The sequence below is a fragment of the Podarcis filfolensis genome (genome assembly GCF_964270895.1).
Source record: "Podarcis filfolensis genome assembly, chromosome: 3".
NCBI classification, from domain to species: domain Eukaryota; kingdom Metazoa; phylum Chordata; class Lepidosauria; order Squamata; family Lacertidae; genus Podarcis; species Podarcis filfolensis.
The window spans coordinates 94116477-94260655 of NC_139606.1; the positions used below are offsets into that span (position 1 = coordinate 94116477).

At 42.5% G+C, this 144179-nt stretch overlaps 2 long non-coding RNA genes across 2 annotated transcripts; both read left to right on the forward strand.

Annotated features, from left to right (window-relative positions):
- Positions 1–46470: 46470 nt before the first annotated feature.
- LOC310758878 lies at positions 46471–75483 on the forward strand. The gene is made up of 4 exons (XR_014546042.1): positions 46471–46581; positions 47317–47383; positions 48947–49149; positions 75301–75483. It is a non-coding gene; the product is annotated as an uncharacterized lncRNA (long non-coding RNA).
- An 11291-nt stretch (positions 75484–86774) lies between these two features.
- On the forward strand, positions 86775–120295 carry LOC310758930. Its single transcript, XR_014546106.1, has 2 exons — positions 86775–87315; positions 120070–120295. It is a non-coding gene; the product is annotated as an uncharacterized lncRNA (long non-coding RNA).
- The last annotated feature ends 23884 nt before the right edge of the window (positions 120296–144179 follow it).

Below are 144179 nucleotides of genomic sequence, written 5' to 3' on the forward strand. Positions count from 1 at the left end.
ACGTACAGATTTGAAAATAAGGGACCAGCAGCCTTGAAAATAAGGGACCAGCAGCCAAAATAAGGGACCTGCAGCCTCACCTGTTCCAGGCACTCCAGTCTTCCTGTCCTCCTGCAGTCTGGTCAAACTCATGCTGGTACCTTCGAGAACACTGTCCAACCAACTTTGTAATCAGAGGTTCAACTGAATAGAATCTGAATCACATGCACCACAAGGCCTATGCAGCCTCAACTTAAGATGGCTCGCCGGCCTGGCTTTGCACTGCAAAGTTTGCAGCAGCACGTGCAACAAAATGGCATCCAGCATTCAAAAAACCCTTCAGCTTGCATTAACTAGCCACAAACAAGGCATGCAAGCTCCACCCCCCAGTCATTCTTAGACTTCTTATTGGGTGAGCAACACAGCCAAGCAACACAGTTGGCCGCAGGGAGGGAGGGAGAGGAGCTGCTTCCTTTGAATTTTAAGGGACATCATTTAAGGGACATTTAAGGGACATCCATCAATAAGGGACAGCAGCGGGACATGGCGCTGGAATAAGGGACTGTCCCTTCAAATAAGAGACACTTGACAGCTATGAAATCTACCAAAGAATAAAATAAAATCGGGATTAACGGGTTTTCTCAGGACGTTGGAGGATGTGCACGTTGCGTCCTGTTGCCTTAGTGGTGGTGGCACTCGCCCTTTTTCTGAGAGGAAATGCTCTGTCTGGGGCAGGCGACACAACAAATGTGAGGTCAAGGAGGATCAGTTTGAGGGGATGGGGGCAGAGTGGGAAGTGTCCCTATTTTCATCTGAGGAATGTTGGAGCATATTCAGTTAGAGATGGAAAAGACAGCTAATGCCAGTCAGCGGAGCCAGTTCTGAGGCAATGTGATAAGGCAGCTTCCTGGGATACAAAGGGCAGCTTCCAGACAAAAAACATTTTCAAGCATCTTGTTCGGTTTTCAGATCAGATTACCAACGAAGAGTGCAAAATAAATTATAAAGCTGCTGCCAAGCTGGATGATAATGAAGTCATTGCAACTGCTGAAATGTCATTATTTGAAATCACATGTTGCAGACATCTCAAGTGGGTAGGGAACTGCCTTTCTGGGCCTAGTCGTTCCATCTGGGCCCTGTCACTCTAAGAACCACAGCCTGCCCAATCAAGGCCTTGTCTTATGTTTTTACCCAAACACTAAATGAGCTCCATTACGAGGGTGGGTAATGGCTCCTGGGAAGCAGCGTTTGCTCTGGGGTCAGCTGCCCCAGGGATAGAGAGACACAAAGCAGCCTGGTGAATAAAACTCATCCATTCCTCCCTACCTCCCACCCACCCAGCCACCCCCACTCCCCCTCTGTAACCTCTAAAAAGAAGCTGCTTTGGAGTCTCCTCTCATTTGCATGGGGAGATTTAATTTCCATCCCTTAAATATGACGAATTGCTGAGATTTCCTTCAGTTAATGCTTTTAACAGCTCCCAATAAACTTCATTAATCAGTCCAGCTCTAGGCCCAACGTGCAGCCTGGAAGCAGCTAATTTGCCTGATGAGCCTGAGACTTTAGTGAATAAACAGGTGGATAAGCTGAGGGTTTTATGGCCTTAATTACACTCTAATCAGTTCAACGCTTGGCGGGCAAAAAGGAAAGAGGGAAGAAGGAGGCAGCATGATCAGCCATCCCTTCATTATTATTATTTTTTCAACTGGTGCCTCATTTCTTCCACCATCCTCATCTTCCCCCGATTTTCTGATAGAAAAGGCAGGAAAAGGGGAGTGAAGTGAAACAGGGACATGTGTTTCTAAGGTTTTAGGATAACCGACAAGATGTCTTTAAGCCGCCCTTCTACAATCTCTTAGTAACGCAACCTCTGTTGCCTTTTCCTCTGCATTTCTTTCACATTTCCTCTTTCTTTTCTTATTCATTCCTCAGTCTGTGCAAATTTACAAGAGGTCTTTGGGCTTCCTGGTTATATAGATCCATGTCATAGGACAGGGAATTATGTGGCCCTCCAGACACTGTTGGACTACATTTCCTATCAGCTGCAGCAGCATAGCCAGCCATTAGGGATGATGGGATTTGTAGTCAGCAGTATATGCAGGGCTGCAGATTCCACATCACTGCCACAGGACAACAAGGCATTTATTTTAGAATAGGAGAGGATCTGCATAACAGATTTCACAGCTGTGTTTGATGCCTTGAAGTTTGGAAATGGTTTTCCCTACTCATTGCCCCAGTTTTGTGTGGCTCTACCATTCAGCAGACTGAGGTGTCCACCTCAGGCAGCCAATTATGGGCAGTCATAAAAGGGCAGCAAATTGTTGTTGTTGTTGTTGTTGTTGTTGTTGTTGTTGTTGTTGTTGTAGTTGTTGTTGTTATATTTTGAATTCCATGGTGCGGCACTTGTGGGAGTTTATGTCTCAGGTGGCAAATAACTTGGCCAGTCTTGGATATTGTACACCCTAAATTGGGTAGAGAGCTACAACCTCAGGCATCAAAACGTTTTGGCCCAGCACTGATGCAGCTAAATTTAGACACTGCTTTCTCAATCCAGCAATGTTCCCAACTCTAATATTATCTGGAAGCTTTGTACTCAAGGGTGATGTACAACCCCAAAATCCATGGGCTAGTTTCAGTTAAACAATGGTCAGGAAAAGGAATATAGGAATTACTGTAGAGCAGTGGTTAAGAGTGTTAAACAAGGACCAGGGAGACCTGGGTTCAAATCCCCCCTCAGACATAAAGTAGCTAGAGGAAAAGGGGACAGAGGGTGAAGAAAGAGCTATGAGTGGAGGAGGCCCCTCTTCCCATCCTTTGGACCCCTTGGGAAACTCAACAAACCTGTTGCACCTGGAACTGGCTGTGGCGAATGCAGCTGAATGAGACCCAGCTGTGGGCAACCTGAGGAAGTACCATCCACCTTGGGTCTGCCCATAAAAAGCAACTCTAGAGTGAGAGACTAAGGGTGGATCTACACACAAGGGAAAAAAACCACTATAAATAAGTCAGAAATTAAATCATTTATAACAAAAGAAAAGAAAACCCTATGTAAAAATCGCATAGAAAATTTGTTTGCTCTCTGTCGCCATCTGGTGTTGCATGTCTACAACGCATTCAAAGTGTTGTTTGACTAATGTAGCTGAGTTCTAAAGCTGATACCCACTCTTTCCAGGAAACTTTAGTGGGTGAGCTGAGAGTTTGTTTGTAACCTGGAGGCTGAGAAGGAGGGAGTGTCGGAAGGAAAATGAATTGAGATAGACTGATAGATACATAGATTAGTAACTTTGTATTAATGTAGCATGTTGTATTAATGTAACATTGTATTAAAGTAACACAAAGGTGTATTTTTGTAATATTTTGTTTAAGTTGCCTGTTGTTGCTTCAGTTTTTTGTACACTGCTTAGAGATATTTTAAATATATTTAAGTGGTATAGAAATTAAATAATGAATCACTGGGTGATCTTGGGCAAATCACTATCTCTCAGCCTAACTTACCTCACAAGGTTGTTGTGAGGTGGAAATAGGGGCGTGGGAAAATAATTTTGTAAGCTGCCTTGAACTCCTTGGACCAAATGCAAGATATAACTTTAGTAAATAAACATAGGCTCAAAGACACTCTCTTACACACTGAGTTTTAACATGTTCCAGAGCGCAATCCTGCCTAGTGCATATTTACCCCATATTAAGTCCTGGACACCAAGTCTGCACATTGGGATGCCATATTCCTGAGGGTGCTTATATTCATAGCACCAAATGTATTTTTTAAAAAATAAATATTGTATTAAGACTTTTCATAATATATTACAATAAAAAATAAAATAAACAAAAACAAAGAATTGAGAGAGAGAGAGCAACAAATGTACACCAAATGTATTTCTGACTTCCCCTTGTACTATTGCACACATGTAATTACTAGCCATCACAGGGAGACTGATGAAGGCCCTCAAATAAATAATAACAGAACAGCTAAAATGTTGTTAATGCAGGCTGGTAACAGGACACCCCCCCCAAATGAGTATGCATTCACTGTAGCTGCCATTGACACGGGAAATGCAACTCCCCTTTTAAGAGCATGTGCTGGGAGAGCTGTTTGATTCAGGTAGGGCTTGCTGAATCGGCAGAATGTCAGGGAAAACCTGGATGCATGGCAACGTGATGGAAAAAGCAGTAGAAACAGCTCAAAAACTATTTTTGGGTCTAGTTTCCCCTAACAGAGCTCAACAGAGCTCCCCCCCCCCAAAAAAAAACACCTCAACAACTTGGCGGACGACAGGAATTTCCCGTTTTGAAATATGGCAACCCTAGTCTGAGGGCCTTGTGCTTGCTGCACACGGTCTGCCACTTCCAGGAACCAGGAGCGACGTTTCCAAAGAAGGGCCATCATCCCTCAAGCTAAAAGGGCTCGGCTGCTGTGCTTCCGCAATAATGCACCGCACCCTTTGCCACCCTCCTCTTTTCCCGGTTGCCTGGCCTCCCTCCTTCCCTCCCCGAGTGCCCTTCACCTTTCCCTTTGCCCCGCTTTGGCGACCTTCTCTGCCCCTGGCTTCCAGGTCCCGCTTCCCTCCCACCACATCGCCTCCCTGTCACGGCTAGGCCGCTTGACAAATCACTTCAAGGGCAGCCTAACTTCGAAGGACAAGACAAAGCTTTAGCATATGGTCCAATCCCCAGATGTTTGTCTTTCGCTCGCGCTCGCGCTCTCCCTCCTCCCCGCTCCTCTCCCTCATAAGAAGGGGCTACTTGGGAAGCTCAGCCTTCCTTCCTTTTTCCTTTCTCCCCTCAGGTTTTTGTCGGGGGGTCGCTAACTAGCAGCTTGAGCGGCTGGTCTCTTTATAGCCCGAGAAGCGAGGGAGGAAAGAGACTGGGGAAGCAAGGAGGAGAAGAAGAAGGGGAGCTTTTGTGGAATGTAATGATATTTTTTACAGCCCTGGCTGAGGGGAAGTCTCAGAGCTGTTAACGCAGGCGCCACGGGGGCACTCCTCGCCGCACACTGCTAGGCCGCGGATGGCGGGAAAGACGAGCGTCGCCTCTGTGATAGGAATTTTGAGACCTCCGCTCTCTTTTGGCATTGGCAATAACACCCATGGTCGGGGCTTTAAGCCACGAGGCAAAGTTCAGTTCACTGCACCGAGAGTGAGCTAGGAAAGGCAGCCGGGTTGTGTGTGTTAAGTAAAGGAGTTATTTTCCTGAGCTTAGAAAGACAAGCCTGCTGGGCGTCCTTCCTTTGCTTTCAGCTGCAGACCGAGGTCCGTTGCAAATAAATAAGCTCCGGGCAGACAAGGGAATGAATGCTTCTGCTGCAGAGAAAGGAGAAGATTGCAGGCTTCATTCTGCAGCTGCTTGGAGAGAATAGAAGGAGCAAGGGCAGAGGCCGCAGCCGGCATCCTCTGGTATATATATATATATATATATATTCACAGCGTCTTCTTTGCGTGCAGGAGAGGCACACGTACCAAGCTAGTTTCATTTTGGCTGATCAGTGTGTTGCCAATTGCTCTTGATAAAGTTATAAAGGGAGGCAAATAGCACCCACACACACGACTGCAACTGACGCTCTTCCCCGACGTCTTTGTTCATTGTGATTTCAGAGAGACAAGGACGAGAAAATTTGTGGAAGGGGGTGCAAAATATTGCAGAACGTCTAGCCCACATTTCCCTAAGTTTTAATCTTCAGTTGCAGCAGTGCGCACTCCTAGTATGCATTCCACTGAGCACCAGCTGATTCGTTGCTCAAGAAACAATGACCTGCTTTTGCAAAGGCATTCAGCCAAAAGCAAGGGGTGGTGGGAATGTGTGAAAGAAGACATTTGGCATGCATCTTTAACAATGGAAAACTAAGGGGTTGGGGTTCTTTCAATTAAGTGTAGCCTATTGAAAAAAAACGGGTAGAGTTTCCTGGAGGGTACAACCGCTTTTGTTCTCACATAAGCTATGAAGCAAATGATTTCCAACACTGTTTGAGATGAAAATACTTAACGGGGGGGGGGGGAATGTTGAGGTAATAAAAGATGTCAAGAGCACTGAAACTTTTTAAAAAAGAAGTTACTAAGAAAATGGGAGCGAACCCTGAAATAACAAGGTCCCTGATTCCCAAATTTCAGATGTGAAATTTACCTGTTTTTTATTATATCCCTTCTATTAGGTGATTGTTTTGTTTTTATTACGATGATCATAGACTGCAGATTTGCATGTAATCTACTTCTTGAATAGTTTCAGAATTTGATTGAATTACAAACAGCAAACTCAATTTATATATGATCGATGCGGGATATTAATTAGATTCCACCAATTTATCCCCATAAAGACGACACGGCATTAAGCACAATTAAATTCCCAGTGTTCTTTTATGGCATAGATTGTAACGTGTTCTGCTTATACGATTTTTAAAAGAAAAGAAAAACCCAGATTACTTTTTAGGTAACCAGTTCCAAAAATTTAGAACATTACATTTATATAAATTCATCGGTATCAAAGAAGAATTAAAGCGCCTTTTGCTTTGCCAGTGCTTCTCTGGTGTCGTTTTCCTAACATAGATGAATAATGACTTACAAGTTCTGCTTATTTTATCTCCATTCCATATGGGCCACTGATGTCTCCATAAGATGAAAACTTCTCATTTTGGTAAGAGAAATCAAATGGATTGGCTGCAGCCTGCATTTTTCATTTTGCTACACCTAGACTAAATTGCTTGCACTTTCATACGATTACAGCATGTCAGTGCTGCAATGCCTCGACCGAATCCTGGTCTTGTTAGCTTGCAGTTCATTTGCAGGTCCTTCCGCAGCACCGGCCCGCTGACTAATCAAATGGAATTTAAATAAAATGCAAGTGAATTCATGGTTCCTTCCCACCCCCTGCTCTAAATTCTGAACATTCTCAAACCGGCCCTGGAGAAATACAAAAGCACAAGTGACAGGCGAGGCAGGCCCTGTGTTCAACACTCAATCATTTCCTGTCACAGGTGCAGCCTCTATGCATTATCCTGCCATGATTGATAGAGTAGGTTTGTGCAGACTGGGGAGCTGGGCATGGTTCAGATGGGGCCCTGTCATTCCAGCACTGTGCTGTACTACCTGTAGGGGGGAGAAAAAAAGAGAAACTTTGCTAGGATTCAGCGACTATGATAAGTTTTAGCTCTCTGTATGCAATCAAAAGGTCGTATTTCCTAAAAGTTAAATATAGCTTCTAGGTCTAGCTAGCTTGTAATAATCCGAGAATCAAAAAGCTAATTAAATCAGGAGTGCAAAAAATGATTACTTACAGGCTAAGGTAGGGTTGTTGTTTTTTAATTAGTTGGACATTTTCGTGTGTGTATGTAAATATATATAGCCTGATTTTTCAAGTGAATCTTGCATACAATAAATCCAACTGGGGAGGCTCAGTGCCACCACTCACAAGCTTTTTGGAGGCTTAAGACACTTTCACTCTATTTAAGAAGGTTTTTCATTGGTTATTCTAGCACATTTGATTATGTTTTTATTTGAGGTGGCCTGTATGCTTCCTGTTGTTGCTTTTTTAAAAAAATAAATTTTGTGGCTTCTTAAATTGTTAATTCAGATTTAAAGTAAGCTGCCTTGGGAACCAATTTGGTTAAAATTTGAGGTGGAAGAAATAATGATAATAAAAATAGTCTGTCACTGTCTCTTGTGGAAAATGGGTAAAACAACAACATCAACAACTCAAATGATCATAGTTCTTTAGCTATAAAAGAAAACTGCATTGAAATTCTATTCCCTCTGACCAGTGAATCTAAGTCGAGAATGGTTATTGCTTTAGGAAACAATGTAATTTATGCAGTAGGTATCTTTGACAGTTTTATTCAGCTAGGGAAGGGATTTTAGTTTTTGCTACCTATGATCATTCAGAATCTTGACTAATTGATGTAAGATCAAAGTTGACAACTATCTCACAAGTGTTCTGCAAAACTACAGCATCTTATTGTTTGTTCATTGTCTCTGAAATGGCCAAAGGCAAGAAAATTTACATAAATGGTCTTCTATTTTTAAAATGCACTGTTTCTTTTAATGGGAGTATTAGTTAGTCCTCAGTGAATGATACTGACCTTACAAACTATATCAGAATAAATAAGTAACTCATATTTCATATCAACTGCTAAATAAAATGTAGCATTGCTTTAAAAAAAATCATTTTGAGTTATATTAAATGAAGGTGAGTTTCTATAAGGAATAATGGGACCAAAATTAATTAGAATTTTTTTTACACATAGCATTACCTGAAGCTCATTATGACACCCCACAATGCATTATTATTATTATTATTATTATTATTATTATTAGTTTTGCAGGCAAAACATTTTATGAAACTAACAAAGCCACACTGAAAACCTCAATTTTGTTGATATTATAGACAAATAATATTAACTGTCTCTTATAGATATGTCAAATAATCCTAGATGACAAAAGATTACATATTTATAATTTTCCAGCAGGGAAGCTAATGTTATATAGATACTTTGGTTACTAAAAAATTATAATTAAGCAAAAGCCATTCAGTGAAAAATGTTTGCCAAAAATCCATTTAAAAATTGTAGATTTGATCAGAATCCGAAGACCTACTTTGGGGGCATCCATTGGACTCTTAGGCGCTTACCTTTGAACTGTACAGCCAAAGGTATTTGCATGTATTGGGCTGCAAATCATCATTGAATATAACAAACTCCCTATGTGGCCTTGAGGGAGGGGATGTTACTTTTAAGTCCAGAGTTCCCTCAGAAGCAAACAACTTGTGCAGTTCTTTTGATCCAGGCCTTTCTTCTCAAATGTTTGCATGGAGCTAAAGTCTTGGACACATTTAATTTGAACAGTTTTCTCAGTGATTTTGGGAAGACAAAGTGTTCTCTTTGAAACCTCTTATTATAAAGCAAGAACCATGTAAAAATGTCTGATTGATTTGGGAAAGCAACCAGCTATTTAAATATTGCCTCATGCACAATCACCAGTATGTATCCTTAATAACGAAGGGTTTCTTTTGCATGCTGGTGTCACCTTAAAATTTTTTAGTAACAGTTCTCTTAATAAACTGTTTTCCTCACAATGTGCAGCTTTTCCTGAGTAAGGTCACATCAAGAAATATTTGGTTAACCCAAGTGATTGTGCCTGTTTGTTTTAAAAGGCGTTGGTAAAGGTTTCTAATTCACCAGAAAGTTTTCCTGTGAAAGCTCTATTGAAATGAATGAGAGTACTACTGTGTAGTTGTATGGCTATAATGTCTTTCTATAGGGTTGTTCAGGAGACCATACTCTGAAACCTAATACAGGATTTGTCCTATAGAGTTATAATTACGCCAGTTCAGTGTATCCTCTTTCGCATTTTTGGTGCAAGGAGAAAGTTACCAAATGCTTACGTATAAAGGATTTTCCTTTAACACCTCATTTATTATTGCAAGATGAAAAATGATCTCTTCCATTTATTATATTATCTCATTAAAGGGCTCACAAAGATCCTGTTTGTGTATACACATAGAAATATAAGCTTTACTGTTATGAATAATCATTTTGTTACACATGAACTGGAGAATAAGATTCTAAGAAGAAGCCAACTAATGGTAGACTAGAATCCACAGCCAGGGATCAGGAAAAAATCTTATTTATTTATTTGCTCATTAGATTTTATACATGCAAATATAAGTACCCCTTAAGAAATAGGAGGCAGAAAACAAATAGGAACCTTGATAAGCCCATAGCTTTGATAAGCCCAGAGGCAGACCCAAAGCTGCCAACACAACTACTAAGTGAGCCTGCCAAGTAGCCAGATGCTACAGCTGGAAAAAAAAACCATGTTCATTGTCTTAACAGCTTCATGCTGTTAAGGGGATATAAAATACAGAATTAAATTCAATAATACCAAGGCATATTTTGCTACATACATGTGCATGTTCAACAACAATGACAAATATTATTGTACCGTCAGAGACCCAAATGTGTGTAAACAGGTTTCCCCCTCCATTTGTATGGAATGCAGGTGCCCAGGCATATGTACACTAGTTTCTGTGTGCAAAGCATCAGAGGATTGGAGTGCATCTTATCTGGAAGAGAATTGTATGCCCAGGGAAGAGATACAGACATGCAGAATGGTGCAACAGTTGAGTGAAGATGTTATACATTGAAAAGTCATGTGAAGACCATATTGTTGGGAGTGCAACAGCAGGGATAAGGACATAAGATCAAGTCCATGGCCTACATAGTCTAGCATCCTGTTCTCACAGTGGATAACCTGATGCGCATGGGGAAACCTGCAAGCAGGATTTGAGAATGAGAACACTCTCCCCTCGAGTGGTTTCCAGGAACTGGTGTTCAGAAGCATTGCTGCCTCCAACTGTGGCAGCTGGGCGTAGCCTCCTTCTCCGTTAATTTTTCTAATCCTACTCTAAAACCTTCTGGGTTGACGGCATTACTGCCTCCTGTGGGAGTGTGCTTCATCGTTCAACTATGTGCTGCTCAAGGAAGTACTTTCTTTTATGTCTTGAATCTTCCAACATGAAGCTTTGTTAAATGCCCACAAGTTTAGGGTTACCAGACGTCCCCGGTTTCCGGGGACAGTCCCCGGTTTTGCAAATCTGTCCCCGGACAAATTCCGTCCCCAGATTTGCAAATCTGTCTCCAGGAAACATGGCAGTGGCAGCCTCAGCAGTCTGGAGCCAGCCTGTTAGCGCAGTTGGCTCTGACTGGCTTCAGGAGCAGCTCACTGCTGTGGCGCCCGCCATTTTTCCTGCGCCACGGCAGCGAGCAGCTCCTGAAGCCAGCCAGAGCCAACTGCACTACCAGGCTGGCCCCTCCTGGGCAACAACTGCCCGCCCGTGACTCCTGAGCCTCCCCTGATCTGTCAAAACAAAGGGGGAAGGAGATCGGGGAAGGCTCGGGAGTCACGGGTGGGCTGCGCGCCGTTGCCCAGTTTTTTAAAAAACTGCGCATTTATGTTTCACAGGGTGTGAAAGAAGGGCTTTATACCTTTATACAATATGCATGTGTGCTTGGGCCCAGGGTCTTTTGCCTCACCATCCCCACTACAGACTCCCTGTTGCTACTCAGCTTAAAAAAAAAAGTGTCCCCGGATTCATTGAAAAAAATCTGGTAACCATACAGTTATGATGTTAAAGAAGAGGGAGGAAAACTTTTCCCTAACCACTTTCCCCATGACATGCATAGTTTTATCAATTTCATTAATTTTAGTAGATCTCCTCTTGAGTAAAACTAAGCTCAAGACAACCAGGGCTTTTTTTTCAGCCGGAACTCAGTTCCAGCCCCTCTCAGGTGGACGCCATTGCTAGAAAAATAACACTGGAGACAACCAAATCTCAAAGGAAAAATATACCGTCCCAGCACATTTTTAAAGGTTCTTCATCAAGGTACCACGAACACTAGAAGCAAATTTTAATCCTGAAATTCTGTGGCCCCTGAGAAGGTATACCAGGGGCCATCAGCTCTTCCTCTCCCAAGGTTTGAGAGAGAGTCAGAGCTCCAACATTGTATATATTAGTTTCCCTTCCAAACTGCCACAGAAACTCCTGCAGCCCCAGCCTTACCAAAGCTAGGGTTCCACACCAGGAGAGCCAAAATGGGGACATGCTAAGGGCTTTTTGGGGATATACCAGGGCAGACGGCTTTGAAGCTTGGATTTTAAGCATCCCGTGCTCTCCCCCCCCCCAAAGAAAAATGCTGTTGCAGCTCAAACCCATTTCTTTCCTATTTTTCCCAAGGGGTGGGAAAGTAGTTCAAAACAAAAATAAACCAGAAGAGGGACAGAGGGGTGTGCAGTTAAAGATACAGCTAAAGAACAACCTTTGATTTCTTCCTGCCCTAGAATTGCAGCCTAAATAGTACATACCACTTGATATCATTATTACCATAACTCCAAATCTTGTAACCCCAAAAAGCCTTATATATACCAGGTTATATCCTGGATTCATTTGGCAGTGAAGCATGGTTGAGGATACCGATTTGTGTATCTAAGGTTCATAGCTTGTTTCATCAATACTGGGCATTTTTTTAAAAAAATCTTTAAACATTGTTTGTATTTCCTCTCATTAATTTTTTTTTTTCAAAACACTTGGGGCCAACAGACCTTCTTTCTTGTGTTCCTTTGAGATTTTAATCTTCTTTTTAAAAAATATCTCTCCAGCAAGCTAAGGAAACTCAGGAAGCACCTACCCAAAATTTGCAGGTGTGCTTTCTCTCACACTGAAACTGAAATTTGTTAAGACTGCTTGTTTAGTATGTATGTCTACCTATAGGTATACAGCTCTGTCTGTTAGATAGACAGCTATTTCCCCCTATCAATTTGTCATGATGGTTTGAGATTACTGAGCTGCACAGAGTGGAATACTTGCATCTAATAAAGAGAAGGCAAAAGGAAAACGTCCTCCAAAGAGAAGTTGCAAGGTAGATAAAGAACTTCCGTTTGCCACTTAGTGGGATGGCTGTGTGTCCCAATAGGCTGAGCAGGCCAGCTGATCCATCCAGAGGGGATGGGTGTCAGACTGGTGCAGGTGTCAGTGGCGGCCAGTGAGTGATTGCACCATCAGCCTCCTACCGTGATCCATCATGCGGGCCCAGCCGGTGAAGAATCACAGCCTCAGCAAGGTGCTGCGCCCAGCAACATATCATTAAACAAGGTTACCACCGGCAGATTTGTTCCCATGATCAATCTGGTCAATAACCGTTCCACCTCACTGTCCCCCCCCCCATTCCGCCCTTTAAACATAAACAAGCATCACGAAAGTGCTGTGAAAACAAGGCTTTAATAGGACTCCTGCAGCATTTTGCAACCTTTTTTTCTTTCCTTTTTGCCCCTTTAAACAACAACATGTAAATTATGAAAAATAACCTTTTTGTAGAAACTATATCCTCAGGCTAGCAGCCTGCCCCAATTCCATATTTTATGGCTTGATATATTTCCCTCTCTATTAATTACAGAATGGCATTTCATTATATTTCTACTGGTGACAACAAGTGTGGAATTCTAGTTCATCTTACAATATTACCCCTATCAGTGTGAATTGATGCTTCTTTCCTAAGAGGGCAGGAGTAAAATATGCCTTCCCATCTTTCGTCTGCAATTCTGGGCACAGCTCCCCACAACCTCCCCCCTACTATTCGCATGATACCATGCTGTTTTATTCATTTATTTAGATGTACAGTATAGGTCAATAACACAAAGAAGTAAGTGGAATAAAACAAGTTAATCTAATTCAGTAAAATTCCCTATTCTTTGCCATCTTAACGATGGTCTAAAGGTCAGTCCAAACGGGTAAGTTTTGCTACATTTCTGAAAGGTGCTGAGGTTTGGAATTTGCAGACTCAGAAATGAGTTACGGTACTTCAGTAACAAGAGCCCTGCTGGATCAGATCAAAGGCCTGGCTATTCTTACTTCTTGTTTCCTGCAGTGGCCAAACAGATGTTACTGGTAAGCTCACAAGCAGGACATGAAAACAACAGCCCTTCCCATACAGTTTGCAATCTAGGGACTTGTATTCACAGTGTGCATTAAGCCGAGTGTTCCTCTGTGAATTTGTCTAATCCTTCTTTAAGGCCATCTAAATGAGTGGCAATCAACACATGTCCTGCTAGTGAGTCCCATAACTGCATATTGTTTGAAGTTGCATTTTCTTCTGTCTTATCCTGACAAAATTCCATAATTGGGGAGCAGCCATCAAGCACACCACTTTTCATGTCCTCGCTAACCAAACTCAGTTGCATAGATGGTGTCATCTCTGTGCAAGGTTCATATGCCTGTATTAACATGAAAGCAAAATTCATGAGAATGTTGGATCCTTTTTCTGTGTGCAAATGAACAAGGAAGCTTGGTGGACATTGCTTTGGCTATACAATATCAACTGAGAAGAAAGGAACAAAGAGGGAATTTGATAAAGTTCATATTTAATAATAATAATAATAATAATAATAATAATATTATACCGCCCTATACCCAGAGGTCTCAGGGAGGTTCACAAAAAAGATCACAATATATAAAATTAAAATTAAAACAATAACCCAATAACACCCCCCCAAAAGGCCACATTTTAAAAGGGTATAGGATGTCAGTCAGGTCAACCAAAGGCCTGGTTAAATAGGAACATTTTTGCCTGACGCCTAAAGGTGTATAGTGTGAGCCAGTGTGGTGTAGTGGTTAAGAGCGGTAGACTCGTAATCTGGGGAACCGGGTTCGCGTCTCTGCTCCTCCACATGCAGCTGCTGGGTGACCTTGGGCCAGTCATACTTCTTTGAAGTCTCTCAGCCCCACTCACCTCACAGAGTGTTTGTTGTGAGGGAGGAAGGGAAAGGAGAATGTTAGCCGCTTTGAGAATCCTGAAGGGGAGTGAAAGGCGGGATATCAAATCCAAACTCTTTATAATGAAGGCGCCAGGCAAACTTCTCTGGGGAGAGCATTCCACAGATTGGGAACCACTGCAGAGAAGGACCGTTCTCGTGTCTCCCTCTGGACCTCTTGAGGAAGAGGCACACAAAGGAGGGCTTCAGAAGATGATCTCAGGGTCTGGGTAGGTTCAAATGGAAAGAGGCGGCCCTTGAGGTATTGCGGTTCTGAGCTGTTTAAGGCTTTATATGTCAAAACCAGCACTTTGAATTGGGCCCAGAAACTAATTGGTAGCCAGTGCAGTCGGACCAGGATCGGTGTAATATGCGCAAACAGTCTTGCTCCAGTGAGCAACCTGGCCGCTGAATTCTGCACTAGCTGAAGTTTCCGAACTGTCTTCAGAGGCAGCCCTACATATAATGCATTGCAGTAATCTAACCTTGAAGTTACCAGAGCATAGACAACAGTAGTTAGGCTATTCCTGTCCAGATAGGGGCATAGCTGGGCCACCAGACAAAGTTGATGGAAGGCACTCTGGGCCACTGAGGCCACCTGAGCCTCGAGTGATAGCAAAGGATCCAGGAGTACCCCCAAACTGCAAACCTGCTCCTTCATAGGAAGTGTAACCCCATCAAGAGCAGGCGACCTCCTAGCCATCTGGTCTAGGGAACCACCCACATTTAAAGTCAAACCTACCAAAATTGCATTTTCTGAAACAATACGAGCACCAAAACACAGTCATCATTTGAAATTTGCACTTCTCTGAATTTTGAGATGCAGTTCTCTAAATAATGTGTACAAAACTGCAAGCACTAAGGTGAAGCGTGCATAAAAATGCATATATTGGTGGAAATAATATACAAAATATACAAAAAAATACAAAAAAATGGGAAAATTGATTTGCAAACATAACACGTTGGGCAAGATTGCATTCAAAAATGTGAATGTTAAGAAAAGAATCACACTACAATTTTCGCAAACCGAGGTGGAAATGTGAAGAGCTGAATTTAAGATTAGAAAAATGAGAAATGGACATTTTTGCCCATCCCTATTGGTAGGCATCACCTAGGAATTTGATAAATGTTCCTCTTTGAGAAAGTGCAGGTGGAGGGTGGGAGCATACTGCAGTTGTATACAGGTATACAGGAACTCCCCTGCCCAATGCTAACGTGGTGCAAATAATTCTTCCCATCTCGGTAAAAATTAGAAAATGAAACAAAATGACAGAAACCCTGATGCAAGAAGGTTGGAATAGGCACCATCATCACATGATGGCAGCCACCTGCTCCATGTTTGTCCCTAAGGAGTATATATTCAGGGGTCTCCCATTATCAGTCTTCTCATGGAAGAACCCTTGTTAAGCCTCAAAGAACCTTGATGTTTCCCACAGCTCAGGTGGCCAGAGTCCAAAGCAATAGAGCCTCTTTTTGCTCCATTGGGTTTATCAAGCACCTGGGTTGTGTCACCGTCTACACCCGTGTGAATCTGCCCAGACTGTATAATGGGTCACATCCACACAACACATTTAAAGCATCCTAAAGAAACCTGAGAACTGTAGCTTATCTCTCACATAGCTACAGTTCCTAGTACCCTTAACAAACTACAGTTCCCAGGATTCTTTGGAGGGAATAAATGTGCTTTAAATGTATGGTGTGGATGTGACCACCAACCTTAAGAGATCCTGGTCTCTGGCCTGGTTTGGTTAGTGGGTACCCAGGGCTGTGCCTTTCCAGTGGTATCCATGCATGTGTGGAATTTACTTCTTCTAGGGCCTTTCAGTAGACTCCAGGTCTTAGTTTTCACCCACCAAGCTTTTTATTGATTTTATAACTAGCTTCCTATACATATGATTTTATCTAATGCTGTTTGTTCATTTGTTTTGCTTTAGACATTTTTTTTTACTGTAGGCTACTTTCTGAGGGGTTGCCATAAAAAAGCAAGACAGAAATAAAGTAATCATAATGTAAACGCTATGGGCTGCATGCAGCATATGAAAAATAAGATACACACCTGCACATCAGTAAAAGCTGGGTATGTTTATACACCTGTTTTCATATTTTTTTAAAAAAAATATGCCAAATATTAAATATTTGTTGTAAACAATGCATTCTTAAGTTACAAATAAAATTTGGGTTACTGTGCCTTTCGCCCAAGACCTTCACAGGTTCTCCTATACAGCTGCTTCCTCATTCTCTTGGAGGAAAAGAACAAATTGCAGGCTGGAAACAGCTGCAGTTAAACATCACAAGTCTGGCTGGGCAGTACCCTTGAACACATGCCCAGCACGAGGCCCAGTGGTGCTTCATTTGCATATTTCATGACTGTGGATCACTTCACAGCTGTATCACAAGGCCATTGACATGTCTTCATGGGGTGCTTTGCTTTGCTTTGCTTTTCAAACAAGTATATGAGGTGAACTCTCCTCCATCCAGGGTAACTGTTAATAACTCCATGTAGCATATTACGCACTTGTATTGTTTCTCCAAAGTACTATCACATCTTTATCCAATAAAAATAGGGATGTTCTATATAATAATAATTATGGTGCTGGAGGAGACTCTTGAGAGTCCCATGGACTGCAAGATCAAACCTATCCATTCTTAAGAAAATCAGCCCTGAGTGCTCACTGGAAGGACAGATCCTGAAGCCGAGGCTCCAATATTTTGGCCGCCTCATGAGAAGAGAAGACTCCCTGGAAAAGACCCTGATGTTGGGAAAGATTGAGGGCACAAGGAGAAGGGGACGACAGAGGACGAGATGGTTGGATAGTGTTCTCGAAGCTACAAACATGAGTGTGACCAAGCTGCGGGAGGCAGTGGAAGACAGGAGTGCCTGGTGTGCTCTGGTCCATGGGGTCACGAAGAGTCGGACACAACTAAACAAAATGATGATGATGATGATACCCCGCCCATCTGGCTGGGTTGCCCCAGCTACTTTAAGCAGCTTCCAACATATATCAAAACATAATAAAACACTTAAAAACTTCCCTATACAGGGCTGCCTTCAGATGCCTTCTAAAAGTTGTACAGTTACTTATCTCCGTGGCTTGGGGGTCACATACTATACCCCATGGGCATGGGGGGGCAGCTGCCCCACTAAATCATTACAAATCAATACAAATCTGAGGTTCTGCCTCCCCTAACAAAAGCCTGCCCCCTCAACAACAGCCTGCTCCCCTGACAAAAATCCTGGCTACGCCTGTGCCATACCCTCCAACGTTTCTCCAATGAAAATAGGGACGTCCTAAGAAAAGCAGGACATTCTGGGATCAGATCAGAAACCATGATGGCTTCTGCAAATCTGGGACTGTCCCTGAAAATAGGGACACTTTGAGGGTCTGCTATCGATGTTCTTGTTGTTGTTGTTGTTGTTGTTGTTGTTGTTGTTGTTGTTGTTGTTACTCCACTTAATGCCAAAATTGGCTTCTAATGATTCAACTAAGAATCCAATGAACTTGAAACTAAGAAGGTCACGTGACTTAAGAGAGTCTTGCAGCACAGGTAAGGGGAGAACTGGTGGAAAGATGAGGGAAAGAAAGGGAGAAAGTAGATGAGGGAGGCATAATAGCATTAGGAGAGAGTGGAAGAAGAAGCAAGGGGTCAAGGAAAATATCAGCACAGTCTGCACAGTGTTAGACGCCCTTAATAGCAGGCTTCCATTCTCTCCAGTATCTATGCATGAAAATTACAGAATATATATCTAATCCCCCACTCCCCGCATGGAGTTTTTCCTTTGTACATCACAATTTCTGGAGTTGGACAGCAGGCTAAGAGCAGCACCGTCTAATTCATTTTGTTCCTGCCCTCTATAAATTCTACTTTGGTGATCATTGCTAGTAGAGGTAGTATCAAGATTTCATCTACCTGATCTGCCAATAGCAGGCCTCCAGCTTCTATTGATATATGCACTACAAAATTGATTGCCTGCCTGTATAGATAAGAACACGTATTGTTCTTCCACTGGGTGTAGTGCATTACTCTTTTCTGGATAATGTGATCTTGGAATCCTTCTCAATAACATAATTTCACCAATCAAACTGGATGACAAAATATAAATTTTATGGAGTTGTAGTCCTCAATTCATAATCGTTTGAGAAAGACAAATACAGATGAGTGAAGTTTTCCTGTAATAATGAAAATGGCATAAAATTCACCAGCAGCTGAGGGTTGTCAGATGTTCCAAATTGCCACTGAGAACTCGTATGATTCAATGGATAACGTGTCTTTTGGACTTGGGTCCTGGGGAGTTAAGCTTTCAACTGTGAACTCATTAGGTGGGTTTGCCTGGTGCTGTGAGTAGCCGATCTCCCAGGAATGCCATAAAGGTTAATGAAATAACCACAGGAATGCTCTTCGGCTACTTCCAGTGTGAACTTAGTGAGCTAGCAGTAGCTGCAATGTAGACTCCTCTGCCGGAAGGATCGCAGTGCTGCAGAGGAGTCGCTTGTTCATCAAAAGGATTAAAAACAGAGGGACCATCCACACATAAAAGGTAGGTTCTTGTGTGTCCTTTGAGAGTGGATGGGACTTATCACAGACTCACAGAATTGTAGAGCTAGAAGAGATCCCGAGGGCCATCTAGTTCAACCCTCTGCAATACAGGAATCTCAAGTAAAACGTCCATGACAGATGGCCATTCAACCTGAGCAAACATGGAGAGAGGATTGGGCTGCACTTTCAAAGAATTAGGTTATTTCTAATATTTAGAGGGACGCGGGTGGCGCTGTGGGTTAAACCACAGAGCCTAGGACTTGCCGATCAGAAGGTCGGCAGTTCAAATCCCTGTGATGGGGTGAGCTCCCGTTGTTCGGTCCCTGCTCCTGCCCACCTAGCAGTTCGAAAGCACATCGAAGTGCAAGTAGATAAATAGGTACCACTCCGGTGGGAAGGTAAACGGCGTTTCCGTGTGCTGCTCTGGTTCGCCAGAAGTGGCTTAGTCATGCTGGCCACATGACCCAGAAGCTGTCTGCGAACAAACGCTGGCTCCCTCGGCCTATAGAGCAAGATGAGCGCCGCAACCCCAGAGTCGTCCGCGACTGGACCTAACGGTCAGGGGTACCTTTACCTTTAATATTACATTTTAACTAAAAGAGCCAGAGTAGCTTAGAACTGTTCCATATGATGACAATGTGCTTTTCGCACCTCCAAAGTAGGAATGTTTATACTTATTCACTCAAGGTCATTCTATAAATGCCTTTGAGTACATTTATTCAAAACGGAATGGCTGTGTTCTCCCTGCTGTAAACTTTCGTAGAATGCAGTCCACAAATTAAAAAGTCGGGCAAAGTAGCCCAGCTACGTCTCAGATAAAAAATTTATTCTCAGTGGAAATTTTTGCATGAAAAAACCAATCAAGGAATTTGTGCAAATTTCACAGACATCTGCAGTGCATGACAAATTTAACCCTTCTTCTGCATAAGGAATTCTGTGAGACAGCTCATCCATAGGTTTGCATCAGTATCTCAGCAATGCATAACAATAGGACAGGAAGAAAAGTGGCCACTCTGCCGTTTATAATCCAAGAGTTCCTTTTTATTTATTAAACAATTAACATTGGCCGGTATTCTGACATTGTTTATTTTGTTTCAAAGCCCTTCTCTGCTTAAAGCAGGGTGTTCCTGCTTGAACCTTGATAGCCTCCTGGTCTGTACCAGAGCTTCTTATTTGGACTGTTTCATCATTTTCGGAAGAAATGAGGTCACAGAGTAAGAGAACTCTAAAATGTAACAATCTACATGTTACATTTCACTTGCTGGCATGGGTCGCCCTAATCTGAACTAGCACCATGGTATACAGGAAAAGGTGTTAGCTCTCCCCTCCCCGTGACCCTGACAAAAATATCGCCCAGCTAAAATAACCTCATCAGTGCCAATGAGAACTTCTATCCCCAGACAAATTAAAGTTGCAAGAGGTGACTTTTGCCACCCTTCCTCCCCACAGGTCCATAGTTGCAATCCAGGTTGGACCTCCTCTCTGCTTCCTCTGTGGCAGCAGCAACTGAAGTTTTTCCCGGCCCTCCAGCCAATCTGATTCAGGTCCCAATTGGATGATCTGGACCTGATTTGGTTTGGATCATTCTGGACCTGATCTGCACCCAGATTGAGAAAGCCAATATTGTACTCCTATTCACTTGTTATAATTAATAACTGCAACACTATGGAGACTATCTAGCTTTAGAGAAACTTTTTTTAGTTCCAAATCAATTCAGGTCCACCCAACCTGCTTTGTAGCAGTTTGCAGCTGCCGTGACCCAATCAAAATTCAGTATGATTTGGTCTGAAGGAGATATTTGTGAACAGAAGTATTTAGGAATCTTGTTAGACATGTCTCATTAGTTGTTTAGGATACATATATGCAGAGTGGGACATAGTAAAGATACAGCTTCCATGATAAATGGTTAAAGCAAAAAACAGGATTCATAAGTAAATCTTAGCCAATAATATGGGTATCATGTAAAACATGTTTTTAAAGAAGAATTGTAGATTTTCTAACGTCTTTTTTAGTCCAACTTCCCAAAAAGTCCAAAATAATAATTAAAAAACCACTTTGGCAAAACAATATGAGCAAAAGCTAAAAAGGAGGTGGAAATGTATGATTTAGTGACTTTGTCAGGAAAAGCAACTATAAGTGATTGGTTTGAACTTCCTGGAGCATAAGTTTGGTTTTAATAAATTTTGGGCTCTTCATTAAACCATGGGCTGCAATACACCTTCAGTATTTTGGAGAGAGATTTTGATTTTTTTAGATTCAACAGTAATACTCGTGAATTCTCAGATTTTTTTTAAGTGCAAAGAGATCAAATTATAGATGGGTTTAACTGTTACAATATTTTCCGTTTCAGGCACTTACCCTGCTGGGTTGTAATAGCTTTGTCTACTGAGAATCAGACAGAGCCATTATGGTTAAATATTACAAACATTACAGAAAGCTAAAATCACTGTGAATGAAATGTGTTATGGAGCTCTCTGCTTTCCCAATGCACAAGTCACCCAGAGGAGGCATTTTTGAAAGGATACACACACACACACACACACACACACACACACACACACGGGCCTTAGCTACAGTTTCAGAAAGTGGAGGTTGCAAAATATGCATGAAAGTATATTTTACTTGAAGGCCAGTGAATAAGGACTGATTTATGGGAAGCCCAGGAGATAACTGAAGCATTATAACAAGAAGCAACTAGGCTGTGGAGGAGGGCCATACATCAATGGTAGAACACCTGCTTTGAGTGCAGAAGGTTCCATTTGCGGTATCTCCAAGTTGGCCTGGGAATTCCCTTGCCTGAAACGCTGGAGAGTTGATGCGAATCAGTGTAGACAATACCCAGCTAGATGAACCAATGGTATTCTCTCACACAGCACATAACAGTGGCCTAGTTATGAGGTTATCAATGTGTGGCCCCCTGTGGCCGGGATAAACCCCTGGATCCAAGGTGGGCTTTTCAACAGGGGCTGCGCCACTGCCTCCTTCAAGGCAGCTTAAGATGGGTGCTACTTTGGGCCATATTTCTGCAGGTCTATCAAATTCAACACAGAAACCAAACTTATTCAGTGCCTTCATAATCATCTATATTTATATTAGAAAGAGCTTGGTGGCCAGCTAACAAAGGTGGAGGCAAATCTAACCTAGCGTGGGTTTTGAAATTGTAGGAATCTAAATGAAATGATTAGTCTTTCTTTTGGGAGTGGGTTCTTTGAGCAAAAATCAGGCCAATGTTCTAAAATGGATAACTTGATAGTATTATACAGTACCTATTGAGTTTGCAAGACATTCTCCCCAATTATGTGTTTTACCTTGCTTATTGGTCTTGTGTTCTCCGGGTCACAACCAGCAGGAGCACCTAATACCAACTGGAATTAAAGAAACCTTGTGGGTCATTAAAAAAAAAATCTTATGTGTACATATTCAGTGTCCAGAGACAAGGCTTGCTATGGCTTAATGATGTAACACTGCTTGCTGTTCTCCAAATGCTTCCGTGTAGCCTGGTGGGTTATTAGAGACCTTGATCTTAGTACATGGTTAGAAAGGCTGCTCTCTCAATAGTGCTCCTCACAGATGTTGCTTTTTTGGCCTGCCATGTTCCATTTTAATTGTTCCCTACATCTGGCCTAAATTTACATGATCATACACATACAAAATACATCTGGCGTATATGGGAAATGGTGTGTGTGTGTGTTTGTGTGTACACACACACACACCTCATTAAACTGGCAGTACAAATTTTCAAGGACAAGTTGGCATTCTTGATTCATGTGTTCCCTTGGGTTGAGCAATTTTTTAAACAACAACAGGGGGAAAAGGAATAAGGAAACAGTTGCAGTTTTCTTTTATGCCTGCAATTCTTGAGACACTTAATTTGGAAATAAATCCAATTAAAATCAATTGTGTTTATACAGTTGGGATAAGGCTGTTTGTCTGGAAGATGTGCATATCAACCCTGTGTTTGGTAGAATTAAAACCAATGCTATTAAGAGTGTGTAGGTGTTTACCTCTGGAACTGTTTCGAGAAAGAGGTTTTCTAAACATGAAATCTTCAGAAACAGTTTTCTTGGTCATTAGAACAGTGTGTGTGTGTGTGTGTGTGTGTGTGTGTGTGTTAAGGGAAATGTAAGTTGAGCAGATCATGTGTATAACAACCAGCCATCGCATACATTCACCAGACCATGGAGAATGTGCACATAATCTATCCAAGAGGGAATTGTGCACGTTTCCCAGGCAATATACATTTCCCAGGCAATATCTCCAGCAGGCCTTGAGGAATGTGCATATCTTGGCTGCATTTTGTACATTCTCTAGACAATATGCACAATCCCCAACAGGCCTAACAGAATTTGGAAAGTGGGAAGAGTGTGCAGTACCTCTGACCCTACCCACTGCCTTTTCTGGCCCAGTCCACAGCTGACAAATTACCAGCCAACTGGCTTTCACCCCAGCTGGCATGAAATTTTCTTAATTCCACTAACATTGGGGGGGGGGCATATCATTGTGTCTTTTTAAAAAAATTGCACATAAACAATAAATCTATAATGTTTTGACCATTTTTAATACCTTGCTTTGAAATGAAAGCTTGTGACACATTAGAGAATTGGTATTCCAGTCAATACAGTCATACCTCAGGTTACAGATGCTTCAGGTTGTGTTTTTTCAGGTTACGGACGCGCCGAAACCCGGAAGTACCTGAACAGGTTACTTCCGGGTTTCAGCATTCGCGCATGCGCAGAAGCGCTAAATTGCGCTTTGCACATGCGCAAAAGCACCAAATCGCAACCCACATGTGTGCAGACGCGGTGCTGCAGGTTGCGAACGCTGTGGGTTGTGAATGTGCCTCCCACACGGATCACGTTCGCAACCCGAGCATCCACTGTATTAGATTTTTTTCTAACATCTCTTCAGAGGCTATGCATATGCCTTGCATCATATATTGGGATTGCAATCCAAACCCTGGCTAGAGAGTATTCAAATGTGGTGGCAGGCCAGCCCTGATTGCCATACCAGCTGGGGCAAATGTGGGGGTGCTGTGTTTCTGACTTGCCAGCATTCAGCCTGCACATTTTTGAACAAGAGAGAGTGTCCAAAAAGCTTGAAGAATGTATACTATGTGCATTTTCCTGGAGAATGTCCAAATCCAGTCAAAAGATGTACATTCCCCAAGACCTGTTGGGGATTGTGCATATTGTTCAGAGAATGTACAAAATTCACACCAATATATTTTGTGTTAAGACAGCAAAACAAAGGCAAAGAAAACACCCTAGTACCCCTTTTTGTAACTAAGCATCCTCAGATGTTTTTCTGGTGAAGAAAGATACTTCCTACCGCATTGCTTTAAGGCTGAACGGTGTATTTGGGTCTTTTGTACTAGACCCACTTTGTAAGTCAGGAGGTAGGCATCTCATTCCACGCCCCCTGCAAGATTTGAGTTACAGAGTAGTTCAGATTTAGTAATGATATTGGCAAGATCAAAAGAACATTGCATCATTGCTCAGCTCTATGCAAGTTAATTAGCTTACATTTTGCAACAATGTTCTTTTTCATTACAAGCTCATTTGCAAGGAATTTCTACTGAACTGCAAAGTTCACTGGTTCCTACATTATGTGGGGCTCCAGGCATGAAACCTGCAGTATCTGCCTCTCCACTATAGCACTTTTCATTCACTTCCATGAATTGCAGAAGTCACCCTGGGTCCATGACTTTTATCAGTGGATCCTTGAAATATCTGTGCACCAGATGTTATTGCTCAACCTTGCTAGGTGTTGGTTTAGGCCATATGTAGGAGCTCTGCTAGCCTAAGCTATTAACTAACTCCAGTAGCAGAGCCAGTGATGATTTGTCAGAAGGTCCTTGTACAGAGAGTTGTTTTGAATGGCTGAGCATCAGGGGTGACCTGTAATAGTCCCACAAAACTCCCTCTACAAGCATCCATCTGTCTCAGGAGACAATGGAGAAGCCGTTGTGGATGAGGTCAAACTGTTAGTATAAGTTGCATTGCCTGTCATGGTCATAAAGACCAATGCAGGACGCAACTCAGGTTGGGCTTATATTTCGTAACAGCTTCCTCCCGCATTGTTTTTGCTGCATTCACAGTACTGAAATGACCCGGACAGTGTGCATGGAGGTCCTGAGCTGCCCAGACAACAAGACTCGTCCTTGCTGATGTGGTCAAAAGGAAAGCAGAGCAATACATTTGGCACCAGCTTGGCTGCAGGACTTGCAAGAAGGAAGTGTACAAGGTGCCATCCATCTGCCTGTCATTGGATTTCCTGCCAGCCACCAGACAGTGGTTCTCAAGTGTTAAAATGTAAGACTCAAGCCTTTCTGACATTTGGTTACAAGTGTCAACACAGCATTGAAAGACGCCAACAAAACAAAAAGTTCAGACCCTCCAAGTCTCCCTATTTTCCAGGGACGTCCCTGATTTAGAGAAGCCATCCCAGTGTCTGATTTGATCCCAGAATGTCCCACTTATCCCTAGGATGTCCCTATTTTCATTGGAGAAATGTTGGAGGGTATGGGGTTATCTGATCCCTGAGCCGTCTGAAGGAAATCCTTTATAAGGAAGGTTTTTAAAAATGTTTAACGTTTTATTGTGTTTTTTAATATATGTTAGAAGCTGCCCAGAGTGGCTAGGGAAACCCAGTAAGATGTGTAGGGTATAAATAGCAAAATTATAATTATGGAAAGGGACATCCCTATTTTCATTGGAGAAATATTGGAGGGTATGAAAGTTGTGAAGAGGTATCATCACACCAGCTAAGAATTAAAAGCAATGATTTTGGGGGGTTTGCTTATAAAGCGGCCTAATTGCACAGGCTTCACAATCCACTTGCAGGTGGTGACCCATAGGTTGGGAAACACTGATTTAAGAAACCCTCCCTAAAGATAAAACTAATTAGAATAAAGACCAAAGCAAGAGAGTAGATAGATCTATCTAATATACTCTAAAAGTCAATGTTCCCCTTTACACTATTCTAATTGCATGATGGTGGGGTGAATGCTTGAGCAAGGCTATAGTTATGGATATATAACCTATTTGCTATTTAATCTCTCTCTGTGTGTACACAGACAGACATTTTTCTTGTAGTAAAAGTGAGCAAAAATAGCACGAGATAGAAACAAACCCTCCAGGAAGATCACTTTACCAATTTTTTTAAAAAATCAAGCTTCCCTTTTACACTATTACTACACAAGAGTCATTGGCTCTTAACTGCAAGTGGCTCACATTTTTTATGTTAATATAATTGTAATATATTATAAGAGCACATTTGCTGTAAGTGTATCAGCAGAAATCTTTAATTAATAACAACATTCATTCATACCTGGTAGAAGCCTGCATTTAGATTAGGCAAAAGGCAGCCATTAAATTGAAGTAGTGAGCTTATTAAGGAACACAGCTTTATTTCTGTTGCCTGAATTTACTGATGCTCTGATGTGCACATTTAAATTCCAGAGTTAGTTCCTAGAGACAATCAATAAAACTTGTTCTCTTTTCCCTCTGTGCTCATTATTTTCCTGTAACATTACATCTTTAACTTTATATTTGTGAGCACGCTCTTTCTCGTCTTTTTAAAAATTCTCTACAAATTGATTTTCAGGGTTAGGTAAGCCACATGTGAAAGGTCTAGCGTAGAAAAAGAGTATAATGGTAGAGGAGTCTTTTCAGTCCATCACCATTTAAGGTGCTTCACTGAAAAGTACATGGACAGAACTGCCAGTGGTTTGTCCCCCTCATCTGATACTCACAGGTGCTTTTATTCAATGGATTTATGCTTCCCCAAAAGTCAACTCTCAAAAACAGACAGCTAACCACAGAAGACGAATAACAATATATAAACATTCTATATTCAAAGGCAATGCCTTTCCCAGGCTAAGCAACAGGTAAGGAAACACGGTGTGAGCTTTCAAGCTTTCCAGAGCTCTTCATTAGGCTAAGGTGGTAAACAAAGCAAGGAGCGGAGGGGGAAAGTTGGCTGGCGGGGAAGCCACGGAGCCCTGCATCTGCCCAAAGTGTCAAGATTTCCCTTCGGAAATACAAAATCCTGCTGTTAAGCCAGGTCTGTATCCAACCTTAGGTGAAACGCACAAGTTTCCTGGTAGGAAATGGTTAAAGAGCCAATTTTAGATTAACATAGATGAAGAGTAATTCCATGTGATATGTTAGGTAAAAAAGAAAGGCAACAGAAACTGACTTAGAAAGTGACTACAGTGGTACCTTGGGTTAAGAACTTAATTCGTTCTGGAGGTCCGTTCTTGACCTGAAACTGTTCTTAACCTGAGGTACCACTTTAGCTAATGGGGCCTCCCGCTGCTGCCGCACCACCGCCTCATGATTTCTGTTCTCATCCTGAGGTAAAGTTCTTAACCCGAGGTACTATTTCTGGGTTAACGGAGTCTGTAACTTGAAGTGTCTGTAACCCAAGGTACCACTGTACTGCTATTTGTTGTTATTATTATTGATCACAATAAATAAAATAATAAATAGAATCACTCAAGGAATGTCACCAACAATGAATATATACACCTCAACTCCCACATCCCTAGTAGCATCATTATGTTCACCTTCCTGTAATCTGTAGTATTAACTAACTGGCCTGGGATAAGTTGCCATCACCTTGTGGGTCTGTTCAGTCTGTAATTTACTAAACGGAATGAAGCTTGCTAGATGCTTCTTTTCGCAATCCCAGACAAGCAGCTAAATAGGTTCATCAAATGCCTGATGGCTGCCGTGGCTGGAGAGCTGTGTTCAGCTTCATGGGTCACAGCCTACTTACAAGAGGTCTCCTTGATGTTAACAGACTCTTACTTAGCAACATCCTCAGAACATTATGCATTAAAATACTTTCCTTCAGTAGCTAACATGGTCACCGCAGGTCTTGTGGGGCTGCAGTAAGTGCACAACATTTTAACATTGCTTCTCTAGTAGCAGTTTAATCTGAAATTGCCACTCACATTTTACAGAGAACCCAGATGACACCATTGTCAAAATGTTACATTGCAGTGTTTTTTGTGTTCTCCATTTCTTTTTCTTCAGGTTTGTGGTATTTTCTAAAATTTAAAATGCAGTGGCAATGACAGCCTGTCCAGTGCGAATAGACAAAGCATCATTGAAACATTTAAGGGCTACTGTACCTTTAATCAAAAGCTTCCTTTTACAGGATCGAATCATTTTATTGTTCCTTGTTGACTGTAGTTTTTTAGTTGCCTCTTATCAGTTTCTGTTTCTGCTTGGGGAGGAATCTTTCCTTACCGATCTCTCGTTATTGTTGCCTTTTCATTTTGATATGGGAAAAGAGCATTCTTTCAAACCATTGTTTTATTTCTGATTCCAGCTGATTGTGGAAATGCTACACCACAGCAACACCAAAGGGCTTTAGTATGAAAGCAACTTACATACCCATCTTGGAGAGGCATCATTTGCTGCCACTGTTTGTAAACACAATATTCTTGCTGAAGTTCTTTGTGCATGCAATAAAACTTAAAAAGAAAAGCTAAAAGTATTGTTAATATAAGGCTTGGAAAGATTAGATGTTACAGTGAATCACTCTCTTATGGCTGAATTGTAGATGATACAGAATCCCAAGTGGTTATTTGTCCGAAAACTAGCTTACTATTAAAACTCCATTGTCATCAGCCTTTTTTTTTTTTTTAAGGAGGTTCCGCCATTAGATGAGCCGACTGTGACAGAAGAGGACCAAAATCCAATCTGCCGGCAGAGGTGGGAAGAGGAGATTTGCTCTATATTTGCCCTCTTGCTGACAGTCACTTGCTAATGTTGTTAACCCCAAATTCTGTGTCTTAAGGAGTTCGGCAGCTTAGCCTGCGTTCGTTTTAAAGGTGATATTTTTCTATTTTTCAAAAAAGGCCTCTAGAATCACATTGCAGGATTAAAGGGTATATTATAATTATCAATATCAATAGCAATAAAAGTTTATTAAAGGTCATTAAAATGAAAGGGGATGGCTATAGATCCCATCAATCTGAACTGACTCCCTCCTCTGGTGTTAATTAGAAATCTCAGATAATGGTTATATGGGGGAGTAGTGGGGAAATTTAATTACGAAAGTTTAATGGGCCACTATCTACTTCCTGCCAGATTAAAAACTGATGATTTACACTATTTTTGATACCACGCTGGACTTTTCTTAAAAATAATAATAATAATAATAATAATCAAAACACATGTTGAAGAATGCAAAATAACACAGGAGTTTAGGCTAAATGCTTTTGCCTGTTTTTACAATGACAAAGAACAAAAGGCAGGGACCTCAGAATGCATGCTTCAAATACAGAATAGAAATAGAGAGGCATAAGGAACTAAATGGCAGCTAGTATAAGATTTGACTCAAAGATCTGCTTGTATGAGCAGAAGCATTTCTGCTCTCATATGGATGTTGGTGTCAATTCCCTTTCCCCCAGCTCTAGCCTAGCATGCTTCCCCAAAATCAGCCGAGAGAATGAAGCAAATGATATGTTCAGGTGATGGGGAGTCCACCTGATTTGGGTGTACGAATGGTCCTGCCATAGCCTGGAATCTGATAGCAAGGATTGCTGTTAATATCTTGGCATCTACATGAATTAAGGAGATTGACCTGGTCCTAGAATTTGCACAGCTAGCATGGCTTTCTCCAGACTTGTGAATAGCAGAGATAGGAGTATTATAGGATGAAGATGACAAGGTACCCGATTCAAAGACCTTTTGAAAAAGGCAAAACAATTTAGGGACTAAAAACATCTGAACCCCAGAACTTTCCAGTCCTCACATTATTAATGACATTATTGATGTCTTGTACCTGCAAAGGTTCTGCAAGAAGTTCCCTTTGCTGCAAATCTAACAGTGGAAGGACCAATTGTGACATGGAATTTTCAATTCACATTCCATAGGCTCCATATCTTTTCTGTACAACTTAAAATAGTACATGTGAAACTCTAAATTTATATGATTTGGCATTGTGCATTTGTCATTGTATTAACCCTTAATGCACGGACTATTCTGACTTCTTTGTTGTTTTCAGCAAAGTTGAAACAGGCAGTCCTGTTTAGGGAAGCTTTTAATAAACATTAAATAGGTTATTGTATTTTAGTGTCTTGTTGGAAGCCACCCAGCCAGATGGGTGGGGTATAAATAAGTTGTTGTTGTTATTATTATTATTATTATTATTATTATTATTATTATTATTATTATTATGTGCCCTAATATTTCCCAGCCTCTCTCCACTCTCTCAGTACCTCTGCCACAAGCATGTCTCATCCAATAGGGAAGAGATGGTCCCTAAGTTTAAAGCAGGGAGAACTCTAGAGGAAAGCCATCATGTAATGTTGGAACTCATGACACTGTTATTTGCATACACAGGCCTCTAATGCAATTAGCTACTGGCCTTCAGGATTGCAACCAGTGTTTTGAAAATAAAGAGATCAGATCACAGATCACTTTGAGCTGTTGTAGCAACTTAACACTGCTCACTGTTTGCAGACTTTCTTAATAAAGAGAGGCAACGGTTTAAGGGATGCTTTTATTAAACCTCTCTTCTCAGTACTGCCATTTTACAATAAGATTTCGGCACATAACTGCCCCACAAAATAAGTAGGCAGGTAAGAAACATCCATTTGGGTGCCCTTTGGATGGAACACAAAGCGTTAAATCCAGCAAGCAAGAGTAATGTCAAGTATTTCCCCCTGCAAAACAAAACAAACCCTTCATGCCACAATAAAACAGTAAAGCTCCAATTGCACTGGGCCAAATATAATTGCACAGAAAACAGGAAGAATAAAACAACACAGTCCTCATTTACTCGGGTTAACATGTACATCCAAAGCAAAAATATGGTCCAATCTATAACTCAATTAAGCCCAAGAATATCCTGCATGTGAACTCATTAAAAATTACTTGTGTTATGCACCAAGCTGAGTATTTTTAACCCAAACCAGTGTTTACTGGGTAATGCAATATCAGAGGGGGGGGGGGGAGGGTCTTAATTAAAAAATAAGAGTTTGGTGAGAATGTGTCACCATATTCCATAGGTCTGGGTTAGATGTACAGGGTAGTGCGGTGCAGATACATCAGCAGAGCCAATTTGGTGCTCCTGCCAGTGTGTCAGCACTATGCCCATCTCCTTGCCCCTTCCCTTCTGCTAGAAACAGCAGCAACTCAGCTGTCAGGAGGTCACTTGAATGCCGCCACCACTCTGTTACTGTCTGCTACTATATTTCCTGCTACTCAACCCTATCTCACTCAGTGACTTGAAGTGAAGTGAGGTAGATTTGTTTTGTGTGTGATGGCTGATTTACATATACCAAATATCATCAAGTTACACCATCACTGGTGGCATTGGCATGTTTACCAGGGATCTCATTTGGATACTCCTGGGTGTGCATCCTATATGGAACATGTGCAGTTGCAATGCTCATGTGATCAAAGCATCAAAGAAGACACCGGGTAAGGGAGACTAATGCACACACACAAGGTTAGGCAAGAAGTCCTTTGAGATCCCTTCTACCTCTATGATGCTGTTACTGGAACTATACACATATACACATACATACATACATACATACATACATAGGGACGCGGGTGGCGCTGTGGGTTAAACCACAGAGCCTAGGACTTGCCGATCAGAAGGTCGGTGGTTTGAATCCCTGCGATGGGGTGAGCTCCCATTGCTCGGTCCCTGCTCCTGCCAACCTAGCAGTTTGAAAGCACGTCAAAGTGCAAGTAGATAAATAGGTACCGCTCTGGCGGGAAGGTAAACGGTGTTTCTGTGTGCTGCTCTGGTTCGCCAGAAGCGGCTTAGTCATGCTGGCCACATGACCCAGAAGCTGTACGCCGGCTCCCTCGGCCAATAAAGCGAGATGAGTGCCGCAACCCCAGAGTCAGCCACAACTGGACCTAATGGTCAGGGGTCCCTTTACCTTTACCTTTACCTTTACCTTTACCTTACATACATACATACATACATACATACATACTGTAGTGCTTTGAGGAAAAGGTAAATCAGCTCTAACCCATTCTGAGTATATATATTCAATTTACACTTTCTCAAAGATGAGAATTTCCGGCATGAAGAGAGTGTGATTTGGTATTACTAAAGGAACAGTGACCTATATTTGTGGGTTTTAAAAATATATATATCTATATGAATTAAGGTCTCATTAACAAAGTTGCTGAACCACTGGATCTCCCAGTAAAAATAAAAAATAAAAAATAAAAAATTGGCTTGAAACATGGGTACGAGGTGACTCTGAAATTTTCTCCCCAAGAAGCGTCTCGCGTTTGACACCTGAAAATTAATGAACATGTTGAAAAGAGTTAGACCCAAATGACTTGTCCAAGGTCATGTTCCAGCGTGTGGCAGAGCAGATAAGAAGATACAGTACCAATGCCTCCTGGTCTCATGGAACAGACAACTACTTTCTCTAAGCAGCATAATGAATGATTAAACCTTCAAGAATGTAACAACCTTAAGTGGGAATATTCCCACTCTGTTCTATGTTTTTGGCATATTAAACTTTCATGAGCTTGTTTCAGAAAAAAAGAAAGAAAAATATTTTCAGTTCCTAGGATTCCTCTTGCCAAAGAATGAGACTAAAATAGTTAATATTTCAAATGATGGATTGTAAAGAAAGAAAGAAAAAAGAATGCCCAAAAGCAATTCAGTAATAATAATAATAATCTAATGTGCTCTGTTTCCTTTTCTGGATAGGTTTTGGTGTCCAAAAGTTGAGAACTCAGCGTTATAAACCAGGACTTGTTGTCAGTTCTAATTTAGGAAGACATAGACAGTTTTCTACAGCGGTTCCATGGCCCGGAGCGCTCTGTCTTGCTGTTGAAGTCCCACTGTGTCAATTGCATGTCCTTGAACATTTCAGGTAGACTCACAGCACTGGGATTTGCCATCCTTGTGGATTTCAGGTGTGTAAACAACAGCTCTCCGCTTTCCTAATTTATTAAAAGATAATGAGGTGGCAAGCAGACATTCAGACATTACGTTCTTTGTATTCTTCAAGGTGGAAAGAAGCAAGTCTCCTGTCCTTTTTTATGGAATGAAACTTACTTCCTTAGGTTCATACCATTGTGTGGCTTGAGCTCAGAGATGGTGAACCTGAGAACCTCAAGATGTTCTTGGACTACAGCTTCCATTGACCTTGATGGAAGTTAGGTTTCCACAACAACTGGTGGGCCACAGGTTCCCATCCCCTAAGCCCTTCCAGCAATACAAGAAGGAATAAATGGATAGTTCTCCAAATGAGATGTAGAAAGTGGAGTCTCCCAAGGATTGGGATTGGGATCTGTGCTTTAAAACATGTTCATAAATGATCTAGAGCAGTGTTTCCCAAACTTTGGTCTCCAGCTGTATTTGGACTACAATTCCCACCATCCCTGAGCACTGGTCCTGCTAATTTGGGATTATGGGAGTTGTAGTCCAAAAACAGCTGGAGACCCAAGTTTGGGAAACACTGGTCTAGAGTTAGGCGGCAAGGTGGGCAAGTTTGCAGATGATACTAAATTGCCAAGGGTCATTGAAACAAAACGAGACTGTGGAGAGCTCCAAAATGACCTCTCTAAACTGAATGAATGGGTGATGAAATGTCAAATGCAATTCAGTGTAAACAAAAGTAACGTGGTGTGTGTTGGGGCAAAAAAGCACAACAACTTAATTTCACACATATGTTCATGGGGTCTGAACGGGTGGTGATGGACCAGTAATGAGACCTTGGGGTTATAGTGGATAGTTCAGTGAAGATATTGACCCATTGTGCAGCAGTGGTGGAAACAGCAAATTCCGTATTATGAATAATTGGGAAAGGAATTATACAACTGCTGAGATCATAACTGTACAAAATCTATAGTGTGTCCGCATTTGGCATGCTGTGTACAGTTCTAATCACCTCACCTCCAAAAGGATATTGCAGAGTTGGAAAAGATTCGGAAAAGAGTAACTCAAATGACCCAAGGGGATGGAGAGCAACTCCACTATGGGGAAAGGTTGCGGCATCTGGGACATTTTAGTTTAGAGGAAAGTTAGAAGTGACATGATCTGCATGGCTTGGAGAAAGCGGATAGAGAAAAGGTTTTCTCCCTCTCTCATAAGACCTGAACTCATGGACATATAATGGTTTAAAGGCATTTCCAGCAGAGGCCAACATGGTGGGGCAGAGCCATAGAGTCCTCTTTCCAACACCAGCATTCTGGCAGCTTACCTGGATTAGGGTTGCAGTGAGGTCAGGACACCCATTCCTTTGCCCTGCCTTATTCTCATCCAGGTAAAGGGCAGTGACACCAGCAGGGGGGAAGGCAACACTATGCCACCACACTAGATGCTACCAGCTGTTTCTTATAAGCTTCCAAAGACTGGATAATAATAATAATAATAATAATAATAATAATAATAATAATAATAATAATAATAATTTATTATTTATACCCCGCCCATCTGGCTGGGCCTCCCCAGCCACTCTGGGCGGCTTCCATAAAAACCAAAAATACACTAAAATATAACACGTTAAAAACTTCCCTGAACAGGGCTGCCTTAAGGTGTCTTCTGAATGTCAGGTAGTTGTTTATCGCTTTGACATCTGCTGGAAGGGCGTTCCACAGGCGGGCGCCACTACCGAGAAGGCCCTCTGCCTGGTTCCCTGCAGCTTTGCTTCTCGCAATGAGGGAACCGCCAGAAGGCCCTCGGCGCTGGACCTCAGCGTCCGGGCAGAATGATGGGGGTGGAGACGCTCCTTCAGGTATACTGGACCGAGGCCGTTTAGGGCTTTAAAGGTCAGCACCAACACTTTGAATTGTGCTCGGAAACGTACTGGGAGCCAATGTAGGTCTTTCAAGATCGGTGTTATATGGTCTCGGCGGCCGCCCCCAGTCACCAGTCTAGCTGCTGCATTCTGGATTAGTTGTAGTTTCCGAGTCACCTTCAAAGGTAGCCCCACGTAGAGTGCATTACAGTAGTCCAAGCGGGAGATAACCAGAGCATGCACCACCCTGGCGAGACAGTCCACAGGCAGATAGGGTCTCAGCCTACGTACCAGATGGAGCTGGTAAACAGCTGCCCTGGACACAGATTTGACCTGTGCCTCCATGGACAGCTGTGAGTCCAAAATGACTCCCAGGCTGCGCACCTGGTCCTTCAGGGGCACAGTTACCCCATTCAGGACCAGGGAATCCTCCACACCCGCCCGCCTCCTGTCCCCCAAAAACAGTACTTCTGTCTTGTCAGGATTCAACCTCAATCTGTTAGCCGCCATCCATCCTCCAACCGCTTCCAGACACTCGCTTCCAGATCACTCATATTTGCTGGGAAAGAGAGTTCCATATGTGTAGAGCCACTGCCCATGAGGCCCCACCCCTTCACCAGTGAAGTGAAGGAGCTTCAGTTCGCTACTATGAACTGATGAGGCCCAAAACCCTTTCTTTATTTTATTTGTTTTAGTTCAGTTTTATAAAAAAAATTATTCTTTAAAGGATCTGTCCGAAATCTGCAAGTGGGCTATATTAATCAAAGCAAAACAAAACATACTTTGAAGACTTGGGAGCTTGTGTGTGTTGTGAGGATAGAGAGATGGGTTATCTTTTTGTTTTTACAGCTCCCTTCCCACCCTTCTGATAGTTTAGGCGTGCTCTAGGTCAGGAGTGGGCAACATGGCGCCCTCCATGTATGGCTGGGCTACAGCTTGGCCATGTTAGCTGAGACTGATGGGAGTTGTAGTCCAACCACATCTGGAGGGCACCACATTGGCAACCCTTGCCCTAGATGATCTCCTATTTCCAAAATGGCACCTGTGAGCATCATGGCACCCTCAGAAAACCCTTCTTGGTTCCTGCCAAGCCATTTGTCCCTCCAAAGTTTTATTTTGTTGTTGTTAACATTACAGCGGTATTTGAAGGAGATTAGATTGTTTCATTGAGAAGGGGTTTCTTGGTGGTGCCTGCTTTTTTTAATCTCTGTTTTATCTCAGTGGGGTGTAGGGGTTTCCCTGTTTAGGGGCTGGGGTTCTGAGTAGCATTACTTTTTCTACTTCTGTGAAACGAGTATATTGTAGTACCAGCAAAAGTTTCTTAGATTCTCAAATATGTCCCATGGCCCAAAAGCAATTGGGGAGTCCTGCCCTAAACAGCCTTGGCCCTACCTGAAGGAGCATCTCCACCCCCATCGTTCTGCCCGGACACTGAGGTCCAGCTCCGTGGGCCTTCTGCCGGTTCCCTCACTGCAAGAAGTGAGGTTACAGGGAACCAGGCAGAGGGCCTTCTCAGTAGTGGCGCCTACCCTGTGGAATGCCCTCCCATCAGATGTCAAGGAAATAAACAATTATCTGGCTTTTAGAAGACATCTGAAGGCAGCCCTGTTTAGGGAAGTTTTTAATGTTTGATGTTTTATTGTGTTTTTAATATTCTGTTTGGAGCCACCCAGAGTGGCTGGGAAAACCCAGCCAGATGGGCGGGGTATAAATAAATTGTTGTTGTTGTTGTTGTTGTTGTTGTTGTTGTTGTTGTTGTTGTTGTTATAGGTCAACTTATCTCTATCTATTCATCTAACAAACCAAGGAGAACTACAAATGAATCTTGAAAAGTTTAGTTTTAAAGAAAGGTTCTTTTGAGAGCTTACTATGAGAAAGTGGAGCTCCTTCCCTGAGAGGAGGAGCAGAAGGCCTGTATAAAACTGGTTTCTAGAGAAGTGGCATTTAAGGGTTCCCAGAGGAAAAGCTGAGGGGGAGAAAAATCTATCAGTTATTGTAGAAAGTGCATCACAGGTGAAGGAGCTTAACACAAAACACATGCAATCAATGATGGGCCACTTGAACTATGCTTGTACAGTGCTCTCTCGAGGAAGGGATATTCCGTAGGTGTTAACTGCCTGCCTTTCCCAGGATGTGGAGGGTACCAGAAAAAATAAAAGAAAGCAATAAAGGAAAAGTGAACGATGATCTTGGTGGGCTTTTCTGGACCGCAACAAGGAGACTGCCATGTTGAACACTGTAATGGCTTCAGTTATGGATTAAAAACAGATCAGATATTTTTAAGCTTCCCAGAGTAAGTGCAGAGATCTACCAAGAAGTGTAGTTGTCTTTTTTGCCCACAAGACTTCCTTCTTTTTGCTGTAGTTCCATCTCTGAGTTTGTATCTTACAGAGCATCCTTTTCTTGCTACTTTTAAAGCATTCAGATGTCCATTGTTAGGATGAAGGACTCCCCACAAAGTAAACATTTCCTCCTCAATTCTCACAAGGTAATAAATGCATTTTTAAACTGCACCTTCTTCCACACATGGTTTTCCAGGGTGGCATACATAAAAATGCAACTCTTTGTATGATATTAAAACAAACGATAAAAATTCCGAATAACATAAAATAACAACTAATAAAACAGAAACCATTCAGCCACCTTAAACTGTTGATTTAAAAAGCTTCGGCCGATAAAAACATCTTTAACCTGGCACTGAAAGAGTACAGTTCTGTGCCAGTCTTACTTATTTTAGGGATTCTAAAGCTGGGGTGCCACCACAGAAAAGGCCCTAAGTTTTGTGGATGCATCTTACAAACAACGTCAGGGTCAACAACCCCTCAGGCTGCAACACCATTAATGCTACAAGATCATGACCAGCTTTGGTATGGTAATTTAACAGCAGACTTCCATATCAGACCCAAACTGATAGCTGTTTGTGAAAGATTGTCATAATTGACTTGCAAAAGTTGTACTCAAGGCAGAAGCGCCTATACGTCTATATAATTGTAAGTATTGTTAAATGAAGAGTTTGTTTCCATAAATATCTGAGGAGTCTGAGTGCACAGAACTCAACCACATTCCCTTGTAATACAAGTATTTGATGGGCAAACATCATCTGGACTTAATTTAGCTCAGCAAATTAATAACTACTGCTTATTTTCTATGCTTTTAAACTCAAAAGACCTTGATTTGCAATGGAAGAAATCTATAGTCAGGGGCCAGCACTGTTAGGGACCTGCCCAAGTCCCATCCCTCAAGGAGCCAAGGGCCAAAGCTCAGTGATAATGCATATTCAGGAGGCCCCAACCTCAACGTTCTGCATCTCCAGGTAGGGCTAGGAATGTGCCTTGCCTGATACACTGGAGAGCTTCTGCCAGTTGGTGTAAACCGGGGACAGCCCACTCACGAGGCAAGGTGAGGTGACTGCCTCAGGTGGCGGGATCCACCAGAGCCGCAGATCCTGATGTTGATCTTTCTTCCCCCCTTGTTCCAGATGGCACCATTTTGGGGTCTTCCTTGGGTGACAAAATGTCTTGGGCTGGGCCTGGTGCAGACAACACGGAGCTTGGTGGATCAGTGGTCTGACTTGGTAGCTTCCTATGCTCCTTCCTAATCCAGTAGGTAACTTACTGACAGTTCCTGGAGCCTCCTACCTTCACCAGGCCTCTCTAAGCACAGAAATAGCATCCAGGAAGACGCCTACTAGGTGCATCTGATCCCAAACCTGGAACCAGCACGGTCTATAGTTGAACCTGTTTAATGGGGAATATTGATCAGAACAAGTCAACACAGAAGAACCACCAGGATTCCTTGCCTACTTGTGGGATGCCTCTATAATAATAATAATAACAACAAGTATTCCAACAACTTAATCTAAAAGACTGTTGCTCATACTGATTACTTTTTATACTATCAGGCTGCACCTGCAATAATCCAAGTAGAATAAGGAGGGGGGGATGCTGTATATTTCCAGTAGCCGACTGTGAAAATGTCTCTTTTTGGTGTTATTTTCAAAGGGCTCCCAAAAGACAATGGTTTTTCCCCCCTGTGATAAATCAGTGACCCAAGGGCGATGTGAGAGGAACGCAAGGGACTTGTTGGAGAGTAGAGCTTACTTAAACTGGTCACAATAAATATGTTGGTTCGGGAGAAATTAAGCGACGTTAAAGTAGAAGCCTGGCATCCTTGTGTTTGAGGGGAAACTTGTTTGTGTCTAATATATCATAAAAATTGCTCAAGAACAGTTTGTCCTTGCGATAGGATTGCCCTGTAGAGCTGCTAACGTCCTTAGGTTGAGACCTTAGGTTATGTGCTGTGTATTTGCCGATCGTGCAAGATGAAGCTGACTTTTCCTCCCCAAAGCACGGCCTTTATCTCTGCAAATACATTCGCACTTCTTCTTTGTGCTGGATTTGCCTTTCCCCCCACAAGACAACTTAAAAAAAAAAAGGAAGAACTGAAAACTAGCATCTTCATTGTAAATACAATGTGCCAGACCATAGTAGTGCATACTAACTAAGCAGGGGTTGCTGGACTCTGGCTCCTATCATCTCCAGCCAGCATGACAAATGGTCGGGGGAGGTGCAGAATACAATCCAGTAATGTCTGGAGGGCACCATGTTGTCTGTCCCCGAACTAATGTATCATTCATCTAAGTATGAGAACTCGGACTATTATTATTTATTTATCATTATTCCTTATTAAAGGGAATATCCCATTCTTTGTCCAAGGAGATCAGGATTGTATACATGTTTTCTCACCACCCAGTTTTATTTTCATAACAAACCTGTGGGGCAGGTTAGGGTGAAAGGTGCCAACTGGCCCATGAGGTTAAATGGGGATTTCAACCTGGGTCTCCTACCTTGAGTCCAAAAGTTGAGAGGCATTTTTCTCTGCTTTAAAACTTGAGGGCACATTGCAAGTCTCCCACCATCACCACCAACCTTCCCACACAATCTTTTATGCATAAAAATCACCACCAGCTGCCTCCTCTGCCAGTAGTTCTCCTACATGTAGGGAATGATTGCTACAGGAGAGATGCATGTAAACAACGATAGGTACAAGAGACGGGCACAGTCGGTCCAAAGTGTGTAACCAATTGTTTGGTATCATCATCCTTCGTTAATATTAACTGGACTAACATCATTGAAAGAGTCATAGAGACTATGATAAGTACATTGTTAAAACCATTTTGTAGGATGAGTACAGGAATAGAAGTTTTCTTTATTTTCCTATGTTTATTTCCCACCTTCCTTCCATCGTGGAACCCAACGCAGTGTACTCCTAGGTAGACCCCCATCCAGGCACTGACCACCTTGCTTAGCTTCAGCAAGGTGATGGCCTCATGTGCCTTCATAGGTTAGCTAGAGTCAACTCCATAGGCTTAAAGTATGAGGGAAATGCCATTTAACCAAACTGTCAGCTAGAACGATAACATGTGGTACTTGTGATGTTCAACCTTCTTCAACGATTGCAGGGTTCCTCAGGTGTTTTGCAGCATGGCAGCCAGCAAGCTGTTGTCACTGGCTCAGGGAATTATTTTAAAAAGTATTTAAATCCCATAGACTTTCCTAAAGAAAGGAAAGCGTTTTCATTTCCAAATATTTGAATTCCAAAGTATTCCGATTCCCAATTCCTGTTGCTAATCTGAGCAAAAATTTACCTGGCAGGCCTAGATTGTGAAGTAGCTGATGGGTTGTTGTAATTTGACAACCAGACTGTTAAAATTAAGACTCCAAATTACCGTTTGTACTTTTGGGTACCACTGACTGAAAGAATGGAAAGTGGGGGGGGGGAGGAAGAGGAGGAGCCGGAGCCATTGTAGTCTAATGGGTTAAGGTTGGACTTTTCGACCACACATCCATCCCTCTTCCATTTCCCTCCCTTCAGCTCCTTCACAAAATGTTAATCTAATCGTGACACTATCACTTTGATGACAATATGACAAGACAGACAAATTTGATTGTATTCTCCACAGAGCAAAGCATATGCTACTTGGAAGACTTTGACAGAGAGAAGGGCATAAAACAAATGGAGTTCATGAATATACAATTTTTATTGTACACAGTAGTGACATCCAAACTTCAGAGAATAGGTGGGTGAGACTTATGCTTTCCTATTGAGATTAATGGGTACATTTTTAAAAAGTGCCAACCGAGAGTACTACAGTTTATGCTAAAATGTCGGCGTGAATAAGAATAATTTTTTTCTCAAGATGAATGATGCATTTAATAGCCGCGAGACATTCGTGCCCAGTAGCACTCCTTCAACAGTGTTGGGTTTTTTTTTTGTTATTGTAAATTATATAATCTTAACTGCAATTATAGACCTGTTTAGGTAAAGGTCAAGTTAGTAGACTGGATGGTTATAAACTAGGAAGGGAATTGGTAATGCATTCCCTTGGTGATAGCGTCTGAATGATTTTAAGCAAGATAATTTTTTTGGGGGGGGAGTGGTAACTCTATTTCTACTTTAATGTAATATAGAAAGTAAAGACAGCACACATTAACAAAGGGTAAATTAGATTTGTCTAAGTAAACATGTCTGTACAATAGGAGTAGTGTTGCTGGGGTAAGGACAACCTGAAGGTTAGGAGCGCCATGTAAATGGTACCAATTCATTTTCATAGAAAGCAAAAGGAGGGGCCAGCCCTCTAAACAATTACCTCTGATGGGATGCAGCCTGTACTTTACTGAAGTGTACATTAAAAAAAGAAAAGGATATGGAAATTAATCTGTCTCGTGGCTCTTGCTGCTCCAGAGAAGTTAGCATGAATCCTTTAGGTTGTAAAATGCCCAAAAGAGCAAGAGGCAATGCTAACTTAGATTCTACCTTTGTAAATATTGTTTCCCTCACAATGTGGAAAGTTCGCAATAGGGTTGACAGGCTTCCTGTAGGATGTGTTGGGGCAGATTCACACATGCACGATTATTTTACTATCAGTTCCTTGACTGCAGCTCTGGAGTGATGACTTGCAGGTACGAACGAGCTGTCAAAGGTTAATGAAATCCATTTTAATGGCAGCAGTTCCCCTTTTTCAGAGGAGTGTCTTCCAGGGTGGAGTAATCAAATGAAGAGACACCAGGGCCCTGTTCTGTCGTAACTCCCAGGTGAAAGGGCAAGTAGAAAGGGGTGGTGGGGCCAAACCTTTAGACCTCTGTTGTCCTAATTTCCTTCTCGGCTTCCCATGGGGAGTCTACATGAGTACAGCAGACTCCCTGCTGATCATGTGGAAAGCTGGACGGAGCTGCATGACGTTGGAAGCACAGCCCTACAGCTGCTTTATACCTGTGCTGCCTCTATACATGAACCAAGGACTGAATAGGGCCCACAGGGGCAGATTTAGATCTGTGCGAGGGGTGTGCATGCACTGGGCACTAAGCCAAGGGGGTGTCGCCTCAAAGCCCAGTAAACAAGACGCTGGACTTCCAGAAGGAGGCATGAGGCTCTCGTGCCTTCTTTTCAAAGCCAGACACCCCCTTACCCACTTTTAGGAAGGCAGCTTGAGGGGTGGGGATGGTTGCCCATTTTGGGGCTCACACAGAGTGCCACAGAACCCAGGTTGGCCACTGGGGAGTCAAGTGGGAAGCCCACAAACAGGACCTGAAAATAGGAGCACTCGCCCCTCCTCAAGTTTCCAGCAACTGGCATTCAGAAGCATACTCCATCGCCTCCATCATGGCTAGTAGCCACTCATATCCTCCATGAAGTTGTCAAATCCTCTTTTGAAACCATCTGAGTCGATGGCCATCACTGTCTCCTGCAGGATGGCTCTTCTGTTCTTCTTTAAGAGAGATAATAAAATTCTTCTGCAAATTCCTGACTGCCATGTCCACAAGCCTTGCATGACACAAAGCATGTGCTCTGTCACTTAGCTATGTTCTGTCCCTAACTAGTTCTCAAAACCTTTTTGAGTGAAGCCAATATTGCTCATATATTATTTATTTATGTATCTCTTTTTGAGACTGGCTGTCAGCAGCTTAATTTTTGGACTTAAGCCCACATACCTGAATTGTGCAACCTGTTCTTGCACTAACAGCACAAGCTTATAAATGCTTACACTGAGTTGAGGCCTTAGTGTGGGTATGGGTATGTAATATATCCATCAATGTATTTTGCCTTACAGAGTAACATAAGCAAAAAGTTAGGTCTCTGCCCTGAGGAGTTTACAATCTGAATAATTTCAACAGAGGGAGAGAAAGATGCAAGGGTAGCAGGAGAACCGTGCAAGAGAATGCAGTTACACATACTTATCCCCTCATTTGAGAACTGGCACTACCTATTTAAGTCACAGTGCTTCACCACAGGAGTGATATCTGTCTGGGGATAGCTCTGATTTACCGTTTTAATGCTTACATAGGATTTTACTGGACTTTGTGTTAATAAAAGTAGCTAATTAACTGAAACACCCCCGTATTGATGGTAAACTGTAAATGTCACCTCTGAAATACTCTGCACGTTCTTAAAGCGACAGAGTCACCCAAGTGATTCTGGGTTTTTCCTCACCTGTTTCCTCAGCGAAGGTTTGCTAGCATGGATAACCTCTTCCAGTATGTTTTCTATCCTGATTCCCCCCTTCCCTACTCCACCCATTCAACCCTCATAATAAACCCTCTCCCTTTTCCAAGTGGGCCACACAGCACAATTTCTGTGGGAAAATTTGCAGAGCGCCCGTATAACTCATTGTTTAACTTGCCTAGCAATTAAGGGCACAGGCGGCAGAAGCAGCCCGGCAGTCTTCCATTCCACTTGGCTGAATGTTAAGCATGACCTCTCTTCCCCTTTCCCCCCTCAGTTCAGAACTCTTCTCATCTTCCAAAATTATGTGAGAAATGATTTTTCATGCTATTTGCATGTTTTAGCGCATCCATCATTATCATGTGCGCTGACAGCTTTATACTTCAGCTGTGACAGAGCTTGAAAAATAGTAGGCCTATCAATCACCACATTGTAGATTTCCAAAATGAGAGCTTTGCAGCTGACATTTTCCCTCTGCTTTCCATTCGTCTGCTTTTCTTTTCTTCTGCCACAATCAGTGGCTTTTTGTCATTGTTGTTTAATTACACAAAAGATGCTTTTCCGCGATAGCAAAGTGTTGGGACGAAATACTTTCTGCCACTTTTATTTTTGTGTCGTTTGCCAGCACGTCTTCTCTGGTGTGCTCTACATCTTCATCCAAAAGGACACTCTCAAAAGGATTTGAGGCGTTGGCTCCTAAATTTGCTTCCCTTCTGCCTTACAACTACATAAAAATAATTAGGCCCTCTGTGTGAATGCAGCCTGATTCTCTTATAGCCAGTTCCATCATATCATGCTATATAAAGGGGAAAGGAATCCTGTGGCCTCCAGATGCTGGCCATTTTGTCTGGTATTGATGGGAGCTGGGAGTCCAGCAACATCATGATAGCGGTAGGTTGTCCGGTTGTGCTAATATACAATGAGTGTGCATGAGCTGTGTGCAGGGCTTGAATAATGACACAAGGTATTGTATTGAGGTGATTTTGCATCTCTCCCCCCACCCCAAGTCAAAGCACAATGTCAGTAAACCCCCCTGAGCCAAATCAGGCCCCATATTCTGCAACTCCATTGCTTTCCTATAGCTCTATAGCCCTCTAGATCCATTGGCTCTGCAAGAAATGAGGTTGTGAAAATGCTGCCAGCAGAGTTCGGAAGAGCTCTGAGCTGCTTTGTTTTCTTGTTATAGCACAGCAGTTGAGGGTTGTTGTTTTTAAAGTTTAAAGCTTCATTTAAGTTGAAAAAAAATATTTCTGTGGCTCCGCTCTAACAAAGGAAAACCACAGAGCTCTTCAGAATTCCACAGGCAACATTCTAGATAGGCCTTACAAAGAGAAGTATCAGAGCTGGTGTGAATCTGCAAAGCTTTTTTAAAAAATGTATACCACCCAGTCACCTCTTAATTATTTTAAAATAAGAAAAAACCAGGGACAACTCCCCACCCTACAATCTCCTTTACGCCCCCCACAAAAAGCCCCTAGTTCTATTTGCCTGCAGTTTGGAAGGCTTAGTCCACTGTGCAGAGGTTCCTGGGCCTGTAAATTTCATCCCTGTTGACCAAATGGCAAGAAAGCTATAGCCAGTTTTGGATCCCCCACTATAGAGAATGATGGACACAGAGCATTGTTTTATACAGAGCAACTCAAAATCAAAATTACAGCTGAAGAGGAAAGAGCACAAAGCAACTCAGATAAACATCAGGGGTTTGTTTTTAAGCACACAGATCGCAAGCACATTATCCATGTGCCTGTCCTGATGTAGCCAAAACAGTACCATCCAGGCACAAGAAGAACATAGCAGCAGATGTGGGGAACCTCAAGTCAAGACGCTAAAAAATACAAAACAATCTTTAAGTGGGGGAGGGGACTCTTAAAGGGAGGAAACAAACCAAAAGCCCAGCAAGGCCTGAACATGCTGACTGGCTCCTGGGAGAAAAAAACAGGAAGTCAGATGGGGCGGGAGAAAGGAGTAGAGTACACTGCAAAGGGGGCATGGTCTGAACCCTAAATAGGAGACCCTTCAAACTGCAACATTTTGTTGCAGGTCTCACTTGTCTTCTCTGAGGGAAGAATTCAGTTGTGCTCTTCTGATTCTTCTGTCACAGCAAGCACTTCAGCTTGCCAGAAGGAATGATCACGCCTCCTCTCCTTCCGCACAACCCTTAGGTTTTCCACTCCCACCCCCAAGCCAATTTTGGGGGGCACATGAGTGGGGGGGAGAGGCGGCAGCCCCACTGTGCATGTGGAGGTCCTGTGTTTATGCTTCTTACGGTGTTGATGGCTTTGGAACTTGTCGCATCTAAACCCGATTTTTGCCATAATCCCTTCTAGGAAACCTTTTGAACGCCACATACCAGCAGTGGGTGGGCAACAAATGTGAATGTTTTGGTTTGTATAGGAAGCTAATTTCTGCATACTCACACACCTCTCCCTATCTGCATAGTCACACGTCTCTCCATGTTCTTCATCCAGGCAAACAAAATCATTATCAGAGTTCAAGGACATTTCCAGCTAGGCAAAAACCCTCAGTGAGGGTGCAAAGCAGGCCCAGTGAGGGTGTAGAATGAGGCAAGATGTCCCCCAACAGCCCCCACCCTGGAGACTAGCAGAAAGTGCCGTATAAGCCATTTATGCCAGAAAGTCAGTCACAAGAAGATGAGCTAACTGGTGTCTTCTGTGCCGTCAGACGGCATGAACTAGTGTCCATTTTTAAACTTGCATGTTTGCAGTTTGGGCAAGAAATCTGCACATGCTCACAGTTTGGGGCAGACAGGACAGGGCAGGGGGGAGAGAAGGCTAGAGAAGCTCTTGTTTTTTGCCTGCTTCTGTAAAGTTCCACTTTCTTTGCTTGCTTGCTTGAGTAATATTGTGTAAGCTTTTTGTCACATACTATAAAAAGGAGGCCCAAAGAGCAAACGGGGCACAGCCTTGGAGAAATGATTCTCGCTGCTGCCCCTGCACAGGTGAATAAATTCTGACCTTCCTCTGAAAGAACCCGTGTCTGTCATTATTGAGTGGGAAACGACCACATTCTGCCTGAGGTTGCCCATCCCTGAACCAACTCAAAGGCTGGAACTATGGGGAGCTAAGGACAAGGGCTGGTTTATGCTATTTCCCGCAACTCCGTGTTGTAATCAAAATATGCTTTAGTTGGGCACAGTTGATGATGGCCAGGCAGACATCTGAGCCCATCTCTCTCAAAATGCTATTCACTCGCTGCAAGCTTTCCAGAGCTAGGGGTCATCTAATGAAACTGACCGGCAATAAGTTTAAGTTCAAGCAAACAAAAGGGAAGCTTGCTTATCATGCAACACGTAACTTGCCCAGGGACCATGTTGTCACAATATGTTTTTGTGATGGCCACTGGCACGAGGGCCTTTAAAAAGGATTGCACTGAGAGAAAGTGAGCCCCAAGTTCAGCAGAGACAGGCAGGCCTGCATTGTGTAAAAAAAAAAAAAAAGTAGCAAGAGTGATGGAGGGAAGCAATCGAAATAATGGCTCCTTCTTTCATTGGATGTTATAATCAGAGGACACGGAAAGGTGAGTGGGAACTAAGGGAGAACCGGCCAATTGGTCTTCTATCTGCACTTTATAAAGGTTTCACAAAAAGACCGAACAATTGATTTCAGTGTAATGTTGGATTTTAATCAAAGCAGAGAATAAGTCAACTCTTTAATCAAGATTTTCTGTAATGGATTATTTTTCTAATTGGACGGGTACAGGAGACAAACGCATGGAACCTGGTGCTCGGTGGCATTCTTTAAATATTGGTAAACTCTCAATCTCAGCTGATTGTGAGATAAAATCTCTACTGGAGTAGGGCGCTCTTGGAGGTCACGCATTCAACTCCTAAAGCTATGCAATGAACAAGAGTCAAGCAACTATCAAGTTAATTCACCTCTGTAATGAAGACCATTCTCCTTGCTGAGACAGTTCATTGATGGGTTAAACGATGAAGGACACAATCAGGACATCCCCACAGTTTACTGAGTTTTCCATTGGCGTCAAAACCCATGGGCAAAATCCAGCAAAACTCAGTCACCGCATTGAAGTCCCATTGATACCAAAGAGAAATGCAACTAAACCTAGTCAGTTGCTTTTAATAGGATGAAGGTCCTCTCTGAGCCAAGAGTGCCTGTTACTGCTTTTATAAGTAGGGATAGTTACTCTCGTCTAAAGGCTTATATATAGTATTCAAACAGTTCTGAACAGATAGAACCTGAGATATCTTTAAGAGGGATAGGCTGACCAGATCATTCTATCTCAATCTCACAGGTCTATACTGTTCCATTCATTCCTGCTGTGTGCCATTGCATCCCATACCATCCCTTTCTGCCCAACTGTGAGTACTTTATGCAAACTTTGTATAGAATATATATATATTTTTTAAAAAAGCATACCAATGATTTTCAAAGGCATTCACCAGTAAAATGGCATGAAGGGCTGTATGAGCTGAGACTTTGAGCAAGGAAGTCTTCCTGGCTCTGCTCTGCTGTGTCCCATCAATCTTACCTCTTGGTTCTTTGTTTCTGGCTCTTGTTTTATCTCTGACATTCTGTCCTGTTGTCCACATGCTGTTCACTTGTATATGAATTGGCCCACTCTTTTGCTGGCTGGTGTCCATCTATGTGTGCTGTGCAGCAAACCGTTTTTTTCACCAGTTAGTTTTTAGGGTAAGAGGGGAGACTTAGGATTGGTGAAAAGTTTAATGACCCTCCTCCAAGGTTTACATTTCCTTGCATTGTTCACATGCAGCTTGCAAGTATTTATTTCTTCTGCCTGCAGCACAGGTACATTTTTTTCCTTCCAAACAGGGGTGGAGGCTTTCCTAAGGAAATCTTGGCCAATTCAGGGATTATATAGGTGATATGATGATGTCACATCCTGCAGTCAATCAGGTTTGACAGTATGGATGATGTCACAAAGCCAAAACGGAGTAAGGGCTGGAATGCAAAACTTCCTGATGACACCACATAGCTGATCAGATTTGGCATTTGATGATTTAACAAAACCAAGTCAATGTAAGGGCACTGCTTCCTGCCTTCATTCTGAGTTGGTGAACATTTGGGTCCCATTCACAGGGCTGTCTGAAAAATTGCTGAAGAAAGGGAGGTCATTACACAAAGGAGTCAATCTTCATTCCATGCACCTCCTAGTTTTAGTTCAGCCCTGGTTCCAAAGGCTCCCAGCTCTTCCCTGCTCCTACCTTCCAAAATCCTACACAGCTCTCTCCTGCAACCTGAGTCTCTTCCAGCCTCTCCAGTTCCACTCTCTCTGCTCCCACTTGCCTAGATTCTCCCCTCTGATTGATACTCCATTGCTGCCTCTTGGCTTGACTCTGAGAGCACAATTGGTGTCTATTTCCCGCCTGTTCCCCTGAGCCCTCCCTACAATCCAGTTCTTGTGTCACCTGCCAAACTTCAACCCATATGAAGGTCCTTCAAATGAATGGACATTGCATCACCAAAGCCAAGCTGACAAAATGAACAGAAACCTTTTCCCAGCTTTCTAATCTAACAAATGAATGGGGTTAGCCAGCACTGAAATCCAAGTCAATCGCCCTGAAGCAGCATCTTGGCTTCCGTTTCACTGCTTCTGGATAAGCAAAATATGGCAGTCTTTAAGGAGACCGGTGTATGAATGGAAATAGCACCCATTCACTGGGGCTGTTAATTAATTAATTAAAACATTTCTCATATGGCTAAATCTATCTTTCTATCATCTATCTATCTATCATCAATCTATCAATCATTTGGGTTCCAATCCTATTCCCCTGGAAATAAACCCTACTGAATTGAGACTTGTCCTGGATTTCACTGTTAGTGCATGAGTGACACTAGGTTTCTGAAACTGCAAAAAAGAGGACGCTATGATGACTCATTTTAAATACCCCTACTATATGTAGGCTACAGAAGCTGTGATATATTGCTGAGAGAGACAGGAGAAGAGAAGAGGAAAGTAAATCTTCAACCACCAGTTATGTCTATGTCTCATCCAGAAAGTATAGCCAGAGACATTTTGGCAAATTTTAAAAAATCTCCCCGGAAAGAAACATTACCCCAGAAAAAGAGGGTGTGTCCTGGAAAAAGAGGACACATGGCAACCTTAGTAAGTACTGCAATTCTTTTGTTTTTACATCTCTGCAAGGGAGGAGGATGGGAAAAGAACCAAAACAACTTGGCCCCACCCATGTGACCCTTTTCCCATCCATGTGACCTTATTGCACCCACCTATATGGCCGCATTGGCCACAGGCTGCCCCACCAGGTCCAGGGGCTACTAGCCACCACTGTTTCCCTGGGTTCTGGGGGAGGGATGTTGACTTTTTTGTCTCCTATTTTGTGTAAGTGCCTGGTTTTTTCGGAGAGGGGGGTGGTTTCTGAACAGTGGCGTAACGTGGGGGGTGCAGGGGGGGCCGGCCGCACCGGGCGCAACATCTGGGGGTTAGGGTTAGGGTGCGCAAATCCACGGGTTAGGGGGCGCAAATCCACGGGTTAGGGGGTGCAAATTACTTGCCTTGCCCTGGGTGCTGACAACCCATGCTACGCCACTGTTTCTGAACAATCTACTTTTTAAAAAGACATCAGAATGATCCTTGTTTCTTATCCATCATTTATAACTGTGTCAAATATTATATTGTGATTTCTTTCGTATGTCTAATCTCACAACTGAGATTCAAGTTATATGTAATGGAAGACTTTAATAAACAGGTAAAAAGTTTTAAAGGACCTTGGATGAAAAACACTGATAAAAAAATGCATTGTTTAAGGCACTAAAAAAGAAAGATTTTTTTAAATATTAAAAAAATCTACAGCCACACGCAAAGAACAGTCTCATCTTTTTACTGCAAAAAAACCCCGCCACCAGTTTAACATTCTACCTGTGGCATTAGCTATAAAAAGGATACTTTTAAACCCCTAAGTAAGTAGGATAATAGTAGCCTAAATCTAATAAAATGTGACATCAGATATCAGAAAATATGATTTTCTGCCAACCAAGCTGGTAAGCTACTTTATGTGACACTTTTCAAAAAGAGAACATTCTTCCTGCGTCTCTTAACATTGTGTCTGAAGGGGGTAAGCTGCCGGTTAGGGGACATGTGTGAGGATAAAAAAGGCCTCTGTGTAGCTGACATGTTGTCCACTCATGTATGGCTCCATGTCACCTTATTTCTGCTGTCACAGAACCTGAGGCTAGTGCTTGATGCAATACTGGATTTCCCTCCCATCCTCCTGTCTCACTCAATAGTTATTTTGTCTCCTTGCTTTTCCGTGTGTGTGTGTGTGTGTGTGTGTGTGTGTGTGCGTGTGTGTGTGTGTGTGTGAAAGGTCCGTGCAGAAACGCTTTGCATTGGTCTTTCGGCTTTATTGCTACATTCCCAAGGAATCATGTACCTAATGTAAAGCCCACTGACTGGAATGCAAAGACTTTAATTGGCTATAATTAAGAGCAGGTCAGGATATAAAAGTCTGAGAACTGCAGAATGAGAAGCACTCCTGAAGTCAACAAATTTTTGTCAGGGCAAGTTTTTTTTTTTTTTGTTTACCGTCGTAACAAATTGTTTTCTCAAAATTTGTCTTCTGTACCATGAAAATAAATAAAAACATTGCTTTTAAAAAAAATGTTTGGGGGAGTTTGACCTTTCGCAATGAAATCAACATACACATAGGTTACTATGAACTTAGTATATTGAGTCAGACTGCTAGTCCACCCCACTCACTAATGTCTACACAGACTGGCAGCAGCTCCTCAGGGTATTATTAGACAGGGGTCTCTCCCAGAGCTACCTGGAGATGCTGGGAATTCTGCATGCAAGGCAGATGGTCTACCACTGAGCTACAACTTTCCCCCAGTACTTCTCAATATAGGGTTAGGAATCATAGAACTGTAGAGTTGGAAGGGACCCCAAGGATCATCTAGTCCAACCCGCTGTGGGCAGGAATATGCAGCTGTCCCATAAGGGGATCGAACCTGCAACCTTGGCATTATCAGTACCACACTCTAACCAATTGTTCCCCAACCCTGAATAAAGACTGTTTCATCCATTGTGCAACACATATCTTACAGTCTTACTATTACTTTGAAGATCTTTACTGGAGACAGCTACATGCCACAGTGGTTATTGCAATGAATATGTTTAAAGGTAAAGGGACCCCTGACCATTAGAGAGCCAGTGTGGTGTAGTGGTTAAGAGCGGTAGTCTCGTAATCTGGGGAACCGGGTTCGCGTCTCCGCTCCTCCACATGCAGCTGCTGGGTGACCTTGGGCCAGTCACACTTCTTTGAAGTCTCTCAGCCCTACTCACCTCACAGAGTGTTTGTTGTGAGGGAGGGAGGGAAAGGAGAATGTTAGCCGCTTTGAGACTCCTGAAGGGGAGTGAAAGGCGGGATATCAAATCCAAACTCTTCTTCTTCTTCTTCTTCAGTCGTGACTGACTCTGGGGTTGCGGCGTTCATCTCGCTTTATTGGCCATGGGAGCCACTTCTGGTGAACCAGAGCAGCACACAGAAATGCCATTTACCTTCCTGCCGGAGCGGTACCTATTTATCTACTTGCACTTTGACACGCTTTCGAACTGCTAGGTGGGCAGGAGCTGGGACCGAACAACGGGAGCTCACCCCATCGTGGGGATTCAAACCACTGACCTTCTGATCGGCAAGTCCTAGGCTCTGTGGTTTAACCCACGGTGCCTTTACTCTGCAATAAATACCAATGCTGTTTTGCTTATTTAATAGAAATTAACCCAAACTACTAGGACTGTTTTGGTGAATTAGCAAAAAAACAGCACAATGTATGATGTTTAGAATGCTTATTTACACAAAATGGCTGACACTGATTAAAACGTCTTTGTAGCCTGAAATATTAATACCCCACTGTTGCAGAATGGAAAAGGTGGTTAGTTACATAGAAGGCAAAACCCAGGCCACCCAATGCCCACTTTGTTTGGACTACAACCTTAGTTACAGTTACTAGCACAGAGGTAGTGGGGATGGGGAGGCTATTATTGGGAAATTTCCTTATATGGCCACCTGCGATAAGCATTTAGAAACCAAGCAGAACTAAGGGAAGACTGGAGCAAAGAGGAAGGGCAACAGTTCATATGCAACAAATAGTAGTTCAGGCTGGCAAAGAGGAAGGTGGGTTCAGCACCTTGGAAAGAGACATGCATGGGTTTCAAAACCACATTTAGCCATCCTGCATTTGAGGCAAACGATACAAGGTGGCTCAGCAGTGTCCTGGAGTAACTGGTAGATCTTGATAGCCTAGGCTGCATATCAAAGGGTCTATATACCAGCCACAAGGTTCCTCTTGTATCTATAACTTTGGGAAGCAGCCCAATCTGATTCACAGCTGCTCTCATTTGACTCATTGTTTAGGATCAAATTAGATCCTAAAAAGTCCCCATTTACTATAGTGGGGAACGTAAAAAAAAAGGGGGGGGAGGCTACAGCTTTCTTTTTCCTTTCACTGAAGTGGATGGAATTTTCTGGCATAGCAGCTGCTTCATGGTGGATTGAGCCAGCCAAATTGTAGGCAGATAGATCCAGGGATTTTCACAGAGGGCACCTTTAATTTTTTATTATTTAAAAGTAGGGATCCTACACTATATTATCCTTTCTGTAATGGTTGCTTCATCCACCCTTGCCTCTGTCCTTTGCCCTTTCTCTGTATCCCAATTGTGTGCATCCCGTTGCATCCAAGATTTCAGAGACTTACCTTGCTAAACATATAAGAACTAGGAATGGAAGCAGGTGCTTCCAAACATTTACTAAGTTCTTAAAAGTGTGTCTCAATCTTGAAATGGACAGCATATCCACACTTGAAAATATGGACCTAAAATCAGTATACAGGCTAATATGGAAATGACTGAGAACTTCAAGTCAGACAAAACTATAAATTACCGCAAGTACTGTAACATTTTGTATTATAGCCAAACTAACATTGCATGTAGTTTGATGTCCCCCAAATTTACGGTATGTTTTTCTCGTACAATCATATTCGGGTGCAGGGGGGGTCTTGCCTCTCCAGACCCAGATTACGAGGTACAGTTATTACTTTGTCCATAAATGCCTGTTTCAAACATTTCTATACCACCCTTCAACCAATAGTTCCTAGGGTGTCCAATTAAAGGTATTAATTAATTAAGTAACCTGTTAAGGGCTCTTAGTCTGTACTCAGACTAGAAAGAATGACATTAAATTAATGGAAGGCATTTCATAAGATCTGCTGCCCTATGTAGACAAAGAGGTTTTTTTTACAACTCTTGTGTGAAATGGCATGCCATATGCCTTTAATAAGGCATGGGAGCTCCTCATTCCCCCCCCTCATTTTTATTTCTGTAGGCTCGTTTTCAAGAAACTAGAACCCTGAGAGTCATGGATCAGGATTGCCGTGCTATTCCTTAGGAGTCGCCATGCCCTTTTTGTTGAAGTGTGAGCTGCCTGTTTCCATCTGAGATGGTCATCATGACTTATTCTTGATTTATTTATTTTATCTGCACCATCAACAATTTGGTTCCTGGGTTTGTTTTCCTCTTCCCTCCTTATCCCCTTTTCCTTCTGTGCCGTGCCTTTTCCAATTGTACGCCTGAGGACACAGGTTTTGTGGGCAAGCCCACTCTGGTAGCTTTTCTGTGCAACTACTTTGCATAAATAAATAGATAATTTGTTTCCTATTTATTTTTAATGACCTTTATTCCTTAAGGTGACGACTCTATGAGGAGCTTTGACTTATCCAGCTTGTGTTGCTTCACGTTATCTGCATTAGACATTTACATTTCTCCCTTTATGACCATTTTAATTACAGCATCCCAATTTCGGCTCCTTACTAAATATGAATGAAGCAGATGAAGTGTAGCCTAGCTGGAGCATGATGCTGTTTAACGCCAGTTACTATCTTTAGCCGAGATGCTGGGATTCATTCTCATCTCATTTGCTGAGCGCTCTATCATTAAAGTGTCATTGAAAACTGACACCACTTAATTTTAGCAGCTTTCAATTCTCGTTTGCAGCAAGAATAGCTTTAAATGGAGAGGAGTGCAAATTACAGAGAGAAGGGATATTTTTACACTGCACTCAGCATTTTATCAAACAAAGCTGCCTCGCAGGGAATAGGGAACAATACGTTATAAAAAGCCAAACTCTCCTCTGGTGCTGATAAATGGGCATTTGATCTTCCTTGTGTTGGCTTCTGCTTGCGGTGGCCATAGTCTTGGCTATTATATTAGCGGAGTTGTTTCCTAGCCTCTAAGATACATATAAATATAACCATATATAGATGTGGTTTTCAAAAAACTAAAACCTCTCAGCTCAGTTCCTTTCGCATCCCCTGGAAAGAATCCGTGGTTCTTTGCAAAGCAAAGTCTCATATGGAAAATTTTACTTCCTAAGCCCGTTAATTGCTTTTCTTCTCGTTACATTTTTTTTAAAAAAACCCAGTGGGAATTGAGGGGCACCAGGAACTGGGAATACAGACAATGTTTAACCCCCTTCAGTTTGGTTTTATTCCCTAATTGAATATATACACAGAGAGAGAAGGAGACGGGCTGCATTTGGAGACAGCCGCTGCTGTTAAGATGCTGCGCCGACCTCTGTAAAGCAGGACAGAAACGGCATTTGTTTTCAGGACCTGCTTCCTGCGGCAAGCATCCTTTCGTTCATAAGACTGTTGACCATTTCTCTCTGTTTCTAAATTAAATCATATTTAGGGGACAGCTCATACAGTAAAAGGCAGTCACACAAAGAATAATTTACTTACATTGAACTAGGTGCAGCCGACATCAAAGTTCAAGAAAGATTTATAATGCAATGTAATATATATATATTATATATCAATCACACAAAATAGGTAGCATTTCAAATGTACGTCTATATATGTGTTCATATTTAGTCCCCAGATTTAATTTCTTCTAGAGACCACTCTCAGATCTGATATTATCAATTACTTGAATGTTTTTCCTAAGAAAGAAAGAAAGAAAGAAAGAAAGAAAGAAAGAAAGAAAGAAAGAAAGTCTGATACCTTTGGAAGGCTAACAATGCAATGCCACTTGTCATATAATTTGTTATATAATATTATGCATAACTCCTATTAGCTCAGAACAAGATCACATTAAAGTTTGACACTTTTTAGGCCCCATGGGAGAATGAAACACATGCTTATTGCTGAAATCCTTTGCAGACTCACTTCAGAGAAATACCCATTGTGCAACAATGGGATTTACTTCTGAGGAAACGTGTCCAGGACTGAACTGCAAATCACCCCCTTACGATATCAGTGGGACTTGCAAGAGCTCAATTTAGGCTGACTCTGCCGTGCCATGTGTGTGCTGTGACAATGACATGCTCATATTGAATTTGATTTGAGGCCACTGGGGATTTTTTTTTAATCTACGTGATTTGGGGAACTTTACAATTTTCTGTTTTGATAATTCATAGTTCTGAAAATGGGATATGTTTTAACTTATTATTGGGTTGTGTTTGTTTATTATGATTTATATTGCAATGGCCATCAGCTACAACACTAAAAATCTGACTGATTGATATAATTAATTTCTTTATTTTCTGGTGGTCTAGATTAGATTGCCCTGATTTTTAAAGAAGTCACATGTTCCTTCTGGATTGCTTGGGGAGGTGTTTAGCAGATTTGAAGAAGTGCCTTTTAAATTAATGGGTTGAATTGGAATAGTTATTTACTTCCTAAGGTATTAGAACTATCACTCTCTAAAAACTTTAGAATATAAACGTGGATGGCATAAATTTTGCTTTCTTTTTATTTTGGATAATCTGACTGACATGAAATTGTTTAAGTCAACATACCACAATTCCTTTTGGAATTTGTATACTGCTCTTTGATTCAATTCTTAGTAAAATTGTGGTTTAGCATAAAATTCAGCTGAAAATACAATTTAACTAAAATAACTATATATAATTACAAAACAATTAACAAGGCTGCTTGTTTCATTTTTCAAATTGTGCCTGTTTTAAAATCTGTTTCAATTTCAATTGAAAATATTAACTTTTGGATCACCAACCATTTGTTTCTTTTGTATATAAACACCATAAAAAAATAATGGTTTGTTGAAACATTGGGGGCAAATGCAACTTAAGCTCTACATTACATTAATCATATTCAAAATTTCATTATGTTACTTTATGTGAATTCCTGAGTCAGAGATGGTAGGAGAGGGGAATGTTAAAATTCAAACACGTTTTTGGAACTCATAAAACTAATGTAATGCTGTGTGCAAGGTAAGTTCGAAAATTATTTTCACCTCCAATTGTTTAAAATTCCCTCTGACTCATATATATTTTCCCAGTAAAATTCTATCCTAAATGATGTAGAGTGCAGCTGAGCAGAATGAGGTGTTCCAAAATGTCTCACTGGGAGGAGCAATTGAGGATCCAAAAGTGAGGTCAGGGGTGGGGGAAGTCCAGTAAACCAGGTTCCAGGTAAGCAAACAGGAAAATAGGGAGCAGGTGGGTGCTGAGTTGAAGTCACTGTGGACCAGCCTGCCAGCATCCTCTGCCTCTTTCCTATGCCTTCGTTGGTTAGTTGGTCTAAGTGTTACACTCGCCTTGTGACACGTGGAGTTTTCAGATGAAATCTCATGTGCAATGTGTACACATGGCCAGGTCTAAAGGCAGCCCAATTTAGGGAAGCTTTTAATGTTTGGTGCATTACTGTATTTTAATATTTTGTTAGAAGCTGCCTAGAGTGGCTAGGGAACCCCAGCCAGATGGGTGGGGTATAAATAAATAAATAAATTATTATTATTATTATTATTATTATTATTATTATTATTACTACTACTACTACTACTACTCCTCTTGCTGGACATACCAGGAGAGGCGGTCCCGTAAGTATGAGGGTCCTAGGCCGCATAGGGCTTTAAAGGTCAAAACCAGCATTGAGTTTATCAAGTGGGGTGGTATCCACAAATGCAATCACCTCCCCTGCCCCACAGACACACTTGCAGTCTCGAAGCGGAGCAGATTATCCTAATGGTGCAGCATGTGATAGCTTGCATGTGTTGACCGGACTTTACCCAACTAGAGAGCAAGGAAGAACAAGATATCTGATAATTAGATGCCTGGGTCTAATGGCATCCACCCACATGGGTTTAACAGAGCAGGTTTAGAAGCAAGTTCTAACATTGGTCAGGCCAAATTTCATGTTCTGTCCATGTAAAAGGCTTCTGAAAAGATGCTCTCTTTGGTTTCATTTATGGCATTCTATAACAACTGAACAGTTTACAATAAACAAGTAAAAAACCGCAACTGAAATACACAGTAAAACATAAACCCACAGGGGGTACATGTACAAAAAAAACAGAACTTAGTGCACCCCCCAAGTTAAAAACACATTTAAAATACAAAAGTCCAGATTGCAGAGGTTACTGCTTTGAGGTTTTATTATAACCATGCAGTATAGAAATGTGGTGAAATAAATAAACAAAAAGCTCTTTATCTTGTGGTGAAAAGTGCACAAGGATGGTGCCAGGCAAGTCTCCCTGGGAAGGGCCACTACTGAATAGGCCCTGTCCTTGGAGATATCCACCTGGACCACAGCCTCTGAAGAGCTGCCACACTTCTGGTACACAAAGCCATATTCTTTTAGTTCCCCCCGCCCCCCATACTAGAATGAACAAGGCAGGCTTCATGGAGAGCACAGTCTGTTACAATATTGGAAGAAGCAAATTAGAAAATGGGGTCCACTGTTAGGCTCACCTGAACAACAAAAATAAAGTATGGGTGGCTGTATTTTGGACAAAACATTTTAGAACCATTTCACTAGGAAAACCGTGGTGATTAGTGGAGTGGTTTTTGTTTTTCATATCTCCAATGAATTAATTGCATGATTTCCTTAATCCAGAGTTCTGCATTTTCAGAAGGGCACAAGTGGATCTCTTACACATGAGACTGCATAGTTGATTCCTGAGCAGGGGTAAGGAGCCAAACTAAGATGCAGGTGGATCCGCTTAATAGGGCAGTTTTTGCAGACAGAAATCTGTGTGTGCATTGAAGCTCCTGAACCCATTAAAAACAAATAAATCAAAGCAAATACTGATTGACTCTAAGTAACTATCCTCAATACAGTTAAGCCAAGGAACTTGACTTTAAGCCAATTTAGCTGCATTTATGCCAATGGAAATAAATCTGTTTAAATCACAGGTCATCAGTTTAAACAGTTTGGGGAATAGTCAGTATATAAGTGAGTTGCATTTATAACTGTCTCTGAGCGTTACATTCCACACACCATCCTCTTCATATAAAATGATAATTCCAACTGTATTTCTTTTCACCCAAGTTTCCATTGCTTTTTTTATTTGCAGTTGTCTTTGAGAACCAACGGGTGCATCCTTTTCATTTCAGATAGTTCAGTGACTTCTTTAAGTTCCTCTTCTTCAGAAATATTGATTCTATCTTTTCCCATTTTTAAAATATTGAAATAATGGCATTCGTTTATCATTCTGGCTTCCTTTCCTTGTTCCATCTCCCCAGCAGTTTTTAGAAACTGTTACCTGGTCTGGTGCCACAGTGGGGTTTTTCTCTCTCTCCTAAACAGGTTAAGTCCCACCAAATTCCCATGGCCAGCATCTTGTCTGCTGCTTCACTCTCCCCCTGAAGAGGAAGAAGAGGGAGAGGACTTTTAGAAGGGACAGACCAGGCACCTCCCTCCATGACTCTGTCCCCATTCCAAGTCTCCATTTAGGTATGCTACCAGTCACCTCCCTATCTGTTTAATTTTGGCAGGACAAGTTGCCTTATTTCCACTTGGCCAATTTCAGGTGGCCTCTCAGCCCCACTCCCACTCCCCAAACCCCTTACATCAGGGATGGAAAACTTGGTGCCCTATGGATATTGCTGGACTGCAGCTCCCATCAGCCATTGCCAACATGGCCAATAGTCAGGCATGATGGGAGTTGGATTCCAGCAACACCTGGAAGGCCACAGGCTCTGTGAACCCTCAAGCCCTCAGGCATAAATGCTCTTCAGGAACGTGCTAGGGCTGCAAGCACTTAATCAAGGTGTGCAAAGGAGGATTCATCAGGGCTGTGCAGCCCTTGCCTCAGCCTTGAATTTCCTCTCTCCCACTCTTCTAAGAATGCCAAAGGGTCCAGGACATTTTCTGCTTAGCCATCCAGCTCCCAGGGCTCTGGTAGCAGCAGGCCTTTACAGCTGCACCAAGGCTGAAATCTTGGCATGGCTTTTAGTCACATAGCATGCTCTCACACATTATGCCAGAACCTTGGAGGCCAGGGGGCTATTAAAACCCACTCTGCCCCTCTGATGGCCTCTTCTGTTCTTTGCAGTGCTCCCCTTCCCAAGTACTTTGAAAATTTCACTGGTTGCCTTTTGAGGGCTGAATAGGATGTTTTTTCAAGTTGCCTTATTGACCTCACTGACTGGGGTTTTTATATTTGTTTGTGGGTTTGTTTGTTTTTACTACTCTGCTCTGTTTCTCTCATTGTGTTAATTTGATGGTTTGGCAGTATTGACTAGGTTGATGTATATGTTTGATTGATGCTTTGGTTTTTGATGTCTTTAAATGTTCATATAATGAAATCGAGTTATTGGCTGGAGTGTTTTGAAATGATTTAGTATCTGATAGTCATTGTAACGGTGTATTGATATGCATTTTATAGCACCCTTGTGAGCTGCTTCGAGCATATTCATATGGAAAAGTGACATAGAAATTTAAATAATAATAGTATTAATAAATTTGGTCATACCTGGTAAGCATGGGCTGCAGTTTCACAGAGCAGGTTCAAGGTGAATCCTGAGGCTTGCATTCTAGGTTGATGGGTGAGGAATCCCTTTGTGGCTAACCTGTGACAATCACACTGATTTATTGGGCCTTGAGACAGGATGGGTCAGGAAAGCCTCCTACCCACGCTTAGGTGTGGGGCTGATAGAAGGGGATGGAGTTAAGCCACCCCCTTTCATGTGACACCATTAGCCTGAACTGACTTGTTAATAGCTAGGTTTCCACACAGTCACACAGAAGATAATTTGCATACCTTTAAATAAACATAGCCCCATGTTTTACCAAGACATCTCCTGTGTCACACCTGTTATGGTCATGGTTGTGGTCAAATTGAATACCTACCGTGATCAATGAGTGTCTGCCACTATCCCTACAATTTGAGAAAGCTGTGCACTAACACACTCATTTTATTTAATGAGTAAAATCAGTGTCCCCCCAGCAAAAACAGAATTGCTGTGATAAGTGAGATGCAGTTGACCAGGATTCCACTCTGTCCAAAATATAGATAAGTTCACCAAATGCATTCGTGAAGGCTAGGGGGAGCCAGCACTGTTTGGGAGCATCATACATTCTGCTCCACCTGTTGCTACTGCTGGCCAAGTATCAATAACTCAAACAGGAACTGGAACCAGAGCTGCCCCTGAACTCCAAGTGATTGAGGATTTAATTAATGACTGTGCTATGTTCTCCCAACAGACAAGTCTGTAAACAAAGACATCAGGGAAATGACTGGGTACACACACACACACACACACACACACACACACACACACACCAAAAAGAAGAGTAAGGTATTGAGTTGAGAGTCATTCAGAATAGAAAAGCACCCCAGAAAGAGTATACTTTTAAAATTGTCCACTTAATAACTCCTAATGAGCATCTGCTCACATGAGCTACATCTGTTACCCCTTTGCTCAATATTGGGGGAAGAGGGAAGGGATTCAGCTCATTAGGCGAGCACCACATCCATTGCATGAAGCAGGTCCCATGCCCAGTTCCTGGCCCTGTCAGGTAGGACTAAGATAGATGTTTCTCTAGAACCCTGGACAGCTACTGCCACTCAGCACTGAGCTAGATGGACCAAGGTCCTGGTTTGGTATAAGGCTGCTTCTTATGTTCTGAATTTCCCACGTTTTCCTCCAAAGCCAATGGCACAGCTTTTCAATTCAAAGACATGGAAGAACCAGGATCCCTCACCTTCACCCCTATGCCATGTGAACCAGCAGCACCAGTTTCCAGCAGCATCAGCAGCTGGCAAGAACCTAGGTGTTCCTGTGTGGCTTTCTCCACCTTTTCTTTGCTGAGGACTCCTATGCCTCCAAAGGCTGCTTGACTGACAGTAATGTAACAGCTGCAGCCATTCACAGCAGGCTGCATTTGTTGCCAGTCTGTCTATTCTGCTGCTTTCAGACACCTGAGAGAACAAACAGGTTGTCAACCACATCCCCCCGGTGTTGTTTTTGGAACTTATCTCACTTTGGTTGCTTTCCACTAAACATTTCTTTGAGTAAGACTCTCTCAGTACAAATCCTCCTGGTGATTAAACAAAATATAGCACCCATCCTCAAAGTGGCGCCAGGGCAAGAGAGTTACCCCTGTTTCTTGTCTGCTATCCCAAGTATGCCTAGCCATCTTTAGCGGGTCTCTTCCAAAGGCCCCATCACCCATGTAATGCAATGGAGGTTGGTCCATTAGGGTGAATGGGAACTGTCCTGCCAACCTCCACCCTCCTGCCTAACTCCTTCCTCACAACCAGTCTAGGACACTGGCTGACAACTTTTTCCTGCGTGGTCTCAGTATTGCATTAGTGGAACTCAAAAGCGGATGGGGACAAATCTAGAGTTAGCTGGTTCTGTCTGTCACTGGCTCCGGGTTCCACCTGCTGTTGGTCACCCTGACTTCCTTCTAGTCTCAATGGGCTTCAGCCCCCACTGATGTTATGATCAGTGGCAACCCTAGAAAGAGCCTTCTTGGTGGTAGCACCTCAGCTGTGGAATTTCCCAGAGAGGCTCATCTGACAGCAACATTTTTCACTAGGCAAATACATTTTTCCTCATTTATTGCAGTAATTTGTTATATTTTATAGTTTATGTATTTTTTATTTTTGTAACTTGACCTGGGATCTTTGCTGAAGGGTGACAGATATATCTTACAAATAAATAATCAGTATTTGCCAGTGATACGGTACTAGTCTGGATGTGGCGTGCTATTTTCTGAATTCCTAAATGTCTCAGTTTCTCCATTTTAGATTTTTAATTCAGGTACAAGTTCTAATGGATATCGCAGCTGAATCCTGCAAATACTTATGGTGTAAATAAAGGCTATTTATAATTACATTGATGATAGAATCAGTCCTAAGTTAATGCTGTCAATAATCTTTTTTATATTTTCCTGACCCAGTATTGCATGAACCAAATTTGTACTATCAGACTGAAAACCAGATCTGGAGCTTAGTGTTGGAGGCAAATTTCCTTTGTATTATTTGGAAGTTAAGACACATTGATTCCCAAGTTTCACAAAGTGTATTACAGCTGTCCTAAAAAAACCCCCAGCATTTTCAACCCACATTTCACAATGATTTCTTCCTTCTTGCCAGCTCTCTTTTTAAAAATTCAATTTTGCTTCAATCACTCCTTGCATATTATAGAACATTGTGCCTATGCTCCGAGAAGCCTCTTGGATTCCTATTGCCAGTATTGTGTGGTCTTGCTGCTTTTGTTTGCAACGTGTATCCAAACAAGGAAGCGAAACACATCCCACTTCTCTGCCTGCGCTTTAATTCACAGCGCCGTCTCTTATTCTCTAAAATACCTCTCTTTATCTGGGCCCCTTCTGTTTGAACGATCTTAGCACTTGCAGCAAAAGGGATTGGCGTGGGGGTGAGGGGGGGGGTGAGCAGGAAAGACACCAAACCGAACTTTTCAAGATCAGTGCTTAACATAAAAATTTCATCACAATCTTTATCATCTTGCAACGGTTGCAGAAAGGGCCCGAGCTCTCGCCACCTTTAACTTCCTTAAAGTCGCCTATTTTACCTTCAAATCTGATGAAGTGTCAAAGTCATTTACCAGTAATGAGTTCTGCTGCAAATTTTATTTTGCTTGGAATTTAATTAATGGGCCAAAGACTTTCCATTGTGATTTGAGCAAATGAATAATAAATCAAGAAAGGAGATTTGTCAGGGAAGGAACATCTGTTTCTTACAAGCGTTACAACATGACTACAGCTTGGCTGTGCATTACCAGCGCAGAGACAGTAGGAGTCCTCTCCTCTCTGGCTCTCTTCATTTATTGCTCCACTGAAGGTGAACAGAGAGCACTCTAATGGGCCTCTGGTGTTAATAAAACTTTTCGCTTCTCCAGTTCCGACGTAGCCCCTTCCTTTTGGGTGCTACTGTCCTTAGTACATGGTTTGCTGGTCAACGTCAGGATTCTGCAGCGTCAGTACTTTAAGGGATGATTAATAACGGGAAGACAAATTCATAAGCAGAAACAATATGAAATTACCATCATATTAGTGTTAACTGTCATGCTTTTTATTTTTGGAAGGAGGGGGGTTGTAAATGAGATAGTGATTGAAGTTAAGTACTTTGACTTGCACTGTCGAAAGGAAAAGTAGGTCATAGGACCTGTTGTGTTCTGTCTAGTTAACCAGTATAAGGGCTCTGGGTTTCAGTTTAGCCTCTTCCTTTTTTTAAACACACACACACACACACACACACAACCATGACTAGCATCTTCGGAACAATTAAGACAGAATTACAGTCTGAGACGCTGAAGGTTTTATACCTCTAAAAAGGGGAGGGGGGCTTTCAAGGCTCTGCAGTCTGTTCGACGGCACTTATTGTCATAATCCCCTCTTTTCGTTCTTCTTTTTAGCTCCTATACCCCAAGGAGGTTTTAAGTGCCCACTAGGTAGGATTAAATTGCCTTATGAAAATTTGCACGACAGGGTTCATGAGGGCCCCGGGGTAATGTTTGTAATATATGCAGAACTATAATGACTGGTAGTGGCATGCGGACATAACATACGATCCAACATGCCCGATTTTGCAACAGGCAAAGCTTAGCATTGTAAGGCGAATTATGCAATGGTACGTGGAACATCGCAGCACATTGCAGGGGTGTTTTATATGTATGCACATGCATGCCCACACACTTCTGGTTTTTCTGCTGTCTTTTATAATGGGCACCTCCGACGGTAAACATGGAATTTCTACAACGTAACTGGCAGTGCAGTTCTTTGCATGAAGGGCAGTGGCTGAGTGGTACAGTGCTGTGCATCGAGATTCTTAAAGCAGCGTGCCAGACAGATGGGCAGCAAATGCAACTTACCCATAAACACACAGACCCCGAACTTGAAGAGACCCGAGTGTGAAAACCTTGTTGTTGTTTAGTCATTTAGTCATGTCTGACTCTTCGTCACTCCTGTCTTCCACTGCCTCCCGCAGTTTGGTCAAACTCATGCTGGTAGCTTCAAGAACACTGTCCAACCATCTCGTCCTCTGTCGTCCCCTTCTCCTTGTGCCCTCCATCTTTCCCAACATCAGGGTCTTTTCCAGGGAGTCTTCTCTTCTCATGAGGTGGCCAAAGTACTGGAGCCTCAGCTTCAGGATCTGTCCTTCCAGTGAGCACTCAGGGCTGATTTCCTTCAGAATGGAGAAGTTTGATCTTCTTGCAGTCCATGGGACTCTCAAGAGTCTCCTCCAGCACTATAATTCAAAAGCATCAATTCTTCGGCGATCAGCCTTCTTTATGGTCCAGCTCTCACTTCCATACATCACTACTGGGAAAACCATGGCTTTAACTATATGGACCTTTGTTGGCAAGGTTATGTCTCTGCTTTTTAAGGAGATGGACCCATTTTTTTCTGGCTCTGTATAGGGCAGCATCCTATGTTCCGTGGTGACGCAGTACAGAGGGCCTGAAAGCCAGAGCTAAAATATATCATTTCTAAATTTACATTTTCATTGATTCCTTCTAGATCACCTGCTTCTACATCAGCCAGTTCACACATTAAGGTCACCTTTAGAGACCCTCCCCTCAGTGGGGGCAGCCAAGTTAAAAGTCAAATACATGTAACTTGAGTTTTATTTCACGTGCAAAATTTCATTTTTATGGGGTTTTTTTTGTTTTGTTTTTAAGATTGTGAACATTTAAAAGTACAACTAGTCAGCATGAAATTCAATGGTGCGTGGCACTCAAGGGTGTTGAATTTGGCCTGGGATGAAGTCTGAAAGGTCTGATCTCTGCTGCAACCTCAGAGGTATGACCATTTTTTCTTACAAGGAATCCAAATCACCCTCAGCCCTACCTCTGACCTTAAAGGTTAACAGTAGGCTTCCATTGCAGGGTTTCCAGGAGCTTCTCTCACACTCTGCACAGCCCCCTAACCTGCAATAGGATTTTAACAGTGAACCACACTGCAGGGCTTATATGCACACACCCACCCCCACACACCCCGTATTTTTCTGTGTATAAGACACCCCCATGTATAAGATACCCCCTATTTGGGGGGACTAAAGTTAAAGAAGATGAAGAGAGAGTTGTTGAGCTTTTTAAAGGGGGAATTGCACGCGCGCCATCACCCCAGCAGGGCTGTTGCTGTGGGCTGGCAAAGTGGGCAGCCGCTCCCCCCACGCCACTGAGGGCGGGAAGCTCCCTAGAGCGCGGACTGCCAACCAGCTGGCTGGCGGTGTGCAGCTTTCCCCCCCCCCACCTGTGTATAGGACGACCCCAGTTTTTTTACATGATTTTTGAGTCAAAAAACCTTGTCTAATACACGGAAAAATATGGTACTTCTCTTTCAGCCAAACCTGCAACTTGAGGAAAATAGCAATGGGTAGCACAGCAGGGTTGTTGAAACCTTCAGCCCAGTTCCCGTCCTGCAATCGAATACCTTTGGACAATATTACACTTGGAGCCTCCGCTGCCATACTCAGTACAGTGGTACCTTGGGTTAAGAACTTAATTCGTTCTGGAGGTCCATTCTTAACCTGAAACTATTCTTAACCTGAGGTGCCACTTTAGCTAATGGGGCCTCCTGCTGCTGCCGCCCAATTTCTGTTCTCCTCCTGAAGCAAAGTTCTTAACCTGAGGTACTATTTCATGGTTAGCGGAGTCTGTAACCTGAAGCGTCTGTAACCTGAAGTGTCTGTAACCCGAGGTACCACCGTACAAGCTTACACTGCAGGGCTGTCCTATTCATAGCCTCTTGCAAGCTGGTGACAATGAATTGCATCTGCTTTTGAATCTGCATTTACAGGGCTATTTTTAAATGTTTCACACTAAATAAAAAATGAGTTAGAAAGAGCAGGTGGGGTGGACACACTCCATCGATTTCTCAGGGCAGATCTCACTTTCATCCCTGGGGCCATTTAGAAATAATTTCTCGGAGTGAACTAGGAAATGACCTATCCAGACGACAAGAGGGTTGTCTCTACCCTTTATATACCTATGTCTCTCTTCCTCTCTCGTCTTTCCTTACTCCTCTCAGAGATAAGAGAAAGAGAAAAGTGTGGCAAAGAGCAATGGTGGGAAAGATACAGATGATGATGATTTATTACCTACCTTTCAACAGGAAGTCCCAGGGCAGGCTACAACAATATGACATCCAGAAACTTAGAACAATTAAAACAAATTACTGTCGCAGAAACAGGGTGGCTCCTGAAAACATATATCTCATCTGTCAAACAGCAGGGCAAGGAGATGGACAAATTAATGGAAGATAATGCTATCAAGTTGCTACTAGCCATGATTGTCTCCATGTTCAGAGGCAATGATGCTTCTGAATCCCTGATTCTGGAAACCATGGGGCAGGAAGGGCTCTTGTCCCTGCATCTGATTGGCTGCAGTGAACACAGGATGCTGGACTAGATTTGCCATTGGCCTGATCCAGCAGGCCCTTCTTACCTCCAGGTGCCTATAATTTATCCCTTCTACTATCCTCCTTGCCTCTCAGCTACCTGCAAGAGGCAGAGGGGTGCCTAATTTTAGCGCCACACAGGGCGCCACTGAAATTTGAGAGCCCAAAGTCTACCACTGGGAGAGGAAACCAGCAGGGGGCTGCTCCCTGCTTCTGGCATTCTCCACAAATGCTTCCTCCTCCTCTTCTTCATCCAACAGCAACTGCTACCCGAGGCCCAAACCGTTCGGGATCGCAGCTCTGAGATGTTAAGTTTGATTATCTGCTGTACCACTGATAAGGAACAAAATATTGCACTGCTGACTGCTTCTGTCCAAAGTTCCAGCCAATCATGTCCTAGCCCAGGATACTCCATTCCATTTCCCTTCCTGTCACTTCCCTCAGTTTTACTTTTGTACCCTCATCACTCAGCATTACTCTCCCCCTCTCCCTCTCCCTCTCCCTCCCTCTCTCTCTATCCTCATTGGGCTGTCTTGAGGGTTCCCTACCCTTAGGGTGTTTTTCATTTTAAAAGTTGTACTGTAAAACTTGGGGATTTCCCAGGCCTGCTGATAGACCTCCCTCTTGTACACAGATAGTGCTGGTTTGACTACATCAAGAGAGATACGAGGAGAGCTCAGAGCTGGCTATTAGTTTATATGATTGCAGATATGTTTCTTCCACAGCATTTTTTTTCTTAATGAGCTACATAAGTTGCTAAGCATAATTCACTGGACCCATTTTATGATTCTACAGGAGGGGAAATTACATGGCGATGAAAAGCTTGAAATATTAATTAAGTGTATCATGAAGGTTCAGAAAGGACAAATATGTAGATTCCCCAAACTGTCATTTTAAATAATCTCCAGTTTTAATGATTTCTTTGGAGCCATCGCTTTTGAAAACCTGGCACTAGCAAAACTGTTATCTTCTTGCCCCTCCATTGTTGTACGGTCTGTCTCTCTTCTTCTGCAGAAGCACAGCAGCATCTGTGGGTGAAAGCCAGACATATGTCTGGCTACCACTGCGAACTCTCAGCCTGGCAGGGATAAAGCAACGCTTATTCCAGGCCCATATTTTTCATTCTCGTTTTAACTGTTACAAACACTCTCCCAGTGCAGGAGAACAACAGGGCTAAACTCAGATTTATGTGTCAATTAAGGGATGTTCTTCTGTCCAAGACTTGCGCGTTCAATGATTATTACCTTATGGGCGCTCTGATTAGCTTCACAGGGGACACCACATCGTATAACTTTTTAACAAAAAGAAGAGAGAGAATCTAGAGGAGGGCTGTCAGATAAACCCCTTAAATATAGATCAATATGCATTTATTGATTGAAGCAAATGGAGATAGTGTGAGAATGAATAACTCTTGCAGAGTGTAATCTGAATAGCAAAGGAAAGAAGAGGGGTTGTGTACAATTCACGGTGATTCTGAAATGTTTTCAGTGAATGTAATTCTATGAAAGGAAATGTCGATATGTTCATCGCAATGTCACATAATTATTGCAATTTAATATATGTACACAGCTTAGTGTGTCTATTTATGCATCCATAAAAAGTGAAAAACATCTCATTTCTCTATCTCTTCACCTATGGAAAGAGGTCCACATATACATGCTTTCTGGGAAGTGTGAATTTGCCATCGCAGCTTTAGCACCACAGACAGAATGTTCATATAGCCATACTTGCACACGTTGGGATGGGTCCAGAACGACTCTTCTGTGAATGGAAGCGATCCGTGCTGTGTCACTCCACCTCTCTCACATTCCTTTAGAGCAGGGGTACGCAACCTAAGGCCCGGGGACTGGATGCGGCCCAATCGCCTTCTAAATCCGGCCCACAGACGGTCTGGGAATCAGCGTGTTTTTACATGAGTAGAATGTGTACTTTTATTTAAAATGTGTCTCTGGGTTATTTGTGGGGCATAGGAATTCGTTCATTTCACCCCCCAAAAAATATAGTCTGGCCCACCACATGGTCTGAGGGACGGTGAACTGGCCCACAGCTGAAAAAGGTTGCTGACTCCTGCTTTAGTGTAAGAGTTGCCAAGATGTTGGACTAACAGCTCTCACCTTCCCTGGTTATTGCCCCTGCTGGCGGTGGCTGAAGGAAGTTGGAGTCCAGCAACATTGGCTTTGAGAGATCTGTAAGCCTTTTTGGGAGTCGAACTCATTTCATTCCTATAAACTATATTTAAAGATATGCTAAAACTCACTCCACATTTCCTCTGGTCCAATTGTCCTTCACCAAAATAAATAAATAAATAAATAACGAGTTTCTGAAGCTTTCAGAGAGGGAAGGAAGGCATTTTTCTCAAACTTTAGAGTTAGGGTGCTGTTCTTATGTGAGCTAAGTTATAAGGTAGAATAGATTTTTCTTCTGCTTTCTTTTGCAGTTAAAATAGTTGCAGCTCTCAGTAGCTTCCTGACCTCACTATATGCCCCCCCCCCCAGCTTTTTCACATTTAAATAAGGCCTTGTGGTTTTCTTTAGCTTGCCAGCCAAAACAACAGAGGGGCGATTAGCCAGAGTGTGGGTCAATGTGGTTGTAGTACAGAGCTAAGGGTACAGAACATTATCTACTGCTACGTTAGGGAAGGTGTCTGGTGAAGTCTAAATATAATGCAAGGTCTTAATAACCAGTTGGCACAGGTTGGCACAGGCTCCTTTAAGGGGTATTGAACAGAGATAAAGTGGTTCTTCTTTCATTAGTACCTTGGTTCTAGCTGAATAACTAAGAGTTTATGTATCCTATGGGCAGCAAAGGTTACAGTCACCAAAGGTACCAGTATGTCAGCGAATACAACTTCTGCCATCCCTGTTTCAAATACATGTAAGAAGTTTCTAGGGCTCAAAACAGAGACAGAAATGAGTATAATAGGGCTTCCTGTTTTCGCTAAGCTGTGATTGAACAACAAGGTTTTCCTGAGTTCTGGCCTGCTCCTGTAGTCTTTGGCACTGACTTCTGATTTGCTCCTCAAACCTACCTCTTGGCTTGGCCTTCAGTTCTGATTTCCTCTTCAGTCCTGACTACTGGCTTCCACCCATGGCTTCTGGTTCTTGGTCCAACTCAGGCTGTTGTCTACAGCTCAGCTCTGATACTGGAAGATATAGAGTATTTACTGCATATATCACTCCTCCTGTTGTGTTGAGGGTCTCTGTACTTCCATCAGCAAGTAATCAGAAACACCGAGCAGGAACACAGCGTTCCATGTGATCATGCAGAGACATTGAGTAACTAGCTCTGTATATTATGGGCAGAGATCCCTTGCTTTGGAAAAAGGTTACTTTCCTCTATGCTTTATGGCAGACACTTCAAGAGAAGCGGTTTGTTGCATAGATGGCCACTAGGTTGTATCCAGCGTAGACCCGTTGAAAACATGAATTTCATAGATCCACTAATTTCAATGGCTCTCCTGAATATAACTGAATTGGCGACAACCCGCTATCTTTTATGGAAGCATGAAAGCAAGCAAGGCTCACCCATTCTATGTTTGAGGTTGAAAGTGGCCGCATGAGATCTGGAGTGCAGGAGCAGAGAACCACATCAGAATACTTCTTCACACAACTCATAATTTAGGGAATGCACCCACTGCTGAATGTTGGGTACAGCTGACTACATTCCAACCATGCAAAACTAAGGGTTTTCTGTACACATACATATCACATCCAAGCAGGCAAGAAGCATTTGCAGTTCCAGAACTCATTCCAGCCAGATAAAAGCTCTCAAAGAAGGCATGGAGCAGGTCTTGGTCAATGGTCTCAGGAGAGTCCTGGAGCCAGACAGAGATGCCTGGAGTTTGAAGACCTGAATATATGGCCTGTTTATATTCATTTCTATCAATGGAATGTGGGATTTGTCATTGAATGAGCTGGATCCAAAGGTTTCCTTCCACCGCAGAAGGCTTTGTCTGATCATGGAAGGGCTCCTTATTTCTCAATTGACTTTTCTTTCCTTGGAAGAAATTGCAGCCATATCTGCACTATCCATTTTTGGATTTTGTTGAGACCTTCCCATGATTATTCTCTTTCCCCTCACCCAATTTTTGGTGTGTGTGTGTGTGTGTCTTATTTTGGATGTTTTTGGAAGACAAACTTCCAACGGGAGTTTTTGCTTCAACTAAAGGGCACTTATGTGGTGCCTATCGCCACTGGCTGTCTGAGCACCTCACAAACTTTAATGCATTTATGTTCACAAAGCCTCCCATTGATTAAGCTTCTTGGCTTCTGGCAAGGAAGACATTTCCCCTTCATTCCAACATATCTTGTTGGGGAGGGATAATTGTGCCCAGCAGATCTTGTTTTTAACGCTTCTTATATATCGCAAAATACTGTAAGTTAACAGCTTGCTCAGGGAACAAGAATTTGTTCCAGTTCCTGATTTAAATGTTTATGCTAATTGCTATTTATTGGCTCAGATGCAAATGATAGGTTGGCCAAAGTGAAATTTTATGACGAGCAAACTCCCCCCTTTTGTGCAAATTGAAAAAGTGAAACAAGAAGAGGATGAAATGAGCCGAAGATGGTCTTAATGGCTGCTTTTTAATGGGGAAGATAAAATTAAGACTGATTTACGTGGCCAACTCCCCTGTTTTCTCTTATCAGCTCATTTGGCAGGAAAAATGGAAAAGTAATTGTTCCTCTTTCAGTGTGGACCTCAAACCATTATTTATTGGCTGAAATTAATCGCTGTTTATCCTTCATTCACGTGGAAACCGCTCTATCAGCATTATGAACCCCGGCAAAACTCAACTAGTCCCTTGCAATTTAGCCGAGAGCAAGCTCAGATCCTGATGAGCCGTGCCTTAATTTTCTGGGCTGTGGGAGTTAATAAAGACTCCTCTTCTAAGGTGGACATATTTGTATTTCTACAACATTAATAACAAAAGCCCACACTTTCTCGTCTGTGGCATGTAAACTTTTTTTTTATGTAGTCAGGGAGGGGGGGATTTAGGCCACATCTAAAACAAGGGAGGGGAACCTGCGCCCCTCCGGAAGTTTTTGGATTCCAGCTCCCATCAGTCCCAGGCAACGTGGCCAGTGGTCAGGGTTGATGGGAGTTATAAGTCCAACAGCATCTGGAAACCACAGGTTCCCCATTCCTGAGAGAGAGAGAGAGAGAGAGAGAGAGGAGCAAAGTGATAACTAAGCATCTATTTTGTTTTTGAAAAACAACAACTTGATATGGACCATTGTCCTAGTGATTGGCCAGAAGTCTCCTTGCTATGGTCATGTCCTTTGCCTGAAAAGATTTACAGCTAAGCAATATTTGTATTTATTTATTTATTTTCCCTCTTTATGTCTGAACCTCTTTATAACCTCCTTCTCACCTGGTGGGTTCTCTGAACTGCCTGCCTGTGCCGTTTTATGCCAAAAGGGAACTAGGTACCTGGGACAGCTACAGCTGCATCTTATCTAACTCTGCCGGGGTGGGGTGGCTGTGCTGGCAACCTGCATCCCAGGCAAGAGCCTTTCCATGTTTTTGCCCTCCTTTCCTATGTGTAACAGGAAAAGGAGCCTCCAATTGCTGCATTTGCTCAATCCAAGAGTGCCCTTGAAAACCACAGAGGGGTTTTCCTTTATGTGTGCACGCTCATAATGGGATTTGCAAGATTAGAAATATAAGAAATAAATCAATAGATTTCACACAACAGTGTGAGGAAGGAATAGAAGAGGAAATTGGTGGAAAATAATTACATCTCCTCCAAAATATTGTTCAACAGTAAACCATGGTGCACAGGAATGCTTAAGAACAGAAAGTGCTGTAATGTCATTTCATCACACGTTCAGCATAAGTGTATTTTTTTCCCCTTGGGAAAAAGTGCATCACTACACTGAATACCAAGGATCTGTAATAAAATTATATTGATATATATTGTGCACAGACAGGACCCACCCACACAAATGGTTAGGAATAGCATGAGAAGCAAATGATGGCAATGATGATCCCCATCTTTTTAACCAAACTACAGCAATGGGATGGAGCCCCATGACTGAAGCCTTTTGCCCCAATAAAAAACCCAAAGCTGCTTGCATAGGAGAATTTTCCATTTCTACTTCCCCCAGCACACCTAGAGTTTCAGGTAGAACTACCCCTATCCCTCAGTATGTAGGATTTTATTCAAGACCCTTTGCTCCACTCGAGAGAACTACATTAAGGGCTGTTTCGGTTCCTTGGATTAGTATGGCTAGCCACATTTGATGTATCTTCTGTATATACCAGTATCCCACAACTAGAGGCTCTGGCTGTTATCAAGAGAGCACTGTGTGGACAGCTTGCCTCCTCCTACCAAACTGGCACTGGCCAATAAAGCTTCGTGACAAAATTATTGTTATAAATTAATATAAGTCATGTTGATGTCTACCCTAAGATGGATGTAGTGATGGTTATTGTGACATGGTGGTTTGTTATTGTTCATACATTATTTCCTTTTCTTATTTTAGAATCTCCCCCCCCCCCTTTCTCAAATTTACAAATGAAAAAAGTTGGTTTATAAATGACAAAATTATTGCTGTTTTCATTGTCCTATGGTGCTCTTTAACGTTAGTCAATTGCCTAGCCACACTGATAAATTTGGGAAAGATGGGTGTGGAACTGCCTACCAGATCACAGCCCCACAGAGTGTTTTCAGCCCCTCCCTGCCCCATGCTAGAGCACACAGCTTGAAGCCACTCTGTTCTTGGACAGAGGAGACCCAGCTCATCACAGGAGAAGGTTGAGGACTTGTATGAACTTCCTTCCTGCAGACTAAATAGAATTCACAGAACTTTCGTTCTTCTCCAGATTTGTTGCTGTTAAGAATCCTCCCTTACAATCTCCATACATCCTGTAAGTTCTCCCTCTTCCCTTCTCTCCTCATCATTTTCTGCTGCTTATAAAGGGGGCAGAGGCCCTCCTACTTATCCCATGTCTCTGCTTTCCAACCCACATTCTTAGCCAGCCCGTCTGGACTTAATTAGAGCCAACTAACATGGGTGATGAGCCAAACTGCCTTGCTCTCTCTTACTGGGTGCTTCCAGGCCACCACTGTTTTCAGGTGATATTGACTCACACACTGGCAAAGTCAGGTTGGCTAATTATATTCTTGCACAACAAGTCCACAGCAAATCCCAGATTTGATTTTGTGTGTGTGTGTGTGGGTGTGTGTGTGGGTGTGTAAGAAAGTGACAAAAAATATCCTGGAAAGTGTGGGATAAGTGTGGGATAGTGTTATATATTAAGCAATACTGAAATTACCCAAATATCTCAAGGGAAGAGGGGAAAAGCTTGTTTTCTCCTGCTCCAGAGGATAGAACTTTAACCAAGGGCTTCAAGTTACAAGAAAGGAGACTCTGACTAAACATTTGGAAAAACTTTCTGACAGTAAGAGCTGTTTGACAGTGGAACTGTCTCCCTTGGGAGGTTGTGGACTCCCCTTCCTTGGAGATTTTTAAGCAGAGGCTGGATGGCCACCTGTCATGGATGTTTTAGCTGAGATTCCTGCATTGCAGGGGGTTGGACTGGATGACCCTCAGGGTCCCTTCCAACTCTATGATTCCATGAAATAATAATTAGAAAAAATAGCAACACTTGCTTTGATGCAACATCCTCTAACATTCTGGCAAAAATCAGAATGAAATAGTCAACATTGTCTAATCTCCCTGCAAACAAACCAGGATGACTGTAAGCACCCCTGGACTTATCATGGTGAGATATAAATTCTCATGTAGACAAACTAAATAAAAATTGAGCAGGATGTATGAATGTAGAGTTCCTCTGCCACTCAGTTATGAACATGTGAGTTTGTAGGGAAATATGTGTGAGTAGTCAGATGTTCCCTTGAATCTTCCCTCCTTCACACAACAGCCCCAGAATTATTTTTTTCTTGTTTTATGGCAGCCTCTTACACTACAAACAAGCAGTGGCAGAAGCAACCATTACATTCCTGACTTTTACATATAATGCAGTCTCGTCCATCAAAATGAGGGGAAGGTGCATATCGAGAAATTCAACCCACCCAAACCTGTTAAACTTTCCTTCAACTTTGTCTCTCCCCCTGCCCCAAATTAGGTCATTAAATTTGACAGAGCTGAAGTTAGCTCAGTATCTAGAATAATTCCTTACAGAACTAAAAAGCCTTTTGAGTATTATTTTTATGATGTAAATGTTAAAATGATATAGGCTTGTTCTAAGCCATTTAAGATTATTTTCATTAGTTTTCATAATTGTTGGAGTCCACTTAAGTAATTTATTAGAGGTCCTTTAATGAGGCTATGCCAATAATTGGATCCTTTTTGGCCTTGCTGACCATAGTACTTTCTACCTAAATTCTGTAATCGATAGAGGGATGCACTCTAAGGTCATAGCTTTTGAAAACGACACAAGTTTGATAAAACATATAGGTATACATAATATATCTATGAGGTGGCAGTTAACTAAGGATTGTGGCAAGGTTTATTTGCATAGAAGAATTAACACACATAAATGATCTATAGGAGAATAAAGGCAATGCAAGAACTTTACTAAAAAGGTAAAAAAAGGTATTGGAAACTGTAATCATTCATAGGGCTTCTTCTTACTAACTATCTTACTTACTATCTCTTTCCAGACATCCTCTTTTCAGTGATCTTCTATGGGAAGGTGTCATAATCCTGCAAAGTCTTAAATGCTCTTTTTATTACATTATTAGGGCATTTCTCCTCCCATTTCACAGAAGAAGAAATGTGACTTGAGAGTTGGTGAACTTTCCTGAGGCAAGGCAGTAAGTCTGCGCAGAAGAAGAGGGCTTTGAATCCAGATGGTCCTCGGCCAAATTCAAACTTGCATTAATCCGCACTGCATTTCAGTGCAAAAATAACACTTGAATTCAGCACAAAATAAAGTAAGATTTCTGCTCACATTGCAATTCCAGGACTATGGAAAGAAAGAAAGAAAGAAAGAAAGAAAGAAAGAAAGAAAGAAAGAAAGAAAGAAAGAAAGAACCACCCAAAAATAAGATGCAAATTTGCATAAAATTGCCAATGTATATGCAAAGATTTGGAAATAATTGCTATAATTTAAATAAAATTGGACATATATCACCATACTGGGGAACACTGTGACCAAGGGATCTTTATGCTTGCTCAGGCTTCTGTCTAGATGTTGTTGGTGAGCAACATCAAAGACCTTGCTTCCCCTCATGCTTCTTTGTTTTGAAACCAGTCTTGGACAGCACCTTCTTCAAACAGAGAACACTTTTGAGGAGAGCCCTGTACTAATGGCTGTCTTAACCAAGCCGAAGAAGTGGAACATCCTCCCTTTGTGTATCATTCTTGCCCCACAAAGCTTAAGAACAGCTGAATTACAAATGATACCCCAACTGTGAAGCAAAGAGCAGAACCAATGAGACACTGAAAGGAGCCAAGTTAGCTTGAATCTTTCCATGCAGCAGAATGAGGTGAAAAGGTGGGTTGCACCACATAATGATCGCCTGGGTACGAAAAATAAAAATAGAAAGAATCTGCAAGTAGAAAAATTAGCAGAGCAAGGAAAGTCTGGGCTACAGTACTAGGGGCAAGTATTAGCTTGTTTCAATGCTTTCCCCCCATTTGCTTCATATCGTACCTTTCTGGGAAACTAGAATATGATTCTATAGTATATAATGTTTGGAGGGAGGAGGGTTTTCTGACTGTGCTCAGGCTGAGATCATAGAAGCATCAGGTTGTGAATAAAGCACAAGTACATAGGAAGAGCCCTGCTGGATCAGGCTGAAAGCCCATCTAGTCCAGCTCCCTATTCTCACTGTTGTGGGAATTTGCAGTCAACATAACAATTTATGTTTGCTAAATTAGGATATGAAGGGGTTAAGACTGACAGAGTTCCTGATTACCAGAGAGGGCACTATGTGATGTCACTTCCTTTGAGTTCTCTGGTGGGGAAAAGTAAAAAAAGAGGGTTTAATCGTTTCTACTCCTGCCTCATCAGAACTCCTTGACTTTTCCACCATGCTTCTAAGGCAGATGGACATCTTTCTGGTCTCTGCTCCAGTGGAGACGCCATTCTGAGCTCATCTATGTATTTTGTAATCTAGAAGTAGAATTTGCCTGCCTTGATTTCATTACTGTTACTGCTGGAATCAAGTGCAAGACTTTATGTGAGTAAACACTATTTTATGCTTAATTTACAGTCTGTTGCATGATTTTTTTATTAAGGGAAAATCGTGTCTGCTACCACAGCCTGGATAAATAAAATTAAATCTACACAGTCTGGTCCCAAAGTTTACACTTTAATGCTGCAAGGGATGGTGTTTAAACTCTGCTAACTAATGGTTTTAAGTCTCAACACTAAACTGATGATTTTAAAACGTTCTGCTCACACATATGAGCAATAAACTGTAAAACGATTTTTCCCATCCTACCTACAGAACCCATCGAACAACAAGGGCCAACAAGATACCTATGGGAAGCTTGCGAGCAAGACCTGAGCTCAACAGCCCTCTCCCTTCTTGTGATTCTCAGCCACTGGTATTGTGAGGTGGGCTGCCTCTGACAAGTGGCACTGAAACAAGCGCTCTTGTGGGCAGTAGCCACTGAAAACAAATGATCAGAACAAGCCAATATCTACCCTAAACAATCTTTGACAGCAAGCCCTGAACATCGGGTGAATCAGACCAAAAGATGGGTGCTGACAAACTTACCACATAGGCTAATGTATTTTGTGGCCAGGTAGATTTTAATTTCAGCAATATTTTTTAACCTTAATTGGGCACGAGCAAAGTCCTCACAACAGATTTTGCTTAACAACTGTAAGGGGAGAATGTACAGCATCCACATACAGAGACACCGTTTTGTATTTCTGCTAGGCTGTTCTCTTCAGATGTAACAGGAAAATGGAGGCTTAATATCTCCCAAGAGGCCTGGAATTGTCCTTGACTACCATGAGGTGAACATAGGGGAACTCCGGGCTCGCAAAGCTCTCCTTTCTTAATTGTCTTCCAATATATGAAAAATGCCTTTGCATATTAAAAATCCATCATCTATTGGGAAACTAATGGGAGCAAGACCCATCGGGGTAAGGCTTCCATCGCTTGTGTTCTTGGATGGGGGTTGATCCAAGGTTGCAAATGACTTATGAAAATAAATGCACCACATGTGAAAATGATATTATATTTTAAGAACTAAAATATATAAAGTTTCTATGGAACAGTTACATGGGGACAGAGTTCACTGAATATATATACACAGACATTTTCCTGGGCGATTAATCACGTTCTTTGTCTCTGTATGCGCACAGAAATTTTTCCCTGCACACAAAATCTGCCATTAGCTTAGCATGTTCTCTTATTTCTGACCAGCATGCTCTGCTATGCTGATTCTAAGGCCCTTGTGGAAGTTTGGTGGTAATATACATAGAGTACATGGGAAGAAGATTCTCTCCCTCTCACCACATTCCCCTGTGCCATCTCCAGAGCAAATTTGGCGCTGGGAAGGGGCATGTGTGCAGGGAGGAGAGGGGGAAATTTCCGTGATGCTAGTGCAATTATTTTGTTCAAGTATCTTCAACCTTTCCAGACCCAGGACCCACTTTGAATCCAAACATGCGTTTGAGGATCCATTTGTCAATTTTAACCATATATTTGCATAGTCGTGGTGCTCCTGTTGTGATCCACCTTGAATAAGGCTGTGACTCCCTAGTAGGTCTCAACCCACAGGTTGAAGACCAGTGATTTAGCTGAATACCACCCAATGGGTTGTATCCGATGTGAGTCATGGCCCCATCTGCATTATACATTCAAAGCACTATCTTATCACCTTAAATAGTCATGGCTTCCCTATAGAATCATGGGAACTGTAGTTTGTTAAGGGTACTAAGAGTCATTCCCCTATTCCCCTCATAGTGATTTAACAATCAGTCAATCTTCCCTTGGAACTCTGGTAATTGTAGCTCTGTGCAGGGAATAGAGCTTCCCTAACAGCTCTCAACTCTGCAAACTACAATTCTTTGGGGAAAGCTATGACTCTTTCAAGGAGTGTGATAGTTATTTAAATGTGCAGTTTGCACCTGAACACAGTTTGTGACATCCAGACATGAGATATGTTTGACACCTTATTGAGGAAGGAAAGCAATTAGAGACTCTTCTGAGGGTCTGCTTGCCAACTCAGATAACATGGATGGCCTGAGAAAAGGGCCTTGCGGGGATAGTTCTGCAGTTATGGAATGACCAGATCATTTACATACTGCTGATACACGCTTTTATGTTACTGCCATTGGTTTAATGCAGCCTTTCTCCAAACTGGTGCTTCCCAGATGTTGCTGGACTTCAACTCCTGTCAGCCTCAGGCAGCATGGTCAATTGTCAGGGATGATGGGAAACGCAGTCTAAACATGTGGAAGGGCCCAGCTTGAGGAATGCTGGTTTAATAAATGCTGCTGCTGTTTTAATGTGTGGACTTGCTTTTTTAATTTTTTATTTTAATTAACAGCTGCTCTTCAGACTCATATAAATAAATTTATAGGTAGATGCTTATGTTTAATAGCAGCTCTGTGTTTCTTGAAACATACAGCGCCATCTTCAAAAGTTATTTCTTCTCTGTTAAAGTACCTCCCCCCCAAAATGGAGCAGTATGTAGTTCAAATGCCTCAAAGCAAACTACCTGTGTGCCCCATCAAACTTTGTTCCACAGAACCTTATTCTCTTCTTCTGCAGTTGATTCCTTATATTTTCAAATTGGATGTTGACAAAAACCAATACATTTTGTAAATCAAACCGTGTTTAATTCATTGACCGAAGCAACATGCCTTTAAAAAAGAAGAAGCTGTCTTCTTAACAGTTGCTTTTGCAGGACCCGTAATCAGAAATACATTTCACTCCTTCAGCCCCTGGGCCTCAGATGTTCTTCCAATGTTCAGCGAGACTTACAGGTGATTAGTATCTCTCGGTGTCAGGCTGCAAGCCAAAAAAAACACCCAGTTGACATTCCTCAGCTGCCAAAGAAATAAAAGAAAGATGTAACAAGCAAACAGCATTGCTTGGTTAGCGAGTGGCTACCTCTCATCCCAAGCTGTGACAAATGTTGAAAATCATAGAAACGAGAGGCCGCAATATTGGCTGAAATGTCAGATAGATTAAACGAAAACAGGTTGATTTTTAGCCATGAGAGAAAACCCCAATCAGGTATGTAAGGAGTAGCGGGGAGAAAGGGAGAGAGAAAGAGTTTCAAATATAAACCTCGAAACTGACAAGTGTGCTGTCAAAAGTTACTCACTAGAGACAATCAGGGCCTGAAACAAATCTAACCAGTGTTCTGGAACTGAATGAGTCGGTGGGGAACTCAAATATGGACACAGTGTCAAAAAGTACAAACGTAATTTTTTTCCCCTTGCCTCATGTAGCTCCAAGCAGCATTTCATTTCTGAAGGCCCATGAGGCCAATACTTTGCTGAAGCTAAGCAAGTCGGGGGTCTGTTCAGTGCCTGGATGGGTGAGTGCCTGGGAGCCATACCTATCAGTTCCAGAAAGGTGAGGTATTAAGGTAAGAGAATTAATAAACCGTAAATCACAACAGAAACAATGGAAATGTCTACAGTTTGATCATCAGTATTTAAGTTACAATTTCCAAGGCCACTATTTTCTTCCATCACTTACAGGTTTTGCTTGCCAGGGCTTGCCCACCCATAAGGCATCATGAGGCAACTGCCTCAGGTGGCAGCAGAACATGATACCAATTTTTCTTCCTCCCCATGTTCTTATTGTATATATTCTCTCACCCCTTCTTCCCTGGCAGGAAGAGGGGGAGCCATTTTGGGGTCTGCCTCAGGTGCCAAAATGTCTTGGGCCAGCCCTGTTGCTAGCAGTTCCAACCGCTTGACAAAGGAAGACATGTTCAAGTTAATCACAAACCACCAGACAGTGGCAAGGAGTTTCTTGGCTATTTGGAGCATTCTGCATTGGGAAAGGAGTCAGCACCTAGGAAATGTGAAGGCTAAGCAGCTTGCTGTAGGGTGCTCCCAGAATTAAGTAGTACTAACTGAGGGCATTTCCTTGCATTATATATGATTACTGCAAGGAATTTGGTCACTGTGAGATAATTCCTCTGTACAGCAGCCACAAAGCAGAAGATATTCTGTAGAAACCCCACAGAGGGCCACCGATTGGGGCCACAGGGAAAATTGGGAGTTCATGCACAGCCCGTCTGGATGCAGGATAGAGCGGTGTGGGTGGGTGTGGGTGTAAAAGCTAACCTATTGTACAAGCATAAAATTCACGTGCATTGCCCTGCCTGTGTTTGCATCTGGTCCCAGCCACATTTGGCATGTGGACCTCAAATGGTTGCCTAACGGGAATGATGCTTTGCTTGTGCTTCCTCCATTGGGAATATCGTAGTTCGGATTACTTCCTTTGATTCCTTTCAAGAGCATCATACTGATTGCTCAGAGCCACAAAGCAAAGTTGTTCAGCTTTTCTGGGGAATAACCTTGAATAGGACATGAATAGGATGCACACATATACCCTTGGCTATGCCCATGCTCAGAACAAAACCACAATGTACACAAAGTCTTGGGGCATGTGCAGAGTTCCAGCTGAATCAAGCAACAGGTGCACAAAGAAGGAGTGATAGCAAAAACTGTGGCTACGAATAGCTGGAAAGAATTTGTTATTGGGCTACTTCTGGATGTTTTGGAATTAATACAAACCACATTATAATTATGATAGTATTTGCTTATGGGGGAGTCTAAATGCAGCCTCCTAAATTTGTTAAGGCTATAGCAAGCAGAAGCCTAGGCAAACCCGAGACCAGATTTATTTATACTATAATATAAATAAATAAAAACTTATTGGTTCATTTATGATGGCAAGCCACAGCAAACAACACCTGGAAAAAATTATTTGGGACATGTAAAACATCTGTGGAACTAAAAGTAATGATGGCGCTTGACACAAGGCTGGATGCAAAGAGACTAAGAAATTTGGGGATGTGGCCATAGAGTGATAAAACCGTGGAAAAAAGCAAAGGTCAAGGAACCATCAATCTATCTATCTATCTAGTTACGTGGTCTCAGGGGCTGACATAATGATGAACAAGATGAAATGCAGCACCCTTGGGACCCCTCTCCCCCTCCCGCTTTGACATCTTTCCCATCAAGGTTTTGTACCTCTGTTTTAGCTACAGCCTCTCTGTGCTCCTTATGTATTTCACATCCACATTTGCAACGTACATGCTTTCCTTTGAAACTTACATTCTATGTGCTAGAATGCACTTATTATTATTATTATTATTATTATTATTATTATTATTATTAATTGAATTTATATACCGCCCTATACCCATAAGTCTCAGGGCAATTCGCAGAAAAAAATATAAAGCCTCAAAAAATTCAACAACCCAATAAACCCCAAAACCACATTTTAAAAGGGCATAGGATCCTCACAAGATTTAAAGTAAGACAATTAACAAACCTGGACAAGAGCCACTTATTGGAATATCTGACAGATGGACAGATGAATAAATAGGCAGGCACATTTGAACACCTATACTTGCTGAACTTATAAAATGTAATGATCCAAACTCTCTTTCTGCCCACTTATGCTCACAATCTTCTCCCAGGTCATCAATCACAACAGATTCCAAAACTTCAGGGCGGCGGGGGGGGGGCACCAGGTTGGGGAAAGGCCAAGGTAGCAACTTCCAGACAACTTATTCATTAAACATTTGTCCTTGTTGTTTGTTTGCAGCCAAAACAGCCCACTTCCTATTTCGGTAAACAGAAGCAACTTGCTCTTTTCCCCATGCTGTGTTTAGTGCATGCGATTTTGCTGATGGGGCGCCCGAGAAGAGTAATAAGGAGAGGGAACCGAAGCCTTGCCGCCAGCCACTACGGGGCAGCAAGCAACCGTGTGGCAACGAAGCTAGGGTTTATCAACATACCTTCCAACATTTTTACCTTTGGCTCTAGGTCATGAATATGTGCCTCAGAACACCAGAGGCAGAAACAACAGGGAGAAGGAGCGGTGGCGGCAGTGTTGCACCTCTCCTTCAGTACCACCAGCCCACAGTTCCACTCCCGGGTCAGGCCTGAGACAGGGCTGGAAGCAGTGGAGAGCCACCACCATTCTTCTCCTCCACTGGGCATGCAAGGGAGGTGAGGACAACCCCTGCAGGGAGAGCACCTTCACAGCTCTCCAGCCGCTGTTACAAGCCGCCGAAGGGAGGCCTGCAGTGGCAGCCATGGGGAGGTTCAGCCGGCCAGCTCATGCTCCACTCCAAGCTCGGCAGTGGCAGTGCTGGAAGGGGAAAGCGGGAAATTCCTGGATCCAAACAGAATCTGGAAATAGGTCTATGAATCTGAGAGTGTCCCTCTTAAAATGGGGCAGTTGGAGGGTATGCATCGGCAAAGCTGCAGGGTGGTTTTCTTCAGCCCCGGGTCCCCATATGTTGTTGGACTACCACTCCCATCTTGCCTGACCATCAGCTAAGCTGCCTGGGAATGATCTGTGGTCCAGCAATATCTGAAGACCCAAGGTTGAAGAGCACTCCTCTGGGGTGTGGATGACTTTTGCAAGCTCAGGGCTAGACTTCAGCCGCTGTGGTTCAGCGATAGTAGCAGCCCATCAGGACTTGGGGCCAATGCACTAAACCACAGGGAGGAGAGAGAGTTACTTTAGCTGTGGGACAATCAGCAGGCAAAGGAATCCCAAGATCCATTGCATAGCATATGGGAGGTGGGATTTTTGTGTGATATCTTGCCTAAGGGAGCCTCAGGGTTTACTAGATTATACTGGATATTTAGCTCCAATATTTTGCAGCTTGTGAGTATTCTCAAGGACATAACGGAATAATTGAGTGATTCACCATATTAGGTGAATGGCCTAGAAACAAATTATACATATTTAGTGATGTATCCAAAATATTTTTTTAAATGGTGGAGGGTGCTTTTTTTAATCGATTGCATATCCTTGTATTTATACATTCCATATTGCATCTATATGCTAACATTTTTATTTCCAATTTGGAAAGATGAGCTTCAGAGTTTTGCTCTCGCTTGCCAGCTCTGGGAAGATACTTAAGAGGGCCACTTAAACATTAAGCATATGTTGAAATCCATTACTCTCCGGCAAAGCACTAATGCACATGTTTAACTTTAAGCGTGTCTTAAATCCCCATTGACTTCCAATGTGCATTTTCTAAATTGGGGCTTTTAGGAAGTGGAAAGGGGCTTCTGAGTGATTGTGACCATCTCGATGTAGCTCCTAATGGACAGTTATAAGTGCTGGTGCACTAGAACGGATACATCAGAGTTTCAGAAATAAAGGATGTTACAGACATCAGCTGTCCATTCTATTAATTTCAGCAAAGATGTAATGCTATGGAAATGATGCCTATGCTAACTTTTATGGGAGTGGAGAGAGAGAGCGAGAGAGAGAGAAGACTCGTTTAGGTGTGCAGGATGAACACAAAAAGAAGCCATTGGGTCATGCACACAAGGCCCTCTTCAACATCGGGGCCCCAGAGGTGTCCTGGTTTTCGCTGGATGATGGACTTGGAGTATGTTTTCTGCCAAAAGCTTAAATGCTCAGATCAGTCCAGGGCATAAGCAGGAACAAGACTTGAAAGCAAACCAGGTACCTACGCAAGCGAAGATGCTGATCCAGCAAGTGAGACCCAAACATACTGGGCTGTTGTTATCAAGGAATGGGGTGGCGTGGCAAGTGGGATGTTTCTTTGGACTGAGCAAGCAAATGGGAACTTATTCGGGTGGGCTGGGCCTGAGCTGTCTGTTTACACTGGCCCCGGCATCTCACACCCTAAGCAATGGAGGAGGTAAAAGGTTACAGAGATCCTGCTCATACACCTGCCAGAAGGTCCAGCTGGTAGATTCAAAAGAACAGGTCCTTTTCTGCCGTGGCCCCGCATCTATGGAACTTCATCTCCCAAGATACACAGTTCGCCAGTAGCCGCCAACAGGGTTGCATGGGCAGGGCTGTATTGCTCTACTGTCTTCCCAACGCCACACATCCCCGCCAGTTACTAAGTAGGACAGAACAAAAAAATTTTTTTCCTTCCAGTAGCACGTTAAAGACCCATTCCCACCACCCTTCTGAGTAATACCCCTCCCCACCTTCTCACTATATAGAAGGATCTGGCAACTTCTGTTTCAGTGTATCTGAAGAAGTGTGCATGCACACGAAAGCTCATACCAAGAACTAACTTGGTCTTTAAGGTGCTACTGGAAGGAAAAAAATTTTTTTGTTTTGACTATGGCAGACCAACACGGCTACCTATCTGTAAGTAGGACAGCTGAAGGAGCAAGGCAGTGAGAAGGCTGGCATGGTGCAGCCGCAGCATCAGGAGCATCAAATTAGCTCTGATGTTGCACCTCTCTCGGTAAGGGGCAGTGACATGTGACTTTAGAAACACGGGAGAGTCAGGCAGCCTCACCAATGCACCCCTGGCCAGTTGCTACTGCAGACATTTATTTTTTCTTTATTAATTTATATACCACTCATATGCCAGAATGGCTTCTAAGTGGTTTACAACTGTAAAACCAATGATAAAACCCATGCATATTAGTCTTCTTTGCCTTGTTGTGGCAGGCTGTAAACACATTGTTCTTCAGGCTTGGCCATGTCCACAGAATGGAAGATGGCAGGATCTCCAAGGACGTGCTCTACGGGGAGCTGGCTTCAGGCGCCAGGCCCAGTGGCAGACCAACTCTGCAATACAAAGGTTTCTGCAGTTGTGACATGAAGGCTGGAAGCATCAGTCCTGCCATGTGGGAATCCCTTGCAGAGGACCGCACTGCCTGTCCTGCCTGTCCTGTTCAGGCAGTCAGGTTGTACATGAGGAGGAATGACCGCTGGGAGGAGCGCAGAGAGAAGAAACGCCATGGAGCATCTGCAACAGCACAACTGGATGCCTTCATCTGCCCCAGCTGCAACAAAACTTGTCTCTCCCGCATCGGTCTCTACAGCCACAGCAGGCACTGCAACCTCCCGACAGCTTGACCTCAACCCCAAAGGCACATTCCTCCATTGTCTCCCGAGACAGACAGATGCCAACCAGGCTTTTAGTTAGCACCCTCTATTATGCGGGTACAGCTTTCTGTGATATATTTAAGGGAATTAATGATACAGAATGATCTGCAACGTTTTTGCTGCTGTTTTTATGATAGTGGCGACGTTGCTTTATATTTTATATGGCCTTTAATCATTTTAAATGTTGCGAGTCACCAAAGGAAAACATTTGTATTTCAAACGGTGGCTAATTAAACTGGTGAAGTTTAAAATAAATTAAAAAGTTGTAGTTGGCAAACCGGCGTCAGAATTGGAATTCCGAGGCGATCTCCATAAATGTATTTTGGAGACAATGTCTTTTCAGAGAGTCCAAATGGCAGGGATTTCCGACAACAGAGTACTATAAGGGTAACAAGCTGTCACATTTCATCTGATGTTTTCTGCATAAGTGATTTTTTCCCATGTTGCCAATAATCACCCAGTTTGTGTGCAGCCATTCTATAAAGCTATTAGTAATCCATGCCCACCATGTGGGCACCCGACCAGCTAAACTCTTCTTCAGATGATTGTACGAAAAGGGGGGGGGGAGTGTTACATTTCTGTTAATGACTTCCTGCTTTAAAAGCAGCATTGTCTCTCCAGCAGAGGTGGTATTTTCCTTTTTTTAAAGGGTTTGAAAACCACTGCCTTAAGTTTACCTTTATCCTGGGATGCAGGAGAAACCCCGGTTAATCTTTTTTAAAGTCTTATTCACTTAATGGAAATGCTTAGGTGCATAATTACATTGAGCAGCTATTGCTATTCCAAAAAGGAGAAGAAAAAATAATAATCTAATGGTATTGTCTCTATAAGCGAATGAAGATTTCAGGAGGGGATGTTGGTGCGACCCCACGTGATCCAGAGAGGTTAATGCAGTTAAAGTTATTTCACAGTCCATTAAGGAGCTTACGGTGACCTCGTGACCTTTGAGCCAACAACACGGAATCCATTATCATCACAATGGAAGTGGCGGAGGGTTCGGCTGACTTGACAATGGGCCCGGGAAATCCCAAGTCAGTACTTAGGGTTTCCCCCACCCCCTTTCCTTTCCTTTCCGTTCCTTTTATTTAAAAAAATAAATAAAATAATAACCAGCCCATGCTCATTTCTTTCTGCTTCTTTGGTACTGCTATTAATATGCCTTCCTGTAATTTGTAACATTAACATTGCGAAAGGTACAGGAAAGGACACCGAAATGAAGATGTCAGAACTGCTGACTTAGTTCAGCGTATGATAATATGGGCTACATATGGAAATGGTCGAGAGATAACTAGAAAGATCGAGATGAAAACAGTAAAGAAACTCCATGGAAATGATGATAAATTATCGAAGCCTGAAAAATCTATTTCGGCACATTTTTATTTCTCTCTGTTTTTTAAAGCCCTGTGTTTAAACGCATTCTTGTCGACTGCATCCCAATGTGTGTGTACTTTACTTATGCAAATAGTATTTCTGTTGTATCTTTTGAGTTTTATCGATCAGCAGAATTCTGAATAGGATACCCTTGCAAGCTCAGTCATCTAACACAACCTATTGCTAACCTTTCTTAAAGATGGAGCTTTCTGAAACGTGCTGCCAATCAAACCGAAATTTGTAAGTTGGAAGAAACATTTTAATTAAGGAATTTTAAACATAACATTTCTCTCATGTTTTGTTTTAAAGGATAAACATAGCTATTTCTGCTTGCTTAGAAAATAAAATAACATTCAATTACCCTTTACTGCATGTTCAGTTGGTAACAATAAATCTGTTTGTTAATGCTAATAATAATGGTACTTTTTTTAAAAAAGGGATTTTCAATAAATGGTCATGAAATTTAATCATCCCAGTAAATTAAATGTAAACTTCTCAAAAATCAGTAAACACGGGGATCTTGAGTAAGCAGAAATATGAGAAAGGGGTGTTGATATAGGGGAAAATTATAATAAAGTTTTATAACAGCATTAAAAATTGTTTTGTAACTAATGTATAATAACGTATTTAATCACTTTAGTTACTGGGGAGCAAGCCTCACTGAACTCAGTCAGACGTATCTCTGAGTAGACATGTATAGGATTGCAGTATTGATCAACCATATAGGACATCAACACTGCAATGGTGCGCATATCTACTCAGAAGTAAACCCAGCTGAGTTCAATGGGTGTTACTCCCAGGTAGGTGTGTATAGGATTGCAAATCAAGGCTTGTATTAATCAAGCTGCATAGTAACTTTTTAAGATAAGACTGTTAGAAGGGATTGCACATGAATATTAACTACTTAATTTGCAGGAAAGTAGCATAATCTCCTATCTTGGTTCAAAAATACATAAATGGTTGGAAAAGTTGTTGTTTGCTACTGAAGTTTAAAAAAAAAGCCAATGATTGGGTAGCATTTTAAACACACATGGGTCATCAAACTTCTGATCTAGGAGAAAGCACTTCTGATCATGCAAGGCAGAGCATCCTATTTTTGTCAATCTTCATACCTCCTGTGACCCCCTCCTGTAACCCCCTCTTGAGGGTTGGTGGACTTCCCTGAACAGGACAGGATGTGGCACAGAGTACTGCAGGAGGCAGGCAGACATAGGGAAACTGGGTGCCCTGCATTGCACAGTATTGCCACTGGACCCTGAAGTTCAGTTGCAAGAATTCTCTGCGGAATGTTTATAGGAGGGCTCCAAACTCTGCACTGTGTTGTGCTGTGCCGTGTGCCCCTCACAATGGAAGCTTTTGCAAACAGAAGAGGCAAGCGGTTTTTGCAAAGTCCCCCTTTTGTCTGCAGCCCTGTGCACTGTCTTGTAGGGGAAGGGCGGTAGCTCAAGAGGTAGACTGGATCCATGTTGCATGCTGAAGGTTCAATCCCTTGTGTGGCGTTTGCCCATTCGTTTAGAGCCTGTCTGTACAGGGGAAAAGAAAGGGTTAACAATGTAGACCAATAGGAAAGCTGGAGGCGGAGCCTAGATGTGTATAAAAGGGCTTAGCTCGAGGTTTGTTTGAGTTGTTGGTGGGTAGTTGGTTGGTTGTAGTGGGTTGGCTGGTTGGGAAAGGCAACTGGAGAAGCAGTTGGCAGGCAGTTGGAAACAGAGAGACAGGGCAGTGGGTTCTTGAGTGAGGGGAGGTAGAAGAGATAGAGAGAGGAAAATAAGACTAAGAAAGTAAAGAGTAACAACATTTGGAATGCCGTAAAAGTTCGGTTGTGACTGAAATAAAATACCCTCTTCTTTATTAACTTGAGAATCTGACTGAGATTGAAGTGATTTTACCTGGCTGGTGGCAGTAGATTAGTGGTGTACGGGTCAATAGTCCATGAGACGACCGGGGGCTCTGTACGAATGCCACACCTTGCGTCTCCAGTGAGTTCTGAGAATGTTCACCGTTAGAAATCCTGGAGAGCGGCAGCCAGTCGGCGTAAACAACACTGAGCGAGACGGATCAGTGGTCTGACTCAGCAGCTTTCTATATTCCTCCAACACCACTACCAAAAGCCAAACCAACTGTCTGGACCAGGTCTTGGGGGCCATGGGGATCTGTCTCCCCGATGCACTGCTCACAGAAGCATCCACTGGATGTAAGAACTTTATGTAAGTGGAGGGGCACAACTGGATATAATCTGTTTGATTTGAAGGCAGAATCCCTAATACACAGAGGTCTAGCTGTGCATAAAAAAAACTATTGCCTGCACATGGGTCATCCATCAGGGCTATTTCCACAAGTGCAGGAGGGTGTAGCACAAGGAATAATTTTCTGTATTCAGCACCAAGCAAACAGGAGATTGAATCCAGGCAACTACCACATGCAATGCTATTCCTCCCTCCTCTAGAAGGGTTAAGCCACCATTTGGGAAGGAGGGGCAATGGTGGCTTATAGGTAATGTCTGAAGAGGGTCCACCCCTCTTCACCATTCTCATTAACCTCAAACATGGAAAGTGATCTCCTCAAGCAATGAACCTCCTGTATTTGCAGAGGATCGCTATACATTTTAAAGCCCTACGTATGGGGAGCCTCCACAAGACCCGAAGACTCTCCAGTCAGTCCACAAGGTCACCCTCCAACTCATGTCGCAAGAATGGTGATGAAGGGGCAGAGCAAGCACACTAACACCCTTTACATGCTAACTTAACCCTTGCAGATTAGAGGGGGCTCTGGTAATTAGGCAATAAAAATTGTCTACTCATTTATACCAGAGGTAGGGGACCTGTAGCCCTCCAGATGTTGGAGTCCAATTCCCATCAGCCCAGCCAGCACAACCAATGGTAAAGGATGCTGGGAGCTGTCATTCAAAACATCTAGTGAGCCACAGGTTCTCCAGCCCTGATTTTTACTTACATCTGTTTTATATACTTCAAAATATATCATTCAAACTACAGTCTGTGCTGGCTTCCCAGCTAGCATCAAATTTTACAGTTTGACTGGGGATGCACAAAACACATGTGTGAAAGCAGCTTAGCCCTAGCTGGCCTCCTCCCTACCAGAGGTATGTTCTGTGTTTTGTCATGTTTTCACCATGGATTGGTGCTCTATTTATTACACGTGTGGGGAACCTTTGCCCCCCCAGATGTTGCTGAACTACAACTCCCATCAGCCACAGCAAGCACAGCCAATTACCAAGGATAATGGAAGTTGTAGTTTATCAACATCTGGAAGGTCAAATTTCCCACACCTTATTTATTAGGTGATTCGTGGAACTTCTAATTGTGCATTTTATGTTTTTAAGTATATGATGTGTCTAAGTTATTAAATCATTTTGGCAAATGTATTTCTTATTCAACAAAAAATACGTGTGATAGGAGGCAGCATAGCTCCAGAGCAAGCTGTACATGCATCCTCTTGTGTGGAAATCTGTTTTACATAAATGTGTGGCTGAGAGATGTTGTCTTTTGTATGTGACAGAGTTGCTGTTTTCGAACAATATGTTTACGAGAAGGTTGAATCTGTGTTCCCTGGAATGAAAGTATCAAATGTAGCAAGGTTGCACATAGCATCCTTGAGTGATCTACGAGTTTTTTTAAAAAAAAAAAATATTAAAAGCTGTTCAAGCCTTGATTTTAAGATTTTTGTGACAGCAAAATTGCCACTGTCAACATAAAGGCAAAATATAAACCTGAAAGGAGCGGCAGGGGTGCGGTGGGAGACAACTCCACAGCAAGTCTCGGCTTTCAGTGGCCAAAAATAAACCAGTTCTTGGCTGAAAGACATAAGTGCTATTGTGAAATTGATATCCCTTCTTGGCTTATTCCCAGACAATATGTTGCCTTTCTGGGGGCTGATCAATATGATTGATGTGATGTGTGAAATTCAGGAGGGAGCTCCCCTTTAATCAAGCCCACTGTCCTCGACAGATAGGCAGCTGCGGACTAACATGTTCTTCAAACTGTCTCCTCCCCGCTGCCCAAACGGAGGGGAAAAGGAAGAGCAAACTGCAAAAAGGGAACATGAGATGGCAGCAAGCGCGCAGTGCATTGGAGAAATCTGTGCACACACACACACACACCCCACCGCTCCAAGTGTCATAAACAAGCCACAAAAGATGGTCATTTCAGGCTACTTCGAAGGGACGGTGATGAAGTTGTTCCTATCTGCTTAGCAACTCAGCTTGGGAATCTGGCTGCTTTCCGAGAGCTTCCGCCCTCTCTTTCTCTGTTATAATATTGATTTGCTACTGGTATCAAATTTTTTTGGCTTGCGCAAAGATGAAATAAGTCGAGCTAAAAATATCAGAGGAAGGTTGCAACACTTTACTCTTTTAGACATGATGCAATTATCTGTGCAAAGAATTTTAAGTACCAGCTCTCCCCGGCAAGAAAACATTCCTGGGTCGCGAGCCTATAGGTTTTCCCTACGCTTATACAACAGAAGAGGCGCTGCTTGTGTTGAACGGCAGCGCTTTTGAAAGGAAAGGGGAAAGATAGGGATTGTGTTCTTTCAAAACCAAGCAGCAATTAAATTGTTAATACTTTCCCCCTAGATGGTGTTACAAATTAAACCGATTACATTGAATCGATTAACATTACAGGAGGGCCTTCCTTTTTAATAATAATTTTTAAAAGGTTTCCCATGGTTGTTTCGGAGGTACGAACCTCATTTTGTTAACCTTTCCATGTGTTGCAAGATTCACCGATCACCACCTGGTGCCAGATTGCCGACTAATTATGTCATAAGCAATCTCCTAACCATGTGTAGTTAGCTCTGCCTGGAAAAGATAGAGCACCTTAAATGGCTGAATACTTTTCTCAGAGGAGCATTTTGAACCATCGACAGACAGCTAAAGAGAACAACGAAGAGAGCAAGGGCAGGTGAATAACAGTTGGCTCCTCAGATCCCTCGATGGAACGTGTTCTTTTCCCAAGATCTCAGACAGAAGCACCCATCAGGAATCTCAGCTAGAGTTCCAAAGGCAGAGCATCCATTGAGCCTGGTTTCAACAATGGAAAGGTGGCATACAAATAAAGCTATGTATGTATGTATGTACGTATGTATGTACGTATGTATGTATGTATTTATAAAATTCCCCCCAACCCTAGCCAGCATGGTCAATAGCCAGGAATGATGGGAGTTGTAATCCAACAATTTCTGGGGAGCCACATGTTTGCCATCTCTTCCCTGTAAGCACTAGCAGTTTCCTCAGAGGCAAGGACACCAAAAAGATAACAGGGGCTATGCATGGAAGTGAGAGCTGGACCATAAAGAAGGCTGATCGCTGAAGAATTGATGCTTTTGAATTATGGTGCTGGAGGAGACTCTTGAGAGTCCCATGGACTGCAAGAAGATCAAACCTATCCATTCTTAAGGAAATCAGCCCTGAGTGCTCACTGGAAGGACAGATCCTGAAGCTGAGACTCCAATACTTTGGCCACCTCATGAGAAGAGAAGACTCCCTGGAAAAGACCCTGATGTTGGGAAAGATGGAGGGCACAAGGAGAAGGGGACAACAGAGGACGAGATGGTTGGACAGTGTTCTTGAAACTACCAGCATGAGTTTGACCAAACTGTGGGAGGCAGTGGAAGACAGGAGTGCCTGGCGTGCTCTGGTCCATGGGGTCACGAAGAGTCGGACACGACTGAACGACTAAACAACTAAACAACAACAACAAGTAAACTCTCAGTTTACTCTGAACCTCTGCTGGTTGTAGGTATGACCCAACCTGAACTTTGCCTGTGGATTTCTCTTTGCTTCTTTTGGAGCTGTCCATGGTACTGCTTCCTTGCTGATCAGACTCTCAGTTGCTTCTTACTTCAACACCAGTGAGGGGTCAGTTTCCTTCACCAGACCTGATGGCAACCAGCTATGGCACTTGAAATTTTGCCCTCCAAGAGATTAGAACATCATGGGGGGTGCTCCAGAGGAACGACCCTCCCTCTACTCTAGCATATGTTGCCTGAGGCACTTTCCTCACTCTGTTTCGTACCCTCCTCACGTTCCATTTTGTTTATTCCTAGACCTTTCCCTACTGCTCATATTGGCTTCCAACTCTCCCATCTTATTCCCAACAGCCATTAATTGCATGCTGCCATTCATACCTACTCACAAATCCATAATAATTCCACCGAAATGTGTGTATGATACCAGTTCTTTAAAGACTTTTCAGAGGTCTTGACTCCTAAAGCAGATGGGCAATCAAACCTGGATAAAGAGGCTCGTTTCCTTCAATCAAAGGAGCAGAAATAATTAATTTCACTGAAAGCTGTGTTGTCCAATGGGCAAGAAAATTATTAACTTTCTTTTGCAGAGGTGAGCTACAACTTGCAACTGTTTTACTCCCAGAAACCATGCAGCCCAATGTGATAAGAGGAAGTATTACAAAGTAATTAAACATTTCAAATCAGAATCAGTTCAGCAAGCCACATATGGAATGAGTTGACACACCCACACTTACAGTGATTGTATACTAATAATAGTGGCACTGGTGGTTGTGTTAATGATCACTGTTTGAAAATAGCTGTGGAGGATGAGTATCCCATTAAATGCAGGTTCACTAAAGTCAAGCACAAGGATTTCACACGCTGAGAGGAGTTGGGCCACTTTGGCGTGTACTGCAGATAATGTCTAAAGCACAAAGGCTGCCAAAATCTTATTTGTCCTTCAGATGAAGTCCATATTGACTGTCTTAAAAAAAACCTACCCAGCAACCCACCCTCTTTGTATGAGCCATTATTTTCAAATTGTTTCCCAACTTATACTGCAGTTGAAAATTGGACAGCTCTTCAATGGTGGCTGCATTTCAATTGATTATCAATACAGTTTTTCAGAATTAAGAATATTGTTCTATTCTTTTCCTTGGCATCATGTTGACTTTGTGTGGTGGTCATTTCAATATTGCTGTACAATTTTGTGTTGGACTCTTTGGCATTAAGATAACACACGAGAGAATCAATTAGATTTATTATCTCCCCTCGAAGGGTACGGTAGGCGATAAGGCAAACTCTATACATAATGTAGGATTTATTTTCAAGGGCTTCTATGATTACATAGCTGCAGTTATCCAGGTGCAACTTGGAGTGTCACATACAGATGCCTGGAAGTTTCTGTTTAAAATACAACAAAACAGGACTGCATTATAAAGGGTTTCCATGGTGAGTTTGCATGGGCAATTTATACAGGGAAAGGACACCAAGAGGTGAGACTCTTCCAGATGGATGAAAAGGCCTTTGCCATAGATGGTCATCTTTGTATTGTTTTAAAATCTTTTTTCAGGATTTTTGTTTTGTTTTGTAAATCGCCTTGACCCACACAGAGAAGGCAATTTGTAAACTGATACATAAGTATTACAATAAAAATTCATTGTAACTCAGGAAGCTGTCTAGTACCATCAGACTGTAAGTCCATCTAGTTCAGTTTTGTCTACATCGGTAGCAATCTCACCAGAGTTTCAAGCTTTGCCTAAAAATGTCAAGGATTGAAACTCGAACCTTCTGCAATCAAAGCAGGTGTTCTACCACTGAGCTACAGTCCCTCGTAGCAGTCCCTCCTCCTTGTGGTAGAAGAGAAGCAAGATAATAGGAAAGGAACTATTTGTTTCAAGCAGAAACATCTCACATACTTGTGCCTCTGAGTTGCTTCTGACATGATAAAAGACTTTCCAAAGAGGGAGTCTGGATACTTCTACACTGAAATGTTATATGGAGTTTTACCACCCATGAGCTGTGCCCAACAGAATGCAGGGCTCCTTTTTGCCAAGTGGAAGCACACTTATAAGAATGAAAAGCTGTAAATGGATTTGCAGTCCATATCTAACTTGCTGGTGTCTGCTACTTGAGATGCCATTACTGGTTTTGGGTTGCTTCGTAAATGGCAGTTGATGCTTTTGCAGCACTGGATACAATTTTGTGCTTTCCCCTTATTAATTACTTATTTATTCAATTTCTGTACTCCCCTTCATTGTGAGGATCACAGGGCCATTTACAATATAAAGTGAACTAGGCTAGAAGTGCTCCTCAATATCAGCTTCTGCTGTATTCTCATAGCAAGGAGAACCTCCTCAGAGGTTTCCCAAACTTCTAACATTCCCAGTTACAGTGTTCCATCACTTTCCCTTCTGAGAGAATGCCCTACTTCTGTTTTCTTCTTCCTTTTATACTACTACTAGACATTCTTATTTGGAATAATTTCTGAATTTGGTTTAATGAGTGACTTCGGTTAGAACAAGCCTCAGTTCCCTGTGTTTGGGTGTAACATGGAACTGTGGTTTGCTCATGACATCGTCACAGCCATGTTTGACAGATATATTTCAGACCCAACTCTCTTATCACTAGGCTGCTCTGGCTATGGTTTTAGAACCCAAATTTGAAATAGTGAGTAAAATATGAAACTCATCGCTGATTACTCATCTGTGAATTAGATTATTTTGGAAGAAATAGATGCACAACATATGTAGCAGGGAACCAGCCTTCACAAGTCCCAGTTCTGTAAATGAAGCATCAGATATAATGAAAAGCTTGGTTGGAGACATATTTGTCTGTTAATTGTTGTTATAGTTAATATTTTTTAGAAACAGAAATGCTTTTAAAGATAAATACCTCTAATGCATCTATTGATTTCCTTTATTTAAACTATTAATAAACTGACTCAAACAGTCTCTTTTTTTAAAAAAGAGAAGGGAATAAAATAGGATGCAGGTACCCACAAAATGTTTTCTGTGTATTTCCAAGCGGTTTATGTATTAAAACTGGAATTAAAACTGATTGGCTGATAATGAGTGCAGATGCTGACCTTTGGAGAGATTTATTAGTCCTGCAAACGATGAACTGGGCTCCCTGCACCTTGTGACCTTGACAGAGATACAGAAATAACCTATGGTATATTTAACCCTTTCTGGGTGCTAAAAATAGATTCTGGGGGGAAAACACGAGCAAGTTTTTAAATAATAGAATTATCAATGAGTTAAATGTTACTGCTAGATCAAAAAGTAAGATTTTGGTGGGGAAAGAGAGTGCTATGATCAGCTGATTCTTCAGCACTATTTTGGAACCTTGCAGATTCCTTTTTTCTGCATGATATACAAGAGAGAGAGAAAAACTTGTGTGCGTGATACATTTTTGTAAACTCTAAACTATTCAGGTAGACCTATTATTTTTTCTGGAAGAAACATAGCCACCTTTTTGTGATTGTACTAAATTAAGATTTCTCTCCCACCTTACACCAAGAGTTTTTAATATATGAATTAGCTCATTAAAAAAAACAGTTAATGCCCCACCACAAGAATATTCTATGTCCCTGTTGTAATATTTTGTCATGATCACTTCTGAATCTAGTGGTACCTTGGTTGTTGAATCGGCTCCCAAACACCACACACCCAGAAGTAAGTGTTCCTGTTTGTGAAGCCGAACATTTTTTGGAAGCCGAACATTCTGACGTGGCTTCTGCAGCTTCCAATTGAGTACAGGAAGCTCCTGCAGCAAATTGGAAGCCATGCCTTGGTTTTCTAATGGTTCCAGGAGTCAAATGGACTCCCAGAATGGATTAAGCTCGACAACCAAGGTACCACTGTATTTGTAACATGAGACACTATCCTTTCCCTTGGGAATTCAATTTTCATGGAGGCCCCAGGTCACATTTCTTAAAATAAAATTCCAGGGTGTCATCAGTGCCTAGAAATTCAGTAGGGAACCCCGAATCAGTGATATCAATATATATATATAAAGAGAGAATTGCAAAGCATTGGCCAGGGTGGGGGAAGTTATTGACTGCCTCCGCTCTGGCAGGGTTGCACTTCCTGAGGGTTTCGTGGCAAACACAACTGCTGGCTGCAAACACCAACTCATCCTCCTCCGTGAGCTTGGCGGCGGCGGCGCTGGAGGGAGGAAACAGGACATTCTGGGATCATATCAGAAGCCAGGCGGTAATTCCAGTAAAACTGGGACACTTGAAGGGTATGCCCTCTTCCTAGAGGCCCGATCTATACATCCAGACAGATGAAGAGAACTAGGTGAGTAGAAGATGCAACTCCTTCTTGCTCCTTCCACTGCTCACTTGCTCAGCATCAGCAAGGAGCAGCAGCAACAGGGCTAGAAGGCGCCAGCTAATAGAAGTGGAGGGCCCTAGTGGGGCATGGCCTTGTCTATTGCCTGATGATGCTCACTACTGGCGCCAGTCCTCAGAAATTGCCTGCAGTGAGCTATTTTTAAGATCTGCAATCAGTGTATTTGACTCAGTGGCACTTACTTCGAAATGAACGTGCAAGTCTCTCATGTAAACATGCCCTGCCAAAGTAAACATAACCTATGCCAAAATCTTCTGGAATTGAACATTTGCATTTAGTGTTGGTTTAGCACCCATCCCATAGCCTAAAGTCTCTCTACCCAAGCTGACCAGGGTGGTCTCCACATTGGCATTAGAATTCCCAAGGCTTATTGTCTTGGATGACTTCAGTGATCATATCATGTTCATACCTGGCTGGAACAGTTCAGGTTTTCATAGCCATGGGCCTGTCCCAAATGATTTTTAATTTTTTTAACCCTTTACAAATGCTTTCAAATAAATAAATGAATGAATGAAATAGGACCTGTTCCCATATACTGGGCCTTGTTTGTTTTTCTGGATAGGGAAAAGATGTTCTGAGAGTGTTGGAAGTTGATATGTTTCCCCTTGTCCTGGACAGATCATTGCCTGGTCAGGTTTAGATTCTGAACTGCTGGGCTGGATATCATGTGAATGTTCCTTTATTTCCAAATGAAGCATACAAGTTCGGTCCATCCAGCTAAATCTATTCTGAGAATGCAACAACTGGTTACACGGGCATCTCATAGATAAGAGCAGGGTTGTTTTTGCTCTGCTTCGGGAAGCTCTGTGATCAAGACGGCAATCTGTTTTGTCTGTTGCCTCTGACAGTATCAGAGGGGACCTGGCTCGGCTAGATTGATTGGTACCTCCAGCTTAGCCATTTCCGTGCAGAATGGCTAGGTTTTTTGCCTAATGATGTTACATTTGTCCTGCAGATGATGTAGAGCATGCTACAGAGAATGAACAGCTCGGCTCTGATCGCTCCTTATTTGGCAAGCACTCACATTTCACACCAGCCCTCCCCAGCCCCATTAATATTATATATAGATACCCTTGTCACAGATTTACATTCGGTGATCCGAAATCAGGACGGAAAGGGTGAAATGTATGAGGGGGGTAGGGGTGAGGAGGTGAGCTGATTTATTATAGGGAATGTTGAAGAATAAAAAGAAAGTGATCAAATTTATATTAATGCTCTGACCTACATTCTCAAGCACTGTTTCTCTCTCTTTTTCCCCCAAACACAAACACACACACAATGCAGAACTAAAGCTTCCATAGCTATGCCTCCATATGATAGATTTCTTTAGAGTAGGGGTAGACAATGTGGGGGTCCCCAGATATCCAGTAATACTGTTCCCATCATTCCTGACCATTGACTATGGTGGCTGGGGCTGATGGGATTTGTAGTCCACAACACAACAAAGGCACCATGTTGGCTAACCCCTGTTTTAAGAATAAAATCTGCTGCTTTAGCTGTGCCATTTGTTCTTTCCAGTGTTAGCTTCTCCACAGCTTAATGAATGCTTTCTTATTTTCATCTCTTTCTCTTATTAAGGTTTGGAAATGGGGTCAGATCAAGATAAAAGCTAGCTGAACTCTCTCTGGCAGCACAAGAATGGGCCTTTTCTGTGGTGGCTCCCTGTTTGTGGAATGCTCTCCCCAAAAAGCGTCACCTGGTGCCTTCATTACATATCTTTAGGCACCAGGCCAAAAATACTCCTTTTCTCCCAGGCCTTTAGCTAATTAAACAATCTATGACCTTTTAATTGTGCTTGTGCTTGTGGGAGGTGGGTTATTGGTTTGTTGTTGTTTTCTGTTGTGTCTTTTGTGTTCTCATTTTGTATTTTTATTTTCTAAACTGCCTTGTGATCTTTCGATGGTGGTATACAAATTTAGTAAATAGTAGTAGTAGTAGTAGTAGTAGTAGTAATAATAATAATAATAATAATAATAATAATAATAATAATAATAATAATACATGGTACCTCGGGTTAAGTACTTAATTTGTTCCGGAGGTCCATTCTTAACCTGAAACTGTTCTTAACCTGAAGCACCACTTTAGCTAATGGGGCCTCCTGCTGCCACCGTGCCGCCGGAGCACAATTTCTGTTCTCATCCTGAAGCAAAGTTCTTAACCCGAGGTACTACTTCTGGGTTAGTGGAGTCTGTAACCTGAAGTGTATGTAACCCGAGGTACCACTGTAATAATAAAAACAATGGAATGTAAGTCCCCCAATACTACGGAAGTCATTAATAAATTGTCCCATTGATATCAATGCAACCTAGATTCAATAGCTTAGTCTGGATCCAATCCAAGTTTGGCACAAAATGCATTAATATTTTCAAATCGTCCTTGAGAATATTGCATCAAGTTCAATCATTGCTGGCAGGGTGGTAGTGTGCTTGGTAAAGAGGCATCTCTGCAGCCAATTCACACATTACAATTTTACTGCTAAGATATTTTGAGTGTACACTTTAAGAGGCATAGTATGATGGCACTAGCATGTATCATGCACACTGATACTTGGTGGCAAATCCAGATTTGCTATTGTGCAAAGTATTAATGACTCTCGGCCTTCTTTATATAGGCTATTACTCAGCATCCTTCCTTCCTTTTTCACCAGTTTGTTATAAACTCTCCAAGGTTATGGGCTGTACAAAGCTGTCATATCAATCTTAGAAGTGAACTGAATCAAAGTTTAAAATTTTGCCTGCATTCATCCGTGGTGAACATATGACGTAGGAAGCTGCCAGAATACTGACTGACTCAGGCCACTGATTCTGCTCCTGCCCCACACCACCACCAATTTCTGGACACTCAGAACTTGATAACTTGAGAGAAAGGCACTATTCACGTGCAAATTAGGACTCATAAACTGAAAATTAAAATAAAGATGCAATATTAAAGGTGCCTGTAGGATGGCTAACTCTATCAAAATAAGTAGGACTTCGGAGGACACATGTTTAGGATCTTAAGTAGTAATCTTCTAGTTTAATGTCAATATTTAGTGGCCTGACTACAGGCAGTGTTGGATGATATGGATTATTTGGTTGCATTTCAATACAGTTTTAGACCTAGTTATGGAACAGAAACAGCCTTGGTTGCTCTGTTGGTTGCATCAGGGAATACAGTAAGTAGAAGGACTACAACCCAGTGAGTTCTCCTAGACCTCTTAGCAGCATTTTCGGCCACCAATCATGGCATTTTCTTGGGCCAGTTATCTGGGCTGGGCTTAGGAGCCATGGTGATATACAGTGTCTCTGGTCCTTCCTGAGACATCATCATGAGAGAGCAGCCTTTCTCCACCCATTGACCATTGGTCTGTGGGGTGTTCAAATTCAATTCTGAAACTCATGCTATTTAATATCTAAATGGAGCTACTGGGAGGCATAATCTGGAAGCTTGGGCTGAAGTGCCATTGGTATGCAGACATTACTCAATTCTACCTCTGTTTCCCACCAACTCATCTCAGAGAGGCTCCTAAACCAGTGTTTGGAGGCCATTTTCAGATGTATGGGAAGGTGCAATCTGAAGCTTAATACAGAGGTGGGGATGTTGGACATGTTGCAAGTGGGGAAACTGGTAAACCCCAGAGAAAGGTGTTCAGCTTGTCCTTCATGAGGTTGCACTCACTCTGGAGGAACAAGTTTGCAGGTTGTAGGTACTGCTAGACTTATCGCTCACTGGGAAAGCTCAGATCATGACCAGGAGTGCCTTGTAGGAGCTTAGACTAGTACACCAACCGCAACCCTATGTAGAGAAGTCAGATCACAACTCAGTTGACCATGCACTGTCACATCCAGTGCATGCCTTTGGGAATGGCTCTGGTACAAAATGCAGTCACCCTGTTACAGTAGACTCTTGGGTTATGTTACTCTTGAGTAACGTAAACTTTGGGTTGCGAAAGTGGCAAACTCGGAAGTATTGTTTCCGGGTTTTGCCACTCGTGCATGTGCAGAAGTGCTCTATTGCGCCACGCATGCGCGCAGAAGTGACACCTCTGGATATGGATTCTTTGGGTGCGCACAGACCCTCGGAACAAATTAAATTTGTATCCAGAGGGTCCACTGTATTACTGGTAGGGACAAGGCAGCCATAACATGTAACACCCATTATGTATCAGTTGCACTGGTTGCAAGTGTGTTTCTGGGCCCAGATCAAAGTGCCTGGGACCAGGTTACCTAAAGGACCACTTGCACCCATATAATTGTACCCATATCTTGACATCTAGCTCAGAGAACCAGCTGTAACTCATGCCTGTAAAGGTGATTAGCCTGGTCAACATGCAAAACAGGGCCTTCTGGCAGTGGTACCCCTATTATAGTATGCAATTTCTATGGATATTATGCAGGTCCCATCTCTCATGTTTTTTAGAAAAAGCTTTAAAGGCCTATTCTCAAATTATGTTCATCTCCCCCAGTGTTTTTTAGGGGAATTCATGCTCTAACGTACCTGTTTACATATGGAACATGATATTTTAGGATCCTTCAAACCAAGTCAGTGGATACGAAGCAAAGTTGAGAGTAATGAAGCCCAAATATGACAGTGTGTGAACCAAGGTGAATTAATTCATGTCTAGCTGTATATAATCAAGAGGTATATCGAGCATGAATTAATATTACCATCAATGCAACAAGCCATGAATGATCCCTTAATGTCTTCCCGCAATTACAAAATTTTCTTACAAAATGCATTTAAATATTATATACATTAATTTAGTTTCAAGGCCCAAAATTATGTCGCACAATATTAATCTCAACCCTCTGTATTCTCTTATAGGCCAGTTGTATCACTTGATTTCTTATACCTACTTTATAATTACCTTTAATTACCAGTTTATAATAAGTTTATTCTGTTAATTCAAGGTTGTTCATGCCCTGAAGCATAAACCAATAACAGTATCATTTGAACCTGTGACTAATTAGAAATGTGTAGTGCCATTAGGTAACTTGTTAATGGAAATAATTTCATCCTTTAAGTAACCCGCCTACCACTTGTTATTCCTATGGATGGAGTTCTGAATGTAAGTTCAGGACAACACTATCTCTCTGGTAAATATGTGTGTATAAATGATCACAACATCAAAAAGCAGAGGGGAAAACCCACGGGCATGAAGTAAGCTTGCATTGCTTGTTTAAGGAGGAAACTACGAGGGCAAATGAGTATAGTTTCTCCAATAATGCCTTCCTTCAGCGATTCATGCCATAGGAGCGTATTAGTTGGTGATCTTGGGAAGAAAGGCAAACTAATACCAGTGTACTGGAAGAAGCAAAGGTCACCAGTGTTGAAGCAATGATTCTTCAACATCAACTTCGTTGGACTGGTCATGTTGTGTGGATGCCTGATTATTGTCTTCCAAAACAACTACTCTATTCCAAACTTAAAAATGGAAAGCATAATGCTGGTGGTCAACAAAAGAGGTTTAAAGACTGTCTCAAGGCAAAATTTTAAAAATGTAGTATAAACACCAACAATTGGGAAACACTTGCCTGCGAGCGCTCCAATTGGAGAACAGCCTTTACCAAAGGTGTCATGGGCTTTGAAGACACTCGAACTCAGGACACAAGGGAGAAACGTGCTAAAAGGAAGGCACGTTTGGCAAATCCACACCGTGATCAACTCCTGCCCAGAAACCAATTTCCCCACATGTGGATCCAGAATTGGCCTCCACAGTCACTTACGGATTCATTGTTAAAACCGTGTTTATGGAAGACAATCTTACTCAGCTACAAATGATCACCAAAGAAAAAGATAGCTATAGGATTCTGGAGAGTTCAAAGGAAAAAGCAGAGGAACAGCAAGAAGTATTACCTGACTGAAAAAAATGTTCAGCTAGCTCAGGAATTGCTTATTGGAGTTACTGAAGCCCAGGGCTAATGCACCTTCTTTGCATACAGAAACTTCTGTATTCAATCTCCAGCTTCTCCAGTTAAAAGATGTCATTACCTGATTATGGGGAAGGCCTCAACCTGAAAGCCTGGAGAACTGCTGCCCATCAGAGTAGTCCAGGAACAGGGAACCTTTTTCAGATTGAGGGCCGCATTTTCTCCTGCGCAATCTTCTGAGGGCCACATGCCAGTGGTGAACAGGACCAAAGGCAACAGCAGGCAGAGCAATAAATGCAATTGTTACCTTTCTGCTGTAGGCTAGTTTCTATCTACACATACTTTTGTGTCCCTCATCCAGACAAGCAAGAGGCATTACTAGACTTCACGGATGCATTGCAGGCAGACAAAATATTGATGATCATAATCATAATCATAATCAAAAGATCAGTTCAGTTCATCACCTTTGAGCAGACTTTTGCCTTGGCAGGAGGTATAAAAATTATTTTAAATAAATGTTCAGACGCCCTGCACACCCTGGTATGAACCAAATCACTATATTTGTGACCGTCACCCCAGTATGATTGTTACAATTATTTAATAAGTCCAGGCACACCATCATAGGGAAGCTCAGAGGATGGTGACAAGGGAGAGGGCCTGTTCAGTTGTTGCTCCCCATCTGTGGAATGCTCTCCCCAACAGGGCCTCCCTGGTGCCTTCACTAACATCTTTTTGGCTCCAGGAAAAGACTTATCTTCTTTTCCTCAGGCCCTTGCTTTGTTATTAGTGAAGTGCCAAACTGGCCATTACAGGGGTAGTTCCATTTCCATATTCATTTTTGTGGCATGATGTGTTAATATAAATGTATAAAATATGTTGTAAGTCGCTTGGAGCCCTTCAGGTAAGTATATTAAATTAATATATCCATTCTATGTCATCATCCAAATGTAAATGTAAACATTTACATGTAAATGTAAACATCATCCAATCCAAATGTAAACAACATCAGCAACAACTAAAAACCTGTTGTTGACAAAGTCCACACTGGAAGAAAGAAGGAAAGATTGGGAGAGGCAAAGATGGGCCCACAGGGTGGAGATATGGAAGGGCAAGAAGGAAAGAAAGAAAGAGAAAAGAAATTTTACAAAATGTGTTTAGACGAAAAGAACTGAGTCCCCACATGAAAATTGCACACATAGGAGATGCAGGCCTGCTCTTTCCAGCAGTTAGCAATATGAAGTGTTTCTGAAGAAGCAAGCAGGGAGGGGGTTGTGTGTCGGGAACTGAAGTGGACAATTATGGGATAAATGACGCCTGGCTGTGAAACGAACTTTGAGTGGAAAATAAAATTAGACTTTATTTGCTAAATATTTCTTGCAAAAAATTAATTTTTTTTCGGGATTGTTCTGCTCCAGCCTTTGGCGTTTGATTTAAAATTCTGGTCTCACACAGCTGGTGACAAAGTGAGCCTTTGATTAATCAGAGAATTGGTCTAATCATCTATTGCTGGGAATAATAAATGAGAGCAGATGAAGTCCATACAAGATGCTTCTTGAACTAAGCATTTTCTGGGCATAAGCAGCACTTAAGAGAATCCAGGGGACAGCCTATCTTACCTGTGGGGGGGGGCAGTTAATGACCACTGAGTGTTAGTAGACTGTTTGGTTTACATTGCTCTCCCCTTAACTTGCTGGCATGGCATTTTTCTACCATCTGACTTACACCTAATCATTTATATTACTTTTGCAGGGCAACCATCATTTCGTCATTTTGGCAGACCTGGAGGAGGTGCTTGTCCTCCTCCAAATCACTTCAAATTTACATCTTAGCCAACTTCAAAGTCTCTTTCCCGTGCACTGAGATTCTTCCGTGCTACAGAGGAGGAGAGCAGGAAGGAAAAGCCCACAGGACTATTGTGAAGATCATTTGCTCTTCTAAATATTTCCATGTCCCCCCTAGAACAGGGGTGGGAATTTTTTTTTAGCCGTAGGGGCACATTCTCTTCCAGGCAACCTTCCAGAAGCAGACTTTGTGTTTTCAAATTTCTTTTCTTTCCTTTTCTTTGAATAATTTTGTATTAGTTTTCAATTACAGTCCAATAATAGCCTCATTATAACAATATCAATTTATAATACAATTATTAATATCAATCATTCAAGTATCAAATTATACAATTTAGTTAAAGTGGCCACCTGCATGCTAGATTTGATGATTTGACAGTTTTCTTTGTTTCTGTGTTCCAAAATCTGATTAGTTTCAATTACATTCCGTTCATAATAATTATCCCTTGTACAACAACTGCAATAGGAATAAATTCTATTCGTGTTGACACATTAAATGAGTTATAAAATTTCGAGTGAGGAACTCAAACTATATCCTTGTTCTTCCTGTGTGTGGCAATTATTCTGCCCATGGTGTTTCTTCCTGTCCTTCTAAGATGTTATGTCTTTCTTTCCCCCAATTTGCTGTTATCCATCATGCCTTGGGCGAAGCTGATATCCCATTGTTGTTCCAGAAATTTCTCCATCGCTCTGTCCCGTGCTTTGTTGTTTTGCACTGAGAACTTTAATAACTGCAAAGGTCACTCTGTCCCAGTAAATAAACTGTTGTCACCGTTTTTTCTCTCAGCCTGGGAAAAAGAGCGGTCTGTTGAACTGCAGATGACTCAGTAAATAACCTTATCAGTTCCTTGGCAGCTCACAGACACCTTTCATCCTTCCTTCCAGCTGATTATCCTTCCAATTAAATTAAATTCCAAGTTCTCTTAGCGTTATTCAGTTCGCTTTGTAAGATAAAAAAGGGAAGCGTCAGCTCTAAGTAAACCTTTTGCAAAATAGAGCTTAGCTCCCTTTCCCCTATTTTTTTTACCCACACAGTTCCATTTGATGTTATACTCCATATTTATAATCCAATTTCGTCCACCCTCACTTGTACAAATATAATTTGAACTAACATTCAGAGGAGGGTTGGCGAATCATAAATGTAAAGAAGTAAACTTTAAATAAAGATACCACAAGCTCCCCTCCCCACCCACGTCTTTTGCACCGATTGAAGTCTTATCTCAAATTCAAACCTTAAAGTCTTGCAGCTGGTTTGTTCCGCAGTTTGTGATCTCATCTCTTCTCGCACATGCATGTCCTTTAGTCCAATTAAGCGCTAATTAACAGGAGAACCTCTGCTTCTTAATGACAGAGTTGGAGGGTTTTCACCAGGCGAAGTGCTTTTGCACCCAGCACCTCCCTGCCCCACACATTGCATGCTGGAGCGAGATCCAGGTACCAAGACACACTGCTTTCTCCCTGTCCCTGGGGGGAATTTGCAAGGATGATTTACTCTCAATCATCCTAGTTTTTCCTACGATCTCCCACCCGGGCTGCCTCCATTAAGGCAGAGCGGAACCAGAAGCCTTGTGTTTTTACATTTCAGCGGTGTCCTCTGTGATGCCAAAATTCGGTGCTCCCCAGCTCTCACTTTTTGTTCTAGGTCATTCTTCTGTGACTGCTGTGATGCCCTCTTGGCTTGGCACCCAGTGTGGGCAAACCAGTCATGCTTCCCTAACTCTGCCTGTGCCACAAGAGCATCTGCTTGGCTTGCAGAAGGTCCCAGATTGAATCCTCAGGTAGGGCTGGGAAAGACCCCTGTCAAAAATCCTGGAGAACTGCTGCCAATCAGTGCAGGCAATACTGAGCTAGATGGACCAATAGTTTGACTCCTTATAAGGCAGCTTCCTAGGCTACACTGAATTGAATAGTAATCCTCACTCAATGCCGCCAACAGCAACGTTCTCATTGGCTTCTTGAAACCAGTAAGCTAGAATTTCACCATGAACATCTAAATTGCCTTTGATGATTCTCTACTGAAAGATAGAGTGATGGATTCTTTGCAAGCCCCTAAAATGAGCATGCCGGAGGAAGCAGGTGCAATAAGCTTTTACCCGTATAAATATGTGGACTCTAGCAGTAGAAATATAACCCAAGCTGGTGTTATATATCAAATCCCTTTTTATTCAAGGAATTTTGTGTTTCCTGCGATGGGTCAAGCCTGTAAAAACAGAGACAGGAAATCAATAAGTAGAGCAAGAAATAAAATAAAAAGTATCCTTGGTTTCAGGCATGCTGTTTCCTCTCTTCATCACTGCTGTAACTAAGTGTCTTATGATTTGTACCAGCCTTCATGCTGCTGGGTCTCTCTATCTCATCTGGGTGATCTTTCAGCCAAAGGAGTGTTAAAATACCGGATGAAAATTCACTGTCCTTCACTTCTGTTGGTATAGAATTGCTAGCTTGTTAAATAAGGTTTATTAGGTAGATTAGTCAACTACCATTTCAGTTGATTAACCAGTGAGAAACCCTAAAAAGCTTTACAGTTACCTAAGAGCACTGCAGGAGTACCACACTTCCCTTCCCAAGTTAACTTGTTCCCCCCGTCAGTCAGTAGTGGATTCATTGCCCCTTTGTGTGAGCGCACACAAACACTGTGTTCTGTTTTTTTCCTTTTCCTTCTGATGGAAGGAAGGTAACCAGGCCCTCTGGCTAACTTGACACAAGTGGTAACGGGGAGGAAGCAAGTAGAATAGTAGGCACAAAATTGCAGGCTCTGCTTACAGCAGCTGGATCAGAGCTGCCGTCGTAACCATGAAAATGAATGTAAGCTTTGAAAATTTAATGAAATACGAAACCTAGTGAGCAACTGGTTTCAATATTGCCAATTAAATGAAATTTATAAAAGGGATTTAAAGAATGGATTTGCTGAGCAACGGTCATACTTTGAAGTTAGTTTGCGTGAAAACGATGAGAAATTAATTTCCAAAACGTATAAACTGTTACTAGCATGGGAAACGAAGGATGAAATGGTTAAAACAACAATGATGGGCAAAAGATGTTGGACTCAAGATAGATATTGCTGCCTGGGAAAAGCTTTGGAAAACAGATATGAGATTTATAGCACGTTACGGCTTGAAAGACACTTACTATAAGATGGTATTTAACGCCAAAGAATGTATCAAACAAGTGTTGGTAATGAAAATGAATACCTTAGAATATGCAGAGATAGCACTGATAAGAGCCACAGATTTCAACTCCATAATCACCTTCAAAGTCAAATATGGCCAACTACCCACATCCATTTTGTGGAGATTTGGCACGTTGTTTTGTGTCAAGCACTCACCAAGCATTACGTGGTAGTGCCAAACAAGAGTAAACATGGACAACACAGTAATTCAGAAGAAGAATCATGTTCTTGGGGAAACAGAAGTTCAGCACATGAATGGAAAGATCGTGTGCAAATTTGCTTAGAGGACTGAGAACACAACTGCATCCTTTCCATAGAATGAAGGAGACTCACACTTGTAAAACAACCTTTGCCTCAGAACATTCAGTTCTCATTGTCCCTTGACAATCTGCTTCTATCCATGCTTTACTTCACCATAAGGAGTGGGTTGGAAGTGTGTGAGAAATAGCATGTGGTTCCTGGCCTTGCTGCTCCACTATCTGGGTCATGAACATATGAATAGTATTCTAATGTTGCAAGGCCTTTATTACCGCCATTGATTTTTTTTTAACCCAATTTCATCGTGGATTTAAATAGAGTTTTGCTTAAAATTCAATGGCACAATATGGTCCCCCGACATTAACACATCCGAATATTGACAGCGAATGAAAACACAGCCATTTTCCCTTCCAAAGCCCTTCCTCTTGAAACATTATAATGTACCCCCTGGGCTCCAGCTGTTTCATAATACGCAGCAAATGGAGTGAAAATGCTATTGGATACAGGTTGGCTGTAAGAATACTTTTTAAAAAAAATCCTATATGAACAGTACCCAGCCTTTTAATCAAATAATTTCCTAATCGCTCACTGTGGCATCCCAATCAACTCATCTCCAGTTAAACTCATCTCTCTCACCCCAGCCCCCTCCTCCTTACCACTTTCGCTCCACACTTTACTTCAGAAAACGTTCGGCGCAGCCCATTAAGGAACGCTTTAATTCAAGAGAGCCTGGCTGATCAAGAAAAATTAAGCTCCTAATAACAGCAAAATCGAAAGAAATTTGGATAAAATGACTCTCCGCATCACAGATTTTGTTTACTAGTGGGTAATTAATTCTCCACATATGCTGGGAACATCTGTCGCGGTGACCTGCCATACTATCTGTGAAATGACTGCTGTGCAGCTCCTCCGCAGGCCATTAGCAACCATTGGAAAGAAGGCTTTCTCCTTCCTGCCCCCAGCCTGGGCAGTTTTTTACTTTTGCTCCAATCTGCCACAATGCAAGTTGCCCTCTACTCCTTCCTTCTGTCTTCTCGCTCAAAAGCCTATTAGGAAAAACCCCCATAGAAGGGGGGCCGGGGAAGCAAGGTAAAGAAGAACGGGTTTAATTCCTAGGTAATCCTATCAAGCCGCTTCTCTCCTACCTTTCATTACCTCCAGCTGGTCACATGGGAACTCATGAGATACAGGGAAGAGCACATTAGGCAACAGTATATCTGCCTCCTTCTCTTCCTATGGACAAATCCTAACTTTCCCTGTAATAAACCAAAGAGCCAAAGTGTAGGATATGATGATGAATGGGGGGGGGGGGGGAGAGAGACTTTTCTTGGATGGAAAAGAATGTCATCCTTGTTTTTAGCAAGAATGGGAAGGCACACTTAAGGTGGGCAGAATGGGGAATTGGGTTCATGTTGTTAACAATTGGCTTTTATGGAGATCTAGCAGCATGTGGAAAGCCTTTTATGTAAGTTACTTCTCAGTGCTGAAGGCTGAGATGTATGTTTCCAAATTTTCTATTCCCACTGTTCAAATTCTGAATTCCGAATTTTGAATCCTGAACTCACATTCGTAGTTTGAATGTGACCCCTTTCATTCCGCTTTCCAGATTTAAATGCTTCTGACATGTTAATATTTCTCCGTTGTTTTTCTTTTGCCAGGTTCCAGATACAAAACTTCACAAGCTCTCAGCTTTCAAATACTAATTACCGCTGCATTTTGTCTATTAAATGTTGTCAGATCCTAAGACTCATTGCTTGTTACCTACTCGCTACTAAAAGATAATAAAGTGCCACTTCAGGTCATGCTGTAAAATATTCCAAGACCAAAAAACAAAAGCCTTTCAGCTTCATAGAACAATTGGAACCAATCCACATACACCAAAGGATGTTGCCTTAACTTCTGTGCTGTGTAAACATGAACAGTTCTCCATATTGGGACCATCTTCAAAGGCAGACCCATGTGCAATGCATGGCAATAGTCTAACCTGGAAGTTACCAGAGCATAAACGACTAAAGCCAGACTGTACCCAGATGACGTCAGAGCTGGGTTACCAGCTGAAGCTCGTGGAAGGCCCTACATGCCACCGAGGGCACTTGCACCCCAGAACAGGGATCAGACCAGAGACAGGAAGTTCTTTCTAAGGTCTGCTCTAAAGCTGCGCCTCCTCAGCACCTACGATTGGCTACTGAGCCTTGCAAGTGATTCCCAGCTGTTAGTGCAACCAGAGGAGCAGGAAGTGACCCCTCCTTTCATGCCAAGACCAGGAGGACGAAGTGCATACTTTCCATGGCCAAGGAGGCTGCAATTACCACTCCCCATGATTGCAGAGGGAAATGGGTACTCTTACTCAGCCATCAACAACTAGGGAAGTTATAGTCCAAGTCCAGCGCCAAATTAAATATTACATTAATCATGCAGTCTACATAGGCTTGTTGCTTCAGGATGCAACCATATGGACGCTTGAGAATAAACACCAGTGTACAGTGGTACCTCAGGTTACATACACTTCAGGTTACATACACTTCAGGTTACAGACTCCGCTAACCCAGAAATATTACCTCAGGTTAAGAACTTTGCTTCTGGATGAGAACAGAAATCGTGCTCTGGCGGCACGGCAGCAGCTGGAGGCCCCATTAGCTAAAGTGGTGCTTCAGGTTAAGAACAGTTTCAGGTTAAGAACGGACCTCCGGAAAGAATTAAGTACTTAACCCAAGGTACCACTGTACACTGTAAGACGTCATTCCGTGCACATTGGATTGCACTGGTTAATTGCGCTTTACAGTGCTGGACTGCAACTTTAGCCTTTGGCTAACACTTTGCGAATTCACGGCTCCCTTTGCTTGAAATCAGCACTCAGGTGGCCAAGCTCCATTCAGATGCCATTGCATAATCAGGCGCTTAGAATTTCAAGCATTGTCTTCAAGGGCACGTAGAAAATATTTTCTACAGAGAAGCAACTTTATTTATCCCCATAGGACTAGATTATGCCAGAATGAGGAGAGAACACCTGCATCTCCACTAGGACACCTGCTTATGCAATAAATGCCACTTCACTAGCACAGCCGCAGTCTGTCAACGAGGAAGGGAGGAAAAAGATGCAGACTGCTAAGAAAATTAGTCTGAAAGATCACAGCACAGGCAGCAGGGCTTTGACTCTGGCAAAGATCTCACCTGCACTCTCGTTCCTACTGCCGGGAGGCATTGCGGTGCTTGCTATTTTAGTTTTTCTTTATTAAAAAAACACTATTATATTTAATTGATGCTTCTTTTTGTTCCTTTTTATTGTTGTCTTTGGTCGTTTTATGGCACATTTGTTTTGTCCTGAAACTCAAGATGAATGTGCAGGTTTTATTGCCACTATGAACAATTTGGTTGTTTCATTTGGTTTAGATCCTGTTTAGTATCTTGATGCCAAATTTAAAGGACTTTGCCAGATCCTTTGGTAATATAAATTGGATTTCAGCTATGTCAAAACAGATCGCATAGATTCACTTGGAGGGCATGCCTGGACCGTAGATTTTTGCACTATTTGATTCACTGTTGTACATTGCTAAGTCACAGGGAAAGGAGTAGGTTTTTGTATTTAAAAAGGCATGACTTTTCCTCCTGCTTCAGAAATACTACTACTGCTAACAACAGCAACAAATCTATGCATTTTACATGCATGCCAATATGATTTGCAAACATATAAGGGTGTCTAAAATAGTTTTTAAAACAGTGCAAAAATAACTAGATTGCTTTATTGCATTTTACTTACCGTAACTTTTGTCGTAATATTATGCTGCTGAAACTTCTACTTTATTGAAACAGTTATTTGGCCTACTGTGCTGATCTGATTTGCTTTGTCTCTGTATTTTAATCTTAATGTTCATGTTTTTTAAAAAATAAAATAAAAATAAATCTGCTCTTATTTGAAGTCTTGCTTCCCCCATAGCTTTGGATTCCAGCAGAAATCAAGAATGGTTCAGTCTCTCTAGCTATCAGCTTCTAGCTCTCAACTCACACACATTCTGGCTTTCGTCTTTCTCACCACCAACCAGGTGAGGGTGGAGCCCATCCATTTGCCCTCTGGCACAGAGCAACTTCTTTTGTTGTTCTAATGATGATACCTAGGTCTATTAACTCTAGGGTTGTCATGTTTCAAAAAGTGAAAATCCGGACAGAAAAGTTGTTGAGCTTTTGCTTTATTTTGGGAAAGTTGTTAAGCTATTTTTGGAGGGGGGGCTACAGTAATCTGAGTATGTTCGGGATATTCCGGACATATGTCAACTCACAACAAAACTTGCCTGACCAGTTCAACAACAGAATCCTCCTCTAGATTTTAACCTTTGCTGGATTCAGGATCCCAGGAAATAGAAGGGACATCATACAGACTGACCCTCGCCACCAACACACAATAATATGAAAACAGATACTAGCAGGCTCACTTGACACCCATGTTGGTGACCCCAGCATAGATACTGTAAATCAATTAATCAATCAATCCCAAACCTGTGTTTGCTGGTTCACAGTGGATATCTGTAACATCACTTGAAAGTTTCCTGGATAAATGGAGATAATACAAAGGAAAAATAACTATAAGTCAAGCACTCATCTCTTCCCATTGATCTCCAGGGGACTCAAAGCAACTTACAGGTGGCTGGATTGTGCCCCAGTTTATTTTTGAAATAATGGGTGGTTGTTCCATTACACTGAGGATTGCTATGCTTTTCTGTAAATTAATTCTGAAGGGTCAGCAGTATAATTCTCTTGTGAAATGAACTGCTGCGATAGCTGCCTAGGTATACAGCATTAAAAGTAGTCAGGTAGAATGATACTAATGCCCAGAAGAGTTCTTCATAATTAGCTGTCATTTATACAGCTACTTTCTTCAGCACATACAAAATGTACATAATTACAGTGTGCTACTAGTGGATCCGTCCTAGGAAGAGTGGGGTGGGGGAATGCATCACCAAAGAAGGGGATGAAATACCGTATTTTTCACCCTATAGGACGCACTTTTTCCCCTCCAAAAATGAAGGGGAAATGTGTGTGCGTCCTATGGGGCGAATGCAGGCTTTCGCTGAAGCCTGGAGAGCCCCACCGCCAGCCCCACAAGCTCGGGGGACAGCGGGGAGGCGGAACGCCGCCATCCTGCTGTCCCCCGACCTGGTTTGGAGGCTGGCGGTGGGGAGAAGCCTGCTCCTCCCCGTCGCCAGCCCCGCAAACTCGGGGGATAGCGGGAGAGGCGCAGCGCATCTTTCCCGCTGTCCCCCGACTTGGTTAGAAGGCTGGCGGCGGGAGAAGCCTGCTTCTCCCCGCCGCCAGCCCCGCAAACTCGGGGGATAGAGGGAGAGGCGTAGCGCGCCTTTCCCGCTGTCCCCTGACCTGGTTTGAAGGCTAGCGGTGGGAGAAGCCTGCTTCTCTTCGCCGCCAGCCCCACAAGCTTGGGGGACAGCTTCCCACCCCAGCCCTGCGCCTGGGGGGGTTCTTTATTTTCCCCCCAAAAAACTAGGTGCGTCCTATGGGCCAGTGCGCCTTATGGGGCGAAAAATATGGTACATCTCAGCATAGTGGGAAATACTGTGATCAGGTGACCTGCATACCTGCTAAGTCTGCAAGGCAGGTGCTAATGGTCAGTGGGCAACTTCAGAGCCCTGGCTCTTCCTTTTATTGTTATTTATCTTTAAACCAGACTTGGCATGGATAGTCCTCCTGTCTTGGGCCAGAGCCTGTGAAGTAGGATATATGTCACATGTCGGCCACCTTAGCAAGAGAAGTACTAAGTCCAGTCAACTGAATGAACCCCAATCCTATATGCGTGATAAATTATCTGCATCAAGCTGTGTGGATTGTTGCTTCTTTAAGCAAAGTGAGGCAATTGTTTTCACATGTCTGGGATGGGAAAGCTGTGGCTCTCCAGATGTTGTTTGACTACAACGTCCATCATCCCTGATTGCTGGACATTGTTGGCTGAAGCCAACTGGAGTTGGAGCCTAACATCGTCCAGAGTGCTACAAGGTTCCCATCCTTGGCATACAGTAGAATAAAAAGAATGTGGCAAAAAGAGAAAGCCATGATGGTTTAATTCATGTATCAGTTTTGATCCCATTCCCTTTTTCCCTTTTTCAAAGAGGCTGTTGTGTTGGCCTCCCAATGTAAGAAGTAGTAGAAAACAGGTAGAAAGGCTGGGCTGAGCCAGGACTTAGCATTGGAATGCAAAATATGAGTATAGGAAGCTGTCTTTTTTTTAAAAAAAAATATTTATTAAAGTTTTGAAGGTTACAAAAAGGAAAAATAGAAAACACCATATTAAGCAAAAACAAAACAACACATCACAATAAGGAAAAAGAGAAAAAGAAAAAAAGGGAAAAAGGTAAGAAAAGAAAAACAAAAAATTAAAAACAGTTAAAAAAAACACAATGAACCTTCCCATAACTTATCTTTCATTTGCTTGTTTCCTTGACCTCCTCACACCTCCCTTTTTTGTATTCTAGTTCAGTTAGCTATTTCAGCAAGTCCTTTCCATCTTTCCCAGTTTTTGTCCTATAATTTATCTTAATATAATGTAACTTTACTTTCCCTCCTTTCACCAATTGACAATCTGTTTTTTCTTAATCCTTTATAACATTTCTGCTAAAACCACATTACTTCATTCCAACAACCTTCTAACATTCCTTAATTTTACAATGTTTCTGTAAATAAACTTTAAATTTCTTCCAATCTTCTTCCACCAACTCTTCTCCCTGGTCTCGGATTCTGCCAGTCATTTCCGCCAGTTCCATGTAGTCCATCACCTTCATCTGCCATTCTTCCCGGGTGGGTAGATCTTGTGTCTTCCAATACTTTGCAATAAGTATTCTTGCTGCTGTTGTGGCATACATAAAGAAAGTTCTATCCTTCTTCTATCCTTCTTTGGCACCAATTGGCCGACCATGCCCAGGAGAAAGGCCTCTGGTTTCTTCAGGAAGGTATATTTAAATACCTTTTTCATTTCATTATAAATCATCTCCCAGAATGTCTTAATCCTTGGGCACGTCCACCAAAGGTGAAAAAATGTACCTTCAGTCTTTTTACATTTCCAACATTTATTATTGGGCAAGTGATAAATTTTTGCGAGCTTGACTGGTGTCATGTACCACCTGTAAATCATTTTCATTATATTCTCTCTTAAGGCATTACATGCCGTGAACTTCATACCTGTGGTCCACAACTGTTCCCAGTCAGCAAACATAATGTTATGTCCAACATCTTGTGCCCATTTAATCATAGTTGATTTCACCGTTTCATCCTGAGTGTTCCATTTCAACAGCAAGTTATACATTCTTGACAAGTTCTTGGTTTTGGGATCTAACAGTTCTGTTTCCAATTTTGATTTTTCCACCTGGAAGCCAATTTTTTTATCCAAATTATACGCCTCCATTATTTGGTAATAGGAGTATTTGGTAATAGGAGTATAGGAAGCTGTCTTATGCCTACGCAGACCACTGGTCCATCTCAGTATTGTTGATGTACAGACTAGCAGTTGAACCTGTTCTGAGGAGGCTAGCTTAAGGGGGCAGGGGGCACGGCACACACAGCGCTACCCTCCATCACCTCACTATCACTCCCTAGCCTCTGCCACTGGAGGTACTTGCCTCACTCTGCCCAGTGGTAGGGCTGTGCTTGGCTACTGCTGCATATGCTTGCAGGGGAGTACCTAGTATGTACCTTACAGTATCACCTTGGCTCTCAGAGACTGTTCTGAAATCTAGTGAGCAATCTCTACCATCAACAACTGCATCCGGCTAAGGATCCGGAATCAAGTGAATGGGGCACTCTTTTGTTGTTCTTCACTTCCATTTGTGTGTGTGTGCGTGCGTGTGTGTGCGTGTGTGTGTTATATACACCAAAGTCTAAGCAGATACCATTACCATGATAAATCACTTTTTAATCAGTAATAATTTTGCACTAAGTGCTGTGTAAATGCCCTTTGTTTCACTACTTAAACTGTCAACCGGACTAACAATGGGACTTCCAGAGCAGTGCCTGTCATTAGGAGTAGGAAGTAGGGAGGGAAGAGAGAAATCAATACAATTTTTAATTAAGGGTGCCTCATGACTAGAGCTCTTAAACAAGGAATTCTCCTTGTCAGAACATCTCGCCTTTAAACCCTGTTTCATATTCTGTCAGCTCAGAAGTTAACGGGCAAGGAAACGGAAGGCATTTGCAATGGGCTCCTTTTCTGAAACAGGAAAGGATGGGCACGTGAGGGGAATTTCTAGATCAGGGGTGGTGGGGAACCTCTTCTATGTCAGGAGCTGTGTTCTCTTGGGAGTAATCTGCCAGGGACACAACCTTGTGACCACAAGACTGCCTTTGGCCTCATCTGCACTGTACATTTAAAGCTCTATTATACCACTTTAAACAGTTATGGCGTTCCACAAAGTATCCTGAGAACTGGAACTTGTTAGGAGTGCTCAGAGCTTTTAATAGACCCCAATGTTGTTGTTGTTTAGTCATTTAGTTGTGTCCGACTCTTCGTGACCCCATGGACCAGAGCACGCCAGGCACTCCTGTCTTCCACTGCCTCCCGCAGTTTGGTCAAACTCATGCTGGTAGCTTCAAGAACACTGTCCAACCACCTCGTCCTCTGTCATCCCCTTCTCCTTGTGCCCTCCATCTTTCCCAACATCAGGGTCTTTTCCAGGGAGTCTTCTCTTCTCATGAGGTGGCCAAAGTATTGGAGTCTTAGCTTCAGGATCTGTCCTTCCAGTGAGCACTCAGGGCTGATTTCCTTAAGAACGGATAGGTTTGATCTTCTTGCAGTCCACGGGACTCTCAAGAGTCTCCTCCAGTATCCCTGCCAAGAAAACTCCATGGACAAAGACAACAGGCATAGACCCCATACAGAGTTACAATTCCCAGGATGGTTTAACAATCAGTACTTCTTCCCAGGGCATTCTGGAAATTGTAACTCTGTTAGGGGGAATAGGGGTCTCCTAACAATTCTCAACATCTTTAACAAATTACAAATTCTCAGGATTTTTTTGGTGGAAGCCATTACTTTTAAAGTAGTATCCTTTTGCTTAAAATGTACAGACGGAGCCTCTTTCTTTCTTTCTTTCTTTCTTTCTTTCTTTCTTTCTTATGCCACCTTCTCTCTCTCCCCATTTCTGACAGCCCCCTACCTCCCTATTCCACTTCCTACCTGCCCAATAGGCTTCTGGGGGAAGAGGGGTGAGGACCACTCTTTCGACTTTTATCTCTGTCCCCCCCCTTCACTCTTCTCTCCCTTTGATCTTTCCCTGATACTCGCCTTAAATTCGGCCACAAGAATGCATCTGTCAGGCGGCAGGTTCAAAACCCCTGAATGTAGAGGAAGGAATCTGGCACTCAGGCATCCCTCTCAGCTCAAGTGGGTTTATCAGACACAGCATAAAATTTGCAGATATTGATGTCCCTTGAAATTACTAGAGAGATCTCGCCCTTTAAAGGCTTTTTGAAATGATTTGATAGACTGTAAAACAGACGTTCTTGTCAGTAATATTTTACAATATAGATTTTTGTGTGTGTCGGTGGAGAAGAGGGAAAAAATGGTTCCTTATTCTTCTTGAATTATTTGTGCTATTGACTGCCTTGAGCTGTCTTGTCTTTGTTTTGTTGTTCTGCTTCCTCCTCAGCGATTTCATCTCCCTCCTTTTTAAGGGTTTCTGAGGCTGGTTTGGTTTTTATCCTATCTAAGAGAACTTGCTGGTTAAATTCCCTCCACCCTCCCACATAGCAATCAATGAAGTCAAACAAACTGACGATTAATATGAACAAGATAGACATGTTCTCGTTCAGTAGAAAGGCAGATCTTTGGATGGGGTGCAAATATACGCCTCAATTTAGGCCTGCAATTTGAACCCCAGGGTTTGGCAGTGGCCAGGAATGTTTTTGCATAGCTAAGGACAGTACATAAACTACACCTGCCCCTACCAGATCTGTCCACAATGACATGCTTTAGTTTATAACTTGTTTGGACAACTGCAACATGCTTTGCATGGGGCTGCCTTTGAAGAGTGTTTAGAAACTCCAGTTGCTTCAGAATGCTGCAACCAGACAATTGACTGAAGCCAGCATGTGACTCCCAGGTTATCACAGCTTCGCTGCCTGCCTGTCAATTTTCAGGCATGATTCTAAGTGTTGGCTATTACAATTTGAAATATGCTATTCTCTCATATGAACCGACCAGTGTGTTTTAAGATCTATCAGAGAGGCTCTTTTGTTTGTCCCACCAATATCTGAAGCACCTTTGGCAAAGAACTTGAGAGATGGCTTTTTTGTTTCTTCTGCTAGGCTTTGGAACTGCTGCCTGACCCTCTCTCTCCCTGGCGATCTTCCATAGGCATTTTTATTGAGATAGAACTTCAGCCTCATATGATATGTTTTGAAATGCCTCATAGGAAGAGATTCATAAATGAAATCATCATCACAATCTGATTGATTGTGGCCATTCCTTTTTAAAGGAAAGCTTTTCTTTTTTAAAAAATTAGTCTTATTAATGTATTTTACCTATTCTTTTGGGGGGGTTGTGAGGGGGTTTTTTTTGCGCTTGTATTTTATTGCAGCTAGCCACTTTGAGCAGCATGTGGTGGAAAGGCTATAGCCAAATACTAAATAACAACCTCACAAGGTGGCATTTTTCCACACAAAGCTTGTCATATTTTTCCCATGAGTAGTCACTTCTCATTCTAGACATAGGATACTAATGTCATTTATTTATTGAATTGGATTTGAATTATTATTTTTTAAAATACTTTATTGTCACTTGTACAACTTGTATACAGTGAGATTACATGAGCACCTCCCCCACTCAGCTCTCTTAGTCTTAATTCCCCTTGTTTACTGACGCACACCCACCAAACCTGAAAGTCAGTTGCCCTGTTGTTATCTTTTCATTCAGCAGCCTAACAGCCCATGGATAGAAGCTGTTCTTTACCCTGTTGGTGCGACTAATCATGCTTCTATATCTTCTGCCTGAGGGCAGGAGATCAAGAAAGTGCCAGCCAGGGTGTGAATCATCCCTGAGAATTTTCCTCACTCTCCTGAGGCAACGTTCTTCCACTATTTCATCCAGCGGATTCACGGGACAGCCCATAATATCTTGTGCTGTATTCACCACCCTCTGTAGGCACTTCCTATCAGTTGATGTCAAACCAGTGCACCACACCGTGATGCAGTATGAAAGGACACTGTCTATTGTTGACCTGTAGAAGGAGATCATCAAATGTTGATTGACATCGTTCTTCAGCAATAATCTGAGGAAATGGAGTCTCTGTTGGGCTTTCTTAACCATCTGGGTTGTATTTATTTTCCAAGTAAGGTCTTGGAATTTGCTCTGACTATGGTATGGCTCCCAGCTAGAAGCATCAGAGCACTGTGTCTACGAAGCCAATGGGTTATAAATTTAGATTATTTTTGTAATCTAGTCAGAATTAAGTCCCACAATTATTTGGTCACGGGTTTCCAGCTGTACTCTGTAGTACAAACCATTGTGTATTGTGGGCCATGTGTCTTTCTCTTCTTGGTAAGACTAGTACCACAGCTGACAAGATAGGCCTATTTTCATTTGGGGCAGGAGATAATTTTTTTATTTAATTGAAAACCAGGAGAGGTAATGCTAATTTACACACCTACAAAAATGCACAATGAGTTAATAAAGCTGTGTGGCCAAATTTTGAGGGAATGTATTGCTGTGAAGGCTAACACCTCCATGAGATTCTCAGTTTGAGCAGATGAAGCAGTAACGTTTTTTCCTTTCTTTCTTACAGACCCTCTTTCTAAAATAATGGCTTATCCCAAACCTGTTTGTTAGCAATAGTGGATGTGGCCTCTATCTGCATGAATTATCCCCACCTCCACACCTCACTACCAATAAGACAATGAAAAGCGGCGTTCCAGGAAGATTTTGCCTTTTGATCTCCTTTCTGATCTAATGTAATTGTCCACTGGCAGAAGCGCTGTGAGGTGCAGAATAAAGTAATGAAGCTAATCTGATTTCTCCCCCTGCAAACCCAGGATCTATGTGCCCTTTTTGTATTAGGTTCCTAATGAGATTCCCTGGCCTGCATTCCAGCAGCCAGTGCTGAGAGCGTAGGGAGGGCTTCCGCTTCTCACACAGGGGACCTGCCTCCATTTACATTCCACCCTTAATGGATGCAAACCTGCCTGCCCTTGAGTGACAAGGGACCATCCCTCTCTCCCTCCCCAAAAGACAGCCTCGGGTGGGAGAAAACATCCTGTGCTTGTGTGAACTGCAAAGCAAAACTGGACATGGCAAAGCTGAGATACGGCAGAAGGGAAATGCCATTGTCCCTGGATTCATCAGAGGGAGCAACATCACCAAGACTTCTTCCCTCAGCACCAGAGGAAGAGTCAAGGCCTCCTCTGCTTGCTTGCCATTGGGCTCCTCCCTTTCCCATTGGTGGCTGAAGGCACCAAGGGTGAACAACAGAAAATGCTCTCTGGGTTCCTATGGACTTCCTCTGCAGGAGTCTTGCACAAAATTGTAACCCACCAAGTTAACTACAGCCTTGTGATATCCTGGTCCTAGGGAGACGATTAAAGCAATAGGTTTATTGAGCTTGTGAAGAGATATCATATGAGGCTCGACTGCTGAAGACTTGCAGCTGGCTTGATGTATCACACATTGTTCAATCCTACTCACCTATGAGTTGATTGCTACCAAAAGGAGGATGTTGCGCTGTGGCTCAGGGAGGCTCTTTTATGTATTTTCTTCTTGTAAAAGGAAATCTGCCCCCTTAGGACCTTCCCAGAAATTCACCATCGGGGTTCAAAGGGGCAAGTAATGACTTTAAAGTACAGTGGTTTTTTGTTTGTTTCTTTGAAAAAGGCTGTGTACACACTCCATTTCCTTGGCATCCAGTGCTCTCCCATCACTGGTTTGGGAAGTAGGATGCAAATGACATTAGCCACAGTCCATATCCGGTACCTCTCCTGTTGTTTCTTATGAAATACTGCATTTTTAAGCATTTCCCTCCAAACCAGCTTCTATCCAAATTGAGATAAAGAACTGCTTTTTAAGCCGCTAATGTGTACACAGCCAAAGCCCCCGCAGAGCTGGAAAGATACAAACAAGGGCTGAAGGGAATCGTTTGGAATTGTATTTAACTAAGGTCTCCAGGAGCTATTTAACAGCCTCAGCTGTGTTCTCTGTGGACAGAGGCCTGCACCACAGAAGCACCATACATAATTCACTACAAGAGAGCCCCAGAACTAAGCAAAGAGGCTAAATTACCGATCAGTTGAAGAAAAAGTGTTCCCTTCAGGTCAAGGTTGAAATCGTTGGTAAACCAGCATGAAAGACATCACGTCAGACTCTGTGTAGGTACCCTGGTTCTGTCTGGTCTGCGTAGTTTAATTACAAATGCCTATATATCTATCTATCTATCTCCACATTATTTACAAGTCATATTTACTCTCCAGTGAAGCTGACTGATGTCTATGCAAGGTGGATGATGGGAAGGGCACCAATGTTTATAAAGCCACCATTGATTCTGTCACGAAAGGCCAAACAATGCCAGCCCAATAACGGCCTTGTATTCTGTTCGCGGGGCTGTCCTGTCAGAGGTGCAAGGCACTACAACTTAGCCTGAATACAAAAAACATCTCATTACTTTGCAGGACAGGCAACGCTGCTAGTTATCGGCAGCAAGTGTGTGACTTCAGGAGTACAGTTCATAGGGAGTAGATGCCATCTGGCTGTCATTAAGTGGCTGATTGGGCCTTCCTGTGATTGACTGGTGATTGATTGACAGGTATTCAAGAAAGGGAAGCGATGGGCGCTATGAGTCAGCTGCACACGGGAGCCTTTTGTTTCAATCATGCTGCAGGTATTGTTTCAGTCTTATATATAGGGAGCATTTTCCGTGGGGGCTTTCCCCCAGTCTCTCCCTTTTTATTTTTTGCTCCTAGTGCATCAAGGCCTCTGTTTGAAGTACGCTGGAGGTAAGATGAGAGATGGGATGGGATTGAGAGAAATGCAGTGAGGGAAAAGGAAATTAAAAAGAAGAGTTATGGCTTGAATTTAAGAACCAGTATATATTGACGTATCACTGACAAACAGCTCTCCCAGATCATGGTTCTGGGGGGGAAAGGAACGGGATGGGAGAAGGTACCCTAATACGATTATAGCCCGGAGGATTGCTAGGCACATGACACAAATTTGCATATGCCAGTCAATATGCATAGATGCCTCTGGGCAAATTAAGGGGCAATGTACCTAGCTACTTTGTAAGCAAAAAATAACAACAGTTTTTAAAAAGTAAAGGAAAAGAACAAGAAAGCTCAAGCACAGCACAAAGACCTGGGCCACCTCACCCCCCTCCTCCAAAAACACCCGGCTGAAGAAAGAAAATGCTCAATGTATTAAAATATATTCTTGATTTTTATTTTATTTTATTTTACTTTATTTGTAGAGGAGGAAAGATCTGAATCTGCTAAAGACCCAATGGCTGATGTCTGTATTGTTCTGCAGTTTTATACATCAGGAGTCAATATGACTACTGCATCTTGGGGGTGGGGAAGGGGGGGGGAGGGAATTAAAAAAAAAATAAAAAGATGGTCTCCAAGCAGTTTATGAAGTGATAGATCATATATAAATAGGTTGTTTGCTCTCAGTACAGATGCCATCATTGCTAACTACTTTCAGGCTCTTTGAGAGCTAAATAATTTCGTAATGCATCATTGAACATTTAGTTGCTTGGATAGCAGATGGTTTCAGGGGTCCATCTGCTCACAGCAATGTTCTCAACAAGCCCCCTTCACCTTCACCAAAAGGTTCGAAAACGTCAGAATATTCATTCTTCACCACAGGTGCCTTTTTTTTTTGGAGACTGCCATGTGCACAGAGTTGGTAGCGGACTTTTATTCAGGAAAAGGTGGCTAGATCCAGTGCATTTAGTATGTGTTGACTCGAAACATGCAGACACACACACGGTTTGCAATGCGTTTTATTATCTGTTTGAGAGAAGGGGGGAGCAATGTGAAGTGGGCTTAGGATTAGGGTGTTAAGGCTGAAGATGGAAGTAAATGTTACAGAGAAACAGGAGTGCTGCTTCCTTGCCTCTACATCTCCCTGTAATCTATAGGACAAGGGTAGGGAACTGTGACCGCCCCCAATGTTACTGGATTACAATTTCCACTATCCTTAACCATTGGTCATTATGGCTGAGAGTACAGGAAGCTGTGTCAGACTAGCTCAGTACTGTTTCCATCAGTTCAGCTCACCAGGCTGACCCTCATTTGACCCCCAGTTCATTTTGGCCAAGCAGCACTCACCTGCCCTGCACCTAACATCATATAAGACATCAGATGCAAAGCAAGTAAAGACCTGGTTTAGCTGAAGAGGCCTTACACACACTTCAGATCAGCAGGTCGGCATTTCCTGCAAAGCTCTCTGCAGCACCAAACTATTAGAAGCTCCTTACAAAGCACAAGACCTAGCCATCAGCTGATGGCCCGGTCTTGTGCAGCATTTTCCAGTGGGCTCTGCACAAGGGCTCTGCAATCAGGTGGTTGTTGGGTCCTGTGAAAATTGATTGCAGGGTGCAGCTTTGTCCTCTTGGTCTGTTTTCAATCCATGTGGGCAAAAAAAGAGAGAGTTTCATGATGTCGTTGTGATATTAGGTGATTTGAGGTGCTCACCTGTCATAGACTGGCTGGATGCAGAGAAGTGGTGTGAGGCGCCAGTTGGGGAACCCCCAAGGAAAGAATTCCCAGAGCCAAGGGATTGGTGGTAGAGTGATGATGAGTGGTCAGAGGTAGAAGGCGGAGCAGACTGGGTGGAGGTGGTGCCGGAAGTAACAGGGTTTAGTGAGCAGGAAGAGGCTGTGGCAGAGAGCAGTCCAGAATCAGTGGCAGAAGCCAGAGAGGAGGGGAGCCAAGAGGCAGAGATGAGGCAGGCTGCTGAAGTAACCAGAGGGTCTCCTCCTTCTTCCATGATCAGCTCCCCTTCTCCCTGGTCTCCCAGAACATGAAGAGGAAAGAAGAGGGCAGAGCAAAGAGAGACAAGACAAATGAGCCTCAGGTTGCTGGGGAAGGACCTAAGGGAGAATGAGCCATAGAGAACAGTGGAAGGTGCAGACCATCAGTCCTTGCAAGTGCCTCATTGGGGCAAGACAAATTGGGAAGAGTTGCTGTGATCACTAGGCCTGAGCTGTTTTGTACTGCAGACCCGACTCCCACCTTGACATCACCATTCAGATTTGGTCCACAGCAGGTGGGGGAGATAACGGTCTGGCCCTCTTGCCAGATCCAGTCCCCCACCCCACCCCCGGTATGTCTTGACTAGCAAGGGCTCTGCACTGTTTGAGACAGAGGTTACAGCCTTACCTAGAGATGCCAAGGTTGAACCTTTTGGCCACAAAACAAATGTTCTGCCACTGAGCTAAGCCCCTTCCCCAACCTCCTGGGGATGATGAGAGTTCAAGTCCAACAGCCTGAAGTGTCACAGGTTCACCACACCTGCTATAGGACCACTTCCTCCACTTCCTGTCATCAGCATGAAACTTTATCTAGCAGCCACTGTTGAAGTGAAGCATCCACATGGGGAGTTGATAACCAGCTACACAGAGAAGTTGGGGTTTCCCAAGAATCTGCTATCCTTTCCCTTGCAGTTGCAGACACACAGTCGCTTAGTGCAAGGGGCAGCTTACCACAGGGCCACAGGTCGCACATGCTGAAATTATAAGCAGCCACTGCCACACAAGCACTTTGCCATATGAAACTGCCAATTAACGTGTTTCCAGAGGGAGAACCATGTTGCTCCAAAAACAACAGTGGATGAAGTGAACTGTGGCCCAAGAAAGCTCATGCCACAATGTTTGTTAGCCTTCAAGGTGGCACAAGACTCTTAGTAGCTGCTGCTTTTACCAATTAATAAATGGAGCTACCAGAAAGAACTACAGAAATAGGAGCACGGCCAACAATTGGAGCGGCTGAATGGAAGCGATTAAGACATAGAGTGGCCACACCAATTATTTACTCTGAAGTGAGTGAAACATAGAACTCTATAAACACATTTTCACTATTGACTGATGGAAGATATGTCACTATACCAGCCATTTGTCAGCCTGCTAATATCAAGGCATTGGCGTTGCTCTACCTCACAGCAAAGCAGGGGGAACTCCGCAGAAGGTGACTGTTCTCCCACTCTGGCAGAAATGCTGATTATGCACTCAAGAAAGGACAGAGCAGTCACATCTTTTATTATAGGTCTTTGTTTTCCTCTGCAGGAGCTATACACAGAGTGGTTCCAGACATCATTCTGAAACAAGAGCAGGTAAATGAGTCGCTTGTGGCTCCAGTTTTCATGCTTAAGGGGGAAGCTATACAGAAATCCCATTGATTCCATACCTTATCATCTATACCTCTCTGGAGGTTTTATTGCTTCCTCATTTGGATGTAGACAGGACTATGTGCAAAAGTTGTCCATCAGCAGTTAGCACTTTGACAGCAGACTGGGCAGGCATACAGGAAACCCGGTCATCCTATTTATTTCCAAGCGCTTTTCAGCACTTACCAAGTGCACATGCAGAGTGGCCAGATGCAACAGAGAATGGGGCATCAGCCTATTTACTAGTGGGATTTTGGCAGGTGCCATGTGAAAACTGAAGAAATGGAAGCCACCAGCTTCTTTTATTTATTTATTTTATAAAAAATTATATACTGGGACGCAGGTGGCACTGTGGGTTAAACCACAGAGCCTAGGGCTTGCCGATCAGAAGGTCGGCAGTTCGAATCCCCGCAATGGGGTGAGCTCCCGTTGCTCTGTCCCAGCTCCTGCCAACCTAGCAGTTCGAAAGCACGAAGTGCAAGTAGATAAATAAGTACCGCTCCGGTGGGAAAGTAAACGGCGTCTCCATGCACTGCTCTGGTTCTCCAGAAGCGGCTTAGTCATGCTGGCCACATGACCCGGAAGCTGTACGCCGGCTCCCTCGGTCAATAAAGTGAGATGAGCGCCGCAACCCCAGAGTCGTCTGTGACTGGACCTAACGGTCAGGGGTCCCTTTACCTTTACCTTTAAAATTTTACATACTACTTGATTGCAGAAAACAAAAACAAAAGCCACCTCTAGGTAATTTACAAAAGAATAAAACTATAAAATTATTGGTTAAAAAACCAACAATTTAAAACATTCAAAAAAATATATTAAAATCCATGATAAACAAAAACCTTAAAAGAAACGTCAACATTCTCAATATCTGGGTAGGCTTGTCTAAACCAACGTGTTTTTACCAGGTGCCAAAAAGAATACAAGTGAAGGCAGCTGCCTGGTATCAATAGGCAAGGAGTTCCACAGTGTAATTGTGGCCATACTAAAATATTGACTTCTTACAAATGCCAAACAAGTATTATGGGGTACCTGTAACAATGCCAGCTCTGGTGATTGAAGCAGTTGAGTGGGCATATGCATTATGAGCGAAGGCAATCACTTCTGTCTCTGGTCACATTATGGCAGCCTTCACTGACCTGGTGCCCTTCACGTGTTTCGGACTACAATTCCCATCAGGTTAACAAAAGCTGCCCTATAGGGACATACATGTTATCGCTGTCTACTGACTCAGTTTTTGATACTGTCAGGATAAGCACATGTCAATACATTTAAAAAAGAAAAGAAGAGGAGCCCTCCCTGATTTTTAAAAATGTTTTATCTGCCCGTCCTCATCTATTTTTATGAGCTCATTCTTCATTGTGTGTGGCAGCTACTAAATGCGATGCTGAATGAGGTTCTACAGCTGCTTAGGGAATAAGCACCCCCCTTCCCATATAAGTATATAGTTGCATTTTCCCCCTTTCATTTTAACACATACTATAAATCATGGCTGCAAACAGCACCTACAGTAAAATATTGTCATGTAAAATCATTCCGGCGGAAGGTTTTATTTGCATTGTACTCAAGAGTTAATGTGTCAATAAAAGGCTATGATTTCACCTGAACCACTCCAAATAGATGGATCTGGTTTTACAAGCTGTGTATCTAGTCCCTGCCAATTTGCATCCAGACAGGTAGACACAATCCACTAGGAAGTTCTCTTGCAAAGGACCAGTTGCAATGAATGGGAGCGGTTGTGCAACCTGTCTTCTCTTTTGCTCCCCTGACTTCATGCAAATCCAGGGATGTGATGAGGCACTCTAAAACCTCCAATGGAGGCTGCACTCTGACTTTATGCAAATCCAGGATAGTGATGCTGGGAAAGTAGCCCATCTAGGAGAAGTAAACACCTATCCTAAACCTCCTCTGCCTTGCAGGATGTCTTCAGAAGAAAAGGCTAAGGAGTAAACTCTATATAAATCTGAAGTGAAGTCCCTAAGATGGGCGCCTTGTACACCTGCTTCCAGCAATTCCTGCAGCCAAGCTGGTGCCAAACATATTGCTCTGCTTTCCTTTGAACCACACCAGTGAAGCCAGGAGGGGGTCTTGTCGTCTGGGCAGCCCAGGACCTCTGCCCAGGTTGCACCCTGGGGAGGTCACTTTGGTGCTGCTAACGCAGCAGTTCAGCTTCACCCACGGAAGTACACTCCATTGTCTCTCGAGACAGACGGATGCCAGCAACAATGCTGCGCTACAAATCTGCTAACAGGGGCTGTGCAATGACTGACTCGTGCAAATATAGAGATCTAATTTATTATTATTGATTATTTTTTTTATTCCAAGGGAGGGTAAACATTTTTTTGTGATTTAGTATGAGCCATGTTTTGAAAGAAAAATCTCAAGGCTTTAGAGCACTGATGTCGTTTTGGAGTGAGCATTGCCTTGTTTTTGTTCCTACTTGCTGCATAGCCCCTCCATCTGTATATTGGTAATAGTCTGTTAAAAGAACCATAAGTCTTCAGCTTCTTTCATACAAAAAAGGACACCAAACCTGCAGAAGATTTGATTCCTAGATTTGTAGAGTTGGAAAGGACCGCTAGGGCCATCTAGTCAATTCCTTGCAATGTAAGCATTTTTTTGCCCAACCTAGGGCTTGAACATATGACCCTGAGATTAAAAGTATCGTGCTCTACTGACTAAGCTACCGACTGACATACCACTTGGGATTTCCCATTACCTGAAGATGCTGGAGGCTTGGAACAGCCCCAGCCTGAAATGCCAGAGAGCTGCTGCCAGTCAGTGAAGACAATACTGAGCTAGATGGACCAACGTTCTGACTCGATACAATGCAGCTTCCTATTGTCGTTCCTTTACATCCTCCCCCCACTCTTTGCTTCTAGAGCCAGGGCCGGTTGGTGCCCCCTTAATGTGCTGAATTTGGCCCAGGGGCTGCCAGTTGAAGACCCTTACTTTATTGAGGCTGCACTCCTGAACCAACTTACCTTGGAGTAAGCCTCTTGAACTGAATAGGACTTCCGTCTAAGCAGATATACATATGATGGTGGTGGTAGCCATTATAACAATCAAACCTTTTACCCAAGTTGCTCAGAAGTCATTTCTGTTTATGCTCATCGTGCTTCAAACTGTGGTTCGGCTTGCTTGAGAGTTTAATGCAAAGCACAAATCCACAACTGGCAATGGCCCTCAAGCCTGAAAAGAAGAAGAAAACAGCTAACAAGCATGACAAATTCTATAAAGAAGTTAGACATCAGTGAGATGGTGAAACACTGACATTCCACATCTACTGCCCAAATTTTTGAGGCAGTGCTCAAGCTGGGAAACCACCACTGGCAAGAGCAGTTGCCATTTTGAATTGTATTTCTTCTCACACAATAGCCCTGCATGAAAGATAATCAAGATTTTAATCTGTATTTACAAATGCAAGCAGACAGATCTCAAAAATGGGAATCAGGCAAACGCTGTCATATTGTTTATTGCATCACCTGGTAAATGAATTCTTGTCTGATAAATGAAGCTGCCACATGTGGACTTATTTTTAATTAAAAAAATTAAGGTACAGAAGTTTGCTCTTTTTCTGCATTTAGAACACAGTCTACAGCTTAGCAATTTGGGAGACAAGTATAAATCTTTGGTCAGCTGTAAATCTTTGCTCAGGCGTTCCCCAGCCTTTAACTAGTTCTTCAGTATCTTCAGATGGTGGTGTCTGCTAATATTTATTGAAAATTTTCCCGGAAGTTGTTATGATTACATTGTTGCTGTCTCGATTGCTCTTAACCACTTTGGTTTTCACTGAATGAAAGCAGCATGTAATTATTTGGAATTTGGAAGCTGCCCAGAGTGGCTGGGAAAACCCAGCCAGATGGGCGGAGTATAAATAATAAATTGTTGTTGTTGTAATAAATAAACAAAGCCAACTGCAAAGTCACAAATCATTCATAATGTGTCTGCCTGACCTACCTCACAGGGCTGCTGTGAAGATAAAAGAGGAAAACTCTGTGTACAGTGCCCCTAGCTCCTAGAAAGAAAGTTTAACCCAATGGATCTTGAGTGCGTCCCAGCTTGTTGGTCTGATTAAATACAAACAGGGAGATCTGTGCCAGTCTTGGCATGCTTAAGGCAGATCTCAAGATTTGCCTCTTTTCTCTTGTTCTTGTCCAGGGGTCAACAAACTTTTTCAGCAGGGGGCCGGTCCACTGTCCCTCAGACCTTGTGGGGGGGCCGGACTATATTTTGGGGAGGGGAGAATGAACGAATTCCTATGCCCCACGAATAGCCCAGAGATGCATTTTAAATAAAAGCACACATTCTACACATTAAAAATACCAGGCAGACCCCACAAATAACCCAGAGATGCATTTTAAATAAAAGGACACATTCTACTCATGTAAAAACACGCTGATTCCTGGACCGTCCATGGGCCGGATTTAGAAGGCGATTGGGCCGGATCCAGCCCCCGGGCCTTAGGTTGCCTTCCCATGTTCTTGTCTGAGCTGTTATGCAGAGATCTTCATTTGCAAGGGATTCCCCCCCCCGCCCCATTTCTTACAGTGCAGGTAGCCCATTCATGCACACATTCCTTTTATGCACAGATCTCTTTACCATAGAGAATTCAGAGGCGGATTTTAGGGCAACACGACCAGTTCTGCCACACTGGGTGCTGAGCCTGGGAAACATCACAACTATTATGTAGTGAACTGAGAAGGACAGAAGGCTTGATGTGGAGCACCACATTTTGGACTCGCACAGGGTGCCGCTGAAATTTGAAAGACCAAAGTCCCAGGAATTTGGGTAGCTTTTGTTTTTTGCTTTTACAGAAGAACTTTAGGAATTATGGGGGAGCAGGAAGCACATTGTCTCCTACTTCCCATTTCATAGAACCATCAAATTGTAGAGTTGGAAGGGACTTTGAGGATCCTTGCAATGCCGCTGTCCCATAGGGGGACCGAACCTGTAGCCTTGACATTATCAGCACCACACGCTAACCCAACTGAGCTATCCAGGGTAGATTTTGCACAGTCCTTTGTAGTTGTAGTGAAGCCTCCACATCTCTCCCCCACCCCCACCTCCAGTCACATGCAACAAGGTGGAAAGGCGTACTGCACATCTGAGCACAGAAACAGCAAGTTTCACTTGAACTTTTTGCTACGGACCTAAAAGCAGCCTTACACAAAGTCAAGCTATTTGCCCACCCAGCCCAGCATTGACCGACAGCAAGACTCCAGGGTCTGCGGCAGAGCCTTTCGCATCACCTACTGCCTGGTGCTTTTTTTAAAGGAGATGCCATGGATTGAAATGGGAGCTGCAAAACATGTCCTCTATCCCTAAACGACGGTCCTTTTCATAGAACAGGAAGCAGAAAGTATTTGTGCTTCTTTTCCCAACATCTCCATCCGGCCAAAAGCTGCTGCTTGAGTATCTGCATCATTGTGCGGACAGGGCAGTGCATAAATCTTAATGTTGCATTCGGTTCTGATTAGTTCACCCCCCCCCTTTCACGGCATGCTCCTTGGAAAAGGTAATTCACCTCTAGAAGGCATCATGCTGCTTGTTTAACAGTTCAACAGCATTTGCAACCTTATCACCTCAATCTTTCAACTATGCTGCTTTATTTCCTCGATGGTCTGCTACTCTCCACCCCCCTCACCCCCCCCTGCACACCTTTCATAGTTAAGTAAATTACCGCTCAAGGGTCATATAAAAGTCAGCTGGGTTACATAATTTAAAAGAGCATGCTCCAATTGCTTTTAAAAAAATTATTTTATTTTTAGCAAGCCCCAAATAATCCTGATCTTGGATTTGCCACCCGGACACCCTTCTGAATTATTTCAAGTGCTCTGCGTTCTTTTCGAAAAACCAGCATGGGTTCCCTGCACCCATATCAGCTCCAATTTAATGAAGTTGTTAAAGTAGCAAGACTGACAGGTTAATTATCCTTTATAAAAGGGGGACAAATTGAACTGTGTCTTTCCATCATTTTTTGATATATCAAGACGCTCCTGAGGTGCTCAGATGCCACTCTGGCGAATAGAACAACTAATCCACTCTGCTATTCTTTCTTGACCCTGGTTGCCCCAATGGGGCCTTGCGGTATATTGCAGTGGCTTTTTGTTTTGTTTTGTTTTGTTTCACATTCAACAGATTCAACTTTATTATGAATTCAGAAGGATTTTTCCCCCCTTCCTCCATATGTTAGCTGACAGCTCCCCTGAAATAACTGATGGCTAAATTTAAACTCTGATGAAAATTAACCCAAGTGTTAAATGCAAACAGGGAGCCGGTTGGAAAGAAAAGAGTTATCATAGTAAATGCCAAACAGTGGAAAATGTGTGTAAATTAATGGAGCCACACTGGTGACAAGCTGTCAGGCAGTTTGATGGCTCTCGACAGTGCTTTAGTCCCACTGAAGTTGGCCAGAGGGCAGCACGGACAAGTCCTGCTTTTCAAAAAGACCGCGGGATGCTTGACAGTAACGCTAACTAGACTGTCTAAAGTTCATGGTCAAATGAGAGGCCTCTTTAAAAGCAAAAAAGAAAAAAGAAAAAGAGAGAGAGCAAAAAAGCTGTGTGCTAAACAGGATCCGTCTGCTTGTGCGATCTGAATGAGATATCAAGCAATGCTGTGGTGTACCAGTGGTCACCAAAGAGGGTAAAAATAATGAAGAATATATGCAACCTCCAATTTAGTGGGAAACAGCACTGGAATTTAATCGCCAAGACAATTTTATCAGGTTATACGGCCCAGATATGCTACCCCTGAAAATATGTATTAAGAAATGTTATAATTTGCCAAGCTTTATCCCTAAAAGAAATGGTTTGGCTTCAAATGTTGCAATCCAATGGGTTTTTCAATCAGGTAAAAATATTTGTGCCTGTCCATAAGTGCCTGGCGTGCTCTGGTCCATGGGGTCACGAAGAGTCGGACATGACTAAACGACTAAACAACAACATAAGCAATATTCTAAGTATGTTAGGCACAATATCGTATGCTGACATTAAGATAAGGGTCAGCATCCAACAGAGGACTGCTTGATATTTTTGGGGGGGCATTGTTAAAATAGATCTGGGATCCCCAATGTTCACCAGAGTTTAGGCGTTCACATTTGCACATGGATTACTTTGCATGTTTTGGGGCTGGGCCATATATTACAGGAGCTTAATGTTTAATAAATATTGTCATATTATTAATTAAGCCACAACTCACCTGGGGCAACTGTGTTAACATGGACAGATTGCTATTTCTGAGCTGAAGTTTCTTAGCTGTAACATAGAAACGATGAGAATGTCAGACATGTCAGAAAAATATAGAGGAATTTGTAGTCTGATGTCTAAGGGCAGAACTTCATAGAAATACTAGAAGTACTACTAAGTTGTCCCTATTTAAATACATACTGTGGTATCCAAGTAGACCCAGTAAAATCAATGGACTTTGGGCTAATTGTCCATTAATTTCAGCTTCACTCCAAGCTTCACTAAACATTGGCTATCATCCCTAGATTAAACTCTGAGGTTGGGTGTCTGAGTAGTCCTGCATTCCACATGGAATTTGAATGCAAGGCCCTTTAAAATACAGCTGTCTGGAAGGTTTTCCTGCACACACCCTGTTGAATGCACAGTAGAGTACTTTTCCGTGGACTGTGCTTTTCCAAAATTATGATTCTTCGAAAAGGCCTTGCACTGCCTTTCTGGGCCCACACACAGAAAAGATCCTTCTTTGTTTACAGTGTAGATACATTAACACTACATTTGTACAGCAGATATGTGAAAGGAATACCCACATGATAGTTTGCAAGCTACATGATAAATAAACGTACCACCTAAACTGTAACAGTGCAATTTATCACATGTCTGCAGCCAGAACACCTGCTTAATAAGACATCTCCCCTTGTGCTCACTCTATCATTTGTAATTCTTGTGCAGAAAGAAAGAAAGAAAGAAAGAAAGAAAGAAAGAAAGAAAGAAAGATTGCTTTTCTTCATAAATGTTGAATTTCCAAATAAATTGCATTTCTGCAAAATCTAAGATTGGCATTCTCCCTCCCCTCCACACAAACTGCTTTTCTTGAGGGTACTTTATATTGTCCTTTAAATGCCCCCATATGTTCAAGATCATTTTGCGTGGTTATATAAGGAAACCACACTTAGCTTGAGAAAATCTGGATTCAACATCTAGGTGTTCCTCTGCATAGGAAGATACAAATAAATCAGAAAATTGTTGATTAATGCAGCAACATAGCTGGCAAAGCCTGGCTTAGTTTTCATTGCAGGGGGAGGTGTCCTCCCTTAGGATTTCTTTCTTTCTTTCTTTCTTTCTTTCTTTCTTTCTTTCTTTCTTTCTTTCTTGTTTGTTTCTTTGTTTGCTTGTTTGTTTGTTCTGCAAACCTAGGGGTTTCCCCAAGCCTACTGATACCTCTTTCTGGTCTGTAAATGTCCCATTGTGGTTATGTCAGGACTGGCACTCGGAGAAGTGAGATTACTAGCAGCCTTTATCACGAGAGCTGTACTGCATCTATATACCTTGACCATCTTGGCTAGATCAATGGAGCTCCCTTAGATGAACGTTTTTGTTTAATTCTATTGCCAACATTAGGCAACGAGCTCTTCAGGCCAAGACCATGCCTTACCTGATAAAGTATATTTGGATTAGGATTGATTCTGTAGCACAGCATTTGCCAACCTGGTACCCTAAAACTCCATCATTCCTGGCCATTGGGCATGCCAGTCTGGGCTGATGGCTGTAGCAGTCCAAAACACCTGGAGGGCACCAGGTTGAGGAAGGCTGCTGTAGCAGGTGCTGTGGAAAGCAAAGGGCTGTACTCCATTAACTCTTATTCAGAGTAGACCCACTGAAATTAATGGACCTAAGTTAGTCATGGCCAAAAATGTCAATAGGTTTACTGGGAGTTCAATGTAACTCAAAGATTAGTTGATCAAAGGTAGATCAATTACCTTAGTTCTCACCGTGAACTTGTTTGAAGCGGCAGATTCTAGAAGGACCACACTCTTGTCTCCAACTACCATCTTCCACATTTGAAGAGGGGGAGGGAAATCTTCCTCACAGAGCAGGAGGCGTCTGGTTGACATTTTGCTTTAATATATTGTTTACCTGCACTGTGCCTTTCTATCCTGGCATCCTCAGGTATTCTTGTATCAACAGATTAGTGTATAACAGGGAGCGGGGCAAGGTCGCACTTGCTGAAGAGCAAAGAACAAAGAGGGGGGAAACAGCAAATAGCAAAGCGTTGTTTACCCTTCCTTACGATTTAGGAACTGGGGCAAGGTTTGGAGCAAAGAGAAATGTGAAGGGCGTTAGGAGTACTAATGTGTGGATAGTCCTTTCAACTTCCAGGTCTTTTAAAACGGAAAAAAATAGCATAGAAAGAGTGGCTGCATTAGATCTTCCTCCAGCAAATGCAGTCCTGAGCAGTTTCTATAGTGACTATGGGGAAGAGCTTCAGCACCAGGGTTCAACCTATGCTTTGCATACAGAAGGTCTCGGGTTCAGTCCACGGCATCTGTAGGTAGAGCTGGTAGAGTACCCTGCCTGAAATCATGGAAAGCCACTGCCAGTCAGGGTAGGCAGTACTGAACTTGATGGACCGATGGCTTGGCTTCCTGTGTTCCTATGTACAGTGGTACCTCGGGTTACATACGTTTCAGGTTACATACGCTTCAGATTGCAGACTCCGCTAACCCAGAAATATTACCTCGGGTTAAGAACTTTGCTTCAGGATGAGAACAGAAATCGTGCTCCAGCGGCGCGGCGGCAGCAGGAGGCCCCATTAGCTAAAGTGGTGCTTCAGGTTAAGAACAGTTTCAAGTTAAGTACAGACCTCCGGAACAAATTAAGTACTTAACCCGAGGTACCACTGTACTTTATTTGAAGCACTTGAGAATGGTCCTTTATTTGGAGCAGCCCTCTAGTCTGAAGGGTTGTTGGGTCCAAGTCCCACTTAAAGAAGAAGATCAAGCAGCAGACGTGAATTTGCCCATCAGCACTTATCAGCTGGACAGCAAACTGAGCAGGCACAACAGTCACCTGATCACAGTCTCCGCTACTATGGTGAGGTGGACTACATGTTAATTGTGTCAATTATTTCTAAATCTGCATGTAAATTAGCGGCTTCAACACTTATGCACACCTGTGTCCTCTTTGGGCTTCTTTTGGATGGCACATTTCCTCTTTTGGGGAGATGCATGAATGATCACCCTATCAGATTCATGTGGCCCACCCTGCCCTATGGCTGCTACTGGTTTTGTTTTATTTTTAATTCCGTGAGATCCTTGATCATGGGTGTCATGTACCACACATAGTTTTTGCTTTAGGAGCAACATATGCACTGAAAATACATCGACTTAAATGTTTTATTTAAGGGAATTGTAATGGTAAATACACAGGGTGCCCTCTTGGGTATGCTTCATGGAAATGTAAGTTCTAAAACATTTTAATTAAATAAATAAGGCTCAGCCCCTAGCTCAGAAAACTATTTGTAGAATCAGGTTAAAAAGTGGAAGGCTACATATAAGTTCAGACCAAAATAAGTCTCCTGTATCTTTACTGGCAACCTTCTTACGTAATTCTGACTTTCAAATGCTCACAGAGTGCCTTGTGCTTCATGTTGATTCCCCATCTCTTGTCCTCTCCTTGTTCAGGCCTCATCCTCTCCATGTTCATTGCATTGCAGTTTTCACACAGAATGTCTCATTTGGTTAAATAAGTAGGGTGTGTGTATGATCTTTCTCCTTTCATTGGGGTCAGGATCAGGCCTGTAGCAAATGCTGTGGAGAGCAAAGGTCAGGCTTGGTAAACTAATGACCTCCCCAGGAGCCACTGTCAGCTCCTCTCCACTTCTAAATATGTAGCAAATGCCTCTGTTCAAAGGGCAATCACTGAGAGCATGTTGTGTTCTCTAGTTTGGCAGACATTTGCTATTCATATTTTAGAAAATAGATGGGCCTCAGAGCCTAGTTAGATCAAGTGCGTGGCATCCATGACCTTAACTCTATGGCACTAAGGCATAAGGCACCTCAAAGGAATACAACAGAACTTTGCCCGGCTATCTTTGGTTGCCTGTTGATAGAAAGCCAAGTGTTCACCGGCTATTGGACACACACATACAAAAGCAGGTTCCTACTGTATACAGTGGTACCTCGGGTTACATACGCTTCAGGTTACAGACGCTTCCAGTTACAGACTCCACTAACCCAGAAATAGTACCTCGGGTTAAGAACTTTGCTTCAGGATGAGAACAGAAATCGTGTTCTGGTGATGCGGCGGCAGTGGGAGGCCTCATTAGCTAAAGTGGTGCTTCAGGTTAAGAACAGTTTCAGGTTAAGAACGGACCTCTGGAACGAATTAAGTACTTAACCCGAGGTATCACTGTAAATGCAAGGATGTAAGAGGCTGTCTCATATTCATTTTGTCTAACAAGACCAGTACTGTTTACTCTGACTTCCAGGGCTCTCCAAAGTCTGAAGCAGAGCTCATTACTCCCCTGCACCCCTAAAAATGGCTCACAAATGACTTGCAGTCAGGTGGTTCAACTCCCCACTTGCACAAGACGGCGGCACCCAATTTTAGGCAACTCCTTCCTCCCACTGTATCTCCCCATGGCACATCCCAGGCCTTTCATGGGGGTCCTCTAATTCTCAGGAGACGCTTTCAAGGCAACCAGGAGATAAAGCATGGTGGTGGAGGAGGAGGAAAGTCTTAGTGCACGAATGTTCATTGGGCAAGTGGTTTGGATACAAGTATTTATAGCAGGGGTATGGAACCTGCAGCCCTCCAGATGTTCATTCATTCAACACTTTTGTATCCCACTATTCATCAAAAAAAATGTGGCTTAAAAATAGTACTGATAAAACAACCCCTGCCCTCAGACTTACAGTCTAGGGCTGGATCTAGACACATCAAAGAAGTGTTTCAGTTAAACTTGTTGTAAACTCATACAGGGAAATCCAGTTGGGAAAGACAAGACTCCGCAGCGCCATATGGTGGCACAGCGTTATATTGCATATACAATGCATATAAACCTTTTTCTTTACCAATCTAGCTGAGTCCTAGAAGACTTAAAACAAAAGGAAAATGGAGGAGCGGGGAAGCAAGCTCAGGCACTAGATTTTAGCTGCAAAATTCTTGTAATGATCGGCTGGATTAGAATGATTTGGAGAGGAGTCAAAAGATACTGCCTTATAATAATAATAATTATTATTATTATTTCAGCCTTTCAGCAGAGTCAATGGAGAAGCCATGCAGTGCCATCTCCCTTTCTGGAAGAGCCTGTGCTAGATGGCTGCTGAGGGAGGAGTCAGATATTCTTGGGCCCCAACTCCCTTCAGCCACAGGCCAACAGTCAGGGATGATGGAAACTGGGGTCCATCAATATCCTCTGTAAAGTAGGGTATGAGAAGTCTTCTCTAACAGGTCGTTGAACATCTGTAAAGTAAGGAGACCTGGTCACTTTAGTCTGGGCCTAAGTGCTGCCCTTGTTATGTTGAAACGGACTTGAGCTGCACTTTTAGATAGCTGCAGCAGAATATATCCTCAGACTTCATTCCTTGTAAAGCCTTTTTTATAGTTTCCTTGACAGGAAGCTTCACAAGGCTGATGCGATGCACAATCCTCTTTTCAGCTTTGCAGCTATGGAAGTTCATGGTACGCCTTCCAGATGATACCTGACATACAAAGGAATAGCACACAGGTCACACCTGTAATTAGATCCATGTACTAAAATGAATTGCAGCATGGCTGGTTCTGACTGGTGATGGCGAGACGTTTATCCCTTCACATGTTAGTTTTCTCTGGGTATATGGAGATCTGTAGCTGAGCTTTGCCTCTGCAAACCACAGAAAAAAGCTCTGTGTGTGTGTGTGTGTGTGTGTGTGTGTGTGAGCTCTCTCTCTCTCTATATATATATAATTAGCAAAGGTAACCTTTTAAAAAGCATCTTATATATAAAAAATGAACAGTCCTTTTATGTTTCTTGAAAAGCAGCATCTTTATAAAAAGGGGGATAGCCATTCAATGTACTTGAGCTAACAGACAGCTAAGTTGTGCTGGGTGCGCCTTTATTGATTCTGACTAGCACTGGCTGCGTCAAATAAACTGCATTTCAGAACTGTATGCATTTTTAAACAAGTTCCTGACTATAAATTCTTCGTCAGGTTATGAACCTGAAAAGCCCAGGAATCCGAAAGATGCCGTTCTTTCCCCCCTTCTTGCAATATGCCGTATCAGTCTGCCCAGATAACTGACACTACAACTTCCTCCGAATAGCTACCGCTCGCCTTCCTTCCCCCATCTTCTCCCCTTCCTTGCCATCTGTTCCTGCTGCTCAAGCAGCCTCCCTCCTCTCTTCTCACCAGGGCCTGTCTAAGCAAAAGGGTATTAGAGCCTCTGATGAGGTAGGCCTCAGGCCTCTCCATCACTCCTAGCCACAAGGAAAGCACCAGCTGTCTGGCCTCATTTGCATTTTCTCTCCAAAATAATGAAATTAGCCATGAGTATCCTGAGGTGATGCAAGACGCAAATTTAGGCTGGATGTGTCAGCATGTGATGGGAAGGGAGGGGAAGGGGAAGGTCACTGAGGCGTTTGGAAGCTGCCCGTGGTATTAAGCATCTAAGGTAGCATACATAGGATTTCTGTACTGTGAGGAGTGAGATGCAAGAACCTTTTAACTGCCAAGAAGTTTAACAGCAGTGTAAACACACGCTAGTGGAAAAACAAGGAACTTTTATAGGTCCGCACAAAGACAATGCTATTAGAAGTCAGGTTTGGGTGGTTGTTTTTTGAAACCCGAAGCCCATGGCAGTCGAAAAGACAGAATGCATGAGCCCTTTGACTACTAGTAGGTAATACTCAAGCACCAGCTGATAACCCCAGTCTCATAATTCTACACAGCAATTTACCATAATTTGTAGGTGACCAACTGCTACATTAGTCTCTAATGAGGTTTCCTAGCCAGATTCCAGTATCTCCCTCCTGTGGTACATAATGTTCACCATTTTTACTCCTAGTCAAGGGAGAAGACATTAACGAATTTGTTATGCAGCAACACAGATCTCCGATTGCTGTGCTGTATATTTTATTTCCTCGGTGTGGAGGGATAAACACATGCTTCGCTTTCTCTTTCTGCTGATAAATTCGTACGGTTTATGTCTCGTAAATCCAAATTTTCCACCGCAAACTATTTTAACCTGAAATAACAGCTGGGGTTTTTTCTTCCCTTTGCTTTTGTGGCGCACTCTGCAAACCGCTTCAGCTAAGAGACTTGGGGCAGCATCCAACTGGAGGTGTTCTACACAAGGGCCACTGAAAGAAATGGGAGCTTTACAGGAGTACAGTTAATGCACAGGAGCTTACCTTGCCATTTCCCCAGGGCTTTTGATGGACAGAGCTGATTATATTCTGCCATCGCTGTGCTGCCAAAGCTTCCTCTGGCTATTATGGTATTTGGGCTTCTGTCTTAACTCCCTCCTCCCCATGTATCTGTGTGCATATGTATTGCTGGTGTTTGTGTGAGGAGGTTAATGTTTTAGATGAATTGTAATGGTACAGTATTTATGTTTTAAAATGTTCCTCGCTTGGAAACCTTGGTAACAAGCAACTAGTTGTTATTGTTGTTGTTGTTAATGGACAGCTGGCCTTGAGCAGCAAAACTTGCTAGTGGGGTTTTCCATTGGATTCAGACTGAACTGTACCTATCAAGCCAATACTATAGCCCTGTCTACAGTTTGCCTGATGAAGCCTTTGGGATGGCTAAATGACTTTTTTAAAAAAAAAATCTGTAGCTGTTTTACTTATTTTATTCATCTTTTGTGGTTGCCTTGGTGGGTTTTCATTATCAGTGATCATAGAAGCTGTGCTTTAAATACAAATTTCTTTTGTGCTCCGTTGAGGACACTGGGGCTTGAAAATAGGGGCTTTGTCCATATAAAATGAATGAGGCTGTTGAGTCAGGCTGCCAACAAGATCTCCTCAGCACCACAGGTATAATGCATGTCACAACTTGACATGCGGGTGCTGCAAAGTTCATGGATGCTTCCACTGTCAGCATATGCAAAAAAACTATAGCAGGAGTGTGGAGGTTTATGATGTCTGCTTGAACCTCTGCCTGCAGTGTGAGAGATCCATCAGGAGCTGCTGGATCCATGTGTTGCTCCCCTGGAAGGGTGAACCACCAAACTGCAGAAGCTGGCTTCTCAATGATAGGCTGACTCTGCCAACATGGTCTGGCCATTAACTTCTTCCAGGGAGGGAAGAGTATAAAAGTGCTTCCTGTACCAGGGGAACCTTGATCTTCCTGAGCTCTGGAGCACATTATCCTCCTAGATACCTAAGTTGTTTTCTGTGGGACAGCAGTCACTTCTCCACCAGGGAAGACCAGCAGAAAAAGCTTTTCTCTTTAAAAAAAAAAAAAGTAGGGATAATGTGTGTTTCACTCTAGTCTTAACATTGTCTAATTGGCTTTCCTGAATGTCAGTCATTGCTATGATTTCATTCATTGGCCAAAACCACAGAAAGGCGGAAGCAGGCGAATTTCTCACAGAACAAATCAGAAAAATAGTACTTGTACATTTTACCTCATAGATTGGGTTCTACAAATGATAGAAATGTACTCTTAGAAACAAATAAAAAGTTGGGATTATGGTTCACCCAGGAGGGACAACTGCCCCCCTGTTCTGAACTGCAGACCCAAAGAAGGGCTTGTGGGAGTGGTTGGATGCAGGGATACCAAAGAAGCATGTCAAAAACATCAGTGCTTTTCCAGAGAAGGTGTAGACTTACAGCAAAGCAGCCTGCCCTGTCTCCCAGGCCAGGCTTTACAGATGCGGAACGGACACTGCAGCAGAGTGATAGCTTGTCTGCCTCCAAGCAAATGTTTATACATTCTTTATACACAAAGCAGTATATGCCAATTCACCTGACCAGATGAGGGCATAGGTGGCAAACACCCAAAACTTATAGATAGCTTCTTTTCTCTGGGCTCAGAGCCCAGCACCCCAAGAACACATATAAGGATAACAACAAAGCAAGCCGATTAGCTTATATCAAAGTGTGTGAATATAACATACAGTGATATCTTGGGTTACAGATGCTTCAGGTTACAGATGCTTCAGGTTACAGACTCCGCTAACCCAGAAATAGTACCTCAGGTTAAGAAGAAGAAGAGGAGTTTGGGTTTGATATCCCGCTTTATCACTACCCTAAGGAGTCTCAAAGCAGCTAATAATCTCCTTTCCCTTCCTCCCCCACAACAAACACTCTGTGAGGTGAGTGGGGCTGAGAGACTTCAGAGAAGTGTGACTAGCCCAAGGTCACCCAGCAGCTGCATGTGGAGGAGTGGGAAAGCGAACCCGGTTCACCAGATTACGAGTCCACCGCTCTTAACCACTACACCACACTGGCTCTCTTTGCTTCAGGATGAGAACAGAAATCGTGCACCAGTGGCGCAGCGGCAGCGGGAGGCCCCATTAGCTAAAGTGGTACCTCAGGTTAAGAACAGTTTCAGGTTAAGAATGGACCTCCGGAACGAATTAAGTTCTTAACCCGAGGTACCACTGTATATGAACTCATTGCTACAACAATTACCAGTTAATTTGTGGGATTATCTTGGCTACCAAGATAGTGTTTGCAAAGCATCTGGAACACTGCCTCCTCCCCCCTCCCCGCCCCTCACAGATGCCCATGGGGGCCACCTCTGCATGTTGGTTAATACCCAGTTCTGGGCTCTAGATACTTCCAATGAAATTGCCTTTTTCAACAGTGTAGCTGTTTGTGGCTCTGGTAGTAGCTCTTCAGTCCATTGCTCATTTCCCATAGGAGTTTTAAACATCAATGATAAAGAATTTCCTATATCCACTTTCAGATGGATGATTAAAAGGAATGATAGAGATAAACTGACACTGGGAAAGCTTTATTGAATCCAACGCTCATTTTGCAAATCCCCAAACCGTACTATTTCTTAGCTCAATGTTTCTTACGTTGCCTTTTTGCCCCCCTCTTCCACCTCAAATTATTGTTTCAAAACATACAACCGAGTGGGTTTTTTGTTTTTGTTTTTTTAAAAAAGCAATGGCACCTCTGTTTAACTATCAGTCGCAACAAAGAGACCTGCTTGGCAGCACTTCGTGTCAGTCAAAAGTCTAGGTCAGACACTTATCAATTGACCCTGTGTTAAAGGTAGACACTCATTTCAGCATCTGTCAATAGCATCTTTTGATCCATTTATACTGGAGGCTGCATCACTAGAGTGATTTATAAGTGAGCGTGCATAGACTTTAAAGAAAGGACAACACTTATAAAAAAAAATACGGGGGGGAGAGGGATCCTACAGTGGGCTGTCTTATTTGTTGGGATTTTAGGACTTGATTAGAACACTTCATTTGTGATGTTGTAATTTAGGATCTGTTCGACTTATAGGAAACTTGGCATCACTCATTAACAATGAAAAGTCCTTGTTATCGCAGAGTCCTCTTCTGAAATCAGCGCCTATTCATAAAGCGTTCCATTATCTGTTCAGTGTGTAAGGCCCTTATAATTATGAACAGCGCTTCCTGCTATTTCCTAACCTAGGTTTGGTCTCTAAACTTCCCCTGTTGAGGTTTTAATTACAAATCTGCCAATCCTGGTCCATTTTACACAAGACAAGGGAAAGAAATGTGAACATTAAAAAAAAAAAAGTCACAGAGGGGCCCAGGAAAAATTTCCTTGACACACACCCGCTGTGACACCACAGCAATTGAAGAAGGCCTGTCATTTGCCTGTCAACCTCTGACCTCACCCAGACATATTATGAAATGATTTGAAAAGAAATATCAGCACCATAGTGCTGGCTCTTTCAAGCTTTGTGCCGCCTGTCCTTGATGTCAGTCAGGAGTAGCTAACTAGCACCCACAGAGCCTTTTCCATTATTATTTTTTTAAAAAATAATAATTAACAAAAAAAATCCCACAAAATATCAGGAATAGCTTCTGTTAGCAAGACTAGCTTTTGTCAAGTAATGACTTTATGACATAAGGTATTGTTTACCTAGGCATCGTTCTCTTACTTGCATTTTAATGAGCCTAATTAATAATAAGTTAGAAGTCCTCAGCTACTTCTTCACAGCTGGACCATATGCACTAATTACACCAAGTGAGCAAACTTCAACTAATCCCTTTCATCAGAAGAAATATTTTAATTCCAAAAAAAAAAGTCTCAATGTGCTTTCCCCCCTGTTTTTTTGTTTTTTTAAAAAAACCCATAAAGATCTAATTTTTTCATACCGGCAAATTTGCACAGGAATCAAAGTAAACATTGAAGGGGCAAGATCCTATCAATTTATTATTATAATTTCTAGTTGTAGGCTTTGTTCCTCCATGCCATAGTAAGAGCATGGCTGATGAGAGTATGTTAACAAGTTTCATTTCTAATACGTGCTGCATTCCTTTAAAGCAGGGGTCACAAAACATCGTACTAAAAGAAAATGATATTGTTAAAATCCTGAAATTCCTTGCAGCTGATAAACCTTTAGATCTCATGGTTGCA